The following is a 127,118-nucleotide window of genomic DNA, read 5'->3' on the forward strand; positions in this document are numbered from 1 at the left end:
TTTAGTTAACTAATAATCTGGATGGACACACTTTTATCAGGCTGACTGTTACAGGAGAATTAGACTAACTATGATTATTTCGTTGAGGAAGAATCTCTGAGCCATGCTCTGTTTGGCTTTTCTGTAAATAATCTGATGAAAATGATATTTTCCTACTAAATAAACTGCATCTGTTGACAGACAGAAGCTGATTTCAGGCATTTTCTTTGCATTTTTCTTGTCTGACTCCTGTTGTTAGCACATAAATCTGTTTCCACTGTGACATTATGAGTAATTTCCTACAATGTGTACTGCTAAATGTTTACTATTAAAATTTGTTTACTGAGGTTTAGTCTCCAGGAAATGAATGTGCATTAGTGTGATGAGCTCTGAAGTGATGAAAACACTGTTCTCATGTGTTTCCTGTAGCCTCACCTCTGGGTTTAACGGCTCTCCTCTTCATCAGCAAAGATGCTAAAAAGATGCTGATGACAACGACCAGAATCAGCCGCACATAAAGCAGCACATCTGCAAGAGCTTAACAGAGAAGATTTCTTTGACTCACACAGTGTAAACAGTTGTTACAGCAGTGATGGTGTGAGTGTGTGTGACTCCTCCTCCTTCTGACTTCAGGTGTTTCCTCTCATAATTGTGGGCGGGACATATAAAGAGGAAGAGGAGGAGGGGAAACTGGGCTGTTGGGCCATTTGAGGCAGTGAGCGCGGTCGTCATCGTGTCACTCCTGTTGAGTACTGAGTTGTTTTTGTGTGTGCATGAAATTATTGAATGAAGTAGTTACTCAGAAGCATAGAAAGTATTTATAGTTTCACCAAGTTTTCTGTATTAAGTACCTGCTGTTGTACTTTCTGGTAAACCTTGAGCAGCTCCTCATTCTGCTTCAAACACTCAGTAACAACTACAGCTCCCACAATGCTTTACTCTGTCTGCGTCTGTTACACTGACAGTTGTGAAAAAGCTCTGAAACCAAACAGTGACTAATCACAGTCTGTATCTGTCATCTAGCACAGATCTCATGTAGTGCTGCTCTGAGGAAGTCAGCCATGTTCTCTCTCAGCTGCTGACCTGCTGTGGTGGAAACTTATTTCTCATTTATTTCTACAGTTTTTCTCCTTTACGTCACTAAAAGATCAGAGTGATTCTTCCACAGCTCTTAATGTGTCATTCTTGTATCGTTCACTCATTAACAGATCTTCAACACATGTAAATCTGCATACATATAAAAATCTATAACGTACCTGAACTTCCAGAGGAGGCTGATGAAGGTGTGGAGCTTCCTGAAGTTGAGTTTAAACTCTGTGTTGTTGGTGGTGTGGAGGCTGATGAAGGTGTGGAGCTTCCTGAAGTTGAGCTTAAACTCTGTGTTGTTGGTGGTGTGGAGGCTGATGAAGGTGTGGAGCTTCCTGAAGTTGAGCTTAAACTCTGTGTTGTTGGTGGTTTGGAGGCTGATGAGAGAAACACTGAAGCTGAAAAAGGTCTCAGAGTCCCGTTTGGTGTTGAAGTGGTTGAAGCTGTGAACAATGAAACCATCAGAGTCATAATAAGACCACTTGAAGCAGTTTATATATCTGCATGTGACTGACGTGGTTATGGGCTGTTTGACAGCAGAACTGATGAAACTTGATGTTTCAGATAAATATAACATCTGTAGGTGATTTGAAAGAAAAGTAGCTGCCTTTGAGACGGGAAACTTCTGTCACACCTTCAGAGACAAACACGACTGTTAGCAGAAACTCACCTGCTGTGACAATCAGCTCAAAATCATCGTTTCCATCTGGACTCAAAATTCTGTCCAAAGAGCACCTGTACCATCCTGAGTCAGACTGTTTCAGCTGTTTGATGCTCACATACAGAGTAAATGGGGGAAAGCCTTTGTTTTCATATTTAATGCTGTATCTGCCGTTCTGAGCTGCATCATCAGATGTTTCAACAAGAATGTTTCCTTTTTCACATTTTTTCTTACAGAACAGTTTCCTGCTTGCAGACAAATAAAAGCTGCATTTAACTGTGATGTTTCCTCCTTCCTCTGCTCTGTGGGTGAGAGTTTGTGCTTTGACCAAACCAGTGTTTCCATCCTGAAGTGCTGCTGAAAGGATGAACAATCATTAGTTACAGTCTTACTATAGATTAAATGTTTTTTAAATATGATTTTTAATTTTAACTGATCACAGAAGTTCAGTTAACTTCACTTTTCTGTTTTTATTTTACAGCAAACGTCCTGTTTTATACACGAACACAAAGCATCTGCTGTGGAAGATTCAGAGTTCAAGGTTGTGAAAAAGATGTAACGTGAGGGTTCACTCGATGGTTTGGAATCTCTCTGAATAATTAGGAACATCAAGACGGAGACAGATAACTTTCTTAGCAGCCTCTTTACCCTCAGCACACAGCCCCAACAAAAACCAACACTTCCTGTACCGCCCTTATGAATACTTCACTGGCCTCTCAGAAGCCAGGAAATCTTATACTCAGATCAATGCAGGGAAAACAACTAAGTAGATATAACACTTATTACTGCTTTGAACATGCATGTGTAAACATTCAAATGTGTAAACATGTAAATATCAAAACACGTAACCACCAAATAGCTACATAACTAGCTCTATAACACTTGTAAACACCTGTTTGTTTATCAAATTATATTTAAATTTACCTCTACACTTTACAAAGATATAAAAATGAGTTTTGCCTTTTTTTTTTTTTGGTGACATCATCATCGTCATCATCATTAGCTGTTTCTATGTTTGCATGTGAAATAAGGGTGTTAGATAAGCTTTAATTTTAAAAGTTTGTCTTTTAATGAGTAAGTAGAGTAAATGTATTTGATTATAGATTCAATGTGGAATAAAAAGTAGAAATTTCTGGGGATCAAACTGGTGTGAAACTAAAAGCAATTGCGAACTGCAGTCGTTCAGTGTAAACATTTAAATTCCACACATTTGTATATTTCAAGGACTTTTCTTATGCTTTCAATAAGCTGCATGTTTGAGTGACTCGTATCCAAACTTCACACAATGTTTAACCACAGAAACCAGTAACTATGAGAGAGAACAAAGAAATGAAGAGTCGATCACAGAAGTTCAGTTAACTTCATTTTTGTTTTGCAGAAGAACGCAAACCAGGAGCTTTCAGTGTTTAAAGTTTGTGTTAAGTTACAAAAACTAGCTTTGATTTTTATTTCTCTTTGATGACATCATCAACAGCTTTTTGGCATGTTTGAGAACTGAGGGAAACTGAGACAATTTAAACACACCAGATGATTAGAAGATGAAAAACACCAAGAAACACAACTTAATGAAATCAGACCAAGGAGACAAGGGGAAGCAATTAGACACCACATACACAAGACAAGGGACTATCAAAATAAAACAGGAAGTAACAAATACAGCGATGAAGACTAAGACATGTGGCAAGAGATAAATAAGCAGAGAAATGACTGACTGGGGAGACAGAAAGGGAACACAAAAGTGATAACTAAACATAATCACACAAGCAGCCATAAACCAGAAATACAGAAAATAAAAGTCAGATGCACGAGGAGTAAAGAACAAATATGGAGCTCAAACACAAAATTCATCTTAACCAAGAAGGAACCCAAAAGACTACAGAACAGGAGAACAGAACTATGATACAAGAACAAACCAAAAAATAAATAACAGAAATCCCCCAAAACTCAAAATAATGACTAGTTTCAAAACTGAGTGATAAAATGGAGATAAAATAAAATGGAGACAAATAAGACTTAGAAGAGAGAAAGTGACAGAAATAAGAAGATAATTTGCTCACTGAGGAAGATGAAGCAGACCAAAGTGTGTTTCATCTCAGAGCTCTGATGGTTTAATGCTGCTTCTCTTCTTCTTCTCTTCAAACCAGGAACTTCCTGTATATCTCTGCTGTTTCTTAGAATATCATGTATCACGCAGCATCATAGTTCACAGTTCATAGTCACATCATCATTGTAATTCTCTGTCTGCTAATAAAGTCCTGTAAATCACGTTTACCAGTGTCTCTGTGTGGATCTACATTTGAGTCCATTTGGCCTAGTTTGGCCTTTGGCCGTGACATGAAGAGAGGGAGGCAGCATGCAGACACAGAGAAATATATTTCCTCTCTTCATGAAAAGCTTTATTGGTTCAAGATATTAATTTACAAAACTGATTTGATCATAAGCAAGTTGTAAGAGTTTGCAGACACATTTTTGCATGTCAAATGTTTTCCATGCTAAGTTAATTTGGTTTATGTGTTGTGTTTATTTTAATCTGACTTCTGAGCACACAGAGTGACCACACAACGGTTTAGCTGAGCTGTGTGGTGATATTTTTGTGCCTCTATTCTGAGCACATGTAAAAAAAAATTCTCCTCAAAATGCAAAATTTGTACTTGCAAAATTTTTTTTTACATGTGCTCAGAATAGAGGCACAAAAATATCACCACACAGCTCAGCTAAACCGTTGTGTGGTCAGTCTGTGTGCTCAGAAGTCAGATTAAAATAAACACAACGCAAAAATGAAATTAACTTAGCATGGAAAACGTTTGACATGCAAAAATGTGTCTGCAAACTCTTACAACTTGCTTATGATCAAATCAGTTTTGTAAATTAATATCTTGAACCAATAAAGCTTTTCATGAAGAGAGGAAATATATTTCTCTGTGTCTGCATGCTGCCTCCCTCTCTTCATGTCACGGCCAAAGGCCAAACAGGCCAAATGGACTCAAATGTTGATCCACACAGAGACACTGGTAAACGTGATTTACAGGACTTTATTAGCAGACAGAGAATTACAATGATGATGTGACTATGAACTGTGAACTATGATGCTGCGTGATACATGATATTCTAAGAAACACAGCAGAGATATACAGGAAGTTCCTGGTTTGAAGAGAAGAAGAAGAGAGCAGCATTAAACCATCAGAGCTCTGAGATGAAACACACTTTGGTCTGCTTCATCTTCCTCAGTGAGCAAATTATCTTCTTATTTCTGTCACTTTCTCTCTTCTAAGTCTTATTTGTCTCCATTTTATTTTATCTCCATTTTATCACTCAGTTTTGAAACTAGTCATTATTTTGAGTTTTGGGGATTTCTGTTATTTATTTTTGGTTTGTTCTTGTATCATAGTTCTGTTCTCCTGTTCTGTAGTCTTTTGGGTTCCTTCTGGTTAAGATGAATTTTGTGTTTGAGCTCCATATTTGTTCTTTACTCTCGCATCTGACTTTTTATTTTCTGTATTTCTGGTTTATGGCTGCTTGTGTGATTATGTTTAGTTATCACTTTGTGTTCCCTTTCTGTCTCCCAGTCAGTCATTTCTCTGCTTATTTATCGCTTGCCACATGTCTTAGTCTTCATCGCTGTGTTTGTTACTTCCTGTTTTATTTTGATAGTCCCTTGTCTTGTGTATGTGTGTATGTGTCTAGTTTGCTTCCCCTTGTCTCCTTGGTCTGATTTCATTAAGTTGTTTTTCTTGGTGTTTTTCATCTTCTAATCATCTGGTGTGTTTAAATTGTCTCAGTTTCCCTCAGTTCTCAAACATGCCAAAAAGCTGTTGATGATGTCATCAAAGAGAAATAAAAATCAAAGCTAGTTTTTGTAACTTAACACAAACTTTAAACACTGAAAGCTCCTGGTTTGCGTTCTTGTGCGAAACAAAAATGAAGTTAACTGAACTTCTGTGATCGACACAAAACCAACCAATCACAGTTTTGATTGGCTGTTTTGGTCTTCAATCAGCTGTCTAGCTACTGCACTCCAGAAACACTGTCCAAAGTGTAGTTAAATCCATTTTCGGTTGGTTTGTTTAATTATTTTATTTTAAAATATATACTTTTTAAAGACCATTGTTGGTTTTAATCTAGTTTGAACCAAATCTTGTTTAAGCCAAACCTCTCCACTGGATTTAGCTACACTCTGGACAGTGGACAGCTGTGTCCAAATTCAGGGGTTGCATCCTTCGGAGGACCCGGGCTTTGCGGTCTATGTGAGCTGGGTCCTCCGAAGACTGAGAATGCCGGAAGTGCGAGGCTGTGGAATTGGACGTTCCATCCTTCAGATGTGCATCACCAGCTGTCTGTCCTCCATAGATGTCTCCGAAAACGTCGAATATGTGATGTCTTGATAAATCGAGCAAATATTTGAAGTTTACACACCTTCATTCTTGCCTGAAAATATCTTAAAAGTTTATTTTGTGACCCAGAAAGAGTAATATTAAAACTAAGTAGCTGCCGTCATTGTTGGAAACTGGAATTGGCTGGGCTGCTATGAATTCTGGGATAGGTTGGGCTATGAAGGATACACCCGACTCATCCTTCAAATCTGGGGAAAAGAAGGACGCATCTGTCAGCCGCATTTGGAGGAGTCTTCAAATTTGGACAGCCTTCGTCGCATCGCTGTGACATAATTCCCTAAAAATGCGGCCTTCGAAGCATGCTGCCGCTGAATTTGGACACAGCCAGAATCAGAAAAAAAGCATGTTGCTAGGACTGATTCAAGATTCAAAGATTCAAAGCGTTTATTGTCATGTGTACAAAGAAAAGCATTTCTCTGTACAATGAAATTCTTTCTCTGCTGTCCACACACAGATGCCAGTTAATATATACAAATAGATAAATACAAATAGCATGAATAAATAAATGGAGACAAAAAAGTATTAAATAGATTTATTTGTAAAAGAGCTATGAGCTTAATATGCTGCTTTGATATGTGAGATCACCTGATGTGCAACAACTATTATTACTGTTAAAATAGGTCAGCTGTTCAAGAGTCTGATAGCAGTGGGGAAGAAGGAGGTGTTGAGTCGGGATGTTCTGGATTTCACACTTCTAAGCCTAGAAGAGTGAACAGTCCGTGTTGGGGTGTGTGGAGGATGGAGGCAGCTCTCATCTGGACTCTGCGATGATAGATTTTGTGTTGGTTGACAGTGTTGAAGGCGTAGCTGTAATCAACAAAAAGTACCCTGATGTATGAGTCTTTGGCTGTGAGGTCTGGTCATCCAGCAGACCGCCTGCAGAGCTGATGGTGCTGATGGCGGCCCTGTACTCTGTGATGTGCTGTAAGCCTTGCCACATCCATCCGGGGTCAGGAAAAGAGGAGAAGCCATCCAGCTTCTCTCTGTATTGCCTCAGTCATACTTGGCAGCTTTGAACTCCGTCTAACTGTCTGATCTAAATGCAAGAGACCGAGTACGCAACATGTGTCGTACCTGACTGTGTGAATGTGTGTGTGAATGTGTGGATGACTGGATGTGTAAAGCGCTTTGGGGTCTTTAGGGACTAGTAAAGCGCTATACAGATACAGGCCATCTGACTGTTGATCCAGGGCTTCTGGTTGAGAAATTTTCTGACGTGTGGTTGGAGGCCATGTCATTTCAAAAGACTACCCCACTGTGAATGACCATCATTGAACAGAGGGGGTGATTTAGGAGCTCACCTATCAGCCTCCTACAAACCAGTTTTGAGATCCCTTCCCAGGTCCTTCAATCCTAAAGGACACCTTGTGTCAGATGACCTCAGTAGGTCATATGATGGTGTGGAGCAATATATCACAGTGGCTTCACCCTAAATTGTTTTTCACACCTTGGCTCATGTGATGAGGCACATGATCAATAGTGGGCCAATGACCACTAGGATTCAAACACCTGGGATTCTCCACCTCTTGGTTTTTAGAACTGAAGGTGAAACATCTTCAAAACGTTTAAGAAGTCCAGTTGCTTTCTTTTTCAATATCGTTTATATGAAGAAGCTGAGTCTAAATACTTCCACTGCAGAAGTGAAGCAAATGTGTGTATTCTAATGTTTTAAAATATTGTATAAAGGAAATAGTGCTGTCAGCGTTAATCTCCTTAAAATGACGTTAACGCCATGACCGCATTAACGCGGCAAATCTCCGTTAGCGAGTTAGCGCGGATCACCCTGTGTGTGGGGCTGCACGGCGCTAACATGTTGACTAGCTAACTGCACTAATGCGTTGACGAGCTAACCGCGCTAACGTGTTGATGCCATGCTGCCCCATGCACGGGGCGATCCGTGCTAACTCGCTAATGGAGATTTGCTGCGTTAATGCAGTTATGGCGTTAACGACATTTTAACAAGGTGAACGCTGACAGCACTAAAAGAAAATAAAAAACATACACTGTTAAAAGTGCCGATGTTCATTTTTATTTTCATTAAAAACATATAGATTACTGCATCTCTTCACTTTTTGTCTTCCTTAAAAGACATCTTGTTTCTAAGCAATTTGTTTTCTGCAACAGTTTCACTGAATCTAAGCTACAGAATCATAATAGCAACATGTTGTTATTAAGTATCTGTTGAGCTAAATTATAAGCAGCTGTAATAAAAACAACCTTAACCTTAGCCCTTCGTCCTCGATTTTTTCCCCACCCTCATTCTTTTCTCTCCTTTTTCTTCTTCTGTTCCTCTGATTTCGTCTCCTGTCTTTTACCTGTCTGACCTTCACCCCCTGTCCGCTCCAGCATTATATCCAGAGAGAAAAAAATGAATAATGAAATTAAATAAATAAATAAAACAAAAACATAAAAAGAGGAGCCTACAGAGAGTCTATGGTGCTCCTCTTGGGAAAGCAAATATGTTTGGCACAACAAAGCATTCAGACCATTATTCTGCTGGACAGGTTTAAAAAAAGTACTGATGTAATTCATAGTGAGGTAACAGTAGAGTACAGAGGAGGTGAAGAATCTCTGGTGTGGATGGCAGTACTTAGGTCCACCTGAGGCATTGAGTTGACAACATCAGTTTCTTCACCACAGGGGGCGCTGCTGGTGGCAGGAATGTGGGAAAAATGCACTTCAGCATAGCAGAGGTTATCTGCCTTAAAGAGATAAAGAGGTGAGATCAAACATTAGACTCCAAAAATATGTTATGATTAAATGATCTTGAGTAGTTAAACTACAAAAAACGAAATCTGAAAACAAACCAATGAAAAAAAAAACATTAATTCTCATAAAGCCTCTGCAGTCATCTTTCAAAATACTTTTGCAATAAAAACTGAACATCACAACGTTGACAAATGAAGGATTTACTGAAACCAGAGAGTTTGTATTACTGTCCAACACTTCAGCACAAAACACAATTGTATTAAACACAGATTAATCTGGATTAACCTTAACTTTTGATAGACTCGTTTTCCACCAGAAAGGTGTTTTTTTTAATCACACTGAGTATGAAGCTGATATTTATTCAAAAATATAAATTCAAATATGGAAAGGATTTTATCTGCTGCAAACACAGAGGGAGAACTTTTATTTCTTCGGTCTGTCAGTGGAACATTTAAAAACTTTCCAAACTTTGATCTTTGTGTCTGAGAACAGATGAATTACTTCACTACACAAACAGTTACCTGGTTTATGGCCTCAGCTTAGAATCACACCACAGTTTTACTCACGTTGTTCTGAGCAGAGGTGACGAGGCTGTAGATGCCTCCGCTTCCATCTCCACCTGAACGGGGACCTTTGGGGTAATCATACACTGAAGACACTTCTACAGGAGGTGACCTGCTCGGTATGTCACACTCTCTGATCTCGTCATACAACCTGTTGACCTGCAGCAGGAAAACAAACCAGCTGACAGATACAAAGCAAACAATAATGAAGCTGATGTGTGTCACAGGTCCTAAAACTCACCTCTGTGTCTGTTTCCACAGGAGGTCCTGAAAAATATGCAGGTCAGAAAATAAACATCTGTCTTTAAGACACATTACAGGAAGAAGAACCTGAGGAACTAAACTCAGGAACAATATGAAGAACTACAAATGAACTACAGTTAGATAAGACACATGACTGATAAAGAATCAAAACTATATCAATCAAATCTGCTACAATCAGTTTCTGTTGTGAGTCATAAATGAACATTCGGTGCTCTTTTTACAAACAGACTGAACTTCAAAGGTGAAAACAGCGTGACAGAAACGTCACACCTGACTTAATTCATGCAAACTGGGACATTCTGAGCTGAGCTGTTTATGTAGGCAATGCACCGAATAAGGGAGTATATTATACTGTACATGCTGAGTGTTTAAATTTGTGTTCTTTGGCAGAATATTAAATCTGTGCCTCACCTCTGGGTTTAGTGGTCTTCCTCTTTGTGTAGAAAATCAGCAGAGCTGCTGATAAGACGACAATCATAACGACCAGAATCAGACCCACATAAATCAGCACATCTGCAGGAGTTTAACAGAGAAGATTTCTTTTACTCACAGTGTAAACATGTGGCCTCCAGGTCTGTTCATGTAGCAGTAAAGTTGTGCACATACAGAGTAACAAGTTGTGCAGCAGAAGGCAGAAATGTGAAAAAGCTCCGAAACCAAACAGTGACTAATCACAGTCTATATCTGTCATCTAGCACAGATCTCATGTAGTGCTGCTCTGAGGAAGTCAGCCATGTTCTCTCTCAGCTGCTGACCTGCTGTGGTGGAAACTTATTTCTCATTTATTTCTACAGTTTTTTCTTTTACTTCACTAAAAGATCAGAGTGATTCTTCCACAGCTCTTAATGTGTCATTCTTGTGTCGTTCACTCATTAATGGATCTTCAACACATGTAAATCTGCATACATATAAAAATATATAACGTACCTGAACTTCCAGAGGAGGCTGATGAAGGTGTGGAGCTTCCTGAAGTTGAGCTTAAACTCTGTGTTGTTGGTGGTGTGGAGGCTGATGAGAGAAACACTGGAGCTGAAAAAGGTCTCAGAGTCCCGTTTGGTGTTGAAGTGGTTGAAGCTGTGAACAATGAAACCATCAGAGTCATAATAAGACCACTTGAAGCAGTTTATATATCTGCATGTGACTGACGTGGTTATGGGCTGTTTGACAGCAGAACTGATGAAACTTGATGTTTCAGATAAATATAACATCTGTAGGTGATTTGAAAGAAAAGTAGCTGCCTTTGAGACGGGAAACTTCTGTCACACCTTCAAAGACAAACACGACTGTTAGCAGAAACTCACCTTCTGTGACAATCAGCACAAAATCATCGTTTCCATCCCACAAGACTCTGTCCAAAGAGCACCCGTACCGTCCTGAGTCAGACTGTTTCAGCTGTGTGATGCTCACATACATAATATCAGATGAGAAAAAGCCTTTGTTTACATATTTAATGCTGTATCTGCCGTTCTGAGCTGCATCATCAGATGTTTCAACAAGAATGTTTCCTTTTTCACATTTTTTCTTACAGAAGAGTTTCCTGCTTCCAGACAAATAAAACCTGCATTCAACTGTGATGTTTCCTCCTTCCTCTGCTCTGTAGGTGAGAGTTTGTGCTTTGACCAAACCAGTGTTTCCATCCTGAAGTGCTGCTGAAAGGATGAACAATCATTAGTTACAATCTTACTATAGATTAAATGTGACAGGTGATTATTAATTTGAACTGATCACAGAAGTTCAGTTAACTTCATTTTTCTGTTTTTATTTGCAAACAGCAAACTTCCTGTTTTATACACGAACACAAAGCATCTGATGTGGAAGATTCAGAGTTTATGGTTGTGAAAACGATGCAAAAATGAATTTGGACTTTTATTCCTCTTTGATGACATCATCATCATCATCAGCTCTTTTTATGTTTGCATGTGAAATGTTTTAGATGTGCTGCTAATCATCCAGAATTTTCAGGTTGTCACTGATCACTGTGCTGTTGCTCTTCAGCTCATTAAAAGAAGAAATGAAACACAGAGTGTTGTTTCATCAGCTCTACTATTATAAGTTTTGCTTTCAAAGAAGAGTAGAGGAAAAGTATTTCATTACAGGTTCAGCGTACAATAATAAGCTACAAATGAAAATAAAATGAAGACAAATAAGACTTAGAAGAGAGAAAGTGACAGAAATAAGAAGAGAATTTACTCACTGAGGAAGATGAAGCAGACCAAAGTGTGTTTCATCTCAGAGCTCTGATGATTTAATGCTGCTTCTCTTTAAACCACCTTAATGATGAGGTCACACCCACACAGACAGACAGACAGACAGACAGATACACACACACACACACACACACACACACACACACACACACACACACACACACACACACATACACACAAACCTGCTCTGTAACCAGTCGGGGTGAATGATGCGATCTGTGAGGTGGAGCATTTTTATAAATCTTACTTTATGTGGATTTTTGTCATTTTGCCTGCAGCTTGGTGAGCAGTGATGAAGCCTCAAAGAAGGCGTGCAGGCCACTGTTACCGTTGCTCATAATTTAATTCTGCATGTACACATAGTTAGATTTCACACATCTTTGAAGGTTATGAATCTTGTGGTTTTGCCCATATCAGGAGTATAAACCTGCATACACATATTTGGCCACGCTAGTTTTTTTTGTGCAGATCAGAGTGCAGGGCGGTATAGAAATGGGGAAATGAAGTCTGGGGGAGGGTCAGATTGAGCACAGAGACGGGGACGTGTAACCAGGGTAAAAGTCGTCATACAATAATTGGCAGGTTGCTAACCCAGATGTGATCTGATGTCATCGGAGGGAAAGAGGGTTGAAAGAGATCGTGACCAGCCTGTCCATGTACATGTTTTGTACATTGATTGTACAAAACATGTACCAATCATGCTTGTGAGCATGTTACACACCAATCATTGTGCACGTTTGTAAATCTTACTTTACATTTGTGGATCATATCGTACACATTTGCAAACCTTGAGGCAAATTTCTCTCCATATTTAGGCTACATCAGCTAATGTTTCTGACACTATTTAGAGAATTAATTTTTCTTAAAAAGCAAACACTTTATAAGACACAGCCATAGCTGGACTGGCCATCAGGCATACCGGGCGATGGTGATTTTTCATTTTTATGGGCCGACGGGGTTTTGTTTGTTTCTTTTATAACGGTATAAACAATGAAAGGTGGTGGATTGGCCAGATGCTGGCAGATGGGTAAAATAACCCAGTAGTTTGGTGGTGGCTGTGGCGGAGCTTCCACAGAGGCCATCGGGTGGATGAGGGAAAGGGGAGGCAGGAGGAGGAGAGACCCGAGGCGGCCGCCGGTGTTGTGCCAAAAAGTGATTTCCAATGTTTCTGTGTATTTTTTTATATGTAATATCTTTACGTATGTTCGTAAATAGACTTCGGTAAACAGGGTTTACAAAGGGGTTATATATAGAATAAAAAATTAGCTGTTTTTCAAGTATCTTTACAACTCTGTGTTATTGTACTTACAATATAACCAATCCGGTCCTTTATCCCCACTTAAAATATTTTTACAGAAGTATTGTAATATTTGCTGCCATTTCTTCTGTCCTCTTGGCCAGCTTACTCTTACAAAAAACATTTTTAATGTTAATGAAATTTTTTTAACTGCATAAATAAAGGTTATATAAAAGTCACTGCCAAAAACTGATTGCAGCTTCTACCTTGTTACACGAATGTTGTTTGTGACTCAAGATGACTTTATGTCATCCATAAGGGATGCATTTGACATATGTTTCACATATTATAGCCCAACAAGTTACTTATAGCAGTTTAAATACGAGCAATCAGTTTTTGGCAAATACCGGAAATCAGTTTTTGGCAGACAATCACTTTTTGGCACAACACCGGTCCGAGTGTGAACTGAACTTCAGGTAAGAAGTTATGACCTGCAGTCTATCTGGGTCAGATATAAACCAAGTTTAGGTGGAGTTTATTTTCGTTGTGCTGACTTTTTACAGTCAGTTACAATAACTCGTAGACTCAACCAATAAAAAGGCTCTCAAAACAATATATATATGTGAATTTTTGCGCGTAATCATATAATTATTTTTTTACCCCTGGTTTTGTATGTTCATGTTCTGTTCTTTTGTATACTTCATCTGTTTGTATGTTGTATACTCATTGTGTGTTCAATTAAGTTCATTAAAAAAAAATACAATAACTCGTACTGCGTACTAGCTAGCATGACGGAGTTTCTATACAGCTGGGTGGAGCTATGAAGTTAGTCAACTTTATTTCATTCATAAGGTTAGTTAGTAGAGTTGCCAACCGTCCTGTAAAAAACGGAATCCTCGTGTATTCAGGGAAAATATTATACGTTTCTTGGACGCAGTTTCTTCTGTACTTTTACTAGAATGAAAAATACACAAATCTGGAGTTATTCTGTGTCATGGCTGTGTGCAGGCAGGCAGAGAGCAAGGACTCAAGATGCAGGACTCACGGAAGCGAAAGTGAATTCCAAACAAACAGCTTTATTGCAGGAGTTACCGAACAGAAAACTAACTATACTGAAAACCAGAGTGGCATGACGGCAAACAGAACACACAGGGAGTGAGGGCAGAAGACGTTAACGACGCGACACTGAGTAGGGGAAGACACAGGGCGTTTATCAATATGCGTACTTGTGCGTACTTGCGTTCTCGTGTACTCGTGATACGTCATCAGTCGGAGACCAAGTACTGTTCCAATTGGCACGCATCACGCCGAGAACGCGAAAAAGTCCCGGATGTGTTCTCGATCCGCCCATTTTATCGAGCATGCATCGGTGTAGACTTGGGACAGCTATATATCCCAGAATGCATTTCGTCCAAAACTCAACAGCGGACTCCCGGCACATCGCCCCCCCCCGCCCGCTCGCGGACTTCTCACTACTCAGGTTAAAGAAACTCCAGCAGCTGTCTATAGTATTGAGTGTCCACTAGAATAGAAATAAAAGCGTTCTAACATCTCACCTGCTTGTTTTTATTAAGGTATGTACACGTATGTACATGTACACTATTTTTATTAATAGAGGTTTCACTACTGAGGTTAAAAATGATATATAAGTCACTTAGATCACTTCTAAATGTTAATGTTTGGTTTATTTCAGTGTTTTATTTGTTCCTGAGTAAACCGGTTTGGCTGTGATTAAAGGTAAGCTTCATAACATGTTACTCACAGTTAAATTAGGAGGGGACGGCGGTAAAACTCCGGACCTGTGATATCATCACGCACGCTGGTACAAATCACGAGTCCGTGCTCGCGTGCATTTGAGAATTGAGAGACGGCCCACGAGTCCGTGCTCTCGCGTTCTCGGCGGTGCGTACTCACCGAGCACGCGAGTACGTACTCGCGTACTTGGGCATTGATAAACGGCCACAGACACTAAATACAAGAGGTGAACGGAGCGAAGAGGAAACAGCTGGGAGACACAGCTGAAGCTGATTACACTGACGAGACAGGGAGAGCACAAAGCTGAACACACTGACATAGGACGCAGACCTACAAAATAAAACAGGAAGCACACGACAGACAGAGACACAGACGCAGACTCATAAGCAGGCATAAAGACATCATGGACAGACAGAGAAGACTAAGCACAGGCAACCTAAACTAAACACGAGGGCAAGATAACGAAACCCAAACCAAAAATAATCATCATCATCATCATCACCAGATAGCTTAAAGAAACAGAATACAATCACAATCAAAACAGCATCACCCGAGAATAAGAACTAATCCATAATGCAGAGATAAACCAAAACCTAAGGAACTCAAAATGCTGGGTCGAACCGACCCAGGACCGTGACATTCTGTCTTTATGCTGTCAGCTGTTTCTTCTTCTCTCATTCTCTCCCCCTCTCTCTCCTGTTGCTACTTCAATCATGAAACTGATCAATTATCAGCTGATCGGCCTTTCTCTCTTGTTTGTTTATTGCCCACTTTGCGTCAGAAAGAGGAAACCAGCGGAGGTCGCGCTAAACAACAGCAGCATGTTTAAGCTTGATCAGCTGTTGTTACACTGATCTTGTAATGACCGTAAACAGGGAGCTAAAATTAATAAAAAAATGGATGGATATAAATAAATTATCATTAAATATAAGTAAAACTAAAGCAATGTTTTTTGGTAATTTAAAATATAATATAGAATTACCAATCATCATTGAAGGTGTACCAATTGATAATGTGAGTGAAAACAAATTTTTGGGAGTCGTAATTGATAACAAAATTTCATGGAAACCCACGTCAGACACATAAAAACCAAAATTTCCAGAAGCCTCATGAGTTTTGAACAAAGTGAAACCATACCTTGATAAAGATGCACTTCGTACTCTGTACTGTACCCTGGTTCTTCCATATTTCACATATTGTGTGGAAGTGTGGGGAAACACATATAAAAATACAACTAATCCATTAGTTACAGTACAGAAACGAGCACTGCGTATTATTCACAAGGCTGGTTATCTAGATCATACTCACAAACTCTTTCTTCAGGCAAAGTTACTTAAATTCCAGGATCTGGTTAATTACAATACAACCATAATCTTATACAAAGCTTTTAATAAGCTTCTACCTGCAAATTTACAAACTATATTTGAAATTCGAGAAAGAGGTTATAATGTGAGAGGCTTGGAAAATTCAAATTACCCAGAATTCGAACAACCCGTAAAGGTTTTTGTGTGTCTGTATGTGGTGTGAAAATCTGGAACAGTCTGAGTTTACAACTGAAACAATGCAAAAATATTCATAGATTTAAATTCCTCTACAAGCAGTTGGTCTGGTCACAGTATACTCAATAATGGTGTTAGTGTGCTCTGTAATGTCTGTTCTCTTACCATTGCTGGTATAGATTCAAAAAAAAAAAAAAAAAAAAAAAAAAAAAGGTGTGCGTGTATGTATGTATATATATGTCCATGTGTGTGTAGATATATATGTATGTATGTATATGTATGATGCTTTGCAACGATGGGCGTAGCTGTGGGAAGCTTATTGTTTTTTTGTTGATGAGTGAGTATGGGGTGGGATTTAATAAGTTTTCTTCGTCCCACTCCTTTTCAGGTAATTTTGTTTGTTTTTTTTTGTTTTGTGCACTTTATGTTCAACATATGTATTTTGTTGTGCCTGAAATGAACAAATAAATGAATGAATGAATGAATGAATTTATTTAATATTAATTTCTCGTATCAGCTGATGTTTGCTGGAGCCACAGCTGTAAAAGCTGCTGGTCATGATATCGGTTTGGATATGTGGTGAGAGGGAAACATGCAGATGAAACCAGGAGATGTCCTTACTGAATCATCAGAGCTGAACAGGTGATGGAGAAACAGGTTTACCTTTTAGGTGACATGAATGAGTTGAAGGGAAGTTATGAACTGTTTCTGAGAGACAAATAACACCAGGATCCTTTTCTACGTAGCTGACAGCTGGTAACTGTGCAGGGGCTGGTCTAGCAAAGTTATGCCAGGGGGCCAGGTAGAGCATTAACAGGGAAAGGGGGGGACAAAGAAATACTTTTCTTTATTATTCTCATTTAAAATGTCTCGCTTTTCTGAATCTTACAACCAGTTTTTATCTGATGTAAAATGTATAGAAATCGTACATATATACCAACAAGACTGTACATCACTGTCACAACAGCGTTTGTTTTCATTCAAAGGCTTTATGGCTTTTCCTATAATACCTGCTTGGCCGGTGTCCTGCAGGTATTATATTAAATAATAATTCCCACTAATGGGTAAATACTCATGGCCACAGGTTCATGAGTATTTACCCATTAGTGGGAACAGGTACGAGTGCAAATGATTATAAGACAGAAATAAAAACCAGGGACTTTTATCAAACTGAATAACAAATAAAACAAAAATCAAGATTGCCCACGTTCCCCAGAGTCCCTTTAAAAGCATTTGTTTTAGTTTGCAACTTTAACTTCCAGGTTTTCCTGAGTTTAACAGAATCAGTTTGGTTGGACGAGGAGATGATTTGTCAGCATAAAAAAGTCTTGGCTTCTCTCTTTGAGTTTGTCTGTTCAGCTGTAACCAGTCGGGGTGAGTGATGCGATCCTCCTACAAGGCAGATAAATCCCCGCAGTCTGAGTGTGTGTGCAGGTCTGGATCCTGGAGATCACGCTGGAAGGATCCATCTAGTGGAATCACTGGACTCTCTTCATGGAGCTCATGGCTCAGTAAAACAGCTGACAGAGACACGGAGCATCGTTAATCACATGAAACCGGAACTTGTGCGATTTTAGCGGCTTCTACCGAACATTCATCTGACTGTTAGGGGCCAGCTGATAAACTTCAACAGCTCCGACTCAAGGACAACTTTGATGGAGCTAAACTTCAGCAGACGAGACAGTTTCTGTCTCTAATCACGAACGTGTCAAGTTACTTGGAACAACACGACAAAGAACTTCCTCTAAATTTCCAAAATAAAGGCTCCTGAAGGATTTAGCAGGAAGTGCAGCAAATAACAGTTTCATTTTAGATTACCAATATGTATATCAAAACGGAATTAAGAATAACTAAGTATTTAACCCAGCCTGTTTCCTGCATGGTTACAAGCTTTGTTCGTTATAATATAATGGCTGTAAGTCCTGCAGGTTCTTGAGATCAATCTGAAGAATTTTCCACTTCTGCTCTGTAAAAAAAGAGAAAATAATTTCTAAAGCAGAATTATGCTGGATTTTTGGGACTTTTATTAAAAAAAATTGCTTGATGAAACAAATATATGTAGGAAACTCACAAACAGACAAAAAGTCAGTTATTAAGTACTTTTGAAATTAAAATCTTAAACTGACACACAGCAAAAGAACACCCAGGGGATGAAAGCATACAAACACACAGAAAAACAATATTTTTCTTTAAATAAAAAGTTTTACTGGTTCAAGATATTAATTTACAAAACAGATTTTATTACAAGTGAATTTTAAGCTTTCACATACACAGACAAAGTAAAAGGACAAAATTGAAACAACTACAAACAATCGTGAGCACAGGCCTGTCATGTCAGCTGTCATCTGGTTGTAGAACTGAAGAAGCCTCTCGGATGAGACATGAACCATTATCACCAAACTTAAACAAGTCCAGCTGCTTTCTTTCTGAGCTCCTTAGATTATAATGACCTGCATGACTGAGAAGCTACACAGACGTGTGAATGGTTGTCTGTCTCTCTGTGTTATCCCTGCGACAGGCTGGTGACCTGTCCAGGCTGTGCTCTGCCTCACACTTTATGGCAGCCGAGAAAAAGGCTCCAGCCCTCTTGCGACCCTGATTTAGTTAAGTTGAAGGGAATGAATGGAGAAAATGTTTAAGACTTTTCTTTTAAATTGTGCATCATAACTTCAATCTGGTGTTCAGACCTTCATCCAGTCTCTGTTGAAACTCGAGCACTTGAGCACTGTAATGCTGTAAAGTTAAATATTAATAATTGTAGGTATTTCTAAAGTTTTTTTTACATTAGTCTTTTTATTGTGTTTGTTTCAGTCTGACTGATGACAACAGTAACAGGTGACACAGAAGTTTATCTGAGTTCCAGTGGTTTGATTAAAATACACACTAACATAAAATAGATGAAGTTTACCACCTGGAGCCTTTTTGCTGACTGCATTTAAGGATCTTGCTCCAGGAACAGCCTGTCAGTCATACCATCATGCCATCTGTTAAACTAAATTAAAAGTAGCTGTAATAAAAACAACTTTCAGTGTAACTGTTTGACAGCAAGTTATAAAGATGATCATAAACAGAAAAATATACTGTTGTATGGATTCTGTTCATCTGTTAGCCACCGAGGTTCCATCAGCAGCATCACTACTGATGTTTTTGGACAGATGAGGAGGTGAAGCATCTGTGGTGTGGTCGGCAGGGCTGGCATGGACCTGGGGATGAAGTACAAACATAAACTGCATTACCACAGGGGGCGCTGTTGGTGGCACGATAGTGGGAGAAATCCACTTCAGTGTAATCAGCTGCATTCATGTCATCTTCAGTCCTAAAGGAATCAAACTTCAGTCTCTTAAAATATGATGTAAATGAATAAAATGTATACAGATACACTCTGAGAGAAGATAAAATATGTGTACAAGAAATATTTATGTATGAAATCTTAAAAAACACTTGCCCTCAGCTTGTTATTAAATAAAGAGTGAACATAATAACTAAAATATCTGTTAAACAAATGCAAAAACATAATTATTAAAGAGCAGCATGTTTAAGAATTAATACTGGCAATCGTATAGAATATCTATCAATGATAACTGATAAATCACTTTAATGCACAAACTGTGATCTAAATCCTAGTTTCTGACCTCAGAGCTTAAAATCAGACCACAGTTTTACTTACTTTGTTGTGAGGAGAGGTGGAGAGGCTGTGGAGGTCTATTGTTTTCATCTCCATCTGGTTGGAGGCTTTTGGTGTAGCGTACACTGAAGACACTCCTGCAGGAGGTGAGCTGCTCTGTCTGTCCTCCTCTCTGATCTCTTCATATACATTGTTGCCCTGCAGAAAAACAAACCAGCTGACTGATACAATTCAAGCTGTGATGAAGCTCAGGTGTCTCCCAATTCCTAAAACTCACCTGTGTGATGTCAGCACGCTCAGATTCCACAGGAGGTCCTGAAACACATCAGAAGATAAACATCTGTCTTTAACCTGAGGAACTACATCTGAAGAACTGAAAGGATCAGACAAAGAGGACCAACCAGGGATTAAAGCTAAAGAAAATGGAGCATGCCTATCAATAATGATAACTTGCTTCAACCCATCTTTTTATTAGACTAATGAAAAACTGATGGTGTTGACAAAGAGGGAGGGGCAGACTGAACCTTAAGGTTACTTAATTCTAAATTTGGACTCAGCAGTCCATCTGAATCTGTCACATCTGTCTGTGCCTTAGACGTGCAGATGTTGTGTAAGTTCTTTGTTATTGTCTTTGTCATGAAAAAATCATGAGCCAAAGTTCAAATCTTTTTATTTTCCTTTCTCAAACTTTTAGTGGCAGGTAACCTTAATTCTTTACTTATTTTGAAAATGTAAGGACACTTGATAGTTGTCTTGGTTATCTGTAGTGTTTTGTAAAGAAGAGCAAAAACTATCAGTCTTCACAGCAGACAACTCTGAGCATGTTGAGCATGTTTAAACTGTAAATAAAATCAATGCAATGATTCACAAAAATAATTGAAAAATATAGAAAATAGAAAAAAATCACTTTTTAAAAATGAGACATTTTTATTTTAAAGTGTCATTAAACACAGTAGCTCATTTTGAATTTGATGTCAGAAAAATGCCTCAAAAAGTTGGTATGAGGGCAACAGAAGGCTTGGACAATAAGCAGTACTGAACACAAACAGCTGGAAGAATAACTCATTTATAACAGGTCAGTAACATGACTCAGTATAAAAAGATCATCTTAAAGAGGTGAAGTTTCAAAGAAGTAAAAGAGTCTTCTCTCAGCTAAAGATCAGTTTACATGGACTGAAGCAAAGTGGAAAACTGTTCTGTGCTGAGATGAACTGACAGCTGCAATTCTCTTGGATGTTGCATCTGCTGGACTAAAGAGAAGGACTATCCCGTTTATTGTCAGTTCTCAGGTCAAAAGCCTGCATCTCTGATGGTACGTGGGTGCATCAGTATCTGTGGAATTGGAAGCTTAAATACCTGAAAAGTGTTTAAGGTTTTAAAAGGTTTAATGGGATGAATCTTCTAAAAACTTAAAAACACCATCGTGTGTTTCCTGTAGCCTCACCTCTGGGTTTAGCAGTCCTCCTCCTCATGTAGAAAATCAACAGAGTTGCTAAAAAGACGGTGATGATAACGACCAGAATCAGACGCACATAAATCAGCACATCTGCAGGAGTTTAATAGAGAAGATTTCTGAAGTATAACATATATTTTTGGACAGAACACAGTTACTCAGACATTTTTGTGACAAACTGTTTCTCAAGCATGACAGAAAAACCAGAAGAAATGAGTTAAATTTCCTTCTGCATGAAATTATATAATGAAGTAGTTACTCAGAAGCATAGAAAGTATTTATAGTTTCACCAAGTTTTCTGTATTAAGTACCTGCTGTTGTACTTTCTGCTAAAACCTGAGCAGCTCCTCATTCTGCTTCAAACACTCAGTAACAACTACAGCTCCCACAATGCTTTACTCTGTCTGTGTCTGTTACACTGACAGTTGACTAATCACAGTCTATATCTGTCATCTAGCACAGATCTCATGTAGTGCTGCTCTGAGGAAGTCAGCCATGTTCTCTCTCAGCTGCTGACCTGCTGTGGTGGAAACTTATTTATTTAGCTGTTGTGCTTTTTACTGAACTAAACTCACTAAAATGATCAAACTGATCATTTTAGTGAGTTTCAAACTTCACAAAACATAATTAAAATTTGAGGTACATATCTGCATGAATTTTGATAAGACAGAAAAAAGTAAAATCCAAAAATATAATGTATTCTGAGATTTTTACTGCTTTCCCTTTATTTCTATTTTAATTCCAATACTTTTGTATGTTTACTTTGTTTTACAGTGTTTCTGTTTTACACAGCTCTTAATGTGTCATTCTTGTTTATGTCACGGTTCTGGGTCATCTTGACCCAGCTTTTTCAGTTTTTTAAATCTTGGTATATTTCTGTAGTATTGATTATTATTCTAGATTAAGTTCAGTGTCTGTCTGCGTACTTGTAAATTGTTTCCTGTTGTACTTTGAAGGTTCGTGTCTGGTGTCAGTGTGTTCAGTTTACGTTTCCTCTGTCTCGTCAGCTGTGATTTCTCCCAGGTGTGTTTCCCCCTGTCTCTCATCCCTTGATTACTGCCGTGTGTATATTAGCCCTGTGTTTCCTTTGTTCTCTGTTGCGTCGTTAATGTCTACTCACCCTCAGTCTATGCTCTGTGTTTCGGTCCCTGATTATCTGCCTGTTAGTTTATATTTTCCCAGTATAGTTAGTCCCCTGTCCAATCTGCAACCTGCAAATAAAGCTGTTTACTTTGAGTTCAACTTCGCCTCACTGAATCCTGCATTTTGGGTCCTTCCTCCCTGCCTGCCGGTACACAGCTATGACAGTTTAGTTCTCTGATAAAGACACTCAGACAGTAATGGATCTTCACCACATGTAAATCTGCACACATATAAAAATATATAACATACCTGAACTTCCAGATGAGGCTGATGAAGATGTGGAGCTTCCTGAAACCATCAGAGTCATAATAAGACCACTTGAAGCAGTTTATATATCTGCATGTGACTGACGTGGTTATGGGCTGTTTGACAGCAGAACTGATGAAACTTGATGTTTCAGATAAATATAACATCTGTAGGTGATTTGAAAGAAAAGTAGCTGCCTTTGAGACGGGAAACTTCTGTCACACCTTCAAAGACAAACACGACTGTTAGCAGAAACTCACCTTCTGTGACAATCAGCTCAAAATCATCCTTCCCATCTGGACTCCAGCCTTTGTCCAAAGAGCACCTGTACCATCCTGAGTCAGACTGTTTCAGCTGTGTGATGCTCACATACAGAGTAAATGGGGGAAAGCCTTTGTTTTCATATTTAATGCTGTATCTGCCGTTCTGAGCTGCATCATCAGATGTTTCAACAAGAATGTTTCCATTTTCACATTTTTCCTTACAGAACAGTTTCCTGCTTCGAGAGAAATAAAAGCTGCATTTAACTGTGATGTTTCCTCCTTCCTCTGCTCTGTGGGTCCAAGTTTGTGCTTTGACCAAACCAGTGTTTCCATCCTGAAGTGCTGCTGAAAGGATGAACAATCATTAGTTACAATCTTACTATAGATTAAATGTTACAGGTGATTATTAATTTGAACTGATCACAGAAGTTCAGTTAACTTCATTTTTCTGTTTGTATTTGAGTTTGTCACTGATCACTGTGCTGTTGCTCTTCAGCTCATTAAAAGATGAAATTGAAACACAGAGTGTTTTTAATCAGCTCTACTATTGTAAGTTTTGCTTTCAAAGAAGAGTAGAGGAAAAGGACTTGATTACAGGTTCAGCGTACAATAGCAAGCTACAAATGAAAATAAAATGGAGACAAATAAGACTTAGAAGAGAGAAAGTGACAGAAATAAGAAGAGAATTTACTCACTGAGGAAGATGAAGCAGACCAAAGTGTGTTTCATCTCAGAGCTCTGATGGTTTAATGCTGCTTCTCTTCTTCTTCACTTCAAACCAGGAACTTCTTACTTCTCTTAAGATGAGGTCACACCGACCCCCCTCCACACACACACACACACACACACACACACACACACACACACACACACACACACACACACACACACACCTGCTCTGTAACTAGTCGGGGTGAGTGATGTGATCTGTGAGGTGGAGCATTTTTATAAATCTTACTTTATGTGGATTTTTGTCATTTTGCCTGCAGCTTGATGAGCAGTGATGAAGCCTCAAAGAAGGCGTGCAGGCCACTCTTACCGTTGCTCATAGTTTGATTCTGCATGTACACATAGTTAGAGTTCACACATCTTTGAAGGTTATGAATCTTATGGTTTTGCCCATATCAGGAGTATAAACCTGCATACACATATTTGGCCACGCTAGTTTTTTTTGTCCAGACCAGAGTGCAGGGCGGTATAGAAATGGGGAAATGAAGTCTGGGTCAAGGTCGGATTGAGCACAGAGACGGGGACGTGTAACCAGGGTAAAAGTCATCATACAGAAATAGCAGAGGCAGGTTGTTAACCCAGATGTCACCTGTTGTTACCTGAGGGAAAGAGGTTTGCAAAGAGGTTGTGACCATCCTGTCCACCAACGAGGGAAGGCCAAGTCTAAACCACAGCTTCTCCCCAACAGTTTTGACCAATCAGATAGAAGCACAATTCCATATATAATCATGTGTAATGTTAAGTGAGGGTCATTTTCTTTCAGCTGTTGGCTACAGCTAACTGTTTGCGAACTGTAGCTTTTTGACTGAAGGAGAATCCACATACATGTTTTGTACATGGATTGTGTAAAACATGTACAAATCATGCTTGTGAGTCCTCAAAGTTACACACCAATCACTGTGGACTATCTTACTTTTCACTTGTGTATCATATCGTATACATTTGCAAACCTTTGCAACTTTCAATCCATATTCAGGCTACATCAGCTAACATGTCTGACACCATTTAGAGAACAAATTTGCAAAAAAAAGTAGACACTTTATAAGTCACAGTAATGCCCCCTTATTAACAGTCAATCGCAAAGATGTTGCCCGGCAGACTCCCCCGGCACACCATTGCCTGCCGGCAGAGACACTGCAGACATCCTGGAGTCAATTGCGAGGTTGTCCCAGGTGGAGATTTTACACCGGGAATTTAAATCTCTGAGATAATCCCTGGAATTCAGCCAGCAGCAGGTGGAAATGCCTGCTGCTCAAAACGCCACGCTACGGGACTCAGTCAAATCTCTTACTGAGAATGTGACCCAGGTAAACATAGAAAATAAAAAATATAAGATTGTTATCGATCTATCGAGCCTGTAGCATGAGAGATAATCTTGTGTTTTCACCGACGCCGAAGCAACGGTGAAAAGCTTAATTAAAACCCACCTGAAGCTGCCGGAGGACACTGTGAAGAACATCGCTTTTGAAAGAGTGCATGGTATCGGGGCCATGAGGTCAGGGACCGGGAGACCACATCCTATTGTGGCCAAATTTGAACGGACTTCAGCGTGAACGATCAGTTCCCAAAAGAGATCCTGGAACGACGCAAGGTCCTGTTCCCAGTCCGACGTAGCTTCATCCAGAAAGGCTCCTGTGCTGTCATTGCCATGGACCGGCTCTGCGTGGACAGACAGCTCTACCGCGACCCCGGCATCAGTCCGTGGTTGTATTGACTTCACACCAGATAAGAAGCAGCTACACCTACTTATCCACTCACATTCTCTTGCATTAACATCTGTTTAACCTATCAATATCAGTTTGCTAATTCAGTATGATGTCATAGCAGATATAACACCGTCAATGCCTTAATTGGAATGTTTTTTTTTCTTTTTTTGTCGCTCACCCTTCTCCTTGGTTCCTTTCCTTCTCTTTTCTTTCACTGCTTTGATCACCTGCTCCCCTACTCATCCACAAACAACACCCTCTATTTCTACACATTCGCACAGCATGATCACACACACACGCTCGGCAGCACATTTACAACAGCCTCACAGCGCACACAGATTTAGAATACACACACACTCATGCCACGCTTGCTCATATTAGTTAATATGCACACACATAGTCAGACTTATGGAGCATCTCGCCACACATTTTTCTTTTCTCTACTTACAAACAAGTGATGTGTTTCCATTTTTCTTTCACAAATGTGGGGATTAAATTGTGTTAAAATGTACAAAACAGTGATGTCATGTTTTGTGACGAGGACCCAGACACAGAGAGACTTGATGAATTTAAGAATCTTATGATCTAATAAAGAAATTTGCAGACTTGCACAGAGATGGTAAAATTATAATGACTGATAATGGAGACGAAGACAACAGACGAGCAGGACAGGGAGGAACAGGGGTTTAAATGCACCAAGGAGACAGTCAGAGAGAACTCGGGACAACTGGAGACATTTAAGGGACTGACAGAGACAGGAAAGAAGTCTCATGACGAGTAAAGTTTATCTTGCCTGGCTGGGCAGCTCTCTGGGTGCTCAGCACCCTCAAAGCTCTGATCCTAGAATAGCTCCTGCTTAACAAAAAGCTATGTATTGTAAGTATATATGGCCCAAATGTTGATGACCTCTCATTCTTCCATGGTTTTTTTAGTGCACTCTCTGAACACCTAGATTGCACACTTGTTCTTGGGGGCGACCTTAGCCTTGGACTAAAAGCACTGACTGACAGGAAGCACCATGTCCTCCTGTGTTTTAAATGCACTTCAGAACAGCATGCAGCAGCACTACATATGAGCAGGTGGAGGGAGGTATGGGGTCTTGACACATCCCTTTTCTCTTATAGCCATCAGGACGGAGGGGCTGGGAGGAGGAGTTGGCTGTCCGGTTGGGGTCTGGGATGCGGGGCCACCCTGCTACTGCGGAGCCAGGGGCGGTCTGCTTGTCTCCACCCCAGGGGAAAGGGTAACATCACCTGGGTCTAGGTGCAATTTCCTCCTCTGGGGGCGAGGGCACCTGGACCTGGGGTATAGAGTATGTTTGGGGAGTGTGAGTGTGTGTACAGTGTCCATTTCTGTTTGTCTCCACGTTGGGCGAGCACCGAGTATGCGTATATGTGTGCATGAGGGTGGGAATGCACGTTAGTATCTGTGTGTGCCTGTTTGTCTGTGTCTATACTTCAGGTTGGGTCTTAGACTGCACCTCTCTGGGAACATCTCAGGCCCTCCAAAGTATGGAGGCCTATCTCCCCTCACCACACTCCCTGCCGGTGGCTGATGCCCTGAGGCGTCAGTGTGTTGGTGATGCTTGGTGTCCTGGGGTGGGCGCTCAGGTATGTACCGGCTCACTCCCAGGGGCTGCTTGGCAGGGCCTGGGTCAGTCTTCGGTCCACTCTGGCGCAACTGGCTGCCGGCAGAGCCCGCAGGCACGTCACTGCAGCCACCTCTGGCTTTTGCTCCGTGGCTGCTTGGTGAAACCTCGTCTGGGGCTCTCCTCTGATGGTCCTCCTTGGGTTCTCGCACTCTGGGGGCCTCTGTGTGCTGCACACCAACATTCAATATTTAATATTTACTGTTCTTTAGACTTAGCTAGATTATTGCGATGGTCTTGTGCTTATTATGTTGCTCCCTTTTTTGCTGGTTTTCTCTTTTTTTCTCTCCATAGTTGATCCAGGTGATTTTTTTTTTCTAAATGGCCTTTTTCACTGTCCCTCTTCCACTGTTTTTCTTCCCATCCCTCTCTTTCTTTCTTTCTTTCTTTCTTTCTTTCTTTCTTTCTTTCTTTCTTTCTTTCTTTCTTTCTTTCTTTCTTTCTTTCTTTCTTTCTTTCTTTCTCCCTTTTCTATCCCCCATTCATGTCTGTCCCGTCTGTAACAACTGAAAATAAAATGAAATAAATAAATAATAATAATTAAGGTGGATCAAATGGACCAATACGGCAAGGCTGTGATGATCCACTTGGTAAGTAAATCCATTGAACCAAATGGGACAGGCACAAAAATAAATAAATAAATAAATAATTGATTCAAGATATTGATTTACAAAACAGATTTTATTATAAGTGAATTTTAAGCTTTTATAGACACAAAGATTATAAAAGGACAAAATTGATAACAACTACAAACAATCATGAGCACAGGCCTGTCATGTCAGCTGTTATTCACATCATATTGACTTTACTGGATCAAATATATCTTATAGGACAACCCCATTAAGCAACAACACCCACTAGGGTTTAAATACCTGGGACTCTTCACCATCTGGTTGTAGAACTGAAGAAATCTCTCAGATGACAGATGAACCATTGTCACCAAACTTAAACAAGTCCAGCTGCTTTCTTTCTGAGCTCCTTAGATTATAATGACCTGGATGACTGAGAAGCTACACAGACGTGTGAATGGTTGTCTGTCTCTCTGTGTTATCCCTGCGACAGGCTGGTGACCTGTCCAGGTTGTGCTCTGCCTCTCGCCTTCATGGCAGTTAAGAAAAAGGCTCCAGCCCTCTTGTTAAGTGGAAGGGAATGGATGGATAAAATGTTTAAGACCTTTCTTTCAAATTGTGCATCATAACTTCAATCTGGTGTTCAGACCTTCATCCGGTCTCTGTTGAAACTCGAGCACTTGAGTACTGTAATGCTGTAAAGTTAAGTATTAATAATTTTAGGTATTTTTAAAGTTTTTTTACATTAGAATTTTTTTTTGTCTTTTTATTGTGTTTGTTTCAGTCTGACTGATGACAACAGTAACAGGTGACACAGAAGTTTATCTGAGTTCCAGTGGTTTGATTAAAAGACACACTAACATAAAATAGATGAAGTTTGCCACCTGGAGCCTTTTTGCTGACTGCATTTAAGGATCTTGCTCCACGAACAGCCTGTCAGTCATACCATCATGCCATCTGTTAAACTAAATTAAAAGTAGCTGTAATAAAAACAACTTTCAGTGTAACTGTTTGACAGCAAGTTGTAAAGATGATCATAAACAGAAAAATATACTGTTGTATGGATTCTGTTCATCTGTTAGCCACCGAGGTTCCATCAGCAGCATCACTACTGATGTTTTTGGACAGATGAGGAGGTGAAGCATCTGTGGTGTGGTCGGCAGGGCTGGCATGGACCTGGGGATGAAGTACAAACATAAATTGCATTACCACAGGGGGCGCTGTTGGTGGCACGATAGTGGGAGAAATCCACTTCAGTGTAATCAGCTGCATTCATGTCATCTTCAGTCCTAAAGGAATCAAACTTCAGTCTCTTAAAATATGATGTAAATGAATAAAATGTATACAGATACACTCTGAGAGAAGATAAAATATGTGTACAAGAAATATTTATGTATGAAATCTTAAAAATAACCAAACAGTTGCCCTCAGCCTTTTAATAAATTAAGAGTTAACATAATAACTAAAACATCTGTAAAAATAAATATCTGTAAATAAAAGCAAAATTTTTTTAAAAATCAATAGCATAGTGGTCTTTAATCAACGGTCATGAGAATCTGCATAATCATGATGAAGGAACTGACCTCCCAGCCCATTGTTCCTTCAGTGGGCTGGTTTCAGTCATTATGCAAATGTACTGTTTATAAGATTTGGGGAAACCTGCAGTCAGCTGAGACTGAAGAAGTCACTTGGATGAGTGATGAAACGTTTTTCCCACTGAAAACGCTACGTCCAGATGAACAGAATCAACTTTTGGAGATTTACTTACCTGGATGATTGAGAATGCATCAAGAAATCAATAGCAGCATTTTAAGCATTAATACTGGCAATGGCATAAAATATCTATCAAGGATAACTGATAAATTACTTTAATGCACAAACTGTGATCTAAATCCTAGTTTCTGACCTCAGAGCTTAAAATCAGACCACAGTTTTACTTTGTTCTGAGGAGAGGTGGAGAGGCTGTGGAGGTCTATTGTTTTCATCTCCATCTGGTTGGAGGCTTTTGGTGTAGCATCTGTTGAAAACACTCCTGCAGGAGGTGAGCTGCTCTGTCTGTCCTCTCTGATCTCTTCATATACGTTGTTGCCCTGCAGAAAAACAAACCAGCTGACTGATACATTTCAAGCTGTGATGAAGCTCAGGTGTCTCCCAGTTCCTAAAACTCACCTGTGTGATGTCAGCACACTCAGATTTTAAAGGACCTGAAAAACATGCAGATCAGAAGATAAACATCTGTCTTTAACGTGAGGAACTACATCTGAAGAACTGAAAGGATCAGACAAAGAGGACCAACGAGGGATTAAAACTAAAGAAAATGGAGCATGCCTGTCAATAATGACAATTCAACAAGTCATTGTTCTTAGTTTCTAATGAAGAACTGACTTTGTTGACAAAGAGGGAAGGACAGACTGATTAGACTGGATAGACTGTTTTAAATTCTATTTTCAATTTGGTTTGCAAACGCAATATCAATAATGTTGGTCATGTGTAAATTCTGAATAAAAACAATGCAATGATTTGCAAAACTCTTAAACTGATATTTTATTCATTAGAAAATAGAAAAAAATTACTTTTTAAAAAATTAGACATTTTAGTTTTGCAATGTCATGAAAGTTCATTTTGAATTTGATGTCAGAAAACTGTCTCAAAAAAGTTGGTATGAGGGCAACAAAACAGTAAAATTGCAAAGACTTTGAATATTTCATTGTCTACGATTTCAACAATCTGGAGAAATCTCTGTCCATGAGAAAGCTGAATATCAGTACTGGATGCCTTGATGATCTCATGAGTTCAGGAGGAACTGCAAAAAACCAGGAATGATTCTGTCATAGAAATCACAGCATGGGCTCAGGAACATCTCCAGAAACCACTGTCTGCAGACACAGTTCATCGTGCCACCCACAAATGCAGGTTAAAAGTCCATCGTGCAAAGAAGTCGAATGTGAACATTATCCAGAAACGCAGCCGTCTTCTCTCGGCTAAAGAGTTAAATGGACTGAAGCAAAGTGGAAAACTGTTCTGTGGTGAGATGAATTGAAAGCTGATATTCTCTTCAATGATGCATCCGCTGGACTCATCTGCATCTCTGATGGTACGGGGGTGCATCAGTATCTGTGGAAGTAGAAGCTTAAACACCTGAAAAGGCGCCATCAATGCTGGAAGGTGTGCGCAGGTTTTACAGCAACATATGCTCCCATCCAGACATCTTTTTAAGGGAAGGTCTTATATATAGGTATATTTCATCAACACAATGTTAAACTGCATCCTGTATCTACTACAACAGCCTGGCTTCACTGCCTGCAGTCCAGACCTTTGACCAGCTGAAGACATTTGGAGCATCATGAAACCAAAAACATGACAGAGAAGACCCAGGACTGCTGAGCAGCTAGAATCCTCTAACAGACAAGAACAGGACGATATTCCTAACAGCTAGTCTCCTCAGTCTCCAGATGTTTACAGATGTTGTTAAAGACGAGGAGACGCTGCACGGCGCGCCAACAAATTCAGAATGAGCTAACAGTTTTCTGAAAACAGTACATTTTCTCAGTTTAAACATTTGATGTAATTTATGTGTTCTATTTAAAGTTTGTGTTTAAAATCTGATGAATTTTATCAGTGTTGTCAGGACATTAATATTTTCTGGACAGAAATCAGTTCCTTATGATATGTATTTCTAAATTTTACTGTTTAATGAGATGAGTCATCTAAATAATTAGAAACACCATCGTGTGTGTTTCCTGTAGCCTCACCTCTGGGTTTAGCGGTCCTCCTCCTCATGTAGAAAATCAACAAAGTTGCTGAAAAGACGGTGATGATAACGACCAGAATCAGACGCACATAAATCAGCACATCTGCAGGAGTTTAACAGAGAAGATTTCTTTTACTCACAGTGTAAACATGTGGCCTCCAGGTCTGTTCATGTAGCAGTAAAGTTGTGCACATACAGAGTAACAAGTTGTGCTGCAGAAGGCAGAAATGTGAAAAAGCTCTGAAACCAAACAGTGACTAATCACAGTCTATATCTGTCATCTAGCACAGATCTCATGTAGTGCTGCTCTGAGGAAGTCAGCCATGTTCTCTCTCAGCTGCTGACCTGCTGTGGTGGAAATTTATTTCTCATTTATTTCTACAGTTTTTCTGTTTCACTTCACTAAAAGATCAGAGTGATTCTTCCACAGCTCTTAATGTGTCATTCTTGTGTCGTTCACTCATTAATAGATCACATGTAAATCTGCATACATATAAAAATCTATAACGTACCTGAACTTCCAGAGGAGGCTGATGAAGGTGTGAACAATGAAACCATCAGAGTCATAATAAGACCACCTGAAGCAGTTTATATATCTGCATGTGACTGACGTGGTTATGGGCTGTTTGACAGCAGAACTGATGAAACTTGATGCTTCAGATAAATATAACATCTGTAGGTGATTTGAAAGAAAAGTAGCTGCCTTTGAGACGGGAAACTTCTGTCACACCTTCAAAGACAAACACGACTGTTAGCAGAAACTCACCTGCTGTGACAATCAGCTCAAAATCATCGTTTCCATCTGTCAACAAGACTCCAAAGAGCACCTGTACCATCCTGAGTCAGACTGTTTCAGCTGTGTGATGCTCACATACAGAGTATATGAGAAAAAGCCTTTGTTTTCATATTTAATGCTGTATCTGCCGTTCTGAGCTGCATCATCAGATGTTTCAACAAGAATGTTTCCATTTTCACATTTTTCCTTACAGAACAGTTTCCTGCTTCCAGACCAAGTAAAGCTGCATTTAACTGTGATGTTTCCTCCTTCCTCTGCTCTGTGGGTGAGAGTTTGTGCTTTGACCAAACCAGTGTTTCCATCCTGAAGTGCTGCTGAAAGGATGAACAATCATTAGTTACAATCTTACTATAGATTAAATGTGACAGGTGATTATTAATTTGAACTGATCACAGAAGTTCAGTTAACTTCATTTTTCTGTTTTGATATGACTTTGCAAACAGCAAACTTCCTGTTTTATACACGAACACAGAGCATCTGATGTGGAAGATTCAGAGTGAAAAGTTTATGAAAAAGCTACAAAAACTAGCTTTGACTTTTATTTCTCTTAGATGACATCATCAACAGCTTTTTGTATGTATGAGAACCGAGGGAAATGGAGACAATATAAACACACCAGATGATTAGGAAGAAACACCAATAAAATCAGACCAAGGAGACAAGGGGAAGCAAACTAGACACCACCTACACAAGACAAGAGACTATCAAAATAAAACAGGAAGTAACAAACGCAGCGTCAAAGACTAAGACGTGGCAGGAGCTAAATACACAATATGACTGACTGGGGAGACAGAAAGGGAACGCAAAAGTGATAACTAAACATAATCACACAAGCAACCATAAACCAGAAGTACAGAAAATAAAAGTCAGATGCACGAGGAGCAAAGAACAAATATGGAGCTCAAACACAAAATTCATCTTAACTAAGAAGGAACCCAAAAGCCAACAGAACAGGAGAACAGAACTATGATACAAAAATAACCAAAAAATGAATGCGAGAAATCCCAAATCATCCCAAAGACTCAAAATGATGACTAGTTTCAAAACTGAGTGATTACCTACAAATAAAAAAAATAAAATGGAGACAAATAAGACTTAGAAGAGAGAAAGTGACAGAAATAAGAAGAGAATTTACTCACTGAGGAAGATGAAGCAGACCAAAATGTGTTTCATCTCAGAGCTCTGATGGTTTAATGCTGCTTCTCTTCTTCTTCACGTCAAACCAGTAACTTCTTACTTCTCTTAATGATGAGATCACGCCTTCAAACCTCACAGACACACACTCAAAGACAGGTTTTTTTTTTTAAAGTTTCATGTTTAAACACTTTGTCATAACCTCAAAGGTTTTGGTTTCAAAAGTTTCATTTAGTCTCTACAGCAACAGGCTGTGTCCCTTTATTAATCTTAGACTACAGTTTATAGTTATAAGCCAAACAATGCAAGTTCTGCTACAATCTTCCCAGAGACTATTTTCCACATCTTTGCGCCAAAGAAGTTATTCTAATTTTAATTGTAATTCTAATTATGCTGGATTTCTGGAAATTTCATCAAGAACACGCTGTTATTAATTCATATTTCCTTGATGAATCACATATATGTAGAAAAGTCACAAATGGAGGAAAAGTTCATTATGAAGTACTTTTGAAATTAAAGATCTTTGAGCAGCAAGAAGTGAACACTGAAGAAAGAAAGGCAGCGTGCAAACAGAGAGAAATAAATTTCCTCTCTCCATGAAAAGTTTTATTTGTTCAAGATATTAATTTACAAAACTGATTTTATCATAAGCAAGTCGTATGAGTTTGTAGATACATTTGTACATGTTAATCTTTTTCCATCCTAAGTTCATTTGGTCTGGTTGGTGAGAGGAGAGGATGTAGACTGATTTTCAGGTTTTCCCTTTGGAGGAGTTGAGGAAATTGATCAAAGGAGGAGAAGTCACTGGAATAAAAAGACTGCAAGCTATTAGAAATGGAGAAAAAGTGGATAGTCGGTCAGTACTGTTGAGTTCCAAGTAAATAGCTTGCCAGAGAAAGTCATAGTGGGGTACATGAGTTTTAGTGTCCGTGTTTATGTGGCTCCTCCACTCAGGTGCTATGAATGTCAGAGGTTTGGTCACACAGCTAGTGTGTGTAAAGGAAGAGTGCGGTGTGGAAGATGCAGGGGAGAACATATGTCTGGTCAATGTGGCAGTAGTCAGGTTAAGTGTTGCAACTTTGGGGGACCACATGCAGCATCGTATGGTGGGTGCACAGTAAGGAAGCAGGCAGCAGAAGTTCAACAAGTTCGAAGAGAGGAGAGGATATCTTATGCAGAAGCTTTGAGGAGAGTAAATAAGGGCAGAAGACCAGATGAGGAACAAGGAATAGGTGATGGAAGAGGGATGGAGGGGAAAGGCAGGAATCACCCTGAAGTCCAAATGGAAAAACTTGTCTTGTTCTTGGCGTATGTCATTAATTGTTCAGAACAAGCCAAAACAAAGACAGGAAAGATCAAAATAATAGTAAAAGCAGCAGCAAAGTTTTTCAATATGAAGGATTTGTCTTGGGAAAAAATACATTCGGATCTTAGTCATGAAGAAGGTACATCAGACCCACAAGCTATAACTTAATGCTAATTCTTCAATGGAACACTAGGAGCCTAACGGCAAATGGGCAAGAACTGAAGGGCTTTATTTGTGCATTAAATTCAAACTGATATTATATGTGTACAAGATTGTGTCTAGATTTTGTTATTCAAGGATATTCAAGCATTCGCAAGGACAGGGTGGGTAAAAATAGAGGAGGGCGTGTAATGTTTATTAGGAGTGGGATTAAGTATAGTCAGCTAGACACTACCAGAGCATTTGCAAAAGTTCACAGCACAGAAAATTTAAATACTGCAGAAATCAGGGGAAGAGAAGAAAAACAAAGGAAAAATTTGGAGGCCCTACAAGATACGGAGAAACACGAAGGTCTGATAAATATCATGTTTTCAGTAGCAGAGTTAAATGATACATTAATGAAAGTAAGCAATACAACTCCGGGTAGAAATCAGATTAGTTATTGTATGATTAAAAACTTAAGTAACCTTAGTAAGAGTATAAGTTGCTCTTACTAGGTAAGTATAAGTTAAATTGTTCAACAAAGTATGGGAAGAAGGTAGGCTACCTGACCAGTGGAAAGAGGCTATTATTGTTCCCATATGTAAGCCAGGAAAGGATCCGGCCTTGGCGGAAAGTTGTAGACCAATAGCTTTAACGCCACATTTGGGAAAAATAATGGAAAAGATGGTAAATGAAAGATTAATTTACTTTTTGGAAATTAATAGTAAGATCAAGTATTACCATAGTGGGTTTAGAAAAGGGAGAAGCACAATAGATCCGGCTGTGTGTCTAGAGCATGAAATAAGGCGTGCCCAAGTGAATAAGGAAAGTGTAGCAGCTGTGTTTTTAGAAATGAGTTCAGTACAGGATATGATGTACAGCAGTGGTTCCCAAAGTGTGGGGCCCGCCCCCTAGGGGGGGCGCAGAGCCATTGCAGGGGGGGCGCGGGATGAAAAGACAAAAAAAAAAAGAAAGCTTGGACACTGCTAGCATAATGGACAGGTTTTTGACGGGGCTCCCACACAAACGCAAAGCAGGAGATGAAGCATCGCCAAATATGTTTCCAAACCAACTTCCTTCCAAGCCAAAGACTAGAAAATATGGTGAAGCATATCTTCCCTTTGGCTTCACCTGCACAAGTACCAAGGTAGGTCTCCCCTGCAGAATTAGTTTCCCTGCGTCGGGAGCAGCCCTGGGCTCTCCAAATCACGGACAAACAGTATCCCACATTCTTGATTTTTAGTTCACAAACACTTCTTGTAATAACTAACTACTCCTGACATCTTGGACATGTTAGCTCTTTATGCAGTAAAGTTAAAGCGGGATACAAATAATATCAGGCTGATCCTGCCGTAATTTGTTCCCCCGGTTCAAATCACGGACAAACAGCATCCCACAGCTGTTTATGTGTTTAAACCCATTTTGCACAGAGAGGCATTTTTTGAAAAATGTATTGACAGCAATGTTGAATATTATTACACAGGAAAAAAAACAACTACACGTAAAATAATTACACCATGACGCCTCTGCCTTTCTAAATGGAGGGACAGTAACTGTGTGTGTATATGTAAGCGTGTAAAACCTGCAGATAGTCAGATTAACAGTAACAGTATTTCGTCTCTATCTGCCATTCTGCAATTCATCTCATGTAAACAGTAACGTGGCGCACAGCGTGACGTGAAAAGAGGCACATACCTTTGACGTTGCGTGGCGAACTCTGTAATCCTCGTCCACACGTAAGCGCAAAAAGGAGTTTTAAATAATCTCCGTTTTCGGTGAATCGCAACGCCGTTTACGTGTTGATGAAAAGCCCAAACGCACAGAAACAGCTGTGTTTTCAAAAATACCGGTGTAGGTGTGGACGCAGCGTAAAAGAGTTAGTAGTTTATTTTATTACTACCTGTAATTTATTGCCGTTTACTTGTATTTGCTTAATTGTTTACTAAATGTTTGAGGTGTGAAATAAACGCAATGGAGTTTGTGCGGGGGGGCGCGAACATTTTTCTTGTGAAAAAGGGGGGGCCTGGCAAAAAAAAGTTTGGGAACCACTGATGTACAGAATGGCACTCCACAAGGAAGTATAGTTAGTCCAGTACTGTTTTCCATAATGATTAATGAGGTGTTTGGTAATATAGATCAGTCAATGGGGGTTTCATTGTTTGCTGATGATGGAGTCATTTGGAAAAGAGGAAGAAACTTACAGTTCACCATGGCTAAAATACAGCGAGAACTACAAAAGGTGGAGGGTTGGGCTCTGGAATGGGGGTTTAGGTTTTCTGTTACAAAAACAAAATGGATTATTTTTACACATAAGAGAATAAATTACCAGTTGAGTCTCAAGCTATATGGGAATGACATAGAAAAGGTCGAATGCTTTAAATATTTAGGTATTTGGTTTGATGAAAGGCTTACATGGAAAACACACATTGGGAAAATAACTGAGAAATGTAAACAGGTTCTGAATATTTTAAGGTGTTTAAAAGGTAGTGACAGGGACAGCATTACGAGCTTTATATGTAGGTCTCATTAGGTCAGTTCTGGATTATGGGTGCCTGGTTTATGGTTCAGCAGCTAAAGCTTCGCTAAATGACTTGGGCAAAGTTCAGTATCAAGCTCTGAGGTTGGGTGTGGGGCTGTTAAGACTACTCCAGTGGCCGCTTTGCAAATGGAAATGGGCGAACAACCATTACAACTAAGGAGACGTCAAATTGCTTTGACTTACTGGGCAACTTTAAAGGGACATAGTGAAAGTCATATTGCGCAGAGTGTACTTAAGCCCTGTCAAGAACAAGAAAAAGGAAGTGGACAAAGGAGAAGTTTCGGTTGGACAATAGGGAAAGAAGTAAACAAGATGGGAATTAGTGGCAAAGAAATTAGCCCAGCAGTAGCCTTGTCAGTGTTGCCACCATGGCTGTATGACCAAATAATTTCTGACTTGTATTTGCTACATAAGGGAGGAGGAGTGACTAAAAGCCAGGTACATGACCATATAGTGGAAAAGTACTCAGATCGTGTGAAGATATTTACTGATGCGTCAAAGCTGTTAGATAAAAGAATGGGTATTGCGTTTGTTATCCCAGAAATAAGTTTTGTGGTGAGTAAACAAATTACAGATGATTGTGCAGTTTATACTGGGGAGCTTGTAGTGATTTTAATGGCTTTGAACTGGGTGGAGGAGGCACCAATAGGAAGGTATTTGTTTTGCAGCGCGCTAGTGAGTATATGTATTATGTCGTCGGACTCTCGGCAAGATATTGTTTTTGATATACTTCATTTATTGTATGGAGTTAAACCATTGACTGTAGAAAAGATGGACGACGCGACAGCTCCCCAAAAATGAAGCCAAAACGTCTCTATCGCCCCCTGGTGTCTGGCTGCAGTATAGGTCATAAACCCCGCCTCCTCCATGTTAGCGGATGGGACCGGGGTCAGACTAAAATAAATTTATTCTCCTCAGATAATTTTTTTCCAAAGATTTTTTCTTTTGTTATCAATAGTTCTCATCATGCTGATTGATGTCCAGGGAGTCGTCAGTCGCGGTAAACTAGCAAAAAAACTTGAGCAGCCGGGCTACGTAAAAAGTGTAGGGGGGCGTGTTTGCGGTCACGTCCAGCGGGTGTGTGGGCGGGAGCGTTACACAGTCGCTCCACGTCACTACTGCGCAGACTCTGGCTCCAAATTTGCAAGATGGCAGACTCCACAAGTGGGATATTTTGGCTTAATTTTTGCACAATGGTAGGAGGCAGTGTCGCGTCGTCCATCTTTTCTACAGTCAATGAGTTAAACATAGAGGGATAGAAGTGGATTTCTTATGGATTCCTGCGCATATCGGTGTTGATGGCAATGAACAGGCCGATAAGTTTGCAAAAGGTGCAGCAAGAAGAAGTCATGTAGGTATGACTATAAAATACAGTAAAAGCGAGGTGAAAAGTATAATCAAGGTAAAGTTAAAGGAGAAGTGGCAGGCACAATGGGAGAGAGAAGGGAAAGGCAGATATTATTATAGCATACAGAAAATAGTTGGGCAGTGTAGAAGAAGCTATAGAAGCAGAAGAGAAGAGGATATAATCTCGAGAGTGAGATTTGGTCACACAGCCTTCAGATTTGCGTCACCGCTGTGTCGGTGGAGTTTAATAAACTCAGCCATTTGCTAAAATATAACCGGACGCTGGCGTAAATTCTCGACCATCTCACACTTCTGTTTAATCAGTTTTCTGTTTGACGTTTATTCAGCTGTGTGAAAACCCCGGAGGAACCCTCCCAAGGGATTAATAAAGTTTTATTAAATCTAATCTAATCTAATAACTTTGATCTCAGCCAAACCGATTCACTCCGGAACAAATAAAACACTGAAAAAAAGCCAAAAAATAACATTTTTAAGTTATCCGAGTGACTTATATACTTATATATTGTGGCGTGTTGGGGGAGCAGCTAGTTCTCTCCCATCATGCCTTGGGACATGTGCTCCTGTTTAGATGTTCTTGTTTTATTGTTTATGGTTACTTGAATGTTGTATTTATACTGCAGTACAAAGTCACTGACAGTTATTGTTTTATAGAATGAATGCAGTACCATAAGTGAGTTCTGTTATGCTGTTATTGACCCTCGAAGCACAGTGTAGCACCAGGAAGTTTTCAATAAAGAGCTCCCCCTACCTATCAGCTTGGGGTCAAACAGCAAGCTCAATCTCTGTGTGAGGCTTATTTGTTAAGATTCCTGTGCATGCCACAATATCATGTTTAATGTGAGTAGTGAAAGACCGCGGGGGTCTGAAAGCGATGTAGCTGGGAGTCCGCTGCTCTCGCTGGCTTGAGTGACCATCGAACCCCCCGGTTATCTCTCGAGCAGGTGGGCAACAGACGTCTCCAAAAATGTCGGAGCGCTTTTGCAAATATACGATGTCTTGATAAACCAAGCAGATATTTGAAGTTCACACAGCTACTTTCTCGCTTGAAAGTATCTTAAAAATTTATTTTGTGACCAAGAAAGATTAATAAGAGTAATATTAAAACTTAGTAAAAAAAGAAAAAAAAAGAACAGACAATCCAAATTAAGTAGCGCAGAGCCGAACCAATCACAGCCGCAGCGTCACATCACGTGACTTGTTATGTACGGCACAAGTGCCAAGCCGCACATGTGTATTTGTTTGGGAAGCAGCCAGCCGCCGTGCCGGCCGGGTAATGGAGGAAATGAGTTTGCCGACTAGAGAAAAATCAACCGAGAGCTTGGGTGACCAGGTTACCGAAGAGAACACAGATGACGGTTCCAATGCCGGAGAGATTGTTGAAAGGAAGGCCAGAGAAGTTCCGTAGTCTGGAGGTATTTCGGCTATTTGAAGTCTGACAAAAAACAGAGTAGTGCGTTTTTTCCCAAGAGTTAGCTGCCTGGCAAAGCGCTACCTGTGCATCCCCGCAACCAGCAGCCCCTCTGAGAGGGTATTTAGTACAGGGGGTAATATTGTGACTTGCCACAGGGCCGCTTTAAAGCCTGAAGCAGTGGATAGACTTGTCTTCCTGTCCCGCAACCTGTAGGCTTTTGTCAGACTAAAGTTTTAAATATATATAGTTGCACCTTGGATGTGCACCTAGTATTTAAAGAATGTTCTGTTAGCATCTTTATTTTAAAACTGTTTGAAAAGCTAAGCTATACAACAAGGAGAGATTGAGAATTTCCTTTTAGTTCTCAGTTTATTTGATATTGACAAAAGTTAGTCAATTTTGTCTGTTCTTCTGTAAAACAAACTAAGATTTATTTTTAGAATTAAAATTTTGTTTCTAAGTGGAATTGACAATTTAGTGGTCTGTTTTGTTTGTTCTATTTTGAAACTTTTGTGTAGTTTGCAATATTTGCCTTTATTTATCTGAAACTGAAGTCTCATGTTCCTTAAGTACATCTACCCTGTTGAACTTATTATGGGAAATAAATATTTAAATCAAAACAAGCTGCTGATTATTTCACATTTTACTTGTGAGCAACGGCACATTTAAATCTTACAAATATAGTTATTTGGCTTATATCGTGATATATATCGTTATCGCCTGAAATGAAAAAAACATATCGTGATATGAAAACGTCTTATATCGCCCAGCTCTAGATACACCCGACCCATCCTTCCAATCTGGGGAAAAGGGGGAAGCATTTGTCGGCCGGATTCGAAGGAGTGTATGAATTGCGGCCTCAGGAGGATGCAGCCTACGTTTTGGGACACAGCTAAAGAATCAGAAGAAAGCGCGTTGCTAGGACTGATCGGAGCCAAATTTAATTTCAAAAGACTACCCGACTGAAGCATTGATAAAAGCGTGGATTTGTGCAAACTGTGCAAAAAGGAGTTTGCATACCACCGAAGCACTTCAACCTTACAGTACCATTTAAAAACAGAACATGTTGCAGCGAGCACAGAAACTATGGGACCTGTTAGCGCTAGCTAGTCTTCAGACTCTGATTCAGATGAGGAAGCCCTGTGTAACAGGACACTGAGTTTGTACAGAGCAGAATCCACCATCAGCGAGACAGACTGCCCGCTGCAGTGGTGGTCCAGTCGAGCAGGGACCCACCCACAGCTGTGTGTCCTGGCCTGCAAGTATTTGATTAGTCCTGCCACTTCTGTCCCATGTGAGAGACCGTTCTCACATGGGACAGAAGTGGCAGTGTTCACAATTTGGACCAATAAGACAGATGGTTCTAAAGAGGAGTTAAAGAGGCCGTCTATGTCCACTGTGAATGACTATCATTGAACAGAGGGGGTGATTTATGAGCTCACCTATCAGTCACCTATAAAGCAGTTTTGAGATCCCTTCTCAGGTCCTTCAATCCTAACTCACACCTTGTGTCAGGTGACCTCAGTAGGTCATATGATGGTGTGGGGAAATATATATATATCACAGTGGCTTCACCCCAAATTGTTTTTCACACCTTGGCTCATGTGATGAGGCACATGATCAATAGTGGGCCAATGACCACTAGGATTCAAACACCTGGGATTCTCCACCTCTTCGTTTTTAGAACTGAAGATGAAACATCTTCAAAACGTTTAAGAAGTCCAGTTGCTTTCTTTTTCAATATCGTTTGCATGAAGAAGCTGAGTCTAAATACTTCCACTGCAGAAGTGACGCAAATGTGTGTATTCTAATGTTTATAACTTATTTTATAAAAAGAAAATAAAAACCATACACTGTTAAAAGTGCCAATGTTCATGTTTATTTTCATTAAAAACATATAGATTACTGCATCTCTTCACTTTTTGTCTTCCTTAAAATATATCTTGTTTCCAAGCAGTCTGTTTTCTGCAACAGTTTCACTGAATCTAAGCTACAGGATCATAATAGCAACATGTTTTTATTATAGATCTGTTGAGCTAAATTGTAAGCAGCTGTAATAAAAACAACTTTAACTTTAAGCCTTCATCCTCGATTTTTTCCCCACCCTCATTCTTTTATCTCCTTTTTCTTCTTCTGTTCCTCTGATTTCTTCTCCTGTCTTTTACTTGTCTGACCTTCACCCTCTGTCCGCTCCAACATAATATCCAGACAGAAAAATATGAATAATGAAATTAAATAAATAAATAAAACAAAAACATAAAAAGAGGAGTCTACAGAGAGTCTACGGTGCTCCTCTTGGGAAAGCAAATATGTTTGGCACAACAAAGCATTCAGACCATTATTCTGCTGGACAGGTTTAAAAAAAGTACTGATGTAATTCATAGTGAGGTAAGAGTAGAGTACAGAGGAGGTGAAGCATCTCTGGTGTGGATGGCAGTACTCAGGTCCACCTGAGGCATTGAGTTGACAACATCAGTTGCTTCACCACAGGGGGCGCTGCTGGTGACAGGAATGTGGGAAAAATGCACTTCAGCGTAGCAGAGGTTATCTGCCTTAAAGAGATAAAGAGGTGAGATCAAACATTAGACTCCAAAAATATGTTATAATTAAATGATCTTGAATAGATAAACTACAAAAAAATAAAATCTGAAAACAAACAAATAAACAAAAAACCCCATTAATTCTCATAAAGCCTCTGCAGTCATCTTTCAAAATACTTTTGTAATAAAAACTGAACATCACAACGTTGACAAATGAAGGATTTACTGAAACCAGAGAGTTTGTATTACTGTCCAACACTTCAGCACAAAACACAATTGTATTAAACACAGATTAATCTGGATTAACCTTAACTTTTGATAGACTCGTTTTCCACCAGAAAGGTGTTTTTTTAATCACACTGAGTATGAAGCTGATATTTATTCAAAAATATAAATTTAAATATGGAAAGGATTTTCTTTGCTCCAAACACAGAGGGAGAACTTTTATTTCTTCGGTCTGTCAGTGGAACATTTAAAACTTTCCAAACTTTGATCTTTTTGTGTCTGAGAACAGATGAATTACTTCACTACACAAACAGTTACCTGGTTTATGGCCTCAGCTTAGAATCACACCACAGTTTTACTCACGTTGTTCTGAGCAGAGGTGACGAGGCTGTAGATGCCTCCGCTTTCATCTCCATCTGAACGGGGACCTTTGGGGTAATCATACACTGAAGACACTTCTACAGGAGGTGACCTGCTCGGTATGTCACACTCTCTGATCTCTTCATACAACCTGTTTTCTTCAGCAGGAGAACAAACCAGCTGACAGATACAAACCAAACAATAATGAAGCTGATGTGTGTCACATTTCCTAAAACTCACCGGCATGTCAGCATACTCTGTTTCCACAGGAGGTCCTGAAAAACATCCAGGTCAGAAAATAAACATGATGAACCTGAGGAACTAAACTCAGGAACAATATGAAGAACTACAAATGAACTACAGTTAGATAAGACACATGACTGATAAAGAATCAAAACTATATCAATCAAATCTGCTACAATCAGTTTCTGTTGTGAGTCATAAATGAACATTCGGTGCTCTTTTTACAAACAGACTGAACTTCAAAGGTGAAAACAGCGTGACAGAAACGTCACACCTGACTTAATTCATGCAAACTGGGACATTCTGAGCTGGGACAGATCAACCATGGTGCCATGTTTTCCTGTGTTTTATGGTTATTTCATAAAACTGTAATTTTGAAGGATTATTTTTGAACATATCCAAGTGAGACTCAGTCTTGGTGATCGTCACCATCAGGTCAGTAACACCTTTCAGTCCAACGGTCTGTTTTCACAGCAGCTCTGTCAGTCTGAGATTATCTGGTGTTAACATGATGTAGACACACTCTCATCGTGGTTGTTGTGTGTAAATGTTAATAAAAATTATACTTTGGTAAATAATCTGCTTTAAAAGGTGTTTATGTAGGCAATACACTGAAAAAGGCAGCAGATTATACCGTACATGCTGCGTGTTGACTTTTCTATTCTTTGACAGAATATTTAATCCATGCATGAAAAAATGAAAAAGTAATTTTGAATTTTAGATTAAAAAACTCTGATGAAAACACTGTGTTTGTTTCCTGTAGCCTCACCTCTGGGTTTAGTGGTCCTGCTCTTCGTGTAGAAAATCAGCAGAGCTGCTGATAAGACGACGATCATAACGACCAGAATCAGACCCACATAAATCAGCACATCTGCAGGAGTTTAACAGAGAAGATTTCTTTTACTCACAGTGTAAACATGTGGCCTCCAGGTCTGTTCATTTAGCAGTAAAGTTGTGCACATACAGAGTAACAAGTTGTGCTGCAGAAGGCAGAAATGTGAAAAAGCTCTGAAACCAAACAGTGACTAATCACAGTCTATATCTGTCATCTAGCACAGATCTCATGTAGTGCTGCTCTGAGGAAGTCAGCCATGTTCTCTCTCAGCTGCTGACCTGCTGTGGTGGAAACTTATTTCTCATTTATTTCTACAGTTTTTCTGTTTTACGTCACTAAAAGATCAGAGTGATTCTTCCACAGCTCTTAATGTGTCATTCTTGTATCGTTCACTCATTAACGGATCTTCAACACATGTAAATCTACATACATATAAAAATCTATAATGTACCTGAACTTCCAGTGGAGGCTGATGAAGGTGTGGAGCTTCCTGAAGTTGAGCTTAAACTCTGTGTTGTTGGTGGTTTGGAGGCTGATGAGAGAAACACTGAAGCTGAAAAAGGTCTCAGAGTCCCGTTTGGTGTTGAAGTGGTTGAAGCTGTGAACAATGAAACCATCAGAGTCATAATAAGACCACTTGAAGCAGTTTATATATCTGCATGTGACTGACGTGGTTATGGGCTGTTTGACAGCAGAACTGATGAAACTTGATGTTTCAGATAAATATAACATCTGTAGGTGATTTGAAAGAAAAGTAGCTGCCTTTGAGACGGGAAACTTCTGTCACACCTTCAAAGACAAACACGACTGTTAGCAGAAACTCACCTTCTGTGACAATCAGCTCAAAATCATCGTTTCCATCTGGACTCAAGACTCTGCCCAAAGAGCACCTGTACCATCCTGAGTCAGACTGTTTCAGCTGTGTGATGCTCACATACAGAGTAGGATATGAGGTCATATATGTTTGTTCATATTTAATGCTGTATCTGCCGTTCTGAGCTGCATCATCAAATGTTTCAACAAGAATGTTTCCATTTTCACATTTTTCCTTACAGAACAGTTTCCTGCTTCCTGAGGAATAAAAGCTGCATTCAACTGTGATGTTTCCTCCTTCCTCTGCTCTGTGGGTGAGAGTTTGTGCTTTGACCAAACCAGTGTTTCCATCCTGAAGTGCTGCTGAAAGGATGAACAATCATTAGTTACAATCTTACTATAGATTAAATGTGACAGGTGATTATTAATTTGAACTGATCACAGAAGTTCAGTTAACTTCATTTTTCTGTTTTTATTTGCAAACAGCAAACTTCCTGTTTTATACACGAACACAAAGCATCTGATGTGGAAGATTCAGAGTTTAAGGTTGTGGAAAAGACACAAAAATGAAATTTGACTTTAATTTCTCTTTGATGACATCATCATCATCATCATCATCATCAGCTGTTTTTATGTTTGCATGTGAAATGTTTTAGATGTGCTGCTAATCATCCAGAGTTTTCAGGTTGTCACCGCTCACTGTGCTGTTGCTCTTCCAGTTTTTAAAAGAAGAAATGAAACAGAGTGTTGTTTCCCTGGGTCTTTTCCTGTGTGTTATGAATAAATATTCTTTTTTTGGTACCGTACTGGTTTTATTTTGTTGTACTTATCCGCGACACCTTAAAGGCCGATCTGTGAAAATATTGTTGGACATAAACCGGTCTGTGGTGCAAAAAAGATTGGGGACTGCTGTCTTATCAGACAACCCCATTAAGCCACGACACCCACTAGGGTTTAAATACCTGGGACTCTTCACCATCTGGTTGTAGAACTGAAGAAATCTCTCGGATGAGAGATGAACCATTGTCACCAAACTTAAACAAGTCCAATTGCTTTCTTTCAGAGCTCCTTAGATTATAATGACCTGCATGACTGAGAAGCTACACAGACGTGTGAATGGTTGTCTGTCTCTCTGTGTTATCCCTGCGACAGGCTGGTGACCTGTCCAGGTTGTGCTCTGCCTCTCGCCTTCATGGCAGTTAAGAAAAAGGCTCCAGCCCTCTTGTTGAAGGGAATGGATGGATAAAATGTTTAAGACCTTTCTTTCAAATTGTGCATCATAACTTCAATCTGGTGTTCAGACCTTCATCTGGTCTCTGTTGAAACTCGAGCACTTGAGTACTGTAATGCTGTAAAGTTAAATATTAATAATTGTAGGTATTTCTAAAGTTTTTTTACATTAGAATTTTTTTTTGTCTTTTTGTTGTGTTTGTTTCAGTCTGACTGATGACAACAGTAACAGGTGACACAGAAGTTTATCTGAGTTCCAGTGGTTTGATTAAAAGACACACTAACATAAAATAGATGAAGTTTACCACCTGGAGCCTTTTTGCTGACTGCATTTAAGGATCTTGCTCCAGGAACAGCCTGTCAGTCATACCATCATGCCATCTGTTAAACTAAATTAAAAGTAGCTGTAATAAAAACAACTTTCAGTGTAACTGTTTGACAGCAAGTTATAAAGATGATCATAAACAGAAAAATATACTGTTGTATGGATTCTGTTCATCTGTTAGCCACCGAGGTTCCATCAGCAGCATCACTACTGATGTTTTTGGACAGATGAGGAGGTGAAGCATCTGTGGTGTGGTCGGCAGGGCTGGCATGGACCTGGGGATGAAGTACAAACATAAATTGCATTACCACAGGGGGCGCTGTTGGTGGCACGATAGTGGGAGAAATCCACTTCAGTGTAATCAGCTGCATTCATGTCATCTTCAGTCCTAAAGGAATCAAACTTCAGTCTCTTAAAATATGATGCAAATGAATAAAAGTGTATACAGATACACTCTGAGAGAAAATAAAATATGTGTACAAGAAATATTTATAAATGGAATCATAAGAAAAAAACAAACAAAAAAAAAACACCCCAGCATTTTTAAGCATTAATACTGGCAATAGAATAAAAATATCTATCAAGGATAACTGATAAATTAGTTTATGCACAAACTGTGATCTAAATCCTAGTTTCTGACCTCAGAGCTTAAAATCAGACCACAGATTTACTTACTTTGTTGTGAGGAGAGGCGGAGAGGCTGTGGAGGTCTATTGTTTTCATCTCCATCTTGTTGGAGGCTTTTGGTGTAGCGTACACTGAAGACACTCCTGCAGGAGGTGAACTGCTCTGTCTGTTCACCTCTCTGATCTCTACATATACGTTGTTGTCCTGCAGAAGGAAAACAAACCAGCTGATTGATACAAATCAAGCTGTGATGAAGCTCAGGTGTCTCACAATTCCTAAAACTCACCTGTGTGATGTCAGCACGCTCAGATTCCACAGGAGGTCCTGAAAAACATGCAGATCAGAAGATAAACATCAGTCTTTAACCAGAGGAACTACATCTGAAGAACTGAAAAGATCAGACAAACAGGACCAATGAGGGATTAAAACTAAAGAAAATGGAGCATGCTTATCAATAATGATAACTTGCTTCAACCAGTGTTTTTATTAGACCCTAATGAAAATCTGATGGTGTCAAAGAGTTGTGTAAGTTCTTTGTTATTTTCTTTGTCATGAAAAAATCATTTTCAAATGTAAGCAAACTTGATAATTGTCTTGGTTATCTGTAGTGTTTTGTAAAGAAGAGCGAAAACGATCAGTCTTCATAGCAGACAACTCTGTTTTAAAATTTATTTTCAATTTAGTTTTCAACAGCAATATCAAGGATGTTGAGCATGTTTAAAATGTAAATAAAAACAAAGCAATGATTCACAAATCTCTTAAAACATTTTTTATTCATTAGAAAATAAAAAAAGTCACTCTTTTACAGTTTTTTTGAATTGCTAAAACACTAAACCCAATTGTAAAATCTAAACTGTCAACTATGAAAACTCCAAAAGTTGTCAAAATCTTAAACCCTATTCATCTGGTTCGGACACCATTTGCAAATCTGAATCTCCCATTTACCAAACCTCTAAACATAAAACACACTCAGCAGTGTGGTGCACTTGTACCCAGAATGGTGCACACAGGCTACAGAAGATAAACACAACTAGCATAATGTTTTCATCATTAACACACTACCACTCAAAATTGAAAACACATGTTGCAACCTCTTCTTCTGCTTTTTGCCAGATTGAATACAGCTTCATCCACAAAGATGTATTCATGAGGCCTAACCATTGAGTCAAGCTCAAAGATTCTCTGCACACAACAAACTAATTTTAGTTCTGTAAATGAAATAGCATCATGTATACATGTGCTATGTATACAAGTATACCTTTAACTAAATGGTATGTTGTTTAGAATTGAAAGACGGATACATTAGGGTGGAAGAAAATGCATGTGCTCACAACACCAGGAGACACTTATTGTGGATATGGTCCGTCAGAATAATGCAATTTGACTGCATGGAATACAGCAGTGGATTATAGAAGACAACATACATTTTGAATCTAGCAAAAAGGAGAAGAAAAGGTCGCAATGTCATAGGTCAGTGTGCCATTATTGAACTGACTGGCCAGCGTGGTGGAAATGTAACAATCTGTGCTGCCATCAGCAGCTATGGGGTTCTCCACAGTCATGTTAGTGTTGAGTCATACAACACCGAACTTCTAGCAACATTCCTGGACGGTTTACGGGATGCTTTGCTTGATTAGAGAGATCGCGAGCAGGCAGAGCATCTCATATCATTTGGGACAATGTGAGCTTTCACCGAGGTCCAAGAATATACAATTGGTTTCACAACGAGCAGCATTTTATCAATGTGTTTCTTCCACCATACTCTCCCTTTCTGAACCCTATTGAGGAGTTTTTCTCAGCATGGAGATGTAAAGTATACGACCGAAACCCTTAAACACAGGAAAATCTACTTCAAGCATTGAATGGGAGCATGTGGTGACATAGGACTGGAAACTTGCCAGCATGCTAAACGGTTCTTTCCTCGTTACCATGCAAGGGCGACCATAGCATGTGATGTGGATGAAGTCCTGTGGCCTGACCCAGCACAGAGGCATGATGCTGAGGCAGAATAAATGATCTGAATATGCTGTAAAAATATATATTTTTTTATGTATATATAACTTTTTTACTACTGTTCTTTTTTTGTTACACTTTTTCTCAATTGCTTAAACACATTTCTTGAAACTATTGCCTCGTATTCTCAAAACAGTAAACACAAATCCATAACTTCTCACCCAATTTCCCAAACATCGTATTGTCAGGTCAAAATGAAGCTCTACACTCAAAACCATTCGTTCCTGCTGAAAAACCAAACTTTGCCCACAGACATCACACTCAAGGCCTCAAAAACACACACACGACAACATACTCATACACATTGGTGCAACAAATGTAAAACAATATTCCCCAGACTGGCTTGTTTCTTGTGGTTCTTCCACTCAAAAACCTTTTCACATGATGAACACAAAAGACGCAACCAGTGTACATACAGTGGTACATTTTTATTCATGTACCATACAGTACAACACACACCAAAAACATTATTCCACCTCAGCATCTTGTCTTTGGTCTGGGTCAGGCCAGAGAATCTCATCCACATCACAGGCTATATTGGCCCTGGCCAGGCAGCGGGGGTAAAATCCTCTTGTGTGCTTGATCCACCCCTGGCATGCATCTACTGATATGTCTAGGCAGGCGTCTTCCATGACCTGGAGGAGGTGCACACGGACATAAGGTTCTCCATGGTTGTCCATGCCGAAAAATAACTCCTCTATCAGGTTTAGAAAGGGAGAGTATGCAGGCAGAAAGATGTTAGAAAACCTTGGGTTATTGGTAAACCAGTCATGAACCATAGCAGCACGATGGAAGCTGACGTTATCCCAAACAACAACGTAGCGAGGCTGCTCTGGCTGTGCTGGTTCACTGTAGTCCCGCTGCAGCATATGTTGTCTCAGACCATCAAGAAAAGAAGGGAGAAGCATAGTGTTATAGGGTCCTAGAATGACATGGCGGTGGAGTATCCCTCGTTGGCCTATGGCTGCGCACATAGTGACATTCCCTCCACGCTGACCAGGGACATTTATAATAGCCCGATGGCCAATTATGTTCCTCCCCCTCCTCCATCTCCATGTCCTCCTCCTCCTCCTCAACCGCTTCCTTTGCATGTCTTTGGATCCATTGTTTCAAACCTGAATGAGCTGACTTTGGCCCTTTTATCTATCCATTAAAGTTTCTGATTGGTCTGGGAGACATTTTGACTCCTAGTGTTTCCACTTCGTTAATTGTGTGCTAATTGAGCTAAAGCTGTGCTGATGTGAGTTAACATTATTGACTGCTAGTGCTTTCTAAGTGACCAGATGGTGTAAGCACTGACAAATGTAGGGATTTGTGTGTAGAGTTTTGCAGCTTCAGTTCAACACATCTGACTCATGTGGTAAAGCAGAGGCATAGTGTTTATAGTTCAGGGACCTGGGTGTGCTCTTTGGAAAGGGGTATTATGGTTTTGAAATTTGGGTTCACAAGATTAGTTATAGTGTTTAAGCAATCGAGAAAAACTGTAAAATGTGAGAAAAAGATTAAATGAATGAATAAATAAATATTATTTTCCTGCTATCCCACAGTGTTTTGTATTTATTTCTGTAGTGTGTAATCGTTGCTAAGTTGTGTTTGCACATTTGCTGGTTTTGTGTGGCTTGGACAGTAGTGGTTAATTTTGAGTAAAGTTAAAATAGTTTTGGGTCAAATGTTTGGTTTTGCAAGACTAGTTAAAGGTTATGTGAATGTAGCTTGAATTTTACAGTTTGTGTTTAGTGTTTTGACACAAAGAGATGAGATTTTAGGAAATGTGTTTTAGCAATACAGAAAAACTAAAATGAGACACTTTTATTTTACAATGTCGTGAAACACAGTAGCTCATTTTGAATTTGATGTCAGAAGAATGCTTCACAAAAGTTGGTATGAGGGCAACAAAAGGCTAGAACAATAAGCATTGCTAAACACAAACAGCTGGAAGAATAACTCATTTGTAACAGGTCAGTAACATGACTCAGTATAAAAAGAGCATCTTAAAGAGGTGAAGTTTCAAAGAAGTAAAAGAGTCTTCTCTCAGCTATGATCAATTTAAATGGACTGAAGCAAAGTGGAAAAGTGTTCTGTGGTGAGATGAACTGACAGCTGAAATTCTCTTGGATGTTGCATCTGCTGGACTAAAGAGAAAGACTATCCAGCTTATTATCAGTGCTCAGGTCAAAAGCCTGCATCTCTGATGGTACGGGGATGCATCAGTATCTGTGGAATTGGAAGCTTAAACACCTGAAAAGGTGCCATCAATGCTGGAAGGTGTGTGCAGGTTTTACAGCAACATATGCTCCCATCCAGACATCTTTTTAAGGGAAGGTCTTATATATAGGTATATTTCATCAACACAATGTTAAACTGCATTCTGTATCTACTACAACAGCCTGGCTTCACTGCCTGCAGTCCAGACCTTTGACCAGCTGAAGACATTTGGAGCATCATGAAACCAAAAACATGACAGAGAAGACCCAGGACTGCTGAGCAGCTCGAATCCTCTAACAGACAAGAACAGGACGACATTCTTCTCCTAGTCTCGTGTGGTGACAGTTAGTCTCCTCGGTCTCCAGATGTTTACAGACTGTTGTTAAAAGACAAGGAGATGCTACACGGTGCGCCATCAAATTCAAAATGAGCTAATAGTTTTCTGAAAATGGTACGTCTTGATGCATGCTTAATCATCCAGGTAAGTAAATCTCCAGAAGTTGATTCTGTTCATCTGGATGTAGCGTTTTCATTTGGAGAAACGTTTCGTCACTCACAGTAGCGTTTTTTGATAGGGGTGACATGGGGGATTGCCCAGGGCGGCATCGTGGTGGGGGCGGCATCACGGGCATTTCTCAAAAAAAATTTGCTCGTACTCATGCTGCCCCGATATCAGCCAGCACATTTTGGAGATGGCATAGGCACTGATCGGTTTTCTGCCGCCCATTTGTTGGGATTAAGGGCGCCCTCCGTTTGCGAGGTGCGCCTGCTGCTTGCGGAACAGGGAGGAGAGGGCAGGGCGGCGGGAAATTCTCTGGCTGGCTGGAGCAGCATCTAATAACCAACTCGCAACATAAAATAAAATAAAATAAAAATAAACCAACAAACACGAAAACACCAGACATTATGATTCAGACTTAAAAACTGTACCGATTTTTATTCGAAAGTTTATAAAGTGAGCGTGAGAGCCCTCGGTGCGCCTGCTTGCTGCTGAAGTCAAAGTAAACTTTATTGTCATCTCCGCTATATACAGTACAGCAGCGGTCCCCAACCTTTTTTGCGCCACGGACCGGTTTATGCCCGACAATATTTTCACGGACCGGCAATAAGGTGTCGCGGATAAATACAACAAAATAAAACTAGTGCCGGTACCGAAAAAAAGAAGATTTATTCATAACACACGTGAAAAGACCCAGGAAAACCGAGTTAACGATAAAACGATAATAAAATAACGCTAAAAACCGATAAAAACCCTGAACACCATACATTTTACACCTGAGCCTCAACTCTCGCGGCCCGGTACCAAACGACTCACGGACCGGGTCCGAGGCCCGGGGGTTGGGGACCGCTGCAGTACAGTATATAGAGAGACGAGACGAGGAGGCTCCAGTTACAGCAGAGCAAGTAAACAAACAATAAATATAAGAAGAGTAAGAGCACATTTCATTCATAATGTTGTAAATCAAAGCCCATTATGTATTCATGATTTGAATCCTGGGTTGTGCGAAATCCCAGAAATAAACCCTAGACAAAGCATATCTGTGAACTAAGGTGTAGGTTTATTAGGTAATGTTGTGGTGATCCTCATTTTGGGGATGGGTGTTCATACTGGAGTGCAAAATTAAAACCAATGGAAGATGGACAAGAAAAGTTCAAAGCCATCAGGTGCTCAGTTTAGAAAAAAGACAAAAGAAGAGGAGGAGAAACGAGCAAAAGATGCAGGTAAGCAGATGAGTCATTGGATAATGGCAGGTCATCCTGAAACAATCAGAATCAGAATACTTTATTAATCCCTAAGGAAATTATGTGGGTTACAGTTGCTCCAAGAAGAAATGGTAAAAATAGTAACAGTAACAGACTAAACTCCAAACAATACATTATGTTACAGATTTTACACATTTAGGAAATAGCACTAAAATATACAGATCACTCAGTTATAAATATCAAGAATTAAAAGAGGTGATTATAAATAAATATCAAGAAAATTGACAAGAATATTCCAGAGTAGAAAAGAGCGTGTGAAAAAAGGGTGTAACTATTGCAGTGTTTACAGTGTGTTAGATGGAGGAGTTGTACAGGGAGATGGCCACGGGCAGAAATGGTTTCCTGTGTTGTTCACTGGTGCTTTTTGGTAATCTCAGTCTCTCACTGAACGTGCTCCTGTGACTAGCCAGCATGTCATGGAGTGGGAGGGAGGTGTCATCCCTGATTGTTCTTATCTTGGACAATCATCTACCTCTCAGACACCACCCTAACGGAGTCCAGCTCCATCCCCACAACATTACTGGCCTTGTGGATCAGTTTATTTAGTCTGTTGGCATCTGTGACCCTCAACCTGCTGCCCCAGCATGCAACAACATAGAGGATAGCACTGACCACAACAGAAATACAACAAGATAACATCAATTAGTAGTGATAGTGAAAACTTCTGCCACTTGGCTATGATAGTAAACAGTAGACAGACAGTAGACACTAATGTAGCTTACTGAGTCTTTTGGACTGTGTTCAGCACAATATTAATTAGTCATTGTCAGTTGTTGATTTGTCTTATTCTTATTGTCTGATGAATTATAATGGCTGTTTGTAAGACGTTTGCATATTATGCATACTCTCTCTCTCTTCATATATATGTGTGTGTGTGTTTGTGTGTATGTTTCTCTGGTTAAATTCAGCATCGTTCCAACAACAGTTTTTCCAGTAAAATATGTTTTATATGTATGTACAATCCTTGATATACATATATACACATAGAATATATATATATTTTATATGTGGGTGTGGGGTGGAGGGTACCGGGGGTGGGGGGCGGTTTGGGAGGGCGCGCCAGAGGGGGTGTTCGCCCAGGGCACCAAACAGGCTAGGACCGCCACTGGTCACTCATGCAATACTGGAACGTTAGCATTTTCGTCCGTTTCAATGTGGAAGCACAACTCTGTGAAAACGACTGAAAGTGCTAGTGTGGACCCGGAGCGTTTTCAGACGACAATGCCGTTTTCAAATCCATCCAGGCTAGTGTGGACGTAGCCTGAGACTGAAGAAGTCACTTGGATGAGTGATGAAACGTTTCTCTCACTGAAAACACTATGTCCAGATGAACAGAATCAACTCTTGGAGACTGAAAATGGTACATTTTCTCAGTTTAAACACTTGATACAATTTATGTGTTCTATTTGAATTTTGTGTTCATAATGTGACGAAAATATTATTTTCCCAGTAAATAAACTGCATCATTTTAGAAGTTCTGACAGAATGAATTTGACCCACACGTGGATGCTCCTTTTAGGCATTTCATTGTCATTTTCCTTGTGTTACGCGTGTTGTCAGGACATTAATATTTTCTGGACAGAAACCAGTTCCCTATGATATTCATTTCTAGATTTTCCTGTTAAAAAGTGTTTAAGTTTTTAAAGGGTTTAATGGGATGAATCTTCTAAAGAGTTAAAACACCATTGTGCGTGTTTCCTGTAGCCTCACCTTTGGGTTTAGTGGTCCTCCTCATCATGTAGAAAATCAACAAAGTTGCTAAAAAGATGCTGATGATAACGACCAGAATCAGACGCACATAAATCAGCACATCTGCAGAAGTTTAACAGAGAAGATTTATTTTACTCACAGTGTAAACATGTGGATCAAAGTCGGTTCATTTAGCAGTAAAGTTGTACACATACAGTATAACATGTATTTTTGGATTGAACACAGTTACTCAGACATTTATGTGACAAACTGTTTATCAAGCATGACAGAAAAACCAGAAGAAATTAGTTCAATTTCCTTCCGCATGAAATTATTTAATGAAGTAGTTACTCAGAAGCATAGAAAGTATTTATAGTTTCACCAGGTTTTCTGTATTAAGTAACTGCTGTTGTACTTTCTGTTAAAACTTGAGCAGCTCCTCTTTCTGCTTCAAACACTCAGTAACAACTACAGCTCCCACAATGCTTTCCTCTGTCTGTGTCTGTTACACTGACACTTGTGAAAAAGCTGTGAAACCAAACAGTGACTAATCACAGTCTATATCTGTCATCTAGCACAGATACACAGATACAGAAGTTCATTTAGCAGTTCATATCCCAAGTCCTGTGTATTGTGATCCATATAGTTAAATGTTTTCAGTTCCATTTGACCATATTCTGCAACATTTGACTTTAATTATATTTTTATTTCAATGTTTTTGTACTTTAACTTATTTTAACACAATTGTTTTCTTTTACTTAGAATAGAATAGCCATTTGTTGTGATTGTACATGTACATCAAAATTGTGGAAAACTGATTTTTTTTTTAGAAATTTCGAGATCGAGAGCCACTGGGACAAGTCTTGGATGCAGCGGATATGCGTTATCGGCTGATGGATCGAATGGTCAAACAGAGTTGCCGATGGGACAAACGGGATTGGATCATACGGAAAGGGCAAGAAGCGCAAGAGGCAGCGAACAAGAACGATACCAAAACGTTTTATTGAATCGTTCAGGAACTGAGCAAGCGGCAGAGGAGTACCAGTCAAGGGCAAGGACGGTCGCCTCTTAACAACGGCGGAGGAACAAGACCGACGATGGGTCCAACATTTCAAGGAAATCCTGAATCAACCAGCGCCTATGTCGACGATACCCGAAGACACCTTCTGCCCCATGGATGACCTTCCAGTTAATGTTAGTCCAATTACCGTGGCGGAGAAAAAAGCCGCAATTCGGTCCAACCCCTGGGCCCCGGGGTTGGACAAGATTTCGGTCGAGATGTTGAAAAATGGCGGCGACCTTATAGTCGAACAATTTACGGCCGTGCTCAATCGCTGCTGGGACACAACGACAGCTGAGAAAGATTGGAGGAAGGGCGTCATCGTGAAACTGCCGAAGAAGGGTGATCTCGCTGATTGTAACTGGTGTGGGATCTCGCTCCTTTCCGTTCCAGGAAAGGTCCTGTGCTCTGTGCTACTCCGACGTCTTCACTCGACGATCGATCAGCTGCTGCGGGAAGAACAAGCCGTGTTCCGGAATGGACGATCTTGTTCAGAGCAGATTTTTGTGCTACGGACAATAATCGAACAAAGTGCTGAGCTACAGCAATGACTGTTGTGAAAAGATTTTGTTTATTATTCAAATATGCTTTGCTTGTAACTGTGTAAACTCTGAATGATGATTCACCCTGATAAAACATGAAACCTTGCCTATGCTTATCAAATGCCTGTGAAGACAAGTTCCTGTGCAAAAAGCAACGGAAAATGTCACTTAAGCAGACGTTTAGTATAGTACGGACAGAATGTTTAGTAAGATATGCATTTGTCAGTTAAGCAATATATTCTGAGAACAGGCGGAGACTGCCTCCGTCTGCTGTGTAACCTACGTGCCTATATAACCTGCAATAAAGAAGAGTACTGTGTGACTCTCCCGAGAGTTCACCCATGTACATAGGTATTTTTATATTGTCTCACTGTGTCTCTGTTTTACTTTGGCAGCTTTCTATTTGGGAAATTTTCCCCTGACATTTCTTGGTCCTTGAGCCGGATGAGACAGCCTATTTAAAGCAGCTCTCACAGAAAGCACCTCACCAGGTCCCGTCGGTGCGAGAAGCCCACGTTGCAACGTTTTACAAGCGGTCCGCACCGTGGGGCTGATCAGGTGCATCTGAAGAAACCAGCGCCAAGGTAGGACAGACCACTTTGAGATAATAAAGGTTTGGCGCAAAACGAAAAGCGAAACTTAAGACTCGTCAAGACAGACTGGAAGCATTAAGCTCGTCCTGAGGACTGGTAGTCAGCTCGCCCGCAGAGGGTTGGAAGCAGTAAAATAAATATTGAGCTCGCCTAAGAAAGGCTGGAAGCACTACGCTCGCTTCAAGGAAGCTGGTAGCGTGAGCGCGTTAAAACTGTCTGTCTTTTATTGTTTTTGGTGGAATAAGTTGATTTCTACAGCACAATAAGGAGGCTGAACTATTCCACTGATTTGTTTACTGTCGGTTGCTGAAGTACTGGTGAATCGAGAGGAAGGTCGTGTTTTATCACATAAAGTTGACACCGCTTTTGAGAATAGCTCAAAAGTAGAAGGCGTGTCAGCCACCTCTCTCTGTTCTCGTGCCAGCGAAAAGCGCCGCAGGGTGTGTGTGTATTACTAAGCACTCAAAAACACATTGCGTCTAAAAATCGATTCTAGTTTGACACGACTCTCAGTAGACTAGTCCTGTGTGGGCCAAAAAGTCGGATAAACAAAACTGAAAGTCCTGTGTGGGCTCGTTTCATGAGACTCGCCTGTAAGACGGAATTGGCAGTCCTGTGTGGGCTCATTCCGCAATTTTAAAAGGTCTGAATAAAAAACGTCCTGTGTGGACCGGGCCCTGTGTGGACCCGAACGTAAACGCTCGCCTGTGTAAGACGGAATCATTTGTCCTGTGTGGGCCCATTCCGCAGCAAAGAAGAGGTTGGAGCTAGTGGTTTCATTTCACCTTGGGAGTCAGGGATCTCACTCTAAGAGTGAATGGTAAATAAGGAGCGTGTCAACTAAAATAGGATTATAAGTACCGCGTGTGAAGTTTATGTGTTGGTAGTATTAATAACTAAAAAAAATAAACAAAGAACTATCGAATAAAACAAATCAAAATTAAATATGGGAAATAAATCTACAAAACCCGAATTGACTGCAGATGAACAATGGTTAGAGAAAAAATGCCCTGGTGCAGGAAAGATAAGCGCAAATAGGTGGAGAAATCCCAAAAAAAACAAACTGCACCGCCTGGGAGGGAACTGTAGCCCTGGCCAAATACAGCAATTAAGTAAATGCCTACAAGCAGAGATAGAAAAGACTAGTGGTAAAAAGAAAAACCTGCGCATATTTGAATACGTAAGTTTCTTTGTGCCATGGCAGGAGGAAAGTAAGAAGCGTGAAGAGAAAAGAAACAAAAAGCAAAATAAACAAAGCAAAAAGCCACCTACCGAAACCACCAATCCTCCTCTTTATCAAACACCTCCCTCAGCCCCGGGTCCCCCTGATACTGAGCAACCATACCCCCAAATCCTCACCCCTGTTTCAAAAATCCCTTTGTAAAACCACAAGACCCTTATGTCTCAGCGAGACAACAACTGAATCTAATGACCCATGAAGACCCCACATAGCGGCCCCCAGGCCCGTTAGGGCAATTCCGTTAATTCAGGTGCCAAACCCAAATTTCGGGCGAATAACGGAGAGCCACCACAAGCGCCAGGTGGAGCATTCCCCAGGGATAGACATCCCTTCACATACACGTTTCAACCGTGGTCGGCCGAAGACAGAAAAAACATATTAAAAGACGTGCCCCCTTTAAATGAAGGACACCAACAGTGGAGAGATGCGGTAGAATTAATCCGCTCCAATTGGCGGCTAAGTGGCCAAGAAATGCTACAGGTCCTACAGGACCTATTAGGCCTCAAATTGGCCCGAGTCCATGGAAATTACACAGGCCTAAGACAAGATGGCACCACGTTCCCAGCAGGGGACGCAGACCTAGCTACAGCATTAAATGAGGTATATGAGAGAATTAGAACGACACTGGCGCCCAGGCCAGATTACGGAAAAATAGGAGAAACAACGAAAAAGAAAGCAGTCTGCCTCTGACTTCCTAGACAGACTACGACCAGTCTTTAGACAAAACTCAGGTCTAGAATATGATGAGGGCGTGAACACCCCTTTTGAACAACAACTAAAAAGCAGCGTTTCTAAAGGCCTCCTCCCAAGGTCCGCGCCACGTAGATAAACATTGGGTCACTCAAAATACTGGAAGTCTAGCTGATGCTTTACAGCATGCAGAACATGCAGTAAAGGTACAGAAAAACAAAGCAGCACAAACCGGAGTTTTTGTGGTAACCACAGAGGGAGGCATAGTTGCTTACGCGGGAAAAAATCCACAGCAGAGAGGGAAAGGAAGGAGACAGAATACAGGTGATAAAGAAAGGCACAGGAGGTGCTATAATTGCGATAAAGAAGGACACTTTGCAAAGGAGTGCAGAAACAAAAAGAGAGATGACAGGGACAGAGATAGATATGACCGTTCCGATAGACGCGACAGGCAGGACAGAGAGAAAACGACAGGGACAGTGAAGACATTTGACTAGGCACCCGCCCCCAAAGTCTCAGGTGACAGCAGCAGAGATAACAACGAACTTTTCAACATCCACCAATTGCTTCTAGGCTCAGAACACAAACCAGAAGTAACCATTCATGTAAACGGGAAGCCTTATTTTATGTTATGTGACACAGGGGCCTGTATGACCGTTCTGCGCGAAGAGCCACCACGAACACATTTTTCAAAAGACGCTCGTGTGGTCACGTCTGCATCAGGCCACACAACCACGCAATTACTGACGCAGAAATTGGATTTTCTCCACTCAGAAGGCAACCGAGGTTGCAAACTACAGTGCATTATCGACTCAAGCTGCCCAGTAAACCTGTTAGGACGTGACGGGCTGATGAAATTACGAATAGGCGTTGTCCCAGAGGGTAATGGCATGAGGGCAGAGCTAATGCTCTCAGAATCACACGCACTCACATGTCATTCAGATGGCGAGCCACACTATTACTGGACATTAGATCTGCCACCATTGCCTCAGCTTGTGACCACAGCTGAGCGCTATCTGCCCAGCTCATCATCCACCATGCCTTTTAATGAGCTGCACAACACCATACGTTTTAAACAAACACCAGGCCCTGATTCGGAGTATGACACACAAGTCCATCGTTTGGGACCTCAAAAGCTAACACTGCAACATCTCTACGTCACAAAAAGTGGAAACGCAGTGTGTTCGGTGATACAGCCCCCTAAGGTCAGAGAGTTAAATCGAATGCCTTTTCCACATGTTTCTGTAGCAAAAAGCCCTGAAACTCAATGGAAGGACCTGGGCACCATCCTTAAACGAGTACAAAACGATCATTACGAGAAAACTGAAGAAACACACGAAGGCTGGCTCCAGGGCCGCAGAACCGGTTGTATGAGATATACTCTAGGATGGGTGCTAAACACACAGCCCAGTACCCACCTGGATACCTCCCCGGCCACATGCTATGCGATCGAGGAGGCAGAATGATTTATCTTAACACCCGTCGAGAACACGGAAATAAAAATGCTTCCATCATCATTGTGGTCAAACGGACCCACAGGCGTAGGCCTAATAAAAATGCAGACCCAGTAAAAGTAAAATCATCTCAAAACACAGACCGATGAAACCACAATACCCACTCTCTGCAGAAGCTAGAGGCGGCATACGCCCAGTAATAGCGAGACATGGAGAAAGCAGGAATTCTGATTAAAACAACAAAAACAACATGTAACACGCCGATATTTCCAGTGAAAAAATCAAATACAGGAAAATATAGGCTGGTACATGATTTAAGAGCAATAAACGACATCACTGAACAAATACCACCAATAGTGGCAAATCCACACACAATTTTGAATCAAGTGTCACCACAAGAACAGTGGTTCTCAGTAATTGACCTGTCAAACGCCTTTTTCTCAGTACCATTACACCCCGAGTCACGTGGGCTGTTCGGTTTACACTTGATGGCCAAAGGTACACTTACACACGGCTGCCACAGGGTTTCCAAAACAGCCCCACCCTATACGCTGAGGCCCTGAAACAGTCAATGTCCTCCTGCACTCTGCCTGCTCCAGGACAGTTCCTACTTTACGTAGATGACATCCTGATAACCGGAAACACGCAGGAAGACTGCAGGACAAACACTCTAGTGGTGCTGAGACACCTCGCAGAACAGGGACACAAAGTCTCTCAACATAAACTGCAACTATGGCAACCTAAGGTCATATACCTAGGTCATGAACTAACAGGACAGGGTCGAAGGTTACTTGACAGCAGGAAAACCGCAGTACAAACTGCCCCAAAACCACTAACAAAGCAACAAATGATGAGTTTCCTCGGCCTCTGCAACTATTGCAGAAGTTGGATTCCAGAGTACGCTCTCAGGGCCCAACCCCTGCAAGACCTTATCTATGGCAAAGATATGGCCCTGAAAGATAAACTGACCTGGACTGCTGAAGCTGAAGCTGCCTTCGCCGATTTAAAACTGGCTTTACAAACGAACATGGTTCTAGCATTACCAGACTATGACAAACCTTTCTACCTGTATGTAGACGGAGGAGCAGGTTACATGAAAGCAGTTCTGACCCAATCCTTTGGAGAAAAACAACGCCCACTCGCATTTTATTCATGCAAACTAGATTCAGTAGCCTCAGGCCTACCTACATGTGTGCAAGCCTGTGCAGCAGCAGCAGAGGCTGTTAAAAAATCTGCCGACATTGTTTTGGGACACAAGCTGATTATCAAGGTCCCACACGCAGTAACTTCAATACTACTACAGGCTAATCTTTCTTATCTAACACATGCAAGACAGCTTTCCTACGTAGGCATATTGCTGTCACAATCACACATCTCTATTGAGAAGTGTGGCCAGCTGAACCCAAGCACACTTCTCCCTACCCAAGCTGACGGAGACACTCACTGCTGCATAAGGAAGTTAGATGAGGAAACAAAACCGCGTGCTGACATTTACGGCACCCCGCAAGCTGGTTTCCTGAACATCTTTGTGGATGGCTCAGCATCAAAAAATAATTATGGCCGAAACTGTGTAGGTTATGCAGTAACCACAGCAGATACAGTTTTAGAAGCAAAAGCATTAACTTCTTCACATTCTGCACAAAGCGCAGAACTTACAGCAGTAATACGTGCGTGCCAACTGCATGAAGGACAAGATATAAACATACACACCGACAGCCAGTATGTTTTTGCAGCAGCGCATCATTTTGCGAAAATATGGCAAAACAGAGGGATGATCACTTCCACCGGGAACCCAGTACAACATGCTAATCTTTTAAAAACACTGTTGGAAGTGATAACCTTGCCAAAAAAGTTAGCACTATGTAAATGTGCTGCACACCAGAAAGATGACTCAGAGGTCACTAAAGGTAATAACTTTGCCGATCAAGCAGCAAAAGCAGCAGCACAACAAACCACAGACACATTAATGTCTGAATCCTCAATGCAAATACCACTCGATGTACTTAAAGATGAACAAAAAGCCGCACCAACTACAGAACAAAAGAAGTGGCTAAAAAATGGAGCAACACTTGAAAATGACCTAATGACTTGCAATGGCAAACCAATACTACCAAAATCCCTACATAAAACAGCGGCCCTAGTGACACACGGCTCCACGCATGTGTCAACCGGAGGGATGGTAGACATAGTCTCTAAACACTTTTACACTCTAAATTTCGAAACTTCAGCAAAAGAATTTGTCAGAACATGCATGATTTGTCAAAAACACAATGTACAAGGGAATCTCAGACCAAAAAGAGGTCATTTTCCCACACCACCCCATCCTTTTCACACAATCCACATGGATTTTATTGAACTAAATGAATGCCAAGGCTCAAAATACGCTCTAGTGATCATAGACGTATTCTCAAAATGGCCGGAAATCTATCCAGTATAGAAAGCAGATGCCATTTCAGTAGCAAAATGCTTATGTAACCATTTTATTCCAACATATGGCATCCCCACTCTGATAAGATCAGATAATGGGACACACTTTGTCAATGAGGTAATCAGCAAAGTCTCTGAAGCACTAGGATTCAGCATCAAAAATCACTGTGCTTATCACCCGCAAAGTGCAGGATTAGTGGAAAGAACTAACGGCACAATAAAACAGAGACTTAGAAAATGTATGGAAGAAACAGGAAGGCCGTGGCCAGAGTGCATAGGCCTAGTAAAAATGTGGATGAGATTAACACAAGGTTCACAAAAACTTACACCTTTTGAAATCATTCATGGCAGACCATTCCCACTGCCAATCACAAGTGAACCTTTAGATAAATCAATCAGAGAAACTACACTAGCAGAATGGATGTCAAAACTGCTGGAAAACAAAGATATTGTTCTAAAGAATAAATTGCCTTCTGAATCTTCTCCAGTATCTTGCAGGTTGAAACCAGGTGATTGGGTCCTGATCCGAGTTCCCCACAGAAAGAATTGGAGCTCGCCCCGTTGGGAAGGACCCTACCAAGTGCTCATCACCACGCCAACCGCCTGTAAGATAGCAGAAAGACCATCTTGGATTCACCAAAACCACTGCAAGAAAGTGAGTGACAGCCCAGACTCATAGGTGCCGGCACCCCTACCCTCAGGTGATCTGACTGGTGAAGGGAGGGCTGATCGGGTATATCCCGCCCTCTGCTTCTTGCCAGTAGTCTACTCACCTGGGGACCTAGGTGTGTTTGGTCGCCATGAAGACTCCTGTTGTCCTCGTGGCTGTCCTCCTACTCTCAGCAGGGCTCCTCATGTTTCTAGAGGATGGTATAGAAGACGAACAGCACCATCTATGGACGAGATGGACGCATGACAACCCACACCTCCGTGACATGACACAAGACCACATTCACCCATGGATGAATAACGCATGGGACCACCCCGACACAAGGTAATCACCGTCGAAAACGCTGGACTCGACAACGGAACGTGTGACCGGCTCTTCTGGATCAACTTCAACGTGACGAATCGGAACACGTCCGTTCACTTCCCAGTGTTCGTGGACCAAACCCCAGGGAAGAACCACTCCATGTGCTACCGACAAGACAACGATAACAGACCCCTAGGCGACACCACCAACTGTAACCAGACCGCAGCCAACGGAGAGGGCGCACCTGTAAACACGTCCACACCCAGCAACGGCACCTACTGGGTGCAGGGAATGGCCTGGCTGTGTGGACAACGTGCCTACTTCATACTGCCACCCGGATGGACGGGCACCTGTGCCCCAATCTTCATTTCAGACCACACCTTCAGGATGTCAGCTGTAAATAGCTCTCAGACTACAAGACGACGATGAGACGTCTCCACAGTGCAACCACATGACCCCATCTATGGCAGTGATGTGCCAGAGGAATTTAAGCTTTGGACCACCGGACAAAAGGTCCTCCACTCACTGTTTCCATGGGTGGGCACCGGAAAGAACATGTTAAGAATTGAAACTGGACTACCGCTTTTGGACTGTTCCTGAATGCCTCGTGCAAAATCAACAATCAATGATTAATAAAGTTGTTGCAGTTCATGTGCAGGCATACCTGACACTGCCCATGGACGAAGATGATGATAATCCACCTGACACTGAAATGCTGTGATACACCAATGTATGACGTGCTGATTAAAAATGCGCTGCAAGAAATCATGCACAGATAATAAACCAATGGTGTTTTAACTAGTGTGAAAGTTAAACAACAGGAGGGAAATGTGAAAAGATTTTGTTTATTATTCAAATATGCTTTGCTTGTAACTGTGTAAACTCTGAATGATGATTCACCCTGATAAAACATGAAACCTTGCCTATGCTTATCAAATGCCTGTGAAGACAAGTTCCTGTGCAAAAAGCAACGGAAAATGTCACTTAAGCAGACGTTTAGTATAGTACGGACAGAATGTTTAGTAAGATATGCATTTGTCAGTTAAGCAATATATTCTGAGAACAGGCGGAGACTGCCTCCGTCTGCTGTGTAACCCCACGTGCCTATATAACCTGCAATAAAGAAGAGTACTGTGTGACTCTCCCGAGAGTTCACCCATGTACATAGGTATTTTTTATATTGTCTCACTGTGTCTCTGTTTTACTTTGGCAGCTTTCTATTTGGGAAATTTTCCCCTGACAACTGTCAATCAACTTCATAGACTTTACAGAAGCATTCGACAACGTGCATCGAGAAACGATCTGTAGAATTGCCAGGTCCTACAGCATACCAGAGATGTTCATTAGCCTCCTGAGAAACATCTACTACGAGTCAAGCTGCTGCGTCCGTACAGATAGTGGGATTTCAGACTTGTTTGAGATCAAGACAGGAGTCCGACAAGGCTGCATTATTTTGCCATTCCTGTTTGTGCTGGCTGCGGATTTCATCATTCGACATACCCTGGGGGACGGCGAGCACGGAGTCCAAGGAAATGACGGACGACGACTTGCAGATCTTGATTTCGCGGACGACATTGCGCTGCTCGGATCTACTCAATGTTCCATTTGCGATTTGACCGCCATGCTGGAAAATGAAGTGTCAAAGATCAGACTGTGGATCAGCGCTGCCAAAAGCAAAGTCATGCGGATGGGTTATGCCAGAGTGAATACTCCTTATCATCCAAAGTCTGTTTGTTCAATACGATAGTCGTACCAATGGCTATCTATGCGAGTGAAACATGGAAGTCGACGGCAACAATCACCCGACGACTGAATGTTTTCCAACAGCGCGACCTCCGACGGATTCTCAAGATTCTCAAGATTATCGAGATCATGTTACCAACGAGGAGGTCCTTCAGCGCACTGCCTCATGACCGCTAGCGGACGAGGTATTGAAACGACTATTTCGTCTCGCTGGTAACGTTCTTCGCCAACATCCAGAAAGACTACCGAAGATTGCCATGTTGTGGAGACCCACCCGGGGTTCACGGAGCCGCGGACGACCAAAACAGACATGGAGATGGTCATTCATTGACGACCTGAAAGCAGTCGATCTTTAATGGGACGAGGCTGAAGATGTGGCTGCAAACCGAGCTCGTTGGTGATCCCTTGCCGCCCAATGCGCCATCCGGCGTAGGAGGAACTAAGTCTAAGTAAGTTAGAAATTACAGAAAGATCAAGAGTTCTTCCTCCACAACCCGGAATTTGTCACTGTTAGGTAGTTCACTGATTAATGGAAGACATGCAAATCTGCATACATATAAAAATATATAACGTACCTGAACTTCCAGAGGAGGCTGATGAAGGTGTGGAGCTTCCTGAAGTTGAGCTTAAACTCTGTGTTGTTGGTGGTGTGGAGGCTGATGAGAGAAACACTGAAGCTGAAAAAGGTCTCAGAGTCCCGTTTGGTGTTGAAGTGGTTGAAGCTGTGAACAATGAAACCATCAGAGTCATAATAAGACCACTTGAAGCAGTTTATATATCTGCATGTGACTGACGTGGTTATGGGCTGTTTGACAGCAGAACTGATGAAACTTGATGTTTCAGATAAATATAACATCTGTAGGTGATTTGAAAGAAAAGTAGCTGCCTTTGAGACGTGAAACTTCTGTCAGACTTTCAAAGACAAACACGACTGTTAGCAGAAACTCACCTTCTGTGACAATCAGCTCAAAATCATCGTTTCCATCTGTCCACCAGGCTCTGCCCAAAGAGCACCTGTACCATCCTGAGTCAGACTGTTTCAACTGTGTGATGCTCACATACAGAGTATCATATGAGGTTATATCTGCTTGTTCATATTTAATGCTGTATCTGCCGTTCTGAGCTGTATCATCAGATGTTTCCACAAGAATGTTTCCATTTTCACATTTTTCCTTACAGAAGAGTTTCCTGCTTCCAGACAAATAAAAGCTGCATTTAACTGTGATGTTTCCTCCTTCCTCTGCTCTGTGGGTGAGAGTTTGTGCTTTGACCAAACCAGTGTTTCCATCCTGAAGTGCTGCTGAAAGGATGAACAATCATTAGTTACAATCTTACTATAGATTCAATGTGACAGGTGATTATTAATTTCATTTTTGAATTTTATTTCTCTTTGATGACATCATCATCATCATCATCATCTGTTTCTATGTGAAATGAGCATTATAGACGTGCTACTAGTTTTGAGTTTGTCATCGCTCACTGTGCTGTTGCTCTTCAGTTCATTAAAAGAAGAAATGAAACACAAAGTGTTGTTTCATCAGCTCTATTAATATAAGTTTGTCTTTCAAAGAAGAGTAGACGAAAAGTATTTGATTACAGATTCAATGTGAATTAAAAAATAAAAATTGTGGAACTGAAATGTTTCCACATCTTGTTTCTTGCAGTTTGCAAATTATTTTTAGTTTCACATCAGTTTGATCCCCATGTTTCGGTGACTCATTTCCAAACTTCACAATATGTTTAGCACAGAAACAGGTAACTGTGAGAGAGAACAAGGAAATGAAAAAGGAAGTTGCAAAACTGACCAAGGATGAACCCAAACATATGCAGAACAGGAGAACAGAACTATAATACAAAAATAACCAAAAAAATGAATGAGAGAAATCCCAAAACATCCCAACAACCCAAAATGATGACAGAAGCAGCTAGTTACAAAACACCAGGGTGTGCACTGAGCCCTCTCCTGTACTCACTCTACACCTACAGCACAGCCGCTACCAACTCCAACATCATTTAGAAGTTTGCGGACGATACAACAGTGGTTGGTCTTTTCACCAAAGGTGATGAGATGGGTTACAGGGATGAGGTCAGCGCCCTGACACACTGGTGTCTCATCCTCAACATCACAAAGACAAAAGAGATGATAGTGACTTCCGGAGGTATAGAGAAGCACATATCCCCATCATCATTAAAGGTGCTGCTGTGAAGAGAGTGAGCAGCTTCCGTTTCCTGTGTGTACATCTGGTGGAGGATCTCATATGGTCAGTTCACACACACAAAAAAAAACAGTGAAGAAGCTGCAGCACCACCTCTTCTTTCTCAGGAGACTAAAGAGATTCGGAATGAGCCCCCACATCCTCAGGACCTTCTACCGCTGTGCCATTGAGAGCAACCTCACTGGATGCATCACCACCTGGTATGGCAACAGCACCGCCTACAACCGTAAAGCTCTCCAGAGAGTGATGCGGTGTTCTGAAAGGATAATTGGAGGTGAGATTCCCTCCCTCCAGGACATCTACAAGAAGCGGCACCTGAATAAAGCAGGGAGAAGCATTAAACACTCCAGTCACCCCAGTCACGCACTGTTACTGGGGTGACTACTTCCATCAGGCAGGAGGTAATGTTCCAAACCAGCAGACTGAGGGACAGCTTTTTCCATCAGGCCACCAAACTGCTGAACACTTCATAGACACCTCACTGTCACTTACTGAAACTTTGACTCTTATGCACTCCATATTGTACAGTGACAGAAATAAGAAGAGAATTTACTCACTGAGGAAGATGACGCAGACCAAAGTGTGTTTCATCTCAGAGCTCTGATGGCTTAATGCTGCTTCACTTCTTCTTCACTTCAAACGAGGAACTTCTTACTTCTCTTAATGATGAGGTCACGCCTTCAAACCTCAGGATCAGGACAACTTTTATGAAAAGTACATGTTAGATTATTTAAACAATGATCATGTTCAGAGAGCAGTGTCAGTTTCTCTGATCAGTCAGACATTAAAAACTAAACAAGAAACTAAACCAAGAAGAACAATAACAAAATAAACACTCACTAATAACCACATCAAAAAAGTGTTTTTTCATCTCTGAGTGATGTGCTGTAATACTTCTGCTGTGCATGCACAAAGTTTCACAACACACCTTCTAAAGAGCTGCAAACTTCTGTATACATGTACATGTAAGAACTGCGTACATGTGTTGAGGCAACATGATTGGCTAATATTGACCATTTCAACAGTTCACTGCCGCTTCCCCTTAATTCTCAGCAACAGCATGTTTAGATGAGCTTCAGCTGATCTGCATGGACTGCTGGCTGAGCTTAACTCAGGATAATGTGTTTTAATGTTAAAATAGAGCTTCATGTCATGTGTCATTTAAATAATCGTTCATTTGAAACCATTGTTTCAATCTGCTCTACCATGATGTAGACAGGAAGTGAAATTAAGTAGGGGTCATATTGAAGCAGGAGTATATAAACAGTGTTGTGGAGGTGAAGAGAGTGACAGACAGAATCATGAAATTAAAGCTGGATATTGAAGGTGTGATGATGAGTGTTGTCAGTGAGTTTTCCCCACAGGTTGGATGTCAGTTAGAATAAAGAGAAATTCTGCAGCAAGTATGATTGAGTGTTAAAGAGTGCCACCGGGGGGAGAGAGTGACGACTGATGCAGACTTCAGTGGACAATGAACAGACTTCAAGGGAACAGAGGTGATGAGGAAGTGTGGGGTAAGTATGATGTAAAGGAGGGAAATGCAGGAGGGCACACGGTTGTTAATGGTGTGAAAATGATGGAAACGGCTGTAGTGAACACGCTTCAACAAGAGATGACTGATAATATACAGCTGTAGTGCTGAGGGAAACTGCCAAGCAGGAGTTTGATATTTCCTCTGGACAGAACAAAAAAAGACAAGGATACTTGGTGTTGGAATGAGGAACAGCAGAAAGTATTCAAAGGTATACAGGAGTACTGGAAGGCTATGCATACAAAGGGAGACGTGGCAAAGGAAAAGACTTGTATGTGAGGCTGGACACTAAGGAAAGAAAAAAGGACTTGTATTGATTGGCTGTGCAGAGACATAAAGCTGGAACGAATTTTCAGCATGTTAGAGTGATTATGGATAGAGATGAAAATGTAGTGAGAAACTACTGTACTTTCTGGACTTCAGGTGCACCGGATTATCAGGAGCACTGTCGATGAACGGGTCTGTCAGGGACCTGGGCTTGAGCGACCCAGGGTCCCTGAGCAGTTATGGATTTTTTTATATTTTATGAAAATGTGTGTGCACTGTTCTGCTGTCTGGGTTTTTTTCCATATGTGTATGTATAGGGAGGTGTGTGTGTGGGTGTGGCTGTAGCTGGAAGACCGGGTAACAGGCACCGTCAGGGGGTCGTTAGGGAAGCAACGCTTGCGCCAATGGCGCTCCTCACTGCAGCGGGATTCCCGGACTTCCCAACTGCCAGCTGTGGTGAGTAATAAGGACAATTTATCATTTGCAACTTCATCTGTTCGTTGGACGATGAACTGTAAGACTGATAGCACTGAAGCTCAGTTAGCTGCCCGCCCTGAAGCTCAGTCTCCTGCCTAGTCACTAGCCGGCCAGCCTATAGCTCTGTCTGCTGCTCAACTACCTGCTCAATTTCCACCACAAACGTATCTACAGTCAGTAACCCATCCGTCAGCACAGCCAGCTGCAGCCCAGCCGTTATCATAGCCAGCTGTAGCCCAGCCTGTAACACAGCCTGCTGTAGCCCAGCCTGTCAGATAAGCCAAATTTTACTCAGCCCAACCTTCTTGCTTCCGGCCCATACCATTGATTCACTTGCAGCTCAGCCATTAGCTCTGCACGCAGCTCAGCCATCTGTTCAGCCAGAGGTCTCCATACCTGCTGACCCTGTGTCTGCCTCTGCTGGAGGGTCCGAGGGACCTGCTCAGCCCGACCCAGAGGTCAGCGCACTTGGGGTACCCGCTCAGCCCGCGCCGTAGGTCAGCGCGCCTGGGGGACCCGGTCAGTCCGAGCCGGAGGTCAGCACGCTGGAGGGACAACGTCCATGTCCAGCACGGCCTGCTCGGCCTGCACGTCCACACCCAGCATGGCCTGCACGTCACAAACCACCTGCCATGCTTCACAATAACCCATCAGAGCGGTTATGGAGCAGGCCGCCAGAGATGCAGTGCCGCCACCACTGGACCCGTGGCAGGCCGCCTGAGCTGCAACGCGGCCGCCACTGGACTCCACGTAAACTATTTTGTGGGGACTATTTAGATACTGTTGATGGATGCGCGGTCGGACTTTGAGAGTATGAACCTGGAAGGGTTTTTTTCTTTTGTTTAGTTTGGGAAGGCTCTAGCTCTCCGTGCTAGACCTCCCACCACCCACCCTGGGTTCGTTTGAACTCTGTTTTTGGTTGGTGATTGTTTTTGGGCCTTCGATTACTCCGCCGGCCCTGAGAGGGGTAATGTCAGCGACCTGGGCCATCAGTGGTGGCCAGGTCCCTGAGCAGTTGTGGACTTTTTTATATTTTATGAAAATGTGTGTGCACTGTTCTGCTGTCTGGGTTTTTTTTTTTCCATGTGTGTATGTATAGGGAGGTGTGTGTGGGGGAGTGGCTGTAGCCGGAAGACCACGAGGATGATGCTTAATGGTGTGGTGAAGCCTCCACCGACCCGGGATGATTGAGTGAGACTCCATGTCAGTGTCTTGAGAGCAAAGTCTCAGTCAGTGTCCCGCAGGGGTTGTGTGCCTTGAAAAGTTTCTATTGTTTCCCCAGGAGGAGCATGGGAGTTTTGCCTGAGAGCAGCAAGCACTGGGAGTGCAGGTGACATGGGCAGATTTCTTCACGTGCAGTTGGGAAGAAGACATGGCACAGGAGTCGGGGGAGAGCACAGGGTTTTTTTGTGTGAACTGTTTACATCACTGTAAATAAACGCAATGCTCATTATTAAGAGTCCTGCATCTGGGTCCTCATTCCCCTCTTCCCAGACAGGGTCTGTTTTCATACATAAAGCGCACCAGATTATAAGGCGCATTAAGCAAAATAAAACAGTCAGATAAGTCAAATTTTACTCAACTCATTCTTCTTGCTTCCTCTGCTTCCATACCATTGATTCATTAATGTTGAATTCTCTCGCAGCTGCTCTATTCCCATGTTGTTGCAGTATATTAATGACTAACCGCGTATAGTGGATGGATTATCTCAGTTGTTCTCCTGACTGAAGTTTGGTCCATTTGCAGCATCTTGCCATGTGATTGCATTTTTCCCTAACCATCGGGAACCCTCATGTTAACTTTTATTAAGTGGAAAAAAAGTTAGCGTTCATCCTCCAGCTTCACTGTGTTTATGTTATGTTAACATAGCTGTGTCACCAGCGATCACGAGCACATCATTATATATCAGCAAACCCAACTTCAGTAACCCTTAAAAACGATAAGCTGTTGTTTAGTTTTCTGTCTTCATTTATGTTGGAAGTGATGGCAAAGCTGTATGTTTTAATTTTTTCAGAAATCTAGCAAAGTCAGAACATGCTATATCATGTTTAGGTGGAAACTAGCGAGCAAACTTCCTATTTTTCCAACTTATTGAAATTTAATAAATCCTGTTTTAATGGATGCCTGGATGTAAACTTAATTGTTACACCTGGTAAAGCAGCAAGGCTGATCATTTTATTAAAGATGAAAGAATTTAGACAGTTTTTTACTCTCAGTGATGCTATACTACTGTTCGTTTGAATTTGTGACCTGAAACTGATGGAGTTTTGTTGACCCAGATTACTATTTAGGCTCCTGACTACGGAAGCTGTAATGCCCCGCCAATCCATCAAGCGGTGTGGCTTTGTAGCTTACCAAAGTCGTACTAAAATATTTTTTGACAGATTTTTGAGGGCTGTGCACCATTAAAGGATTTTAAGTGCGCCTTACAGTGAGGAAAATAGGGTGATGAAAACAGAGAGCAAGACAGAGGAGGATAGATGGAGGAAAACTAGTGAAAAGCAGAGGACTAGAAAGAAGGAAGTAATGGTACTTGTGGATATACTTACAAAAGAGCCATAAGGCAGGAGGAAAGGGAGAAGAGCACAGAAAAGTTTCATGGATGTAGTGAACAAGGACATGTTGAGTTTTGGTTTGACAGAAGAGGACACGAGCGATAAGGTGAGAAGATGGCAGATTTCTTCTGGTGACTCCTAAAGGGAGCAGCTGAAAGATTGAAAGATTCAGTAAAATTCCCAAGATACAACCACATCAGTCAGACATGTTTCCTGCATATCAGTAATTATCATACACTAAAGTTTTAATGAGCCTAGAGGTAAGTATAGATGGCATCTGTCCTGGAAGCATTTTTAAAATTCATGTTTACTTTTAATGAAGCCCACAATGTGGTCGAAATCAAGCCTCATTTACTCATTATCAAAATGTTTTATTAAAATATTTCCTCACTGTGGTTGAACACATTTCATCACTTTATGTTGGTCATCATTAAACCATCAAAACTACAGATTGTCAAATTCAAAATCTTCAAAGTCACTCCAATACAACATTAATCATGTGAAATACTTTCAGCTTTAATACAGTACTTTCATACTGTAATATTATCTATAGTATTACAATAAACAGCCAACCTATGTGGAGCAATTCACTTCGGATCCTTTCACACACAGACTGATGCATCACAGTATTTTTTGCATCGTAAGAGGGGCTCTAAGAGAAAGTTATGATGACCAGAGTACGAATGTCACTCTGGCTTCACTCTGTCGACTCCTGCTACTTATATTAATTGTTTTGTTGTTTACATAAAATTGGTTTCAGCTCCATGCATCATGTTATCTGATAAGACCAGCTGCGACCTCAGGATATCAAACATGCCACTGATGTAAGTAATGCAAAAATACACAGTGTTTCGCAGTGGTAAAATTTGCCTTGTAAGTCAGATCATGTTCTTCTTGCTCAGGGTGTTTTTGAGGCTGACATTATATAAACATATGTTAAAAAAAAAGAAATTCCCCTCTCGCTCCAGTGGGCGGTCTATCCTTCAAGTTCTGGTCCTCGACCAGAGGCCTGGGAGCTTGAGGGTCCTATGTAGTATCTTAACTATTCCTAGGACTGCGCTGTTCTGGACAGAGATCTCGGATGTTGTTCCTGGGATCTGCTGGAGCCACTCCTAGCTTGGGAGTCACTGCACCTAGTGCTCCGATTACCACTGGGACCACTGTTACCTTCACCCTCCACATTTTCCACAGCTCTTCTCTCACCCCTTGGTACTCCAGCTTCTCATGTTCCTTCTTCTTGTCATTAGGTATTGCTGTGTCTATCATTACAGCCATCTTCTTCTGTTTGTCTACCACCACTATGTCCAGTTGGTTGGCCATCACCATTTTGTCCATCTGTATCTCGAAGTCCCACTGGAACTTAGGTTGGTCATTCTGGACAACCCTAGGGGACATCTCCCATTTTAACCTTGGGACTTCCAGGGCGTCTTTACACAGCCTGCACCTGGGGTCTTGCCTGGGGGTCTTGATGATTCCTGCTCTTTCTTGGGTTTGGGCTGACGATTGCTCCATTCCATAGTCAGTATCCATAGCCAGTCTTGTCAATGTCAATGTTTTTATTTTATAGTGGGCTCTTTACATTTTGAGAGAAGCCAGTTGAGTCTAATAATAGATTAAATGCCATGTTAAGGCTTTCATTTTCACATGATGAAAGCTTTCATTTTCAGATGATGAGCCATGCAGCTGCTTAGCAGCATTGTAGTCAGAACATCACATAATTTAGATCTACAGAAATATTTTTTTGTTGCTACTTTGTACATTTAATGATTTAATACATAAGAAGTATAAAGGTAAAAATGATTAACAACATGTTGCTGGAATAACAGTATTTTGATGATGAATCCTTTATTTGTCACTTGCAGCTGTCTGCAGCAAAATTGGACCCCTTCCAACCATTCATACATTACACAAACATCACACTGGGGAGACAGGTCAGAACAGGCAGCATTAAAGAAGTTGCAGTTGTTCTTAATGTCCACCACTGGTCACCAGGTCTATTAATTTCCCGTTGCAAAGCCATATTGCGTTCAATAAACACAGTCTGAATACTCACGGCTTGCCCTTCGTCAATCATGTCAGCCAGCCTTGTGGGGTTTTGAACAGCTGTAACCGCTTTCTTTGTCCTTCGATAAGCCTGGTCTGAGCCAGCTCCGATCAGCCAGAACTCTGTTATCATGGTTCCAAAAAAGGTAGATGTCATTCAGTGTCCTCCATCGAGAGTGTCGCCAGGCACCCGACGCAACCGACCATCGAGTATCCAGCAGCAAATGTCTCTGCAGGACAATCAGGCTCTCCCGAGCCTAGGCTTCTGGTCGAGAGTAGGGTGTCAATTTCGTTAAGGGACCAGTTGATCAAATCAGGTTTTAGAGAGCAAGACTGAGAGTCTCTCTGAGGGTTAGAGTTAGACGAGACTAGACAAGGACATAGAAGCCAAGCAGGAAAGATAAGGGAGGGAGAGGGTGAGAGATGCATCCGCCACTGCCAAGAGAGCTCCCTTATGTAGCAGGTTTTCAGCTAAACATGCCAGTGCACTTCAGACCAGGACAGACCCTAAGACAAACACTAGCTCATACCAAGGGAAAAAATTTCAAACACAAGCTAATCAATAAATAATAGGAACAAATTACAAACTTGGAAAGCTAGAAAAATACAGGCAATAAATACAACACCTTAGCAACATTGTGTATGGTGTGCAGTGAGTCCATGGAGCATCCACTCCATAAAAGCATGACAAACATAGAAGAGCCACTTCAACAGGACAAGATTCAGATGTACATCTGCACCTTATTCTTTAAAGACGAAAGACATATTTTAAAGAGTGCCAGTGTTCCCATTTAGGACCGAGAAGACAGGTGTTTCTAAAGAGGCCGTCTATGTCCACTGTGAATGACCATCATTGAACAGAGGGGGTGATTTATGAGCTCACCTATCAGCCACCTACAAACCAGTTTTGAGGTCCCTTCCCAGGTCCTTCAATCCTAACTCACACCTTGCATCGGGTGACCTCAGTAGGTCACATGATGGTGTGGGGCAATATATCACAGTGGCTTCACCCTAAATTGTTTTTCACACCTTGGGTCATGTGATGAGGCACATGATCAATAGTGGGCCAATGACCACTAGGATTCAAACACCTGGGATTCTCCACCTCTTTGTCTTTAGAACTGAAGATGAAACATCTTCAAAACGTTTAAGAAGTCCAGTTGCTTTATTTTTCAATATCGTTTGTATGAAGAAGCTGAGTCTAAATATTTCCACTGCAGAAGTGAAGCAAATGTGTGTATTCTAATGTTTACAAATTATCTTATAAAAAGAAAATAAAAACCATACACTGTCAAAAATGTCAATGTTCATGTTTATTTTCATTAAAAACATGTAGATTACTGCATCTCTTCACTTTTTGTTTTCCTTAAAATATATCTTGTTTCATAGCAGTCTGTTTTCTGCAATCGTTTCACTAAATTTATCCAGAATCATAAAAGCAACATTTTTAAATTATGTATCTGTTGAACTAAATTAGAAGCAGCTGTAATAAAAACAACTTTAACATTAGGCTATATAACTGCATACTTCATCCTCGATTTTTCCCCCACCCTCATTGTTTTCTCTCGTTTTTCTGTCCCTTTTCTTCTTCTGTTCCTCTGATTTCATCTCCTGTCTTTTACCTGTCTGACCTTCACCCCCTGTCCGCTCCAACATAATATTCATACAGAAAAAAATGAATAATGAAATTAAATAAATAAATAAAACAAAAACATAAAAAGAGGAGCCTACAGAGAGTCTATGCTGCTCCTCTTGGGAAAGCAAATATGTTTGGCACAACAAAGCATTCAGACCATTATTCTGCTGGACAGGACAGGTTTAAAAAAAGTACTGATGTAATTCATAGTGAGGAAACAGTAGAGTACAGAGGAGGTGAAGAATCTTTGGTGTGGATGGCAGTACTCAGGTCCACCTGAGGCATTGAGTAGACAACATCAGTTGCTTCACCACAGGGGGCGCTGCTGGTGACAGGAATGTGGGAAAACTCCACTTCAGCGTAGCAGAGGTTATCTGCCTTAAAGAGATAAAGAGGTGAGATCAAACATTAGACTCCAAAAATATGTTATGATTAAAAAAAATCTTGAATAGATAAACTGACAAGAAAAAACCAAAAAAAAACCCCATTAATTATCATAAAGCCTCTGAAGTCATCTTTCAAAATACTTTTGCAACAAAAACAACCTTTGATAGACTTGTTTTCCACCAGAAAGGTGTTTATATATATCTATATCTATCTATCTATAGATAGATATAGATATATGTGTGTGTGTGTGTGTGTGTGTGTGTGTGTGTGTGTGTGTGTGTGTGTGTAAATACATATATGATTTGCCTGTCCCATTTGATACTTTAATAATTCAGAATTATTGTCTGGAGGACAAGAAAGATATCCAGTGGATTTATTTTACCCAGTGTATCATTATGGTCCACTTGATTGATCTTTGTTGTTATTATTTATTTAATTATTTATTTTATTTCAAGTTATTACAGACAGGACAGACATGACTGGGGGATAGGAAAGGGAGACAGAAAGAAAGAAAGAAAGAAAGAAAGAAAGAAAGAAAGAAAGAAAGAAAGAAAGAAAGAAAGAGAGAAGACACTAAAAAATCCGCTCGCTCACCTGTTGAAAGGGAAAAAAAAAGAAAACAAGCAAAAAGAGAGCAACACAATAAACACAAGACGACAGCAATAACCTAGATAAGTGTTAACCAACAGTAAATACTAAATATTGAATGTTATTGTGCAGCATGTGACCAACAGGTCACGATGTGCTTCGAGGTAGCAGCCAATAAAGTTTGTGAGCACACCTGTATGTGTGAGCATGCTTGTATTTAAAAAGTTTCTCCATGTAACAATCTGCTAGAAGGTGTGGGGAGCCATAGCCCCGTCCCCCAGGACATGAGCACGCATGCAGGAGATCCAAACCCCAGACATCCAGAGGCCCCCAGAGCACGAGAGCCCAAGGAGGACCATCCGCAACCGCCCCACCCTCCTGGAAGGAGCTGAGCCACGGGCGCCAGGCCCTGCCAAGCAGCCACCGGGAGTGAGCCAGTACATACCTGAGCGCCCAGCCCCCAACCACTGACGGCTGAGGGCATCTGCCACTGGCAGGGAGTGTGGTGGGGGGAGATAGGCCCCAACACCTGGGGGGACCTGAGATCTTCCCAGAGAGATGGAGTCTAATACCCAACCTGACACACAGACACAAGCATGCATTCCCATCCTCATGCTCACATATACAAATACTTGGCACTCGCCCAACGTGGAGACAAACAGAAACAGACACTGCACACACACTCACACTCCCCAAGCATACTCTACACACCAGGTCCAGGTACCCTCGCCCGCAGAGGGGCAATCCGCCCCTAGACCCAGAATATGTTACCCCTTTTCCCTGGGGTGGAGACAAGCAGACTGCCCCTGCAGCAGCAGGGAAGCCCTGCATCCCAGACCCCGACCAGACAGCCAACTCCTCCTACCAGCCTCTGCCCCGATAACAAAAGAGAACGGCGTGTGAGGTCTATATTTTCAACTCCATCTGACTGGGGGTCTTTGGTGGTGGCATAAACTGAAGACACTTCGACAGGAGGTGACCTGCAGGGTATGTCACACTTTCTAATATCTTCATACAACCTGTTTTCTTCAGCAGGAGAACAAACCAGCTGACAGATACAAACCAAACAATAATGAAGCTGATGTGTGTCGCATTTCCTAAAACTCACCGGCATGTCAGCATACTCTGTTTCCACAGGAGGTCCTGAAAAACATCCAGGTCAGAAAATAAACATGATGAACCTGAGGAACTAAACTCAGGAACAATATGAAGAACTACAAATGAACTACAGTTAGATAAGACACATGACTGATAAAGAATCAAAACCATATCAATCAAATCTGCTACAATCAGTTTCTGTTGTGAGTCATAAATGAACATTCGGTGCTCTTTTTACAAACAGACTGAACTTCAAAGGTGAAAACAGCGTGACAGAAACGTCACACCTGACTTAATTCATGCAAACTGGGACATTCTGAGCTGAGACAGATCAACCATGGTGCCATGTTTTCCTGTGTTTTATGGTTATTTTATAAAACTGTAATTTTGAAGGATTATTTTTGAACATATCCAAGTGAGACTCAGTCTTGGTGATCGTCACCATCAGGTCAGTAACACCTTTCAGTCCAGTGGTCTGTTTTCACAGCAGCTCTGTCAGTCTGAGATTATCTGGTGTTAACATGACGTAGACACACTCTCATCGTGGTGACTGGATCAGAGTTACGCTGATTTTACACAACAAAAGGTGGAAAACGGTGGAAGAGAAAAAATATTTTCTATTTGGTCTTCCTGTATAAATCTTAATGACAATTACACTTTGGTAAATAATCTGCTTTAAAAGGTGTTTATGATGACAATACAATGAATAAGGGAGCATATTATACCGTACATGCTGCGTGTTGACATTTCCGTTGATTGACAGAATATTTAATCCATGCATGAAAAAGTGAGCAAGTAATTTTTACTGTGATGAAAACACTGTGTTTGTTTCATGTAGCCTCACCTCTGGGTTTAGTGGTCCTGCTCTTCAAGTAGAAAATCAGCAGAGCTGCTGATAAGACGACGATCATAACGACCAGAATCAGACCCACATAAATCAGCACATCTGCAGGAGTTTAACAGAGAAGATTTCTTTTACTCACAGTGTAAACATGTGGCCTCCAGGTCTGTTCATTTAGCAGTAAAGTTGTGCACATACAGAGTAATGTGTATTTTTAGATTGAAAACAGTTCCTCAAACATTACCTGAGAAACTGTTTATCAAGCATGACGGAACAATTTTTATTTAAAAACTATTGACTTCAGTTTCCTTCTGCATTAAATTATTTAATGAAATAGTTATTAAAAAGCATAGAAACTGTTTATTTTTTCACTAAGTTTTCTGCATTGAGCACCTGCTTCTCATTTACAACACTTAAACATCTGAGTGCTTCTTCCACAGCTCTTAATGTGTCATTCTTTTGTAGTTCTCTGATAAAAACACATTAATGAACCCAAAGCCCTTTTCTACTCGGGCACTCATATGACCTGCCTCATTCATCCTCTTGGACAAACACTTTTGTGCTTTCTATCCAACAGTGACACTCTGATAAACACACTGGAATTTGGGATCAAACAACTGGTCTTCCAATTAGCAGATGGCATGCTCTACCTCCTGAGTGACAGCCACCCAATATATTGTACCTGATCTTGCATCTTTGGTTTCAGAGGAGGCTGATGAAGGTGTGGAGCTTCCTGAAGTTGAGCTTAAACTCTGTGTTGTTGGTGGTGTGGAGGCTGATGAGAGAAACACTGAAGCTGAAAAAGGTCTCAGAGTCCCGTTTGGTGTTGAAGTGGTTGAAGCTGTGAACAATGAAACCATCAGAGTCATAATAAGACCACTTGAAGCAGTTTATATATCTGCATGTGACTGACGTGGTTATGGGCTGTTTGACAGCAGAACTGATGAAACTTGATGTTTCAGATAAATATAACATCTGTAGGTGATTTGAAAGAAAAGTAGCTGCCTTTGAGACGGGAAACTTCTGTCACACCTTCAAAGACAAACACGACTGTTAGCAGAAACTCACCTTCTGTGACAATCAGCTCAAAATCATCGTTTCCATCTGTCAACAAAGTTCTGTCCAAAGAGCACCTGTACCATCCTGAGTCAGACTGTTTCAGCTGTGTGATGCTCACATACAGAGTATATGACAGAGTATCTGTTTGTTCATATTTAATGCTGTATCTGCCGTTCTGAGCTGCATCATCAGATGTTTCAACAAGAATGTTTCCTTTTTCACATTTTTCCTTACAGAAGAGTTTCCTGCTTCCAGACAAATAAAACCTGCATGCAACTGTGATGTTTCCTCCTTCCTCTGCTCTGCGGGGGAGAGTTTGTGCTTTGACCAAACCAGTGTTTCCATCCTGAAGTGCTGCTGAAAGGATGAACAATCATTAGTTACAATCTTACTATAGATTAATTTAAAGACAGATGGTTGTCACTGTGTTTTTTTTTTCTTCAGTATATAAAATAAAGAATAATTCAGTGTTGTTTCAGGAGCTCTACTAAGTTGTTCAGAAGGATAGAGAAAAAAATATTTGATTGCAGACTAAATTTACAATAAAAATTCAAAAAGTCATTTCTGGGGTTAAAAGTAAAATGAAAATGATTTGCACACTGCAGTGATGCAAAAGCAGAAGTTTGTGTAAACATTTAAATTCGACGTATGTTTATATTTCAGGGTTTTATCTTTTTATAACTATTAAAAAGTGTCCTTTCTATGAGCTGCATGTTTGAGTGACTCTTTTCCAAACACTCAGTTTAACCACAGAAAGAAATAATTTTTATGAGAGAGAACAAAGAAGTGAAGCAAGTTGTAAAGCCAGCTGATTACCTACAAATGACAATAAAATGGAGACAAATAAGACTTAGAAGACAGAAAGTGACAGAGAGAAGAAGAGAATTTACTCACTGAGGAAGATGAAGCAGACCAAAGTGTGTTTCATCTCAGAGCTCTGATGGTTTAATGCTGCTTCTCTTCTTCTTCACTGCAAACCAGGAACTTCTTACTTCTCTTAATGATGAGGTCACGCCCTCAAACCTCACGCACGCACGCACACACACACACACACACACACACACACGCACGCACGCACGCACACACACACACACACACACACACACACACACACACACACACACTATTGCAACAGTTTCTTTATTTAAGTTTCCTGTTTCCTCTCATAACTTAAATCTTTTCCACTTTCAAAGCTTCATTCAGGCTCTAAAGAAACCGACCGCTTGAGGTTTACTAAACTACAATTATACATTATTAGTTATAAACTAGACTTGCTCATTATACTAAAATGCTGTCAGTCCTCCATTTTCATCAGATCAAACAGAACACTACAATCTCTCTAAAGGCTATTTTTCACATCTGCTCTGCAAAAATGTTCTTCACAGAGGCATATCTGGAACTTTTGATCAAAATAACGCACCGTTGTTTAAGTATTTGGTCAGTTAAAGACTTTGGAAATTAAAGAGGGGCAGCATGCAAACAAACAATATTTAATATTTCATTTATCAGAAGACTCAGAAATTAAATTTAAATTGTGTATCATAACATCTTTTAATGTTCAGAGATTAATCCATTGTCTACCCAAACTTAAACACAATAATGGAGGAAAGGAAAATATTTACCAAGTGTTTATTTTTGTAGTCATTCTTTTCTTCTTTATTTGAAGTTAATGTATTTTTTATGTAGTGTTGTTTTTATCTGACAAAATTCTGACCAAACAGAATAACCTTATATATATGTTACATTTTTATTTTGCCCGTTCACAAGAAATTGTAACCCCAGGTCAAAAAGATACAAAAGAAGTAGACTATATATATAAGTCATAACAAATATAAATGTATCCTGTCCTCCGCTCAGTTACATAACAACGTGGAGGCAAGGACCTCACAGCACAAGCATACTCCCAGCCTATTATAAGTATGTGTTGCACAAAAGTACAGACATTCTGTACTTACTTAGAAGTACAAATACTACTGTTAAAAAATACTCCAGTAAAAGTTGAAGTACTGATTCAACTTCTTTACTCAAGTAAAAGTAAAAAAGTACAGGCCCTGAAATGTACTCAAAGTAATATAGTAAAAAGTAGCTCTTTGGAGGATGTTTCTATTTTGGTGCAAAGCTAACTGAACCTTGTGCTACAATAACATAATGATAAAATAATATCACTAGATGGGAACACAAACTTTAGTGTCACTTTTTTATATTCTAATCAATGAAAATAAGAGTAAAAATAAAAACTGTATATCCATTTTCTGTTGCCTACATTGTAAAGGTTGACTTTGCCTCTAAACAGGAAAATATGTATAGTGTAGCTGTCGCAGTAAGATATAATTATATTGTTCAAAGCTGAGTATTTACAGTTTTTTCTGATTGTTTAAGCACATTTTTTGTAACTATTGGCTATTTTTGCAAAACTCTACACACAAATAAGAAAACCTGTCACCCAATTATCAAAACATTGTAGTTCTCTTGCAAAAGCGAACACAGCTAGATTAACTCTTCACACCTTCGTAAAAATGGTGTTTTCGTATCAAACAGTAAACACAAGCCATCATCTACTAAGCACACAATGCGCCAACTGCACACTGATGGTATGAATACAAAACACATCTGACTTTTGCTTTCTCTGTGCACATGGTAGGCCATGTCAGATTGAGCTCATACTTTTGTCATAGATCCGTAAGCATAGAGGGATCCAAACTTCTGGTACTGGTGTTTATTCACACACATCAAAACAAACACAAGTGTTTATTTCCAAGTACAGGACTATTTGCAATCACCATATTGACTATATGGGTTTCTTGGTCTGCAGTGAACATGCTTCCTCTGCCCCAGCATCTGGTCGTCTAGCAATTCTGTAAAGTAACAATTTCAGTATTTTTACATCTATGGTATTTTTGTGTTTCTCATTAGCATGGCAGTGCTACAAATCTCAGTGCAAAGTGACTGTACTAACCGATTCTGATTTCGAAATGTCCTTATGATGCTTGCTACAGTGTAGCAGCTCGAGTTAGGCTGGACCCGTTGGCCAGCTTCCCCCAGGGTCACTCCATGGTTGATTACATGGTCCACTATTGTAGCTCTGATGTCATCAGCAATTCTATTTCTTACTCTTCTTACCCTTCCTCTCCCCCCTCCTCGTCCTCCTCCCCCCCCCTCCTCATCCTCCTCTTGCTCCTCCTTGTCCTTGTTGTCCTCTTCGTCCTACTTCTTCACCTCCACGTCCTGTTCCTCGGCCTCCTCTACTTCTCACTCTTCCTGCTCCCTCCACTGTACTCCACACACAGAGCTTACCTGTATTATAGTGCTTAGGCTGATTGCAAAGTGAACTAATTATCTAAAAAAGTTTTCACATGTGAAAGTGTGCCAGACAGTTGGCAAAATAGCATAAATAATGGCCATAAATGTGTATAGTTTTGCTAGGAGTGTGTTGGAAATTTGGTAATTGAGTGTAAGCAGTGAATTGTGCCTACAGTTTTGCAAAGTGTGTGTTACAAAATGGCAAACTGAGTGCAAAGCAGTGTTTGTGCTTTTAGTTTTGCAAACTCAGTGAGTGGTTTTGCTATAAGTATTAATAGTTTTAGAAATTGTGCTATAAGAATCACAGTTAGGGTTTAAGCATTCAGAAAAAACTGTAATGTAATTCCATATGTTGTATTGTTGCCACCTTCTGGTGGACTTGAGTATTGCGCTTTGAGGTGCGCATGGTTTGGACGGATGTTCAATTAAGGCACACATGCCGCCGGTAGGTGAAGGATCAAGCCAGAAAACAAGCTACCTTGTGAATAAGGAGCAAAACATGGACTGCAATTGCTCCTGAATGTTTGGTAGAAAGGCGCACACGGTACGTTTTTGTTTGGGTTTTAATTTTATTTTGCTGACACAATATCTGTGTTTGCTGGTGAAGAGGAGATTAAAATACTGATTAAACATCAGTTGGAGCATGGCTCTTTATTCTACACTAAACATTAAAAATAACCTTCGGGAGCGGTTACATATGGTCAGGGATTAAAGCTGTGGTTCTCTAAGTGCGAATATGTGGTCGGGTCTGTCGCGCATCATTTACAGTGGTGCTAAAACCCACCACTGGGGCACGGGAGACCCGACCACATGTTCACACTTTTCAGTAGTGATGGCCCGCTTGAAGCTGACGCTCCGGAGCGTGTGTCGAAAAAAACAACACACTGGTTCAGAAGCACTGTGTCGAGGCTTGCTTCGTTTGGCAAAAGTCACGTGACCAGTGACGTCCGAAGCTTCATTACGCACGTAATTGCTTCGGTACCTGATTCAAATGGAACGAAGTGAATCATTTGCGGGATTTGTGGAGTGTTTTGATGGTGACAGATAGCGAACCACTGATCATTCTACTGAGAGATTTGGTTCTGTCGTGTGGGAGTATTTTGAGTTTATTCTGGTCGGTGGGTTTTCCAGCTTTGTGTTCTGGCTGTTTGCTTTTGTTTTGTGCGTGTTTATTTCATCTGAAAACGGGAAAAACTTAAAATGTCAAAAATCTGCTTTTCATAATATAAATATCATTAAATAACTTTAGAAAAACTTCCATTTGACTCGTAACATTTAATGTTATAAAAGATATATTTTATTTAAAAAATAATCTTAAAATGTTAGTCTACAAAATGTGCAGCAATTTAATTTATTTATTCTCTTTAGCTGATAGTTTGTGCAGCCATAAGTGCATCTCTACCAGTTTTTCTGCACTCCAGCCTCTTCTGTGCCATGTGAAGGGATTTTCCTTAAGGCAGGAGAAATTATCTCCACGAAAAGGAACAAGTTCGGCCATCGTACAGTGGAACAAATTCTCTTCTCAAATAAAAATGAAAAAGGGTTACGTTAAATGCATCATGGTTTTAATTTGAAAGTTCATAAGCATTTCCCTTTCCATTTCATAATCAATTCTACCCCCAGGTCAAAAATATGTATAGGAAAATTTCCCTAATATAATATTATTTATAAATATACCCGTCTAGCGATTAATTGCACACTCATAAAAATGAGTCATTGGATGAACTCAATTGGATTGATGGCAGGTTTTCCACGTAATACATATATTTTGGTTCAACCAAATCTACATACATCATGACAATTTAATTAAACTGAGTCAGTCGAACACAATTTTTTAAATAAGTTCAAAAGGAAGAAAATTACATTAATAAGATGTGAAAGGTTTTGGTTGGTTCAACTCAATACAATGTCATTTGAGCTAGATTGTCTTCGCATTAAAATGATTTTTTTTAAGTTCAACTAACTATTGAATTATTGAAAAAATAACAAAATGAATTTGTTTTTTCAACTCAATTTTAATCACTTGAATTAACAGCAGAAACAGAATATTTTGTGAATAAACATACATGTCACATGGTCAAATTAACCTTAACAAAATCAAAGTGCTAACAAAAAAGTGCTGTCTTACATTTGAAATGAATATTAAATCTGAAGAGGACACACCTTTGTATTACTAGGCAAGACTGAAAACAAATCTGTCCCCTCAGTATAAAAGAAAATGTATGTTCTTGCTTTTTCAAACTGCAATTTGTAAAATCAGATTTCACTTAATAATCATTGTATACATTTACAGTGACACTTGCAGGTAGCTTTTCAGCAAATCCGCAGTGATAACCTACTAAACATTACAATTCACACCATTGTACACTGAAAAAAAGGGATTGGCCAACTCTTGGATTTACGTAAGCATCTTGCGTGTATTTAACACAATTGCCTCATGCTTTAACGTTAAGTGTAACTATATAGTGTAGAAACTACATGATATGCAGAGATGCTAGATTAAATTGTAGGATGTAGGATGTTCATCTAAGATGTTCAAACAGAAAAGCAGACAAAAATTGAAAACTTCCATTTTTGTTTTTTTTAAAAAAAGGTCACAGTCTGAAAAAAAGAGATAAAAAGGCCAAAATCAACTTTTGTGCTGGAGTCTTGTTTGCCTAAGCAAACATCTTCATTTTCATTTGCTGCATCTTTGCACTGAGCTTTGGGCCATCCAGATTCATTCAAAAATTCTGACAAAACTCCAAAGTGTACTTGTGGTCATTTGGATAGCTCAGATCAAGTGCATAAATCAGTCCAAAGAAGACGATGAATGCCATGATGACACTACCGAGGCTGTTCATAACTGTAGTACCTTCAATGACAACTCCCACATCCTCTGGCTCCTGAATGCCTTCTCTTGTAATGGTGTAAATACCCATGACAGTTGCTGCAGTGGATCTCAACCGTTCATCCTCAGTGGAGGTCTGAAAAACAGAAACAATACCTTGGTTAAGAAATAGGTTGTTTCAGGGCTCTGTCACTTGGAGGGGAACATATTATGCAAAACTCACTCCCAAACTTCACTGGTTCTCCAGTGCCCTCCCCTACTAACCCCACGACTATCATCGGCCTCTCCTTCCAACGCTTCCCCCTGACGCAGCATTTTCTTATAATCTAGGCGGTAGCGAATAATAAATAAAGAAATCATTTCTAATAATAAATAGGTATGGACGTCACGGGAGTGCGTGTTGTGCTGACTGCAGTTACTCTTACGGCCACATGGTTCACTTTTGGTAGCACCCTCAGTAAACTATAAATTGCTGTTAAAGACACCTCAAAACAATAATTTCTACTATAATATGGCATTATATAATAATAAACACAGAATGCCACATTTTTAGATTATAAAAGAAAACAGTAAGAATGAAGTTAGCCTTAGGAGATCATCTTTCATTGAGCACATGGCGGCTGGCTAGCTGCTATCAAGCTAGCACAAGCTCCGAGTACTTAAAAGTTGGTGGCTACATAATTTGTCCTCTAAAACAAGGCGCTTTTGAAAAGACCTGTCTATTTGGTAAAAAAAAATAGTATTCCAGCATAGAGGAGAATGGTAGCACCACCAAAAGTTCAAAAAACAACTGTTACAAGCTTCTATGATAAATAGCAGTACTCTACATTCAGCTCATAGAGAAATACACAATTGGTTATATGAAAAATTAATATGTTACCTTACCTGAAGGTGTAGTTTTATCCAAAAAGTACAGAGAGGCCAAGACCAGCTGCATTCATTTAGGTGATCCTGAAAGAGCGCAAAATCTTCGAAGAGCCTGACGGTTGTGTAACTCAATAACTTTGTGTTGTTGTAACAAAGACTGCTTTGAGAGAAAATAATTTAGGTTCATCACACGAATAATAATTGCAGTAACGCTGGATTGCTACATTTGCGTTGAGTGAGATAAAAAAAAAAATGTTTCAGCTTAAAGAGGGGCTTGAATTTTTTTCTTTGAGTATACAAATGCGCATGTGCAAAAATGTACTCCCCCTACCCCCAGTGCCCCAACAAACTCATTTTGTGTTCAGAATCAGCCTCTGCTGGTTTAGAATAATTTTAAGTTTACACAAAGAAAACCAAATTAATTTGGTATTTTTTAATTACATTTATGAACAACTAACAAAATTTGTATGTGTTCGTTGAAAGGAGGACCTGAATCTGTTTTTTGAGTGCATAAGTACATGGAGGCTGGACCTCACAGCAGAAGCATACTCCATAATGTGCATTATTATACGTATGTTATATGTAACGTGGTATTTTTCAATTATTGTATTTACCAACATCAAGAAGTCACAAGCAAAGAAAGACCACACCACGGTGCATGTTCAAACCAGGAAAGTTTACTGGTCAAAATTATTTATTAAACAAATAAACTACATTTTTAACACCAAAAAATACGCGTTCAAAGCAACACAACAGAAGCCCAATATAACACAGAATTCCGCTCTGTAGAGTGGGCAATCATTATGAAGGAGTTGGTTTTATTTTGTGGATTCAAGCTGCTCTTCATACTTTTGGCCACCAGATGTCACCAGAGAGAACTGTGTTGAAAAGCTTCGAGTAATGAACCGTTTTTCAATACAAGCTTCAGTGCTTCAGAAAGCTTCATTTGGCCATCACTACTTTTCAGTACACTTCTTTATTGCGGCTGTGGACTTAGACACTCGGCTACAGCCTACACCGGGGTGGGCAATTCCAGGCCCCGAGGGCCGGTGTCCCTGCAGGTTTTAGATCTCACCTTGGGTCAACACACCTGAATCACATGATTAGTTCGTTACCAGGCCTCTGGAGAACATCAGGACATGTTGAGGAGATAATTTAGCCATTTAAATCAGCTGTGTTGGTTCAAGGACACATGTAAAACCTGCAGGGACACCGGCCCTCGGTGCCCACCCCTGGCCTACACACATCATCAACAACAACAGGCCTAGCTCATTCTGTTTTAAGCCGGTGAGGCGTGATTGCGGATGCTGCTCAGGTGCGTCCGCCCCTCCGCAGCCGCGCCACAGCTCGTCAAAAACCGGCTCGCTGCAGCCACTAAGAGTGAATAGTATTAATCTCTCACTAAATTATGTATTTTTCATCTCTGTTCACAAGTTTCTGGATTTCTTTTTTATAAGACAAAGACTGAACTTTATTTTTCCATGTTTGGAAATGTTCACATTTTGTTGAACTTGTTGCTTTTTTGAAGAAGTGGTGCAGACTAATGAAGCAGTCTTGTGACAAAAGTTACAAATAGTTATTTGAAATGAAAGTTGTTTGTTTAAAACTGAAAAATTACTGAAGGATTCATTTTGAATGACTTTATTATCTAAATAAAGTTGCAGCTAGGCTTGTCTGTCATTGTTTTGTTTAGATGGGGCGTGAAAATATTTCTTCCTGCCATGTGGGGAATGATGTAAGAAGTCTGAGAACCACTGGGTTAAAGTGAGATTTAGCAGGTGGGGAACCCTAAAACTGGTTGTAATGGCTCAGTGTGAGGAAATTAATCATAACTTACAATAATTGCTATTTAGAGCTTCAGTAGATTTTCTTAGTGTACAGGCTGTGATCAGCTGACCTGCTGCTCTTTGTGAATGTACACAACTTAATTCAAACAGATGTCAAGGGATATTTCACGAGTTGTCCTGGCTGGTTTCCATCCTCTACACTGTTTATGCTGTCTGTTTTTCTAGATGGTATATAGTCGGTATGAAGGTGGAATTCAGTGAATGAATCTCAGCATCATGAGCTTAACTTCAGATTCATCTCTGCTAAATTTGATGTGAAACCACAGCCACTGTGCAACAGTCACACACTGTTTTTTACTTTAAGTCCATCACAGTACAGATCCTGCACTAACCTACAGAGGATTTTACTGCAGCCTTTAAACAACACAGTTAATCTACCTCAGTTCGTTTAGCAGCATGTTTCTTAATATGAAAAAAATCATACTGTCACATGTATACAGACCCAGCATCTGATTTTAAAACATGAGGACTTACATGTAAGCTTTAAATGAGGAGTCCTTACCTTTAAATCTAACCTCTCTTCTTCCTCACCTGTCCTGTCTTTCTTATTTTTCTCCATCTCTGAGTGAAGTTAGCTCTCTTTTGTTTCTCTCCCTGTGAGATACAGCAGCTGGACCTTTTTTTTTTTTTTTTATCAAGTTAAAACAGTATTTCTACTTAGTTACTTCCCACCTGTAGTAGCACATTATTATATATAATGTATTTTATTTTTTATCTATTATGTCTACAAATGTCAAGAAGTCAAAAGCAAAGGGAGAACACATCATGTCACATATTTATTCATTAAAATTATTTATTAATCAAATAGACATAACATTTCTTTTTCATCCTTCAAAAGTACATGTTCAAAGCACCACAGCGATAGTCCGATATCACACAGAATTGTCACATAATATTAAACAGAAGCTGTTAGCTCAGGTCGAGCGGGTAATCACAATGAAGCAGTTCATATTAAATTGCTCTGCGCTTCATATTTTTGGCCACCAGATGTCACCAAAGAGCACTGTGTCGAAAACCTTCGAGTAATGAACCCTTTTCAATACAAGCTTCAGAAAGTGGCCTGTTGCTATGTCAGCTTGATTCATCCAGACAACTAGTGAATTAGTTTACTGCCCAAAATGCTGCACCGGTCATTGTTTCTGACCTCAGAGTTTAAAATCAAACCATGATTTTATTTACCGTGTTCTGAGGAGCGGTGACGAGGCTGTAATGCTCTTGGTTTTCAACTCCATCTGGTTGCGAGCCTTCGGGGTAGTCATGAACTGAAGACACCCGCACAGGAATTACACTGTTCTGAGTTTCATCCTCTGTGATGTTTCCATAAAGCCAGTTGGCCTGGAGAAAGAGAACAAACTGGCTGATTGATCCTAATCAAGTAGTTATGAAGCTCAGGTCACTCATAACTCCTAAAACCCACCTGTGTGATGTCAGCATGTTCAGTTTTCACAGGAGGTCCTGAAAAACATGCAAAATGCAAACATGCAAAAATTAAACATCTGTATTTAAGTCACATTAAGTCACACAGTAACAGAACCCAAGAACTGAACAGTATGAGGAAAAAGAACTGAAAACATTAAACAATGATTGATTTGAAATAAAATGCAACCAATGACCGTGTCACAGTGCTTTCTGTCCCTTTCAGATTTTCCTGTTACTTTTATTATCAAAGCATACGTACTTTAACACAATGTGCAGTTAAAAAAAAGTCTGAATAATAAATATTACACAATTTTATTGTAAAGGTTTGGCTTAACATTAAGTTTAGGGTTAATCTCTAGGAAATGAACGTGCATCCCGGTCATGTTGTGGACTGAAGAGATGAATTTGTTTACTACAGGCTCACCTTTTGGTTTATTCTTCCTGTGCTTGTAGAAAATCAGCAAAGCTGCTGATAAGATGGTGATCATAGCGACCAGAATCAGAATCACATGAAGCAGCTTATCTGCAATGTAATAGAACAGATTTTATACTGTTACACTCTAAATATGTGATATGTAGTAAATACATTTTTGAAATAAAGTCTCAGTCATACAACCACCACAGATAAAGACAGAGATACTCTGAGTTACATTTCCTTTTGAATAAAATTATTTTAATGAAGTAAATATTTAAGTTATGGGGGTCCAACATGACATTAAACATTTTTTAAACAAAGGTTTTTGTCCTGTGAATCTGCATTCTTGTTAAAATATTCAATAAAAACTAACTCACATGACGCTTTGCTGCATCTGTTTTACTGTTACTTGTAGGAATTTATAAAATAAACCACAGAGCTGAAATATTTACTTGATCCTGTGTGACTGTTACACTAATTCTTACATAAATACATGGAAAGAAAGCTGAGAAACCACTGAACTCAAATATTGATTGATCACATGTTTGTCTGTCATCAAGACCTCATGTAATGACACTCTGAAGAAGTCCGCCATGTTTCACTCAGTTTTAGTGTGCATTGGTGAAAAGTTTTAAGTGCTTCTTTCAGACTCTGTCTAATATTTACTGCAGTACATTTATTTTATAACTTCACTTCTTCAGCATAATATTACAAAACATACTCAAATAAATATCAAATTAATAGAAGGAAGTAAAAAAATATAAATATACAAATATAATAAACCTCATCATGAAGCGACTCTAGAAATTTCACTTTTAATAGTTTGATTCTGTTTTAATTTAAATACTTTTTTTCTTTTACTTCTAACAGAGCTGTGTATTTCTACACTGTGGCTGTATCTATTTATACTTTTAGGAATAAATCAGACCGCTTCTTCCACACCTGCTGATGTGACGCTAATAGACATGAATGAGGTGTTTATTTTTTTGACAAACACAGTGACGGATCCACACCCCCCCCACACACACACATGCACATACAATGTACCTGAACCTGCAGCTGTTTGAGGCTGTCTGGAGACTTCAGAGGAGGTTGATGAAGCTGTGAAGCTTCTTGAACTGAAGTTCAAATGCTGTGTTGTTGTTGTTGTGGAGGCCGACAGGAGAAATGTTGATGTTGATAAAGGCTGATTTGGTGTTGAAGTATCTGAAGCTGTGAGCAAGGAAACAATCAGAATAACAATCCTGCTTGAAGCAGGTTTTCTGTCTGCATGTGAGTAATAGGGGTTAATGTGTGTTTACAGCAACTCATTAAACTAAACTTGTAGTGTGAATATGACACATGTAGGTTATTTGAAAGAAAAGTGGGTGTGGTCAGTGAGAAGTTCACATCTTCACGGACATGAATAAGATTTTTTAGCAGAGACTCACCTTCTGTGACAACAATGTTAAAATTGTCTGAATTTGAACCCAAAGTACACATGTACTGTCCCGAGTCAGACTTCTGTAGCTGTGTGATGTTCACATACACAATATTTGATGAAAAATAATTTTTTTCAAATTTAATGCTGTATCTGCCGCTCTGAGCTGTGTAACCAGTTGTTTCAATGAGAACGTTTCCTGTTTCACATTTTTCCTTGCAGAGTGACATCGTGCTTCCAGAGAAATAAATCCGGCATTCAGCTGTGATGTTTCCTCCTTCCACTCCTTCATAGACGGGAGTTTCAGCGTTGGCAAGTCCAGTGTTTCCATCCTGCAGGTCTGTTGAAAACAGGAACAATCAATTACTGTATTACCAACTTCCTCTAAACACTGCAGTTTGATGTTAAATATTTTAATAAATTAAACTGAAAGAGATAATTATTCTCTGTAATTGAGGAGATATCATTTAAAAGTAGTTTGTTTAAATTCAATCTCTTTGTATTTTTCCTTTAAACAAAAACATCCTGCTTCTTCCTGCCATCACACAAGCCATCTGTTGAAGAAAACTCAGCTCAGAGTGAAAAGCTTGAAAACTGACCTTTTATTTGTTTGTGATAAGATCTTGATCTGCTTTGAGGTTTTTGAAATAGTGACTTAATATTCAGAGTTTTCAGCCTGTTAACATTTAAGCTGTGCTGTTCCTCCTGAACTTAATAAAAAGACATAAATAAGGTTGTTGCCTTACAAGCTCTAAATGTGGTTTAGTGGCTTTATAGAGAAGAAAGCAGCTCTCTGAACACAAACGAGCTGCTGTCCGTCTGAAAGCAGCTGCTAACCAGGCTTCCCTGCCCTCGGTTACCATGGACATCGTTCAGTCAGGAACAAAGTGGATGAGCTTCGTGGGAACATTCACCTCCAGGAGGAGACCGCTGCAGTTTAACTTCCACAGAGACGCGGCTGACAAGCCAAGACCAGGAGGATTTTTTTTAATCAGAGTATTTGGATTACATTTTATTCTGGACCGAAAGCCAAAAGTGACTCGAGGAATGAAAACATACTGTGGGTGAGGTTAGGTAATTCTGTGAAATACGGCGGATGTTGAACGTTTATCAGTATCGATGCGTCCTTTTATCTGCTCCGTGAGAACAGTGGTGGACATTCACTCACAGACAACCGCTGCTTCTGCTTTCCGCACTGTTTCTGATGTAGTGCAAAACCTGCAAACATCTTTATGAATAAGAAATAAGAAGAATTTACTTACAGAGGAAGATGGAGCAGAGCAAAATGTGACAGAGTTTCATCTCGAGGTTCTGACGGCTTAATGTTTAATGCTGCTTCACTTCCTTCTCTGTTTGCAAACCAGGAACTTCAAATTTCGTGGTCCCTCCTTCAAACACACACTCCTCTGCTTTGAGAGGTGTTTTCTACTAGAGACAAAAATTAAGTGTCCGTTTATTTGTTTTTGTTTTTTGTTTTGTTTATATTTTCTTGAATTTTCAATTTCGAAATCAAAATTTCTTTGTTTTTTTGTTGTTTCCTAAAACTGAGCGTTTGGAGTTACGAGACGAGTGATTCCAAAAAGGTAGAAACTTTGAAATGACTTTTATTTTAAATAAAAAACAGACCTTCTAATAGATGACTTGGGCAGACTGAACATCCATGTACGTCATTTATTTACACTGTGGCTAAAGGATCAAGCCGATATCATGGTAAAATGTGTAATCCACTGTGTCTATTTCACGCTTTGCCTCTTCAAAATGTGAAATGGACACGCATGCAGAAGTTGCATTACCAGCAGGGGGAGTAATATATGTAAAGACACGAAGTTGGTAGCGAGGACAAACGCATGAAGTACATTCGTCCTTAATCATCAGAAAGAAGTTAAGCTAGGCGGCTAATATGCATATACATGTAAATATGTTAATAGCGTCTGTTTAAAGGGTTTCACGTGATTATTTTCATGTTGGCTTCAAACAAAATTTCCCTCTGCTGTTACTGCAACTTCTGCATGCTTGTACATTTCATGTTTTGGAGAGGCAAAGCGCGAAATGGACCCAGTGGAGCGGCGTGTCTATTACTTTCTATTTAATGTATTTATTTTATTTTATTTTAAGTTATTACAGACAGGACAGACAGACTTGGGAGTAGGAAAATGAGATAGAAAGAAAGGGAGGGAAAGAAAAACAGGGGAGAAGAGGGACAGTGAGAGAAGACACTAAAAAAAAATCAAAAAATAAATCTGCTGGATCACCTGTTGAGAGAGAACAAAAAAAGGAAAACAAGCAAAAAGAGAGCAACACAATAAACACGACATCACAGCAATAACTTGGATAACTGTAGGTAACTCTAAATACTAAATATTGAATGTTATTGTGTAGCACGCATGACTGAGAGCACACCAACGTCCGAGAGCATCAGCCACCCGGCAGGGAGTGTGGTGAAGCGCCTTGAGGCGACTTTTGTTGTGATTTGGCGCTATATAAATAAAACTGAATTGAATTGAATTGAATTTAGGCCCCCACACCTGGGAGGGCCTGAGGGCGGCGTGTCTATTACATGTTTGGTTGTGATACTGGTTTGATACTGGTTTGTCATCTTCTCCCATGAAGTAATGGGAGAAGATGACATGGATGAGATTGACATGTGGATTCTAAGAGGTCCATAATCTCGTTCCTGCTTTTACTCCTCTTTGATGATGAAATCTTCATCACTGACCCTGGTAACTTGGTTTAATGGGAAAATGACTGGTATGCTCATGCAGTCATTCAGTTTGACAGGAGTTCATGTCTGAAAACTGGTTATTGTGTCTGAGTGTAGAGTAGGTTTGGTCGTGATCTCTGCTCGCTGTATTGAGACTTTGGTAGGTCGAGTCTTCACATGAGGACACTGGACGATCGATTTCACTGAGACCAATCTGGGAAAATAAAAATAAAAATAACAAATTGACTGAATTGAGGAGAAAAGACAGAAACACAATGACAGCAATCACATATTAAAGCAGAAGATGATGATGCGCAGCAGGTTCTTAGTGTCAGGATGGAAACAGAAGTTGTGTCTAGTATACAGAGAAGTGGAAGAAGTAAATGTTGAACTTTTGTTAATTTTGGTGCAGCTTGCATCTTTTAATATAAAACAGAGACTAGTGCAGATTTAAATGAAAATGAATCGTATGATTGAAACTAGGGATGCACCGATACCGATACTGGTAAAATGTGTGTGTACTCATACTCTTAAACGTTAACCGATACCATGAACTGATACCAACTTATTTCATGAGTCAGAGAGTGGCTTGTCATTTCTGTTGTAATTTTTTAGATTGGCCGCTAGGGGGACATATCGCTAGGAGGTTAGCTGAATGAGACTGGCGGCTCCTGTAGCTACGCTAAACAAAATATCAGCAGTGTGGACTTATTTCATAATATGTGAAGATGACAGAAGCAAGGCCGAGTGCAAACTGTGTACTGGTAAGGTGTCCAGGGGAGGGAAGGAGAGTACATCGTTCAATACAAGCAATTTAATAAAACATCTGAGGACACATCATGCGCTGGAGTACACCGAGGCTAACGCAAGACGAGAACAGCCACCTTTAACTCGGGTTTTGGAAAAATGTCAAGAGAAAATCCACGGGGAGTTAAAATAACAGAGGCTCTGACTCATTTTATCGCTCTGGATGACCAGCCACTGTCGGTCATGGAAAACGTAGGATTTCGCCGTCTTCTCAGCATACTCGAGCCGCGATATGAGATTCCCAGCCGCCCATACATTACGGACATAATGGTTCCAAAACTTTCAGAAGAGGTAAAAAAAAACAAACAAACATGTGCATAACCTCATGCAGGAGGTTTCAGCCTTAAGTTTGAATACAGACATTTGCACAAGCAGTGTGTGCCCGATGTCACTCCTCAGTTTAACGGCGCAGTGCATTGATGAGGAGTTTGTCCGTCATCAAGTCACACTACATGCAAAGTCGTTCAGGGGCTGGCACACCAGCCAAACCATCGCAGCTGCTTTCGATAGCATGCTTCAGACCTGGGATATACCGAAGACGTCCGTCCACATAGTGCTCTGGGACAACGCAAGAATATGATAAAGGCCATGAGTGATGCTGAGCTGCCCAGCCTACCTTGCACTGCTCATACTCTCCATCTGGTTGTTCATGAGGGCCTTCTGTCACAGAGGAGTGTTGCTGATGCGGTGGCAGTTGGCCGCAAAATAGTTGAACATTTTAAACATTCTGCTCTGGCCAGCTCCCGTCTCGAGGACATTCAATTACAGATCAACCAGCCTGCGAAGCGGCTCCAGCAAGACGTTCAGACCCACTGGAACAGCACCTTTTATATGATACAGTCATTAATCGAGCAGAAACAGGCTCTGTGAATATTCGTGTCTGAATAGGGACTCCCTGATACGCTCATGGCTCACCAGTGGACACTGCTGGAGAAGGTGATATCTGTTCTGGGTCCATTGAAGGAGTTAACTCAAAAAGTCAGCTCTTCAGATGCCATGGCTGCAGACGTCATTCCAGCCGTCACTGTGCTCCACAGATTTCTAACAAGGGAGACTGATGAGGACCATGGGATCAAAGCAATGAAGGGAACCTTGGCTGCAGCTGTCAGGACACAGTTCACTGATGTGGAGGAAAACCCACTGTATAGCATCGCCACGCTACTCGATCCCAGGTAAGTGTGTGCCTGTGTGTGTAACTTTGACTGTGTGTGTCTGTGACTGTATGTGTGAATATGACTGTGTATGTAACTGTGTGTGACTGCAAAAAAAAAAGGTAAGCAAACCTATTGTCAGCTAACTTTTTTCATTCTCTGTTTTAGATATAAAAATCGTTTTTCTCCAGCACCACAACTGCTGCAAATGCCAAAGAGATGCTGAAACTTGAGCTGCTAAGGTTGCCCCGAGACAAGCAGGAGGATCATGACCTGAATGAACCACCTTCAAGAAAAGCACACAATGACCAGCCCACTACTAGTCTGGACAGCATGTTTGATGAAATTGCAGATGAGCAGGCATCAGCATTGGTGGGCAGAGCTGCAGTAGGTTCTAGTATAGAGTTAGAGACATACAGTGGCTTGCAAAAGTATTCGGCCCCCTTGAACTTTTCCACATTTTGTCACATTACAGCCACAAACATGAATCAATTTTATTGGAATTCCACCTGAAAGACCAATACAAAGTGGTGTACACGTGAGAAGTGGAACCAAAATCATACATGATTCCAAACATTTTTTTACAAATAAATAACTGCAAAGTGGGGTGTGCGTAATTATTCAGCCCCCTGAGTCAATACTTTGTAGAACCACCTTTTGCTGCAATTCCAGCTGCCAGTCTTTTAGGGTATGTCTCTACCAGCTTTGCACATCTACAGACTGAAATCTTTGCCCATTCTTCTTTGCAAAACAGCTCCAGCTCAGTCAGATTAGATGGACAGCGTTTGTGAACAGCAGTTTTCAGATCTTGCCACAGATTCTCGATTGGATTTAGATCTGGACTTTGACTGGGCCATTCTAACACATGGATATGTTTTGTTTTAAACCATTCCATTGTTGCCCTGGCTTTATGTTTAGGGTCGTTGTCCTGCTGGAAGGTGAACCTCTGCCCCAGTCTCAAGTCTTTGCAGACTCCAAGAGGTTTTCTTCCAAGATTGCCCTGTATTTGGCTCCATCCATCTTCCCATCAACTCTGACCAGCTTCCCTGTCCCTGCTGAAGAGAAGCACCCCCAGAGCATGATGCTGCCACCACCATATTTGACAGTGGGGATGGTGTGTTCAGAGTGATGTGCAGTGTTAGTTTTCCGCCACACATAGCGTTTTGCATTTTGGCCAAAAAGTTCCATTTTGGTCTCATCTGACCAGAGCACCTTCTTCCACATGTTTGCTGTGTCCCCCACATGGCTTGTGGCAACCTGCAAATGGGACTTCTTATGGTTTTCTGTTAACAATGGCTTTCTTCTTGCCACTCTTCCATAAAGGCCAACTTTGTGCAGTGCACGACTAATAGTTGTCCTATGGACAGATTCCCCACCTGAGCTGTAGATCTCTGCAGCTCGTCCAGAGTCACCATGGGCCTCTTGGCTGCATTTCTGATCAGCGCTCTCCTTGTTCGGCCTGTGAGTTTAGGTGGACGGCCTTGTCTTAGTAGGTTTACAGTTGTGCCATACTCCTTCCATTTCTGAATGATCGCTTGAACAGTGCTCCGTGGGATGTTCAAGGCTTGGGAAATCTTTTGTAGCCTAAGCCTGCTTTAAATTTCTCAATAACTTTATCCCTGACCTGTCTGGTGTCTAAATCCAATCGAGAATCTGTGGCAAGATCTGAAAACTGCTGTTCACAAACGCTGTCCATCTAATCTGACTGAGCTGGAGCTGTTTTGCAAAAAGAATGGGCAAGGATTTCAGTCTCTAGATGTGCAAAGCTGGTAGAGACATACCCTAAAAGACTGGCAGCTGTAATTGCAGCAAGGTGGTTCTACAAAGTATTGACTCAGGGGCTGAATAATTACGCACACCCCACTTTGCAGTTATTTATTTGTAAAAAATGTTTGGAATCATGTATGATTTTCGTTCCTCTTCTCACGTGTACACCACTTTGTATTGGTCTTTCACGTGGAATTCCAATGAAATTGATTCATGTTTGTGGCTGTAATGTGACAAAATGTGGAAAAGTTCAAGGGGGCCGAATACTTTTGCAAGCCACTGTATCCTGGAGAGGCCGCAATTGTACGAGAAGACAGACAAACCACTACAATACTGCATGGTTGATAAAGTGCGGTTCCCAAACCTGGCTAAACTGGCGGGCAGATACCTTTCAGCACCGAGCACAAGTGTTGATAGTGAAAGGCTGTTCAGTTCAGTGTCACACATTGTGAATGAAAGCAGAAACAGGCTCACAGCTGATCATGCAGAGATGATTCTTTTCATCAAAAAGAACCTGCTCACTTTCCCAAAAACAGCTTAGTTCAGAGGTCACACCATTGCTTGCTGACTGAAGTTTTTTTGTTTGATTAAAATGTGGACACTCTGAAATAGGTGGTTCATTAATGTTATGTGGATCTGAAAGCTAAGGACAGTGCCAAATAGTTCACTGTTCTTTTGTTTGGATATAACGTGGACATTCTGCAATAATTTAACAAAAGTGTTTATTTTATTCTGAAACCTAATTTTTATTTATTTTATTCTGAACAGAAGTGTTTATTTTTCAATCTGAAAGCTGGAGAGAGTCCCAAATAGTTCAGTTATTTTTTTTATTACAATGTGGATACTCTGCAATAGGTTCATTAACGTTATGTCTCTCTGAAAGCTGGAGACAGTGCAAAATACTTTAGTTATTTTGTTTGTTTGTTTACAATGTGGACACTGCAATAATTTAACAGAAATGTTTATTTTTGTGGTCATTTTTATTAATATTTTATTTTTTATCGACAGAGAATAAAATAAAACCTGTCTTCCAATTCATTGCATTTTTTGTGTGTGGTAGAAGTATCGGTTTTTGTACTCAGTATTGGCAAGTACTCAGATCAAAGTATCAGTATCGTATCGGTTTGAAAAAATTGGTATCGTTGCATCCCCAATTGAAGGTGAAATGAAATATTGTTTTAACATTTTCCTATTAGGTCAGCACTTACCAGTTTAAATTCAGAATCCTGAACTTTTTGTAAACCCTGAAATCTCAGTTTGTTTGTTTGTCTTTCCAGCCTGGTACAGATTTTTAAAAGATGACATAGAGAGAAAACAAACAGAGATAAGTCACCTCAGTGTGGTCATGTGCTGAGTGTCTCCTGCTGTTCAAACCTGTAGAAACGACAGGTAATAAGTTTCATTAGCTTTACTCACTTATTCTGAAAACGTGTAATACAATTTCAATAAAATGTTGTGTGTCCAGTGTGTGTGCCTGTCCTGTGATACACCCCGAGCATGTCAGCAACCAATCAGTGCCAAGAGAAATATTTTGAATCAAGGTTATTACAATAAAATCAAACTATATTAAAAACTAAAATCAGATGTTAAAAATATTTTTTTTAATTTATTTAAATCAAATCCATACATCCACTTCTCCTTGTCCCGGGAATGCTGAAGCCTATCCCAGCCGTCACAGAGCAAGAGTCGGGGTACACCCTGGACAGCTCTATCAAAAGGTGAGTCGCTGACACAGTTTTTATTGTAATTCCTGCACTACTTTTCCTAAATCTTGATTCTGACATATGCCCTCCTCAGGACAAAATCTGAAAAGACTAAAACTAATTCTGAAACTAATAAAACTTAAACTAAAACTAAACATTTTCCAACAATAAAACTTAAACTGAAACCTCAAAATCCACTCTGGAAATTAACTGAAAATAATCTGAATTGAAAACAAACATCAAAATGCAAAAGTACAATAACTCTGTTGTAAATTAACTAATCGTAAAGGTTTTAAATAATGTTTGAAGGTAACTCACCGTTAGAGCCCTCGGCCGTGATTCTGTAGATGAGCAGCAGAACAACAGGCAGCAGAACCACCACCACAGATAAACGTATAACCAGCTCCAAGGACAAACCTGGATGACAGACACACAGAAACAAAACTTCAAATACTGCTTTTCACGAGTTTCTCAGAAAAAGATAGATGAAGTGTTGTGACTGGTAAATTCAGTGGGGTTGGTGTTTTTGGATGGACGGACACCTCTCCCCTCTCCTTGCTGTTAGCTGTGACCTACTTGTGAACAGTCTTTGTAAATAGTAAATTGTACACACTGATCATACACTCACTGCAGACTGGTAGAAGTGAGAGGCTCATTGTTGTGTTAAAGACTTTTTTCTTATGTCTGTTGGTTTTGAGCTTTGCTCTTGTTGGAGGATTGTAACTTGTTTCTCTTTGTGAGGGAATAGTTGTTGTTCTGGGTATGGATCATTTGTCAAGTAAATAAACTGCTGCTCAGTGTCTTGAATCTTTCTGTGCTGCTGGACTTGTCTTGGAAATGTGAAGAGTGGGTGAACATAAAGCATGATCTGTGTAGGTTAACAGTAGGATCTGATTAACAGAACAGATTTAACTGTTAGATTTGAAATATGTAATAAATGCATTTTAGCAATAAAGTTGCATGTTTAATTTCTTATTGCATAGTTTTTTTTTTCACCGAAAGATGAAATAGCATGGACTGATAACATCTGAAGTGGGTCCTTTGGTTTTTTTTAAACTAAAGTTTAAAGTAACCTACACACAACTTTCCTGTGTGACTGTTACACTGATGCTTATATAAATTCATAGAAAGAAATCTTTGTCTGCCATCAAGACCTCATGTAGTGACACTGAAGAAGTCAGCCATGTTCTCAACCAGCTTTTATGTGCAGTGGTGGTAAGTTTTTAAGTGCTTCATTTAGACATTGTGCTCTTTACAGTGCTAGATTTATGTGATAACTTCACTTCTTTCATAACTTTATATTAATTTTATGAAATATATTCCCTCCATCTTCTTCCACTCATCCGGGTAGCAGTGGCAGCAGCCTAAGCAGAGAAACCCAGACCTCCCTCTCCTCGTCCACCTCCTCCAGCTTGTCTGGGGAAACACCAAGGCATTCTCAGGCCAGCTCAGGGAGCTCATTTCCGCTTTTTGTATCTGAGATCTCATTCTTTTGGTCACTACCCGCAGCTGACCATAGGTGAGGATCGTAGGGACGTAGATCGATCGGTAAATTCAGAGCTTTGCTTTTACACTCAGCTCTCTCTCACATCAAATACATAATTCAGTTAAAATTATGAAAAGGTTGCCATTAAGAACAATTAACATATTAGAGTTAAAATCCACAAACACAACCTCATCATGGAACGACTCTGGTAATTTTACTTTTGAAACTTTAATTCTATTTTCATGTCAATACTTTTTTGTGTGTATTTCTACACTGTGGCTGTTTCTACTTATACTTGAGGAATAAATCAGACTGCTTCTTCCACACCTGCTGATGTGTCGTTAATAGACATGAATGAGGTTTTTATTTTTTTGATAAACACAGTGACGGATCCACACCCACACACACATACGATGTACTTGAACCTGTAGCTGTTTGAGGCTGTCTGGAGACTTCAGAGAAGGCTAAAGATGTGAAGCTTCTTGAACTGAAGTTCAAATGCTGTGTTGTTGTTGTTGTGGAGGCCGACAGGAGAAATGTTGATGTTGATAAAGGCTGATTTGGTGTTGAAGTATCTGAAGCTGTGAACAAAGAAAAATCAGAATAACAATCCTGCTTGAAGCAGGTTTTCTGTCTGCATGTGAGTAATAGGGGTTAATGTGTGTTTACAGCAACTCATTAAACTAAACTTGTAGTGTAAATATGACACATGTAGGTTATTTGAAAGAAAAGTGGGTGTGGTCAGTGAGAATTTCACATCTTTACGGACATGAATAAGATTTTTTAGCAGAGACTCACCTTCTGTGACAACAATGTTAAAATTGTCTGATTTTGAACCCAAAGTACACATGTACTGTCCTGAGTCAGACTTCTGTAGCTGTGTGATGCTCACATACACAATATTTGATGAAAAATAATTTTTTTCAAATTTAATGCTGTATCTGCCGCTCTGAGCTGTGTAACCAGTTGTTTCAATGAGAACGTTTCCTGTTTCACATTTTTCCTTGCAGAGTGACATCGTGCTTCCAGAGAAATAAATCCGGCATTCAGCTGTGATGTTTCCTCCTTCCACTCCTTCATAGACGGGAGTTTCAGCGTTGGCAAGTCCAGTGTTTCCATCCTGCAGGTCTGTTGAAAACAGGAACAATCAATTACTGTATTACCAACTTCCTCTAAACACTGCAGTTTGATGTTAAATATTTTAATAAATTAAACTGAAAGAGATAATTATTCTCTGTAATTGAGGAGATATCATTTAAAAGTAGTTTGTTTAAATTCAATCTCTTTGTATTTTTCCTTTAAACAAAAACATCCTGCTTCTTCCTGCCATCACACAAGCCATCTGTTGAAGAAAACTCAGCTCAGAGTGAAAAGCTTGAAAACTGACCTTTTATTTTGTGTGATAAGATCTTGATCTGCTTTGAGGTTTTTGAAATAGTGACTTAATATTCAGAGTTTTCAGTCTGTTAACATTTAAGCTGTGCTGTTCCTCCTGAACTTAATAAAAAGACATAAATAAGGTTGTTGCCTTACAAGCTCTAAATGTGGTTTAGTGGCTTTATAGAGAAGAAAGCAGCTCTCTGAACACAAACGAGCTGCTGTCCGTCTGAATGCAGCTGCTAACCCTCTTCCCTGCCCTCGGTTACCATGGACATCGTTCGGTCAGGAACAAAGTGGATGAGCTTCGGGGGAACATTCACCTCCAGGAGGAGACCGCTGCAGTTGAACTTCCACAGAGACGTGGCTGACAAGCCAAGACCAGGAGGATTTTTTTTAATCAGAGTATTTGGATTACATTTTATTCTGGACCGAAAGCCAAAAGTGACTCGAGGAATGAAAACATACTGTGGGTGAGGTTAGGTAATTCTGTGAAATACGGCGGATGTTGAACTTTTATCAGTATCGATGCGTCCTTTTATCTGCTCCGTGAAAACAGTGGTGGACATTCACTCACAGACAACCGCTGCTTCTGCTTTCCGCACTGTTTCTGATGTAGTGCAAAAACTGCAAACATCTTTATGAATAAGAAATAAGAAGAATTTACTTACAGAGGAAGATGGAGTAGAGCAAAATGTGACAGAGTTTCATCTCGAGGTTCTGACGGCTTAATGTTTAATGCTGCTTCTCTTTCTTCTCTGTTTGCAAACCAGGAACTTCAAATTTTGTGGTCCCTCCTTCAAACACATACTCCTCTGCTTTGAGAGGTGTTTTCTACTAGAGACAAAAATTAAGTGTCCGTTTATTTGTTTTTGGGTTTTTTTTGGTTTTGTTTTGTTTATATTATCTTGAATTTTCAATTTCGAAATCAAAATTTTCTTGAAATGTTTTTTGTCGTTTCCTAAAACAGAGTGTTTGGAGTTAATTCATCTCATTTAACTGACTGCAGTTTCTATAAAATCCGTCTGCAACTCACCTACTAAATTTGCAGTGACACTGACACAAAGCTCAACACTGAGGGGCTTCCCATCGATTTTTTATTTTTTATTTTTTTATTACAAAGCTGTATTTAGTCACTTGCCACATGATTAAGTACACCTGTCTAGTGCCTTAATTATTTGATTATTTTTGATTTTATCAGAAATTGTCCAGTACGTCGTTTATCCTTTCAATTTTGGAGAAAGTTATCCCATCCAATTCAATTCAACTTATTTTTATTTATATAGCGCCAAATCACAACGCGCTTTATATTGTAAGGTAGACCCTACAATAATACATTCAGAGAAAAAACCCAACAATCATTTGACCCCCGATTGAGCAAGCAGTGACAGTGGGAAGGAAAAACTCCCTTTTAACAGGAAGAAACTTGCGGCTGAACCAGGCTCAGGGAGGGGCGGGGCCATCTGCTGCGACCCGTTGGGGTGAGAGAAGGAAGACAGGACAAAAGACATGCTGTAGAAGAGAGACAGAGATTAATAGTATGATTCAATGCAGAGAGGTCTATTAACACATAGTGAGTGAGAAAGGTGACTGAAAAGGAAATAGTCTACTCAATGCATCCAGACCAGATCAAATGGTTTGATTACCTCTTCAGCATGCAATCAAGTTTGGCAAAGGCCTGATAACAAGCCATTCATTTGATTCAGGTGTGTCGGAACAGGGATGCATCTAAAAGCTGCAGGACGGTAGCTCTCGAGGACTGGAATTGGGAACCCCTGATCCAGAGTGTAAACAAAATATTTGTACTAGTGTGTCCTGAGGCTGTAGGCGCAAACACAAAAAGTAGGAATACATGTGATACATGCAAATGAACAGAGCTAGATAGTGACACTGAAAAAAATATCCTACATCTGTCATGGTAGGATTGATCCAATATTTTCAGTTTCATTATTTCTTTGAAAGTTATAAGTTCATTTAGGTTCTACTTCCTGAATATGCTACGCTCTTTTGTCTCCGAGTTTAATTTTTCCAGTTCTAAATTTCTTGTCCTTTTGTGTCCAGTCTGTTAGTTTAGTCTCTGTTTTGTTTCTTCAGTGTCTCTGTGTTGGTTTACATCCAGTCTCCCCAGTCGTGTTCATGTCTGTCTGGTGTCTCTTTGTTCCCTTTCTGTGGGCGTCTGCGGTCTGTTTTAGTTAATATATCTAAACTTCTGTGGGTTTGTTTTTTCCCTGTTCCCATCTTCATCTCTGTGTTTCATCCTTTTGTGTCCCCAGTCTGTCCTGTCTCCATGTCTGTTTATCCCCAGTCCCAGTGTCATGTCTCAGTCTCAGTGTGTTCCTTCCTGTTTTATATTGTTAGTCCCCTGTCTCCCTACATTCAGTTTTGCTTCCTCTCTCTCATTAGTCAGATTTCACCTGTGTTCCTGAGTTTCATCTCCCTGATCACCTCGTGCGTATTTAAGCCTTTAGTTTCCTTCAGTCCCTTGTTGTGATCTCTCCTCATGTTGTGTGTTCTCCCTTCTCTCTGTCAGTGTTAGTTTTCAGGCTGTTTACTCCTGTTTTACTCAGCTGTATGTGTTGTTAAGTTTGCCATTTACTAGCTAATAACACTGTTTTGATTTTTAGTCTGTCTGCTGAGTCCTGCATTTGGGTCCACAGTCGTCCTAACACACAAATGTCACATGACAACATATTTTACACAAAGAATGAGACGGGTGATTCCAAAAAGTTTAGAAACTTTGAAATTACTTTTATTTTAATTAAAAAACAGACCTAATAGGTGACTTGGGCAGACTGCACATCCATGTACGTCATTTATTTACACTGTGGCTAAAAGATAAAACCAATATCATGTCAAAACATGTAATAGACACACCGGTCCACTGTGTCCATTTCACGCTTTGCCTCTCCAAAATTTGACAACAGAACAACTACACATGACAACACAACTATACACTCCACACTAAACGTCACAAATCTCCCACATCTAAACTCTCTCTCACACACACACGCTCTGTCTCGCTGCCGTTACCGTCACTCCCAAAACTTTCCCCTCTTCCTAAACAACCAAATCCCACGTGTTGACTTTTTTTTTTTTTTTTTTTTTTTTAAATTGGTTGACATGGTACATTTTCACCTATAGGAAAGAGGTGGCTTTCCCCCCTGCAACCACCAAGTACCTGCAGAGGTCTGTACTGTTTTCGCCTGGTCCTTAGAAAACGCTTTACCAAAAAAAAAAAAAAAAAAAAAAAAAAACCACAAGAGGGCGCACAAAAAAGTGATGACAGTATTTAGAAAAAAGCATGACACACACACACACACACACACACACACACACACACAATAACTCTGGATTTACTGGCCTGGAATTAAAATTTAAAAACTTTGAAGTCCGAACTTTCAATATGGGCTGAAATAGAGTCAGCGTGGCTGCAGCTTGTTGCTGTGTCAGCTTAAATCAGTCATGTGATTTGGAGGTGCAGCGTGTCCGTGGACCACAGAGGGTTAATAACACTCACCTCATTCCATTTCCAGAGTGTAACAACCAACCACCTGTGTGAAATCTGAAATTCCCATAGTGTTTTTCAAAATGTGCTCTGGCACAATCATAAGCATCACTTGCTACTGAAAACAAGAAAAAAGCCAGTCTGAGCTATGGGCTTAACCATTTGTTAATGGTGGAGGGGGGGGAAACACTATGCAATATATTCAGTTTTAGCATTTATATTCACTGTTGACTGTAACTACACTTAAAGTGTTAATGCTATCTTATTTTAATGAACAACACTGTCATATGCAAAACTGGGGTGGCAAAAGATCATTTTAGGGTGGCACTTGCCACCCCATGCCACCCTTCTAGATCCGCCCCTGAACCTGGAGCCTTTTTGATGACTACGTCTAAGGACCTCCCTCCAAGAACAGCATACCTGCTGGCTGATCTAATAACTCTCCATACTCCCTCCTATATGCATCATTTTGTGCAGCTCTTTCACTGAATCTGTCCTACAGAATCACAATAGCAAGAATAGTTTTTCAAACTGGGAAATATTCCAGTTTAAGAAAATGAAAAAGAAGATGTTAAACTTCAGACTCTACATTAAATGATAAAGTTACGCTCAGTGTGTTGATGAAGCAGAAATGAACAAAAATAATGAAAATATCTAAAACACTAATGCAAAACAAATTAACAGCAGCACTAATAGTAATAATCTATAAAAATAATACTATCTAACAACTGAAGAATTTATTATTAGACTGTTTTGAACTAGCTGTACCTAATAAACTGGGACCAGAGAGTCCACATTGACTTTGTGCATTCCTCATTATTAATGTTAGCTGGCAGAAAGAGATGATATAGTAAAAATCAAAGAGCTTAAAATCAGACCACAGTTTTACTTTGTCGTGAGGAGAGGTGGAGAGGCTGCAGAGGTCTGCGTTTTCATCTACATCTGGTTGGAGGCTTTTGGTGTAGCGTACACTGAAGACACTGCAGGAGGTGAGCTGCTCTGTCTGTCGTCCTCTCTGATCTCTTCACACAACTGGTTGTCCTGCAGAAGGAGATCAAACCAGCTGATTGATACAAATCAAGCTGTGATGAAGCTCAGGTGTCTCACAATTCCTAAAACTCACCTGTGTGATGTCAGCACGCTCAGATTCCACAGGAGGTCCTGAAAAACATGCAGATCAGAAGATAAACATCAGTCTTTAAGACGTGTTCCACCAAGTAGAACCTGAGGAAGTAAACTCAGGATCAACGATGATAACTGGCAGTAATCAGTTACTGTTCTTAGTCCTGATGCATGTGCCGCCAATATGAACCACAATAACAGCAAACTAAGAACAGTTCCTCTATATTTTTATTTGATTTTTATTAAATATCATTTTAGTTAATTTCACTTTTGCAAAGTTTACTAGTTTTAATTTTAGTTAACTCATAATCTTGATGGACACACTTTTATCAGGCTGACTGTTACAGGAGAATTAGACTAACTTTGTACAAACTGTGATTATTTTGTTGAGGAAGAATCTCTGAGCCATGTTCTGTTTGGCTTTTCTGTAAATAATCTGATGAAAATGACATTTTCCTACTAAATAAACTGCATCTGTTAACAGACAGAAGCTGATTTCAGGCATTTTCTTTGCATTTTTTTTACTGAATCTTGTTAGCACATAAATCTGTTTCCACTGTGACATTATGAGTAATTTCCTACAATGTGTACTGCTAAATGTTTACTATTAAAACTTGTTTAATCAGGTTTAGTCTCCAGGAAATGAATGTGCATTAGTGTGATGAGCTCTGAAGTGATGAAAACACTGATGTCATGTGTTTCCTGTAGCCTCACCTCTGGGTTTAATGGCTCTCCTCTTCATCAGCAAAGACCCTAAAAAGATGCTGATGACAACGACCAGAACCAGCCGCACATAAAGCAGCACATCTGCAAGAGCTTAACAGAGAAGATTTCTTTTACACACAGTGTAAACAGTTGTTACAGCAGTGATGGTGTGAACGTGTGTGGCTCCTCCTCCTCTACAGGATTTGTCCTCCTCCTTCTGACCTCAGGTGTTTCCTCTCATAATTGTGGGCGGGGCATATAAAGAGGAAAAGCTGGGCTGTTGGGCCATTTGAGGCAGTGTGCGCGGTCGTCATCGTGTTACTCCTGTTGAGTACTGAATTGTCTTTTTTTTTTTAATGAATGAAGTAGTTACTCAGAAGCATAGAAAGTATTTATAGTTTCACCAAGTTTTCTGTATTAAGTACCTGCTGTTGTTCTTTCTGGTAAAACTTGAGCAGCTCCTCATTCTCCTTCAAACACTCAGTAACAACTACAGCTCCCACAATGCTTTACTCTGTCTGTGTCTGTTACACTGACAGTTGTGAAAAAGCTCTGAAACCAAACCGTGACTAATCACAGTCTATATCTGTCATCTAGCACAGATCTCATGTAGTGCTGCTCTGAGGAAGTCAGCCATGTTCTCTCTCAGCTGCTGACCTGCTGTGGTGGAAACTTATTTTTCATTTATTTCTACAGTTTGTCTCTTTTACTTCCCTAAAAGGTCAGAGTGATTCTTCCACAGCTCTTAATGTGTCATTCTTGTGTCGTTCACTCATTAATAGATCATATAATGGATCTTCAACACAGTGGAAATCTGCATAGCATATAAAAATATATAAACGTCTGTGAACTTGGTGAGGAGGCTGATGAAGGTGGGAGCTTCCTGAAGTTGAGCTTAAACTCTGTGTTGTTGGTGGTTTGGAGGCTGATGAGAGAAACACTGAAGCTGAAAAAGGTCTCAGAGTCCCGTTTGGTGTTGAAGTGGTTGAAGCTGTGAACAATGAAACCATCAGAGTCATAATAAGACCACTTGAAGCAGTTTATATATCTGCATGTGACTGACGTGGTTATGGGCTGTTTGACAGCAGAACTGATGAAACTTGATGTTTCAGATAAATATAACATCTGTAGGTGATTTGAAAGAAAAGTAGCTGCCTTTGAGACGGGAAACTTCTGTCACACCTTCAAAGACAAACACGACTGTTAGCAGAAACTCACCTTCTGTGACAATCAGCTCAAAATTATCGTTTCCATCCCACAAGACTCTGTCCAAAGAGCACCTGTACCGTCCTGAGTCAGACTGTTTCAGCTGTGTGATGCTCACATACAGAGTAGAATATGAGGTAATATATGTTTGTTCATATTTAATGCTGTATCTGCCGTTCTGAGCTGCATCATCAGATGTTTCAACAAGAATGTTTCCATTTTCACATTTTTCCTTACAGAACAGTTTCCTGATTCCAGGGAAAGCAAAGAAGCATGCAACTGTGATGTTTCCTCCTTCCTCTGCTCTGTGGGTGAGAGTTTGTGCTTTGACCAAACCAGTGTTTCCATCCTGAAGTGCTGCTGAAAGGATGAACAATCATTAGTTACAATCTTACTATAGATTAAATGTGACAGGTGATTATTAATTTGAACTGATCACAGAAGTTCAGTTAACTTCATTTTTCTGTTTTTATTTGCAAACAGCAAACTTCCTGTTTTATACACGAACACAAAGCATCTGATGTGGAAGATTCAGAGTTTAAGGATTGTGAAAAAGATACAAAAATGAGTTTTGACTTTTATTTATCTTTGATGACATCATCATCATCATCAGCTCTTATGTTTGCATGTGAAATGTTTTAGATGTGCTGCTAATCATCCAGAGTTTTCAGGTTTTCACTGCTCACTGTGCTGTTGCTCTTCAGCTCATTAAGAGAAGAAATGAAACACAGAGTGTTGTTTCATCGGCTCTACTATTATAAGTTTTGCTTTCAAAGAAGAGTAGAGGAAAAGGACTTGATTACAGGTTCAGTGTACAATAACAAGCTACAAATGAAAATAAAATGAAGACAAATAAGACTTAGAAGAGAGAAAGTGACAGAAATAAGAAGAGAATTTACTCACTGAGGAAGATGAAGCAGACTAAAGTGTGTTTCATGTCAGAGCTCTGATGCTTTAATGCTGCTTCTCTTCTTCTTCACTTCAAACCAGGAACTTCTTACTTCTCTTAATGATCAGGTCACACTGACCCACACCCACCCACAGACCCACCCACACCCCCCACCCCCACCCCACCACACACACACACACACACACACACACACACACACACACACACACACACACACACACACACACAAATTCCTGCTCTCTCACCAGTCGGGGTGAGTGATGCGATCCTCCTACAAGGCAGATAAATCCCCGCAGTCTGAGTGTGTGCAGGTCTGGATCCTGGAGATCACGCTGGAAGGATCCATCTAGTGGAATCACTGGACTCTCTTCATGGAGCTCATGGCTCAGTAAAACAGCTGACAGAGACACGGAGCATCGTTAATCACATGAAACCGGAACTTGTGCGATTTTAGCGGCTTCTACCGATCATTCATCTGACTGTTAGGGGCCAGCTGATAAACTTCAACAGCTCCGACTCAAGGAAAACTTTGATGGAGCTAAACTGCAGCAGACGAGACAGTTTCTGTCTCTAATCACGACCGTGTCAAGTTACTTGGAACAACGTGATACAGAATTTCCTGCAAATTTCCAAAATAAAGGCTCCTGTTCAATTAAGCAGCAAGTGCAGCAGATAAAATTCCTTTCTCAAAGACCAGTATGTATATTTAAAAGGAAATAAATGGAAATAAAGAATAACTAGTTATGTAAGCCAGTCTGTTTCCAGCATGGTTATAAGAGGTCTTAGTTATAATTCAATGGCTGTCAGTCTTGCAGATCAAACACAACACTACAATCCTACTAAAGACTATTTTCTACATCTGATCTGTAAAAAGTTGTTTAAAAATAATTTCTGGAACTTTTCTAAAATTCAACATCAAAGTTCTTCACCTACATTTGCTTAATTAAATGTAGAAAAGCAAAAAAATGTTATTGTTTGCTTTTAAAGTCTTAAATGGCCTGGCTCCTATTTACCTGTCAGACCTTCCACACCTATACACTCCACAAAGGTCTCTCAGATCAACTGACCAGTCACTCCTTGCTGTCCCCATGTCGAGACTGAAACACTGGGGGGACCGAGCTTTTCGCACTTGTTATTTATGGAATTGTCAGGGCTCTGTGTGCGGGCAGGCGGAGATGAGGATCCAATTGCAGGACTCGGACACAGCGACTCAAAAAAACCTCAGCTTTATTGCTGGAGAAAACAAAAACCTGAACTGAACTGAACTGAACTGAACAAAGACCACTGAGAACTGAAACACACAGGCATAATTCTGAGGGTACAACACGACACTGAGCAAGGGCAAACACAGGGCTAATATACACAGGGAAGTAATCAGGGAATGGAAAACAGGAGGGAGACACAGCTGGGAGAGATTAGGGCTAACGAGACAGGGGGAGCAAAGCTGGACACACTGACAAAAGACATAATCCTTCAAAATAAAACAGGAAACAATACACAAAGACGCAGACTAAGAAACACAGACTTTACACGGGCAGAACTAAACCTAAACCAGAATAAGCTGGAACATACTAAATAATACTAATCATCATCATCATCATCATCATCATCAGACAATAGATCAAGAAAATAACCAAAAATACAAAATCAAACCAAAACATGAGAACTCAAAATGCTGGGTCAAAACTGACCCAGAACGTGACAGTAATAAGCTGCCTCTCCATATTAGGCTGGCCCCAACACTTGAAATTTTTAAATCGCTTTTAAAACACACATTTTCTCCAAGGCGTTTTAGGAGTCAGCTTGTAGTAAGTTTTAGTTCTCTTTTGGCTGCTCTCAATCTTTTTTACTTTGTTAATTTTATTTATTGTATAAATAAAATACTAATGTTGCATTTTACTCATGTTTTAATATTTACTGATTTTTCTTCCATTTATGTATTTATTTTATTATTATTTAACTTTGTCTGTATAATGTATGGTTTTTGAACTTCTCTGCTTTTTTATCGGAAAGCACACAACCATGAAGAATCACTGTGTGTCCAGCAGAGCGTAGATCAGTACTTCTTTACTTGGCTCATTTTGTGTGGATACGTAGACTGGGACTATTGCAGATGTCTGTGTGTTTTTACTTTCATGAGTCACTCTATTAGATGTGGTCTCATTGACTGTCTTGTGACTGTGTTACCTGATGCTGGGTTTCCTTCAGTTCACTTACTTGTTGCTCTTTATGTGGTTCTTTCTTTGTCTCTTGTCTTTGTCTTTCTTCATGCAGGCATGTAGGATGCCGTTTTGAACATGTGTTGCATGTCATCTTGTTGCTGCAGTTCTTGGAGAGATGGACACTATTTAAACAGCCAAAACATAATTTTTTACCTTGAATGAATTTGACTCTCTCAGCGACAGGTTTCTCAGTGAACTTACGACACTTGTGTAAGCCGTGTCCTGCTCTTTTACAAAACACACAAGAGACCATGCTTCTTTCAGTAGAGTTAGTTGTGAAAATTTTCGCAGTATCTTGTCTCTTAGGAATGGATGTAGGTTGAGGTTTTGTCTTTGGTTGGTCAAAGTCACTTTGTCTTATGGCTTGGTATGATGTAATGGGATTACATGCAATACTTGCCTCCATTGACAGGAATGTTACAAAGTAACTGAAATGTGGGAATCTTTTGTGCTCCAGCTGGTACTCTGTAGCCTTTCGGTTCCACCTATTACTTAACCAGTCTGGTAGTTTAGCAGCAAGTCTTTGATTCTCAATGCCATCATTGAGGATGTTCAGATTCTCGTTATTAGTCATTGCAGATTGGCAGCTTTGTAAAAAGTCCACAAACTTTCTTAGCTCTGCACTATCCTTTCCTGTGACCTTTGGCCAGGTGTGTAACTTGTCTCTGAAGGCCTTAGCAATGACAAAAGGCTTTCCATAACGTTCATTGAGCATATTCCATGCTGCCTCATATGAATCTCCAGAGCCAATCAGGCTCTGGAATAGGCAGTCTATTAGCTGACATAGCTTCTGCCAAAACCTTTACAAGCTCACCTGTGCTCTCATAAGTGACATTTAACTCTCTTCGTGGTTGTAAGGGTTGATTAGCAGTATTCTTGGACTCTATTACCTGTAAGTTTGCAGGATTTAGAGTAAGTCTTTCTTGCTTTACTGAAACGTAGTCTTCCTCATAAACTTGTAGTTTTGCCTGTGCTGCTTTGAGTCCTTTCAAATTTTCCAATCTGCAGCCTTTGTGGCTTCATACTCTGCTGCAGGTTCTTGTATTTTGGAGGAGGAACCATTAGAGAGAACTGTATTGGCTTTAAATGGACTATGAACTGAGACACTAACAGAGCTAGAGGATGTAAATATAGAGGCTGCATATCAATCTCCTCTTGAGTGATGTTTTGCAAAACTACTGTAGTCACTGATGTGCATTTGTCTAGCTTGGAACGACATATCGTGAGGTGGTCCATCCATTGCTCTGTATTCATCACAAATATCATTAAGCTCGGCTGTTTCTCTTTGTACGACGTTCATGTGACCTTCAAGAATGTCAGGTGGATCTCCTTTTATAACAGATTTTTTTGCCACTTTGATTAATGCTTTCCATCTGTCATAAATACTGTCAAAGCGACGTTGCAGCCCTTGTAACCTTTCTTTATGGAATTCTTTTCCTTTTTCTATGAGCATGCGAGGCCTTTCACTTCTACGTTGCTCTATTTGCACTGTTTGCTCTAAAGATCTTTCATCCAGTTGCCTTGCAGCTTGTTCTGCACTGGGAACTTCAATTTCTGTCTCATTTGTGTCTGACAATTTGTTTTTCTTGTAATGCACTTATTTGTTGATGCAAAATCTCCTTTTAACTTGACTTGAGTAATGAATTGTGAACTTGGGTGCATTAATTCCCTTCTTGCTAACTTGTGATGCTGTTGTTGTCAGGCTTAACACGGTTCCTTATTGTTTCTCCCTCCTTGTGTCATCTTTCCAAACATGAACTTTAATGTCTGGCTTCTGGACGTCTTTATGAAGGAGCAACTGTGAGCCTGTGTGTCCATTAACATTTGCAGCAGCTTGGTCCTTGGTGCATTGGCACGATGTCACCACCAGGGGGCCCGGAATCATGCAGGTCCGAGTTCGACTATCACTTCTACCTCTTCTTAAAGTCTATAAAGAGTTCTTTTACTGATGGCATGAAGTTGGCTTTAATGTTAGTTGTAAGGTCTTGGGGTTGTTACAGCTTCACCTTGATCACAAACTACGCCACCGTCGAACTAAAACATAACATAAAATTCAATGAAATAGTGATCTATATAACATACAAACATACCTCGCTGGCTGACCCATGCTTTGAGGCAGAAATGAGCACTTTACAGATACTTTTAAGAAACAACTTTCTTTGAATTAAATCAGCTTCTCTTGCTTCAACTTGCCATGCTCACACATCAACATGGGCGTGCATCTCCCTCAGGTGCACCAGTGGAACCAACATGCAGTACAATATTTCCTACATGAGAATTTTCACAATAAATGACCTAATGGCATATGAAATATGCATAGTGCAAAACAAAATACATTAACTGAAAGTAAGGCAGTAAAAAAAATGTTTCAGACTTCTTTTAAATTTATTCTCATCATAACTTGAATCATTTGGTTTTCAGACCTTCACCCAGTCTCTTCTGACACGTGAGCTGTAATGCTGTGAAGGGAAACATTTACCAAGTGTTTATCTTCACTTTATTGTTTTTACAATAGAAATTATTTCCATGTTAAATTCCTTGTGTCTGATTTGACAACACAGACAGGTGACACAGCAGTGTAGCTGAGTTCCAGTGGTTTAGTTTAAATACACATCATCATAAATAGTTGAGCACATGCAAAGTCAGCCACCTGGAGCCTTTTTGATGACAGCATTTAAGGACCTCCCTCCAAGAACAGCCTACCTGCTGGCTGATCTAATAACTCTCCATACTCCCTCCTATATGCATCATTTTGTGCAACTCTTTCACTGAATCTGTCTGACAGAATCACAATAGCAAGAATAGTTTTTCAAAGTGGGAAATATTCCAGTTTGAGAAAATGAAAAACAGAATCAATTATCTGTTAAACTAAATTATAAGTAGCTGTAATAAAAAAGCTTTAAACTGAGGCTAATTGTTTGTCTGTAGGTGATAAATGTCATAAACTGTTTTAGTCACTGAGGTTCCATCAACAGCATCACTGCTGATGTTTTTCAGCAGCAGAGGAGATCTGTGGTGTGGTTGGCAGGGCTGGCATGTGCCTGAAGCCTGGAGGAGACGACATCAGCTGCATCACCACTGGGGGGCGCTGTTGGTGGTGGGAATATGGGAAATCCACTTCAGCATAATCAACTCCATTCATGTCATCGTTAGTCTGACATCAAACTTCAGACTCTAAATTAAATGATAAAGTTACCCTCAGGGTGTTGATGAAGCAGAAATGAACAAAATAATGAAAATATCTAAAACACTAATGCAAAACAAGTCAAGTGTAGCATAAATAATAATAATAATAATAATAATAATAATAATAATAAAAATAGTACTTTATAACAACTGAAGAATTTATTATTGGACTGTTTTGAACTAGCTGTACCTAATAAACTGGGACCAGAGAGTCCACATTGACTTTGTGCATTCACACAGTGTAAACAGTTATTACAGCAGTGGTGATGTGAGTGTGTGTGGTCTTATCTCTCCTCCTCCTCCCTCTGACCTCAGGTGTTTCCTCTCATAATTGTGGGCGGGGCATATACAGAGGATGAGGAGGAGAGTAAACTGAGCTGTTGGGCAATTTGAGGCAATTTATGCTACTCGTAATCGTGTTACTCATATTGACGAGGGTGTCCACATAATGTCTTTTGTGCAGATGTGCACTGGACTCAATATTAACACAGAGTAACATGTATTTTTGGACTGAACACAGTTACTTAGACATTTATGTGACAAACTGTTTGTCAAACATCACAGAAAATGATGATTTTCAGTGTTTTGATTCTGGTTCTGTTTTGGTTAAGTCCTAAAGTAGTCCTGATTTTGAACTGTTGTAGTCCTGTTTTAATTCCCATCAGTTCTGGGTCTGGTTGAATTGGGGTTTAGTCCTTGTGTCTTGATACAGCCCTGATTTTGTTCTGCCTTGTTGCTAGTTTAAGGTTTCCTGCATATGTGATATATATATTTTTCCAATATGAAGTTAATGTTTTTTGAACAAAACTGATGCCTCTGATAAGTACCATAATATAAATAAAGAACACCACAGATCCTATAATCTGATTTCTGTCTTTTGGTTTATTAAAAAGTGAAGCGCCACACACTAATTTGTGTCATTATCCAGATGTACATAAGCATGATTACACAGTTACACAATCATACCAAAACTCCATCCTGATAGTTTCCACTTTCTTATTTGTATCAGACATACTGAGACAATATTTGGGATAAATAACCATGAAAACAATTTATTTATTCAGTTTAGAGGTTTACACATCACATCATTATAATCATTGAGCCTGTTTCACTTCAATCATCCACTTGATGGCGCAGTAGAGCAAATGAGTCCTCACAGTGCTTCAAACCATGAGTTGACCAGTTGGATGGAAAGCTTCACTTCATCACGAGGCTTCATCTCACCATCACTAAATGCAGGCGTAGTCAGGAAGCGTTCAGTGTGTATAGTTTATTCTGCCGGCCTCCCAGGTGCAAAAAAGATTATTTACAAAGAAAATAAAAAACTGACTTAATTCAAAACAAAACAAAAATCTATATACAAAACACAAGCGGCTGAGCCAGTCTGCATGTTACCCTCACTGTAACATCTCACAGATAGCCCAGGCTCCTTCAAGCTCGGGTCCTCTACCAGAGGCCTGGGAGCTTGAGGGTCCTGCGCAGTATCTTAGCTGTTCCCAGGACTGTTCCCAGGACCGTCTGTATCTGGAAGTCCCACAGGATCTTAGCTCGGTCATTCTCCACCACCCTTGGGGGCATCTCCCATTTTGACCTCGGAACTTCCAGGCCATATTTGGCACAGATGTTCCTGTACACTATGCCGGCCACTTGGTCATGGCGTTCCATGTATGCCTTGCCTGCTAGCATCTTGCACCCTGCTGTTATGTGCTGGATTGTCTCAGGGGCATCTTTACACAGCCTGCACCTGGGGTCTTGCCTGGTGTGATAGACCCCAGCCTCTATGGATCTTGTGCTCAGAGCTTGTTCTTGTGCTGCCATGATTAGTGCCTCTGTGCTGTCTTTCAGTCCAGCTTTGTCCAGCCACAGGTAGGATTTCTGGATATCAGCCACCTCCTCTATCTGCCGGTGGTACATACCGTGCAGGGGCCTGTCCTTCCATGATGGTTCCTCGTCACCCTCCTCTTTCTTGGGTTTCTGCTGCCTGAAGTATTCACTGAGCACTCGGTCAGTTGGGGCCATCTTCCCAATGTATTCTTGGATGTTCGTTGTCTCATCCTGGACTGTGGTGCTGACACTCACCAGTCCCCGGCCCCTTCCTTCCGCTTAGCGTACAGCCTCAGGGTGCTGGACTTGGGGTGAAACCTCCATGCATGGTAAGGAGCTTTCTTGTCTTGATGTCAGTGGCTTCTATCTCCTCCTTTGGCCAGCCTATTACCCCAGCAGGGTACCTGATCACGGGCAGGGCGTAGGTGTGGATAGCCCGGATCTTGTTCTTACCATTCAGCTGACTCCTCAGGACTTGGCTGACCCTCTGCAGGTACTTGGTGGTTGCAGCTTTCCTAGCGGCCTCTTCATGGTTCCCATTCGCCTGCGGGATCCCCAGGTACTTGTAACTGTCCTCTATGTCTGCAATGTTGCCTTCTGGTAGTTCAACCCCCTCGGTTCTGACTACCTTCCCTCTCTTTGTTACCATCCGACTACACTTCTCCAGCCCGAATGACATCCCGATGTCATTGCTGTATAGCCTGGTAGTGTGGATCAGTGAATCGATGTCTCGTTCACTCTTGGCATACAGCTTGATGTCATCCATGTACAGGAGGTGGCTGACAACCGCTCCGTTCCGTAGTCGGTATCCATAGCCAGTCTTGTTAATGATCTCACTGAGGGGGTTCAGGCCTATGCAGAACAGCAGTGGGGACAGAGCATCTCCTTGGTAGATCCCTCACTTGATGGTGACTTGTGCTATAGGCTTGGAGTTGGCCTCTAGTGTTGTACGCTACATCCCCATTGAGTTCCGGATGAAGGCTCTTAGGGTCCTGTTGATCTTGTACAACTCTAGGCATTCCAGTATCCAGCTGTGGGGCATTGAGTCATAGGCCTTCTTGTAATCAATCCAGGCAGTGCACAGGTTGGTCAGCCTGGTCTTGCAGTCTCGGCTGACTGTCCTGTCTATCAGTAGCTGGTGTTCTGCGCCTCTGGTATTCTTGCCAATCCCTTTCTGTGCCCCGCTCATGTATTGACCCATGTGCCTGTTCATCTTAGCCGATATGATGCCTGACAGGAGCTTCCATGTAGTACTGAGGCAGGCTATTGGTCGGTAGGTGGATGGGACCGGTCCCTTCTTGGGGTCCTTGGGGATCCGACCTTCGGTTAGCCATTCCGGGTGTCTCTCGTCAACTAGCAGCTGGTTCATTTGTGCTGCCAGCTCGTGGAGTGCAGTTAGCTTCTTCAGCCAGTAGGCGTGAACCATGTCGGGCCCTGGTGCTGTCCAAGGCATACTGGAGACCCTTTCTTGGATATCTGCCACTGTGATGGTTACTGGACCCTGTTCAGGGAGGTCACTATGGTCTGCCCTCAGATCCACTAGCCACTGAGCATTGCCGTTATGGGTTACGTCCTTCTCCCATATGCTCTTCCAGTATTGCTCCGTCTCCAGCCTTGGTGGTGCTGTTCTCTTATTGTTCCCTTGCCACTGAGAGTACACCTTTGCTGGTTCTGTGGAGAACAGCTGGTTTATTCTCCTCCTTCTATCTCTCTGGTGTACCTGCTCAAGCGGCTGGCCAAGGCTGTGAGTCTTTGCTTGGCAGTTTCAAGGCCTCAGGTATGGACAGCTTGCTGTACTTCTTAGGCACCTTCTTCATTGTGCCTTTCTGCAACCCCGATAGTTGGCTGACCTCCTCCATACTACCTTGATTTTAGCCTCTAGCCTCTTTCTCCATGGAGGGTACAACGAAGCATCTCGCTGATCACTGCTGCCAGACAGAGATCAGCTTGTTAGTCTCGCTAATCATGGCTGTAGGTATCGTCTGTAGCATCTAGCCTCTGCTAGATGATGTTAATGCAGCAGAGGGTACTTCACATAATCTTGGTAACTGCCACGGGGGTCCAGGTTTCAAGCTTGGCTATGATCCTAACTTTTAGGTCAGTTGCTCTCGCACTCAACTCTCCTATCGCACTTGGGGCTTGGTACCCAATCTCAAAATGTGTAACTTGTGTAAATATTTTTTACAAACACTAATGTTTTTTTACACACACACACAAATTCTCATCTATCATTGCACAAACATAAAATTTTCAGATATTTTGGTTTACAAGGTTACAAAACTCAGTCAACAACTACGCATTTGATTTACAAGTAAAAAATATTTATGACCAAAACAACCACATCCAAAGTGTTTTTTCATCTGTGAATTTTGCCATGATACTTCTGCTGTGCATGCACAAAGTTTCACAACACAGCTTGTAAAGAGCTGCAAACCTCTGTATACATGTACATGTAAGAACTGCGTGCATGTGTTGAGGCTACATGGTTGCCTAATATTGACCATTTCAACAATTCATTGTCTCTTCCCCTTAATTCTCTGCAACAGCATGTTTAGATGAGCTTCAGCTGATCTGCATGGACTGCTGGCTGAGCTTAACTCAGGATAATGTGTTTTAATGTTAAAGTAGAGCTTCATGTCATGTGTCATTTAAATAATCGTTCATTTGAAACCATTGTTTCAATCTGCTCTACCATGATGTAGACAGGAAGTGAAATTAAGTAGGGGTCATATTGAAGCAGGAGTATATAAACAGTGTTGTGGAGATGAAGAGAGTGACAACAGGGAACAGAGGTGATGAGGAAGTGTGGGGTAAGTATGATGTAAAGGAGGGAAATGCAGAAGTGCACAGGGTTGTTAATGGTGTGAAAATGATGGAAACGGCTGTAAACATGTTCACATGAGGGTCTATGGGGACGGACTCACTTTGGAGAAGATGGCGCCGAGTGTCATGGCACGCCGCCTCCCGGTCCCGAATGTTTCTTATTTATGCTCTTAGTGGTGTCCCTGCTAGTTTTAAAACCCACTCTGTGTTGGTTTATGAGCGACAGATGCTGCTTAATATCCGTGACTCACTACCGAAGTTTCCCAGCGCAATGAGCAATGTGGAGGACTCCCGCCGCCGCTGGTGTCGATACCGGAGGAACTGCACCGCTGCGATCCCCTTGACTCCTTCAAGCGAAAGCGCTGGATAAATGGACGAGGCGTGGAACACGCCTGGGAAGCGTGTTCGGTTAGAGCTCGCATGCGGTGGGCTTTCACCATCGGCGACCCTGGCTGTTTAGGACCTTATTCTGGCCTCAAACAGCGTTGCCTTCTTCCTGTTTACCCGACGTCATCGGAGCATGCTCACCGGACGCTGCTTTATTGGCCGCCACGCCGACGGGATGCGAGGGAAGGTGGAGTGAATATAAATAATCTACAACTGCTGCCTGCCACCACAGATGGACAGAGAATTAATTTAGCTCTCTTAAACACAAGATCGGTATCAAATAAAACTCATGTTCTTCAAGACTTTTTCGATACGTATAAATTGGATATCATGCTCCTAACCGAGACATGGCTGCTTGCTTGGGAAGTGGCACCCTTGTTAGATCTGTGCCCCACTGATGCCAGCTTTTTCAGCTCCCCAGGTTGTCTGGGAGGGAGGCGGGTAGCCTCTATCATCAAAAGCTGTTTTAAATGCAAACAGATACAAAGTCCTGGTGTTTTTACCTCATTTGAGTCCCAACTCCTGATCTTAATCTTGACATTTTGAGTAGTGTCCTTCCTTGCTTGAAGAAGCACATTATATAGTTTGGAGATTGCCTTTCTCAAGGAACTATCGTATGCTAATTTAACCAACTTAAAAATTTCAGACTCAACCGTATTTGGGTTTGGGATATTGCAATGTTTGTTAAAATAATCCCTCATTTGAACAAACCTGAAGAAGTCTACTTGTCTTAAGCCATTTCTTGTTTGTAAAGACTGGAAACTCTGTAGTGCCCCTTTATGTGTGAAGGAATAGAATGTTGTTAATCCACTCTCTATCCAGGACTGAAATCTATTATCACTTTCATTTGGTTTAAAATCTGTGTCATAAGCACACCATCTAAATACTTTTAGTATTTGTTCACTACCACATATTTTAATCACTTTATTCCATATTTTTAGAGTGTGGCTTATCCATGGTCCTTTATCTTCTAAACGGTCTGCGAATTTTTTATCCGCAATTGAGGCTTGTAGTTGAAGTTTAGGGGTTCTATTAAATTCTATGGATTTCCACTTAGCTGTCAAATTAGGATTACACCATTGCAGCAGGGGGATAACCTGAGATGCGTAATAGTAGTATTGTAAACATGGGAGCATTGCCCCCTTTGCCTTGTTTAGCTGTAACGATCTAATTTTAATTCTTGGTTTTTTCCCATGCCAAATAAAACGCGCAATCCATTTGTCCCATTCCCCGAACTGTGTTTGACTTACTTCAACCGGCAAAGTTCTAAATAAATAGAGGAGTCTTGGGAGTACGTTCATTTTCACTGCTAATATCCTTGAATTTAAATTTTAAAAAGGCACCAGATTCCACCTGTCTAAATCAAATTTTATGGCCTGTGACAAGGGACCATAATTTACTTGTGATAGATTAGAAATATTCTTAGTTAAAGTTATTCCCAAGTATTTAAGTGTTTCAGCTTCCCAATTTATATTATATTTATCTCGTAGCATTTTAGATGCTGTATAATTTAGTGTCATTACCTGTGTTTTGTTTAGGTTTAATTTATAACCAGACAGTTCTCCAAAGACAGATAGAGAAGACATCAACTCCTCAAATGATTCTTCAGGTTCCCTCAGAAAACCAAGACATCATCCGCAAACATTGCAACTTTTTGTTCTTCACCAGCAGCTACAATACCTTTAATTTTGGTATTGTTTCTTATAAACTGACCAAGAGGCTCAATATAAAGTGCAAATAAAAGTGGTGAGATTGGACAACCTTGCCTGGTCCCTCTTTCTAAGGTAAAGATTCAGATAAATCTCCATTGACTTTCACACGAGCCCTTGGTTTATCGTAAAGGGATTGTATTATTAAGATGAATTTATTATGGAAACCAAAAGTCTTCAATACCTTGTAAAGAAAAAGCCATCTGACTGAATCAAAGGCTTTCTCAGCGTCCCAGTCCCACCAACACTGCCTGGACCTTATCTCTGTTTATTTGTTCCATAACATGTAGAGAACGCCTTATGTTGTCTACTGTTTGCCTTTGTTGGATGAAACCACACTGGTCCAGGTCTATTATGTCAGGTAAAATTTTTTCTAATCTCCATGCCAGAATTGCTGTAAATAGTTTATAATCCAAATTTAATACACTAATCGGTCGATAACTGCTACATTCTGTCCCTATCTTTACCCTCTTTGGGAATGATGGAAATAACTGCTTCCTTCCACGAAGGGGTAATTTACCCTTTTGCATAATCGAATTGAATGTTTTCAATAAAATAGGAGCAAGTCCTCTTTAAGGTTTTTATACCACTCTGCAGTATACCCATCCGAACCCGGACTCTTGCCTACTTTTAATTTGGATATTGCCAGGTGAAGTTCTTTGGTTGTTATTGGTTGGAGTAAACTTTCATTTTGGAAATTTGTTAAAGTTGGTAATTTTAATTTGTTCAAAAATTATCCACTTTTATTTCATCCGTTGTTTGTGGTTGGGTATATAATTTTTATAGAACTCTAAGCTCTCTTGAATTTTCTCCAATTGATTTTCAATTATCTTTGTTTGTGGGTTTTTATTTTAAAATTGTACTTTCCAATCTCTGTTTACGCAGTTTGTAAGCTAAGACTTTAGAGGATTTGCTTCCTATTTCGTAATATTTCTGCTTTAAAAAAATAATTTTCTTTTGAGTTTCCTGCGTATAAATTTCATCGATTTCAACCTGTATTTTTTTAATTTCATTTTTTATCTCAGAATTACCTTTGTATCCATCTTCCGTTGTAGTTGTTTTAACTTTACCTGAAGGTTGGCTAATTTTTGCTTCTTTATCTTTTCAGATGGGAGGTCATTGAAATTATTTTCCTCTCATTACTGCCTTTAGAGTGTCCCATAATATGATTTGCGACACTTCCCCTGTATCGTTTAATTCAAGAAAATCATTTATTTCTTCTCTTAGCTTTTGTTTTAATATGGGATCGTTTAAACTGTCCTGTGGTTCTAATTATAGTCATCTATCGTCCACCTAAATATAATGATTTGTTTATCTCGGAATTCTCAGACTTCTTGACATGTTTTATTGTTCACTATGAAAGGATTCTTATAGTAGGGGACTTTAATATCCATTTGTGCTGTGAGGATAAACCCCTGGTCAAAGATTTCTTAAATATAATTGACTCCTTGAATTTCACACAACTGATGTCTGGGCCAACACGTATGGGCCACACCCTAGATCTTGTCTTAGGTTATGGACTGAATATATCGATGACTGAAAACTGTCTTCTACCTATTTTAGACCACTCAGCAATTTTATTTGATATTCTAATCCCTAAATCTCCAGCTTTTGAGAGGGGAAAACTGCCCCTCAGATCATCTCGTTTTATTAGCCCCGAGGCATTGCTTGGAGTTAAACTACATCTACCTGAGGTGTTGGACCCATTTTTACCCAGGGGTTATGTGTGGACTCTTTGACTGTGAACTTAAATAATACACTTCTTGAGCTACTGGATTCTGTTGCTCCCGTGAAGAAGCTAAAATGTCAAAAAGAACCCCTATGCCTTGGCTAAACGAGGAGCTCTTGAATCTAAGGAGAAACTGTAGAAAGGCAGAGCGTCACTGGAGATCTTCCAGATTAGAAGTATTTCTTCGGCTTGGAAGGACTCCTGACTTCTTTCCAATCAGCGATGTCGACAGCAAAGCAAGCAAATTACTTCTCAAATCTTATCATGAGTCATAAACATAATTCAAAACTATTATTTAACACAGTATCACAACTTACAGAGAGCAAGTCAACTCTCTGCTGTTCTAACTTGATGGCTCATGATTTTCTTGTGTTTTTTTCAGTGATAGGGCGGACACACTTAGGAATCAGATTACTCCTTCCTCAGGTAGTTTGTCAGACTACTCAGATGTCTTGCCTGTTGCTGCTGATAAACTGTTCTCTGATTTTAAGGTCATTTCTCTGTCTGAATTAACCAAGGTTGTAAAAGCAGCTCGTAGTACAACCTGTTCATTGGATCCTTTACCAGCCTGGGCTATAAAAGAACTGTGGTCAGCATTAGGACCCTACATTCTGTTTCTTCTAAATATTTCATTGATGACTGGAGTCTTCCTGAATGTTATAAATCAGCTGTGGTAGTACCAATCTTGAAAAGCCTGGACTAGATGTTGACATGGTGGCAAACTATAGACCCATCTCACATCTGTCTTTCTTGTCTAAAGTCTTTGAAAAAGTGGTTTTAAGCAGCTCACTGAGCATTTGTCAACAAACAATTTGTTTGAACCATTTCAGTCTGCTTTTAGACCAAATCACTCCACAGAAACAGCTTTACTAAAAGTGGTGAATGACCTGCTGGTACATGCAGACAATGATCGCACTTCAGTTTTATTACTGCTGGACCTAAGTGCCGCATTTGACACTGTTGATCACGGCATTTTATTGGATAGGCTTGAACATTTTATTGGAATTACAGGGAATGTTTTATCATGGCTGAGATCTTACCTGTCAGGGAGGTCTCAGACTGTTAATTTTAATAATGTTCTTTCTGAGACCTGTGTGGTGAGGCATGGGGTCCCTCAGGGCTCTGTGCTTGGACCACTGCTGTTCTCTATGTACCTGCTGCCTCTTGGTGTTCTTTTACGTTCTTTTTAAAGTAACCTTTCATTGTTATGCTGACGACCTGCAGCTCTATGTTCCTCTAATAATTGGAAATTGTACTGAAATCTCTAATTTGGAATCTTGTCTATCAGCAATTAAGGGCTGGTTATCGGATAATTCCCTGTGCTTAAATACTGATAAAACAGAGTTGATGGTCATTGGACCGCCTAAATTTCAGCACTCGTCCCAAAATTTTACCCTGAGAATTGATGATAGGGTCATAACTTGTAGAGACAAAGTAAAAAATTTGGGCGTGTGGTTTGACACGGTGCTCTCTTTTGTCTCATATAAAAGAAATAACAAAACCGCCTTTTATCACTTGAGGAACATAGCTAGAATTAGACAAGTTTTGTCAAACGATACTGCAGAGATTCTTGTTCATGCATTTGTGTCCTCACGCATTGATTACTGTAATGCTCTTTTCTCAGGGCTACCAAAGAAAAGTTTTAAAGGTCTACAGATGGTGCAAAAACGCAGCTGCTCGTATTTTAACAAGAACTGGAAAATTCGAACATATTAGCCCTGTTTTATACTCTCTTCATTGGCTACCTTGTCCGGTTCGAGCTGATTTTAAAGTCCTGTTGCTCACTTACAAGGCTTTAAATGGATTAGCATCTTCATATCTCTCTGACCTTTACACGGTATATTCCATCCCGTGCTCTCCGATCTCAGGACTCTGGTCTTTTAAAAGTTCCTAAAGCCAGGAAAAAGAAAATTGGAGAGCGTGCTTTTTCTTTTCGTGCCCGGTTTTGTGGAATAACCTCCCTCAAGATATTAGGCAGGCATGCTCTGTTGAGGTTTTTAAAGCTAAGCTGAAGACACACTTGTTTACCTTATCCTACATGTCTTAACTCTATGGCTTTTAGGTTTTAAATGTTTTCTTCTTTTTATTTTGTTCTTAATTTCTCTTTTTATTTCTGTTCTTAACTTGTACTGTGTCTCCTATCTGTATTGTTATGTATTACTTTTAAACCCTTTTAATTTCAAACAGTTGTACAGCACTTTGCTTGAAGGTGCTTTTATAAATAAAGTTATT

General features: G+C 40.4%; 6 protein-coding genes and 1 long non-coding RNA gene across 14 annotated transcripts in view; 1 reads left to right on the forward strand and 6 right to left on the reverse strand.

The window, feature by feature from the left end:
• LOC120435251 (putative protein TPRXL) overlaps nucleotides 1–1,574 on the reverse strand; it is a 4,216-nt gene extending 2,642 nt beyond the window's left edge. For 2 of the 3 annotated variants that reach the window (XM_039604418.1, XM_039604419.1), the window contains exons 1-2: nucleotides 1,236–1,574; nucleotides 415–516 (exon numbers count right to left, since the gene is read on the reverse strand). In XM_039604418.1, coding sequence (XP_039460352.1) covers nucleotides 415–516; nucleotides 1,236–1,536 — 403 coding nt within the window. In that variant the 5' untranslated portion in view covers nucleotides 1,537–1,574. The remainder of the gene's footprint in view (nucleotides 1–414; nucleotides 517–1,235) is intronic. The other variant, XM_039604420.1, reaches the window with a different exon arrangement.
• LOC120435243 overlaps nucleotides 1–29,691 on the reverse strand; it is a 40,252-nt gene extending 10,561 nt beyond the window's left edge. The window contains exons 1-7 of the mRNA XM_039604400.1: nucleotides 29,671–29,691; nucleotides 28,788–28,909; nucleotides 23,079–23,426; nucleotides 10,581–10,727; nucleotides 10,065–10,166; nucleotides 9,631–9,656; nucleotides 9,393–9,548 (exon numbers count right to left, since the gene is read on the reverse strand). Coding sequence (XP_039460334.1) covers nucleotides 9,393–9,548; nucleotides 9,631–9,656; nucleotides 10,065–10,166; nucleotides 10,581–10,727; nucleotides 23,079–23,426; nucleotides 28,788–28,905 — 897 coding nt within the window. The 5' untranslated portion in view covers nucleotides 28,906–28,909; nucleotides 29,671–29,691. The remainder of the gene's footprint in view (nucleotides 1–9,392; nucleotides 9,549–9,630; nucleotides 9,657–10,064; nucleotides 10,167–10,580; nucleotides 10,728–23,078; nucleotides 23,427–28,787; nucleotides 28,910–29,670) is intronic.
• A 15,875-nt stretch (nucleotides 29,692–45,566) lies between these two features.
• On the reverse strand, nucleotides 45,567–68,898 carry LOC120435245. Its single transcript, XM_039604404.1, has 9 exons — nucleotides 68,827–68,898; nucleotides 68,544–68,688; nucleotides 66,720–67,070; nucleotides 66,346–66,492; nucleotides 55,070–55,171; nucleotides 47,664–47,701; nucleotides 47,426–47,581; nucleotides 46,904–47,025; nucleotides 45,567–46,814 (listed from the first exon to the last, which is right to left on the reverse strand). The coding sequence occupies exons 2-8, from the start codon at nucleotides 68,575–68,577 to the stop codon at nucleotides 46,921–46,923; spliced, it is 933 nt and encodes a 310-aa protein (XP_039460338.1). The 5' UTR covers nucleotides 68,578–68,688; nucleotides 68,827–68,898; the 3' UTR covers nucleotides 45,567–46,814; nucleotides 46,904–46,920.
• Nucleotides 68,899–76,164: 7,266 nt separating this feature from the next.
• Nucleotides 76,165–82,051, reverse strand: LOC120435247. Of its 4 annotated transcripts, none has more exons than XM_039604408.1 (6): nucleotides 81,363–82,051; nucleotides 80,703–80,825; nucleotides 80,092–80,250; nucleotides 79,413–79,514; nucleotides 78,579–78,613; nucleotides 76,165–76,873 (listed from the first exon to the last, which is right to left on the reverse strand). In XM_039604408.1, exons 1-6 carry the CDS (start codon nucleotides 81,394–81,396, stop codon nucleotides 76,700–76,702), a joined length of 627 nt encoding a protein of 208 aa, XP_039460342.1. In that variant the 5' UTR covers nucleotides 81,397–82,051; the 3' UTR covers nucleotides 76,165–76,699. The 4 variants fall into 4 exon arrangements, with proteins under 4 accessions (XP_039460342.1, XP_039460341.1, XP_039460340.1 ...); XM_039604407.1 differs by having other exon boundaries at nucleotides 76,165–76,869; nucleotides 80,478–80,825; nucleotides 81,363–82,048; XM_039604406.1 differs by having other exon boundaries at nucleotides 80,478–80,822; nucleotides 81,363–82,046.
• Nucleotides 82,052–90,087: 8,036 nt separating this feature from the next.
• On the reverse strand, nucleotides 90,088–109,026 carry LOC120435248. 3 transcript variants are annotated; one of them, XM_039604410.1, is made up of 13 exons: nucleotides 108,900–109,026; nucleotides 108,187–108,224; nucleotides 107,953–108,104; nucleotides 102,980–103,309; nucleotides 102,607–102,762; nucleotides 101,014–101,112; nucleotides 100,326–100,366; nucleotides 93,829–95,481; nucleotides 92,577–92,906; nucleotides 92,194–92,358; nucleotides 91,156–91,254; nucleotides 90,730–90,767; nucleotides 90,088–90,647 (listed from the first exon to the last, which is right to left on the reverse strand). In XM_039604410.1, the coding sequence occupies exons 8-13, from the start codon at nucleotides 93,866–93,868 to the stop codon at nucleotides 90,471–90,473; spliced, it is 849 nt and encodes a 282-aa protein (XP_039460344.1). In that variant the 5' UTR covers nucleotides 93,869–95,481; nucleotides 100,326–100,366; nucleotides 101,014–101,112; nucleotides 102,607–102,762; nucleotides 102,980–103,309; nucleotides 107,953–108,104; nucleotides 108,187–108,224; nucleotides 108,900–109,026; the 3' UTR covers nucleotides 90,088–90,470. The 3 variants fall into 3 exon arrangements, with proteins under 3 accessions (XP_039460344.1, XP_039460345.1, XP_039460346.1); XM_039604411.1 differs by having other exon boundaries at nucleotides 102,607–103,309; XM_039604412.1 differs by lacking the exons at nucleotides 107,953–108,104; nucleotides 108,187–108,224; nucleotides 108,900–109,026 and adding an exon at nucleotides 104,230–104,860.
• LOC120435252 (zinc finger BED domain-containing protein 4-like) lies at nucleotides 95,858–97,606 on the forward strand. The gene is made up of 2 exons (XM_039604422.1): nucleotides 95,858–97,246; nucleotides 97,394–97,606. The coding sequence occupies exons 1-2, from the start codon at nucleotides 96,981–96,983 to the stop codon at nucleotides 97,449–97,451; spliced, it is 324 nt and encodes a 107-aa protein (XP_039460356.1). The 5' UTR covers nucleotides 95,858–96,980; the 3' UTR covers nucleotides 97,452–97,606.
• Nucleotides 109,027–109,765: 739 nt separating the features above from the next.
• LOC120435365 lies at nucleotides 109,766–112,315 on the reverse strand. The gene is made up of 4 exons (XR_005609676.1): nucleotides 112,020–112,315; nucleotides 111,252–111,403; nucleotides 110,109–110,456; nucleotides 109,766–109,881 (listed from the first exon to the last, which is right to left on the reverse strand). It is a non-coding gene; the product is annotated as an uncharacterized LOC120435365 (long non-coding RNA).
• Nucleotides 112,316–127,118: the final 14,803 nt, after the last annotated feature.

Source organism: Oreochromis aureus, linkage group 20 (genome assembly GCF_013358895.1).
Source record: "Oreochromis aureus strain Israel breed Guangdong linkage group 20, ZZ_aureus, whole genome shotgun sequence".
Taxonomy (NCBI): Eukaryota; Metazoa; Chordata; class Actinopteri; order Cichliformes; family Cichlidae; genus Oreochromis; species Oreochromis aureus.

Excerpts from the sequence above, each read along its gene's own strand:
- LOC120435252 (XM_039604422.1), top strand. The coding sequence starts at position 96,981 with ATGGCTCACCAGTGGACACTGCTGGAGAAGGTGATATCTGTTCTGGGT. Across the intron at positions 97,247-97,393 it reads GCCACGCTACTCGATCCCAG|ATATAAAAATCGTTTTTCTC; the intron begins GTAAGTGTGTGC and ends TCTCTGTTTTAG.
- LOC120435248 (XM_039604410.1), bottom strand. The coding sequence starts at position 93,868 with ATGAAACTCTGTCACATTTTGCTCTGCTCCATCTTCCTCT. Across the intron at positions 92,907-93,828 it reads GCTCTGCTCCATCTTCCTCT|ACCTGCAGGATGGAAACACT; the intron begins GTAAGTAAATTC and ends TGTTTTCAACAG. Across the intron at positions 90,768-91,155 it reads CAGGAAGAATAAACCAAAAG|GACCTCCTGTGAAAACTGAA; the intron begins GTGAGCCTGTAG and ends CATGTTTTTCAG.
- LOC120435245 (XM_039604404.1), bottom strand. The coding sequence starts at position 68,577 with ATGAAACACACTTTGGTCTGCGTCATCTTCCTCA. Across the intron at positions 67,071-68,543 it reads GGTCTGCGTCATCTTCCTCA|CAGCACTTCAGGATGGAAAC; the intron begins GTGAGTAAATTC and ends TCATCCTTTCAG. Across the intron at positions 47,702-55,069 it reads GAGGACCACTAAACCCAAAG|GACCTCCTGTGGAATCTGAG; the intron begins GTGAGGCTACAG and ends CATGTTTTTCAG.
- LOC120435247 (XM_039604405.1), bottom strand. The coding sequence starts at position 81,396 with ATGAAACACACTTTGGTCTGCTTCATCTTCCTCA. Across the intron at positions 79,515-80,091 it reads AACCAAAGATGCAAGATCAG|ATGTGCTGATTTATGTGGGT; the intron begins GTACAATATATT and ends AAACTCCTGCAG. Across the intron at positions 76,874-78,578 it reads CAGAGTATGCTGACATGCCG|GCAGATAACCTCTGCTACGC; the intron begins GTGAGTTTTAGG and ends TATCTCTTTAAG.